General features: G+C 39.3%; 9 protein-coding genes across 15 annotated transcripts; 2 read left to right on the top strand and 7 right to left on the bottom strand.

The window, feature by feature from the left end:
- Positions 1–20,502: 20,502 nt before the first annotated feature.
- insl3 (insulin-like 3 (Leydig cell)) lies at positions 20,503–21,357 on the bottom strand. The gene is made up of 2 exons (XM_055032569.1): positions 21,093–21,357; positions 20,503–20,998 (listed from the first exon to the last, which is right to left on the bottom strand). Exons 1-2 carry the CDS (start codon positions 21,283–21,285, stop codon positions 20,820–20,822), a joined length of 372 nt encoding a protein of 123 aa, XP_054888544.1. The 5' UTR covers positions 21,286–21,357; the 3' UTR covers positions 20,503–20,819.
- Positions 21,358–25,999: 4,642 nt separating this feature from the next.
- si:rp71-39b20.4 (potassium voltage-gated channel subfamily V member 2) lies at positions 26,000–30,847 on the bottom strand. Its single transcript, XM_055032560.1, has 4 exons — positions 30,092–30,847; positions 29,373–30,006; positions 29,030–29,155; positions 26,000–27,109 (listed from the first exon to the last, which is right to left on the bottom strand). Exons 1-4 carry the CDS (start codon positions 30,616–30,618, stop codon positions 26,786–26,788), a joined length of 1,611 nt encoding a protein of 536 aa, XP_054888535.1. The 5' UTR covers positions 30,619–30,847; the 3' UTR covers positions 26,000–26,785.
- A 2,405-nt stretch (positions 30,848–33,252) lies between these two features.
- Positions 33,253–35,403, top strand: rps28 (ribosomal protein S28). 2 transcript variants are annotated; one of them, XM_055032570.1, is made up of 4 exons: positions 33,253–33,298; positions 33,566–33,613; positions 34,934–35,056; positions 35,286–35,403. In XM_055032570.1, the coding sequence occupies exons 1-3, from the start codon at positions 33,260–33,262 to the stop codon at positions 35,054–35,056; spliced, it is 210 nt and encodes a 69-aa protein (XP_054888545.1). In that variant the 5' UTR covers positions 33,253–33,259; the 3' UTR covers positions 35,286–35,403. The 2 variants fall into 2 exon arrangements, with proteins under 2 accessions (XP_054888545.1, XP_054888546.1); XM_055032571.1 differs by having other exon boundaries at positions 35,257–35,403.
- Positions 35,404–50,236: 14,833 nt separating this feature from the next.
- angptl4 (angiopoietin-like 4) lies at positions 50,237–56,563 on the top strand. Its single transcript, XM_055032562.1, has 7 exons — positions 50,237–50,849; positions 51,219–51,329; positions 51,416–51,512; positions 54,527–54,640; positions 54,733–54,828; positions 55,024–55,308; positions 55,387–56,563. Exons 1-7 carry the CDS (start codon positions 50,346–50,348, stop codon positions 55,566–55,568), a joined length of 1,389 nt encoding a protein of 462 aa, XP_054888537.1. The 5' UTR covers positions 50,237–50,345; the 3' UTR covers positions 55,569–56,563.
- A 2,736-nt stretch (positions 56,564–59,299) lies between these two features.
- On the bottom strand, positions 59,300–72,764 carry dpp9 (dipeptidyl-peptidase 9). Of its 3 annotated transcripts, none has more exons than XM_055032552.1 (21): positions 72,568–72,764; positions 71,610–71,700; positions 71,284–71,522; positions 70,989–71,101; positions 69,544–69,717; positions 67,346–67,517; positions 66,960–67,070; positions 66,752–66,880; positions 66,591–66,652; positions 66,393–66,493; positions 65,660–65,837; positions 65,405–65,564; positions 65,221–65,300; positions 64,552–64,704; positions 64,293–64,428; positions 63,887–64,032; positions 63,660–63,806; positions 63,419–63,571; positions 62,439–62,581; positions 61,820–61,931; positions 59,300–60,160 (listed from the first exon to the last, which is right to left on the bottom strand). In XM_055032552.1, the coding sequence occupies exons 2-21, from the start codon at positions 71,663–71,665 to the stop codon at positions 60,068–60,070; spliced, it is 2,658 nt and encodes an 885-aa protein (XP_054888527.1). In that variant the 5' UTR covers positions 71,666–71,700; positions 72,568–72,764; the 3' UTR covers positions 59,300–60,067. The 3 variants fall into 3 exon arrangements, with proteins under 3 accessions (XP_054888527.1, XP_054888529.1, XP_054888528.1); XM_055032554.1 differs by having other exon boundaries at positions 67,346–67,514; XM_055032553.1 differs by lacking the exon at positions 72,568–72,764 and adding an exon at positions 71,869–72,220.
- Positions 72,765–73,775: 1,011 nt separating this feature from the next.
- On the bottom strand, positions 73,776–76,898 carry rps15 (ribosomal protein S15). The gene is made up of 4 exons (XM_055032567.1): positions 76,817–76,898; positions 76,328–76,413; positions 74,728–74,962; positions 73,776–73,947 (listed from the first exon to the last, which is right to left on the bottom strand). Exons 1-4 carry the CDS (start codon positions 76,817–76,819, stop codon positions 73,834–73,836), a joined length of 438 nt encoding a protein of 145 aa, XP_054888542.1. The 5' UTR covers positions 76,820–76,898; the 3' UTR covers positions 73,776–73,833.
- A 5,729-nt stretch (positions 76,899–82,627) lies between these two features.
- Positions 82,628–92,457, bottom strand: cnn2 (calponin 2). The gene is made up of 7 exons (XM_055032566.1): positions 92,176–92,457; positions 87,371–87,492; positions 87,203–87,269; positions 86,840–86,977; positions 85,157–85,273; positions 84,515–84,661; positions 82,628–83,849 (listed from the first exon to the last, which is right to left on the bottom strand). Exons 1-7 carry the CDS (start codon positions 92,230–92,232, stop codon positions 83,544–83,546), a joined length of 954 nt encoding a protein of 317 aa, XP_054888541.1. The 5' UTR covers positions 92,233–92,457; the 3' UTR covers positions 82,628–83,543.
- Positions 92,458–96,889: 4,432 nt separating this feature from the next.
- On the bottom strand, positions 96,890–102,400 carry crsp7 (cofactor required for Sp1 transcriptional activation, subunit 7). The gene is made up of 3 exons (XM_055032555.1): positions 102,119–102,400; positions 100,365–100,439; positions 96,890–100,286 (listed from the first exon to the last, which is right to left on the bottom strand). Exons 1-3 carry the CDS (start codon positions 102,188–102,190, stop codon positions 98,601–98,603), a joined length of 1,833 nt encoding a protein of 610 aa, XP_054888530.1. The 5' UTR covers positions 102,191–102,400; the 3' UTR covers positions 96,890–98,600.
- A 3,490-nt stretch (positions 102,401–105,890) lies between these two features.
- crtc1a (CREB regulated transcription coactivator 1a) lies at positions 105,891–135,384 on the bottom strand. Of its 4 annotated transcripts, none has more exons than XM_055032556.1 (15): positions 135,234–135,384; positions 130,621–130,737; positions 128,326–128,451; positions 126,226–126,287; positions 124,055–124,149; positions 122,892–122,977; positions 122,772–122,812; positions 122,048–122,226; positions 121,751–121,896; positions 120,530–120,634; positions 119,259–119,357; positions 117,420–117,524; positions 111,919–112,002; positions 111,521–111,698; positions 105,891–110,504 (listed from the first exon to the last, which is right to left on the bottom strand). In XM_055032556.1, the coding sequence occupies exons 1-15, from the start codon at positions 135,357–135,359 to the stop codon at positions 110,299–110,301; spliced, it is 1,755 nt and encodes a 584-aa protein (XP_054888531.1). In that variant the 5' UTR covers positions 135,360–135,384; the 3' UTR covers positions 105,891–110,298. The 4 variants fall into 4 exon arrangements, with proteins under 4 accessions (XP_054888531.1, XP_054888532.1, XP_054888533.1 ...); XM_055032557.1 differs by having other exon boundaries at positions 119,259–119,354; XM_055032558.1 differs by having other exon boundaries at positions 120,530–120,622.
- Between the last annotated feature and the right edge of the window lie 4,894 nt (positions 135,385–140,278).

The raw sequence follows: 140,278 nt of genomic DNA, 5'->3' as shown, positions 1-140,278 counted from the left end.
GCAGCAGCAGCAGCAGCAGTGCAGCAGCAGCAGCAGCAGTGCAGCAGCAGCAGCAGCAGTGCAGCAGCAGCAGCAGCAGCAGTGCAGCAGCAGCAGCAGCAGTGCAGCAGCAGCAGCAGCAGCAGTGCAGCAGCAGCAGCAGCAGTGCAGCAGCAGCAGCAGCAGTGCAGCAGCAGCAGCAGCAGTGCAGCAGCAGCAGTGCAGCAGCAGCAGCAGTGCAGCAGCAGCAGTAGCAGCAGCAGCAGCAGCAGCAGTGAAGCAGCAGCAGCAGCAGCAGTGAAGCAGCAGCAGCAGTGAAGCAGCAGCAGTAGCAGCAGTAGCAGCAGCAGCAGTGAAGCAGCAGCAGCAGCAGTGAAGCAGCAGCAGCAGCAGTGCAGCAGCAGTGAAGCAGCAGCAGCAGTGCAGCAGCAGCAGCAGCAGCAGCAGTAGCAGCAGCAGCATGGTTTTGGTCTTGGCCAAAACCATGCTGCTGCTGCTGCTATGGGGACATAGCTGCCCACGTTGCAGCATTTCCAGATTGCTGTGGAGGCTCATGGTACTTTGGGTTTGGTGTACATGTGTTTTGTAGATCTGCTGAAGTTTATGACCACATTCATTGAAGTACCTTAGGTTGATACTTAAAAGAGTGCATGATGCTTTTTAGGCCTAAGTAGTTCTTATATGACTTTTTACTGCTCCTCTTCATATTGTGCATGAACAGAATGTCAAGACAGAGTTGTTGAGCAGAGGTTGTCTGGTTTGGGAGTCTTGGGAGCTCATCAAGGCCAAGATGTTCAGTTTGGCCTGAGTATGAACTAGCTGAACAACAGTGAGTTCCTGTTAGACTGAGGCCGTGATTCTCAATCAGAAAAGCTAGAATCCAAACAAAGATTGGCCTTAGTTTGCACTGCTGTAATTACTGAGTCAAAAATAAGAGCTCTCGTCCATGAGCTCTCATTTCATCTTATCATTGCACTGTAGATGTGAAGATTTTCAAATTGTGCATTTATTCTCCTCAGGATATTAGATTGACCCAAAGATCCAACATTGAGGCATGCTGAGCTGCTTGAAGCATTTTTAGTGCATTGTTGACGATTTGAACTAAGTAACAACCTGATATTACAACAAAAGTTACAAAATAGCCAAGTGGTGTGGTGCCATTAAATAACCACATAATTTTCTATTTTCTGTCATTGAATGCAGCGTGCTAAACGGATTCATTTCTGTCTGACTGTCTGCATATCATATGTGTGTCTCTGTGTCTGCATTCATTATAGACTGCTATCCTGTTGCAACTTTTCTCAGTTTCTCTTTGAAGACCTCCCGACCCTCCTTGTGTGACGTGTCTTTGTTTTTACCTCCATTTTACTGGACAAATTCCCTGCCTGCTGCCTGCATGCATCACTGTCTTTTTGTTTCTGCTGCGCCTCAGAGAAACCCCTCCTTCCAACTCAAAAGCAACACAATCTTGTTGGGCGCAGTGCACCTCGTGGTCGAGGTGAGAGAAGGACAGAACAATACAAGATAGACTTTACATGAGAAAGTAAAGCAGCTATGGAAAGTGGACTGTTAAATTCTTAAATGACCCTATCTTAATTTGTCCACCCAGAATCCCGGCCCACCCTGACCATGTTAGCTATTAACATTTCAGTTTTAATGTTGGCATTTTGTCAAAATTTTATTTCAAAAGATTCTATTCATTTATTCTCCAAATACTTTTCAACAAATAACTGCTTGACTGGCAATTTAGTCACTGCTGCCATTTACACCAGATAAAATTGAATTCATGTATTGACTTTCCTTTCCCATTATTGAACAATATCCATTTTTTTCAATTGTCATTTTGCTAATTCTGTTTATTACTTCTCGTAACTGAATGATAGAACGTCTTGTTCGAATTGCTTCAGAGAAAACAATAGCAGCAGGCTGTTTGCAGTAGGACATATGTTGGTACATTTTAAACATGTACACTTAATAAAACACCCTTATTCTGATCCACACAAAATCATCGCACTACAGTTTCCAAAATATGAGGAGGAACAATTGTTAACATAAATTAGGTATATAAGTTAAAAACTGACCTAAATAAATAGTGTATACTGATAGCTAACATAAAGTGTGTGCTCACAAAATCAGCCGTTTCTTAGCAAAATATTACAATATTACAACATTACTATTATAATACCAAAATGCTCCAATATTGCACTTTGAGTTCAGGTTCAAGTAAAATAACACAAATTGAATCTTAAAGGGGTAGAAAGAAAATATAACCTTACCTCCAGGTAAATCTATTTACTGTTCAACCATAAATATATTTTATTGCGATAGACTAACACAAAGTCAGAGTTGCTGTCAATTAATCGCAATGGATTCATTCTTAATAAAATGAACTCAGTTGATGTTTTTATTATGGCTGGCAATTGATTGAAATAGGATGTACCAAACACAGGATCCTTTCTCTGGTCTAATGATTTTGGATTTATCATTGTTCATGTTTATTATTTGTTCATAGCAGTTTAGTGTTGCTTCAGTTGCGAGAAGCTGCTTGTAAAATGATGCTTTTCTCTATTGTTTTGTCAACAACAGTAAAATCATTTCAGGGTTCTTCCCGTCCTCTACAGAGCTGCAGCACGGCACTATAGAGGACAGAAAGAACCACCGGCGCCGAGTAGGAGGAGAAATGGAGAGGAGAGAGAGTGGAGCTGTTTCAGATATGACTTTCTTTAAAGAAACTGGAGATCAGTGCCATGGGAAAACAGCTGAAACAAGGAAAGAAATTACATTCAAACTGTAGTGAAGACATCCAAACAGCACAGAAACCTGTGCATTTAACTGCGTATTATTGACATTTTGCCACTTTGCGAGATTTATCCAGGGTTGGCTTGATTTAGCTGACTCATTTCTGAAAGCAGTCATTCTTACCTCTGGTTCTGGGACAAACAGCTGTAATTTTGGTATTTGACAGTATTTGTTTAAAAGGGATGTTTCTCAGTTTCTCTGCATATTTTTTATGTTTTCTCTCCTTCTTGGCCGTTGGGTTTTGTGATATGACTGGATCTGCCTTGTGTCCAGCACAGCGGCTGCTTGTTGGACTGTTGCACAGACATTTTTTTTGTACAATCCATTGTTATTGCCTTCCTGTCAATCAAGTGATGATGCCACAGCTGTTTTACATAAATTCACAAAAATATCTGCCACTAGTACAAAATTTAACAGCTTCTTTTTTATGTTCAAACAAGCTTTAACAGGTCACCCTGATGTCGGTAGAAATATAACAATCAACAAATAGAAAAGCAGAAATAGCAGTGACTTTTCCTGATGTGTATTCAGTTTCAATGGATCACTGACAGTGTTTTCTCCTGAATCAAATCAAAATCAAATCAAATTTTATTTGGATAGCACATTTAAGCAGCAAGGCAATTCAAAGTGCTTTACATGATAAACACAAAAACACAAAGTCATGCAACATAGAATAAACAATACATTGTCACATATTACATTTCAAATACAATCCTAAACAGGTGTGTTTTTAGTTGAGATTTGAAGGAAGTCAGGGTTTCTGCTGTTTTACAGTTTTCTGGAAGTTTATTCCAAATTTTTGGTGCATAGATGCTGAAAGCTGCTTCTCCTCTTTTGGTTCTGGTTCTGGGGATCCAGAGCAGAACTAGAACCAGAAGACCTGAGAGTCTGGAAGGTTGATACAACAACAGCAGATCTTTGATGTATTGTGGTGCTAAACCGTTCAGTGATTTGTAAACTAACAACAGTATTTTAAAATCAATTCTTTGAGCTACAGGGAGCCAGTGGAGGGACTTTAAAACTGCTGTTATGTCTCTATCTTCCTGGTTCTAGTGAGAACGCGAGCAGCAGCGTTCTGGATCAACTTGATTGATTTGTTGGACAGGCCTGTGAAGACGCTATTGCAATAATCAATGCGACTAAAGACAAACGCATGGATGAGTTTCTCTAGATCTGGCTGAGTCATTAGTCCTCTAATCCTGGAGATGTTCTTCAGGTGATAGAAGGCCGACTTTGTAACCGTCTTCATGTGGCTCACAAGGTTCAAGTCCAAGTCCATCACTACGCCCAGGTTTCGGGCCTGATCGCTAGTTTTTAGTTGTAATAACTGAAGCTGTGCATTGACTTTAGATCGTTCCTCTTTAGGTCCAAAAATAATAACTTCAGTTTTGTTTCCGTTCAGCTGGAGAAAGTTTTGGCACATCCACACATTTATTTGCTCTAAACATTTATTCAGTGATTGGATGGGTTCAGAGTCACCTGGTGACATTGTAATGTAGAGCTGTGTGTCATCCGCATAGTTATGTTAGCTAATATTATTTTCTGTTATAACCTGAGCTAGTGGGAGAATATAAATATTGAATAAGAGGGGTCCTAGGATTGGACCTTGGGGTACCCCACATGTGACCTTTGACCTCTTCGATGAGAAGTTTCAATTGAAACAAAGAAATTCCTGTTCTTTATGTAAGATTCAAGCCAGTCGAGCACCGAACCAGAGAGTCCAACCCAGCTCTCCAATCGATTCAATAATATGTCATGATCAACAGTGTCAAAAGCTGCACTGAGGTCCAACAGAACCAGCACTGTGGTTCTCCCACAGTCCGTATTTATATGGATATCATTGAATACTTTCATTGAAGTGCTGCCGCAGAACGTTGAGTGGATGAGATCCCAAGGAATAATGGTCGAGCTGGGGAGGATTGTAGAGGACAACAATCATATCTGATCTGGCCCGATTAAACCCACCCACCACCCAACATCACTAATAGGTTGGCTGTGATGAGTGAAGGACACTGGATGACTTCCTGAATCATAATTTCCCCGACTTTGACAGAAAAATGATCAGAGTAGCTGTTGTTTGAGCAGCATTGGGAGACATTACCTGCTGTATGTTCTCAATGAAAATGTACAGGGGAAAAAAAACAGCAGTTAATGCAGTAGCCAATCAGAGGAACAAACAGGTGGGTGGAATATCCATTTCAAACTGGAGTCATAAATAAAAATGGTGCATGGCACCTTAATGTTGAGCGTTCTGAAATGATCTCATCCCTTTATGATTATGCTTCTTTGCAAAGCTCTAATAAAGTTAAAGCATGACCTCATATTTTCTTAATAGCGCTGACCCAAGTTTGACTGAGTGGCGCCAGGTGGATCTAAACTAACCTTGTTTTCCCCATAGCCGGCATAATTAATACCTAATCATATTCCGCCATTAAAATTACAAGCTTCTGGCTGGTACTAAACCAAAAATGAAGACCTACGGACGTCATGCAGAGACCAGACAAAATCAAATTCCCAACATATGCTCAAACTCATAATTCGCATGATCGAGGTCTGAGAGAGCTGCAGGGGGGGAGCATGTGGCTGAGAGGAGGGAGGCCTGCAAGCCATAGTGCATTTCTGCCTTCTGCACATAGCATGATTGATGGTGGGTGCCAAGGCAACATCTTGTCTGGGGCCCAACACACAAGGGTGCCTCACAGAGCAATGATGGACGAACCTGTAGATGCTACCTAAAAATCGAAGCTGGCACATATAGCACATTCCCAGCTCTCTATCGTAACCTGTAATGTATAGTGATTGAAATTTGTTTCGCAGTGCACTGCCACAGACAGTGATGGATGCCAAAAAGGAAATGCAGGGAAAAGAGTAGAGGAGAGAGACTGTGTTCATGCATTTTACACTTTCCCTGTAGACAAACATACAACCAATTCTAGGTGGAGGAACTGAGCAGCTAATGTTAGCAGCTAACACTAGCAGCTAATGCCAACTATCCAAGTGAAGACTGAACAGCAAAAATAACATCAACAAAGATATGACAGCAGAGGACATGGAAGAGTTTAAATGATCACTAAGCTTCATGTCAGGGGACCTAACAAAGTTACAGTAACTCTGCAGCAGGAGCGTTAATGAGGGGAAGTCACTACAAACAACGCTGAGAGAACGGGATGAGAATAACACTAACAATACACGCACAGAGAGTATTTGGTGATTACAGGACTTGGAACTCGACATCGAACGTATGCCAGAGCGACAGCTAGTGCAGATTTAACAGAGGAGGAAACTGCTGGAGGAACTGGTTCTGGATTATTTTTCTATATGATTGTCACAGGTGGCACAACATTGTTAGCAGCTGCTGAAAGTAACTAAAAGAGTCACTTTTAATGTGACTTAGTTACTTTCCAAATCAAGTAATTAGTAAACTAAGTCATTTTTTCAATGAGTAATCAGTAATCTGATTAGTTATTTTTTCAAAGTAACTATGCCATCGTGCTAATATGTTTCCTCATGGAAGAACATATGAACACATGATGATAAAGACAGATGTTGATCATTGATTTCTCAGAATTAAAGAGTTTAAATGTTATACAGAGAACGATTTAACAATTTAGGTCCTGTGATGGACAGAGCAGTGTCTGTCATTCATTTCAATAATCACAGTTTGAACTGGAGTCTAGTAAAAGTAACCGATTAAATCAACTCAGTAAAGGTTTTAATGTAATTGTGGTAATAGAGATATGGTGAAACTGATATAAGAGAAGTTGATGGTTATCAGTTTTATTATACAAAAAGAACTGAGAAGAAGGGATAAGGAGTTTCTCTATAAATGAATGCAGATTATTTATAATGATGACGTTAATATTGACTGAGATGCATTCGTCAATCTGTTGACTAGTTTGTATAATATCAATTGTAAGTTAACCAGAATAGAAGGTAATATCAAGACAATTATTAATAACAAACTCTGGATGACAAATTGTTTAAAAATGCCTGCAAGAATTATCTGTTTTAAAAGTCAAGATTCAGAAGAGTGTGATGTCACTGTGTGCCTTGACACACAGTAAGAGAGCTCTTGTGGCATACTTGGGGCACTTTTAGGTCATTTGCAGTTCTCACAGGGGATCACATGAAAGTTGTATATTTTTGGAAATGTGAACAACGCAAAAAAAATTTACTTCACAAAATGTCTGAATTAATGCCATTTTAAACCCCCATTCTGACTATAGATGTTGTGTCATTGACCAAGATGCTTCCCCGGCCTTGTCTATTGGAGTGAGAGGGTCCAGTGGCTCCAATCCAGTTCTGCCATGGCCTGCCCCAGGGCAGTTGTGGCTACTATGTAGCTTACCACCATCAGTGTATTGTCCTCTGGACTACTGGACATATAGCATTAGCATTTTTCCTTTACTCTTTTGAGTTTTTGTCTGTCTACCTGGACTTGGAAATCAATGACAAAAGGTAAGGCTGTATATTCTCTAAAGCATGCACATGGAGAATGTTGCTTTACAAATGTTAGCAGCACTTACAATGCTGGCTGATAATATGATAAGCTAAAGACTGTCTTGAGTTTGTTTTAGTTTTGAAATCTTTTTTAGGCTAATAATCTGGAAACGATCACACATGATGTTATTGTATCTTCAAATATCATAGTTCCTAAAGACAAATGATAATCGGCAACAATCAGCATCAGCAACTCAGAGCTTTTCAAACCCCTGAGATCAGCTCGGAACGGCTGCAGCTCTATTAATTACAGGAACATTATGCACTATTGAACTTTTGCAGGTGTCTCAGTCAGACATTTGCAGGTTGCTGTTGTTGCTCAGTCAAATGAGTCACGTGGTCGTCCTCTACGTTCACTGCCATGTGAGTACCCTGCTGTATATGAGCATGTATGACACACAGTAAGAGAGCTCTTGTGTGACCTCCCCTCACATGTCACAGATTCACGTGCTCTCCCAAACCCACACGACTAAAGATCTGTGGGCATTGCTGGCTCAATATACAAGAAATTACTGTTGATGCGGCTTTGTGGAGACCTTCATTTAAAGGGGCAGCAGTATGGTATGTGTTTTCCAGACATAACTTATTGCACAATCAAGTAACCATGTTATCTTCAGTTGTTATAAAAATAACAACTATAATTTGATATATACCAAACATATCAATGCCTTGACATTGGGTCGCTGTCTCTTTTTTAAAAAATCCTGCTCTCTCTGAAACTTTGCCTTCAGGAAGTCATCAAACACAGCTCCTCTGCTAATCCTTTAACCTTTTTTTTTTACCAGTGTTGCTCTGAGATGTAGCTCCTATAATGAGCTCAGCAGATGAGCTTTTCCACCAGGAATGTGCTAATTACTTCTGGCTAGTCTGAAGGAGCTGAGAGGGGGAGATGCAATGGAGAGGGGCTCTGTGAGGCCAAAGCTTGGAAACTATAATCTCTCAAGTGTTTTATACAGCTGAGTGGTTGCCATGGAGATTAAAGAATTTCTTAAACATGCATAAAATAATCAAAGAATACATTCCAGGTATGGTTTTGATGAGGAAACAATATTATAACATGATGTAAAGCTCAAAAAAGTTGATTTTACTGGCCCTTTAGAGACATTAAAAGTGCAAAGTGATTCTTTAGGAAGTGTTATGCTTGCATAAAGGTATTGAATTGTCAAATGATCATAACTCTGTCCTTCCATGCTTGCTCCCTCTGTATCTTCTGAGTACCGTATAACATACCTGATGACACACATAATAAAATCCACTTTGGTGTATTTTAGACCATCGCATTGACTTGTCATGGTGAATCTTCCAGTAGCAGATGACTATGAGATGGGAACAGATAATAAGTTGACTGAGGAGGCCTCCCCCTACCAAGATAGGAGGGTTGTGCACTCAGCAGTGAAGCATTGCCCAATGAGACTACATCCAGGCAGCTGAAAGATTTTCTCACAATTGTGTGTACAATGCATCATAATTGTGGGTGGAATTTATGCAATTCTGAGAGTAAAAACAAAACAAAAAAAAAAAACAAGTGTGTATTTGTCTACGATTTTCTATGTGTGTGCCAGAAAGAAAGAGAGAACAGCAGAGGAAGTTTTTTTTCCTCTGTCCATATCTGCAAACCTCTAGCTGGATTTTACAGCAGTTGCCTCTTCGTCGTGAACAGAACTGGATTGTGTTTTAAAGCTGCAGCAGAAAGATGGGGATTTCAGAGCTCACACCTTCTGCGCGTGAGACTGGCATGTCATGGAACGGAGAAAAGAAATGGCATTTGCATGAATCAGGAATATGATCCAGGCGTGTTTAAGCCAGCTCTGTAGGCACACATGTAACAGAGTAAACCGGGATGAATAGCAGAATTCATCATGGAATTACTTAGCTTATGTTTATTCATTGATGGTTCAGAAACTCCTTTTTCTGACTTTTAGATTCATTTAGTCACAGTCTGTGATGTAGAAGGTAAACGACTCTAATAACCAGTTATCTTTTCCCAGGGTTTAATGTGAAACAGGAAGCCAGTTTCATAATTTGCACAATATCATGGTCATTAAAAACGCAGCTGAAAATGCAAAGAACCTTTACAGCATGAACATCAGAACAGCATGAAATCACATTCTAGCAGTGAATGTTTCAGATAACAAGAAAATGATTAAACAAAAGTTGAGCTGTACAAATTCATTTCAAATGTAGTCCATGATTCTTATACTTCAGGGCTACAACATGTTGCTTTAGAAACTGATGATGTTTTGTACTGTTGCTGAAAAGTGATTAAAAGAAATAATAAAAAGTGAATCAAATAAATAGATTATTTTCAGTTTGGATGCACATTTTTAAGACAGTAATGTTGCAGTGAGCAGCATAATGGTCACTTGCCACTAAAACCCAGTCCACTGCTTGGTGACACTGTGACAGATAATCAGTGGTACTTTTCACCTATCAGTGGTTATAATGTTGCTGGTAACCTGGGCTGGTTAATGCGGCTGCATCTTGAGCTTCTATTTTACATACTCTTCATAAATTAACAGCACCGATTGGTTCCTGCATGGTGTGGTAGTGTAAGCTTTGCTTAACACTGCAGCCAGGTGGAACTATACAGACTAATTACAGCATCTCTGGAACGTCTTGGGTTGCATTTCACTTCTTCCGGAGGACTGCGTTACAACACAATGAGATGGAGACCGAAACTGCTGAGGCCAATCAGCAGCTCAGTATTCATTTTAGAAATTAACAATTAAGAGTTTTTATCCTGAATTTGATGTTTTAGATCAAGTACTTCAACATTATCAACACTCTAAGAGACTTTTAAATTTAGAGCAACATATGCTTTGAGACGACGTGTTGTGAATTGGTGCTATATACAAATCGAATTGCATTGAACTGAATCGTATTAATTTGAACTGAAGTCATCATCACCACCTTTATTAAAGACACAAGTAGGTCCATATGATAAAAAAAAATATTTGACTGAATTAACTTAACTTAATTTAAATTAACTGAGTGAAACTGAATTGATCTGAACTGAACTGAATTGAATTTAATAGAACTGAATTGTATTAAGCTGAATTTCAGCTCTGCTGCTCGTGACAGAGGTTACAGTTTACCACATTTTAAGTTGCGCATTGAATTAAAAAGGCATGAAACCAAAAGAAAGAAGGAAGTCCGATACTTCAGCTTCATTAACATGCACACTAACATGGGACCGGTCAGGCCCCAAACATCACCTTGTCTTGTGATGAAAGAGAAATACAGAAGCTGACAGAGCCTTTGCATTTCTTATTGATGAGTTTGAGTGGATAGGATGACAGGACAATGTGAAACGAGAAACTGTTCACAGGATAAGGTGGATGGGGAGGCAGTGGCAGTGGTGGCTGCGGTGTGATTTAACATTTCAGCATTATCACTTAAAAAGACAAGCCTGGCCCCGGAGTCCAAATGGAGTCACTGGTAAGGTAACGAAGGACGCAGAAAAAAAAGAAGAAAACAATGCTGAGAGATCCCATGCCACACGGAAGAGGAGAGGGAGAAATGTGAGAAAAAAAGGAAGTAGGGGTTACATTTCCACTCAAAACTTAATTATGTATGGAGGGGCAGCTGGAGAGAAAGAGGTGAAGAGGAAAAGAAGTTAGTACCAACCTAACTAAAGGGACGGTGTGGCAGGTGGAGTGCAGGGAGGAACAGAAAGGGCGCAGAAGATCAAACAGCTCTTACAAATATAAGACTGTATTTGTTAAAGAGTTTCTATGCAGTTATTATCGATAATAATAATTATAATAATTCTCTTGTGATAGAAAGATGTTATAATATTTTTGAGTGTGACGGAAAGTTTAACTTGTTTAAACTGTAACTTGTTTACTTTGCGAAACATCCATTGATGTTTTGCCAAATACACTAATTTTGTTACAGCTGAGAAACCACCTGGTCCTATTGCAAACACTTTTTACCAAAAAAAAAGAGTTGTTGTTTTTTTTTTTGTTTGTTTGTTGTTGTTTTTCAAAACTGTGCTTGTTTCCATTAAGCAGATTTATTTTCATAATTCCAATTTCCTCAATATCATGGTCAAGGAAATGCAGCTGCAGTTACATCAATCCAACAACAGTGATGCACATGTGGGATACATGGAACATAACATGCCAAGAAAATGGTGAGTTGGAAATGTTCAATCAGAGGCAGCCTGGCTGGTGAGTGAGTAATAACCCAGTGTTAATATGTAGGAAGCATTGCTTTCTTATAATTTCATCAGCTCTCAAACAGCTTCATGCTAGTAAAGCCCAGTCACACATGAGCAAGACAAAGGAGTGGAAGGAGTGATGGGCGAAGATATAAGGAGACGTTGGAACAATTGGGAGCAGCTGTGAAAAAGCAACCAGAGTAATTTTTTTTTCTGGGCCAGCCCACTGCTGTCTGCATCTCTACCCATCTAAGTTTTCTCCTTGTACTCTTCTTACACACTGAATGACTCATTAACACACATACAGTACACACACACACACACACACACACCACACAGTCACATACATCTTGAGCCCCAGTTCTCTCTGCAGCACCTCCCTCCACTGCAGTCTAATTTTCCTGGTTTGCTCTTGTGACGGCTCTTCCCTGAAACTGAAGAGGGTTATTCCTGTTTGCGCCCCGCCCACACACATCACCGCACAAACGAACTTGGTGGGAGGCACACGTCACATGTACAAGTGACAGAATCACCAAGTCTTATGCTTGGGCCAGTTATCCTCAACTTCTCAAGACACTGTCTTCCTGATTCACAGTCGTAGTGAGATTCCTGGGGCAGTTTTCTGTGGCTGCCCCACTTAAGACAGTAGCAAGCTGACTTTACATCACAAAGGGTTAGGAAGGATTGGATTATGTGTTTAAGAGAAAGTGTTTTGTTGTAGTTTGTTTAGTTTTTGTTTGTTTGTTTTTTGCTGTTGACCAAAACACACATCTGAAAATTGCTACTGCCAAAAAGTACGCAGGTATTTTCAGTATTTTATGAACAGGATGTTTGTCCTTTCATTTTCCTCTGCTTAATTGTGGTCAATTTGAAGATGTAGCAAGAAGAAAAAAGATATTCTGATTGGATGAATGAACTACTTATGTTGACTTATTTCAGTTTAGGGAAGCAGGTCAGGAACTCTGTGTTTCCCCCATCATCTCCAAATCAGAGCCCAGTTACCCTGCAGAGGAAGTCTGTTAGAATAGAATAGAATAGAATAGAAATAGCCTCACCCCTGTTTTCCTTCATTTCAATTGATACTGTCCTGAAGTTCTGAAATGTGAAGCTGATCTTATTCACCAGTCTTATTTACTTTGACAAAGGTCTAAAAATCACCGCATTCCTCTCCTGCTCTGCCGTGACTCAAATGACTTTTGATCTTTCACCAAAGACAAAAGAGTAATCCTACAACCACTAAACTGTAGTGGGTGTATGTCTGCAAAAAAAATAATAATAATTGTTTACGAAACTTATAAAGTATGTCTTTGTTCACATTTTGAGAGGAAGGAAGTTGTGCTCAGTGTCTTCTTCAGAGATTTTTGTGTCATCTCCTTCAGTAGTTGTTGCAGCGCCCCCACAGGTGAGCCGGTAAATATTTTTTCAAAGGTTTGGTTTGTGTCACAGTCCACCGCATCAGGTGGAAATGTCACAAATGTTTTGTTTCTAGCCTTTCATGCTATTTCCTTAAAAAAAGAAATAAACAGGCGAACCTAAAAAGTGGTTGGTCAGTGAATGGAGGCCGGACAATTCAATTCCAGTTTCTTCGTCAGCAGCCAGGCGGTTACACAGTCAGGGTGAAATTGGGAATGTTTTCACTGTCACTATATGTGATGAGAATTTTCTGGAATCCGACGTCTAAACGAACCATGTGCATCATCAAGAAAAATGAAATAAAATAACAATACTTCACTATTTGTTGGGTTTGTCCTGTTTTTAAATCAGTTTTATTTTCTAGTCTGGTTTGGGCCTTTCCTCTAAACTTGCAGAGCTGTTATTGTTCTCCCTATTTTTATCTGTCAATTCTACATCAATTCATTTATGAAACAAACATTGTTTATATCCAATATGTAAAACTGGAGTGGTGTGAAGTGATCCCAACCCTTCACTTTTCTAAAGATACTTTCCTCCTCATCTCGAGACGATCAACACTTATTTCACAGAAATTTAAAAAGATATATGGAGCCAAACCATATTTGGTAGCATAAATGTGTCCTGCAAAATATTTGTATATTGGTTGATTGAAAGAAAAAAAAAGAATAGTGTACATATGACTTGAGTAGATGACCGACACAAGATCAACCCCCATCATTAAACATGAAAGGTCATTGTGCACAAGGAAGGTGGTTCCTGATTGGCACACCTGCAACACAAACAATAGATTTTAAATTATTCATTGATGCCATCAGATTGAGGCGTAAGCAGAGGCGCAACGCATCACTGTACCTGCGTTGCACCAAGACACTCAGCTCCGTACAGCTGCAGAAAACTCATCTGCGCTGGACCAGTGGCTGCTGCTGCCACACTGCCCTCTACCAGCTCAGCTCTATTAGTTCAGCTTCACCACCTCCCAGCAGCCCCAGACTTGTGACAAAGTGGCAGTTAATGTCTCTATGAGTGTGTGTGGGTGTGTGCACTTGTGTGTGTGTGTGTGTTTGGTATTTTGCATCTTCCACTGGACAGATTAGGTGGATCAAATGGCATGAAAGTAATTTAGAAAGATGAACTAATTGGTTGAGTAATTGGTTCGGAGGTCACTGACAAGAAAAAAAATTGGTGACATTTCTGACTGAATAAAAGCAAAAGAAAGGAGCAGAAATAGAAGCTCTTCTGGCCACACCTTGCAGTTGTTCCTGCAGGCGCAGAACATAGGGAGCTCTGGTGCAGCATTCTGGTTAGTAGCTTCAAAAAATTAGAAAAAAGATGTTGTCTTTAAGAGCATCATTTTTGTCACCATAAGGCAACAGAACAAAATGTTTTTATGGTAACAAAGACGTGGAATTGGGTTTTCATATTTAATATGCACCATAATTTAAGAACAAGCAAACAGGTGATTTCAGTAATAATGTTCCTCACTGTTAGCAGCAGGCATGTTGATCATCTGCAGCTGCAAGGTAAAAAACTAAACATGCTCATGTGGACTGACCTCTGTTGCTGATTACGGTCAGCATGTTTCATACAACATGTTCACTCCTGGCTGATACAGTACAGACCATAAGTTTACATCCACTGACACATAATCTTTTTTTTCTTTCTTTCTGCTATTATGTCAAACTAAAACTTCTTTGTTTTTGCAAAATGCCAGAATAAGAAGACAGAAAATCCGTTTGTACATATTTGATTTTTTTTTTTTTTTTTTCGTGGAATTTAATAAAATGTTTTGGTTCTTCTACAAGCTTTCACAATAGCTTTAGTTCTGGCCCAGTCCTCCTGGTAGAATTAGTAGCCTCACTCACTCACTCACACCATTTCAGATTTAAGTGACTGAGATCAGGGCTTTTTCTCCTTAAATCATTTTGGAGGAGGAGTCGTGTGCGCCATACTACAGAAAATCTCCAGGAAAATACAGCAGCCAAAACGGGAGATATTCAATATATTAGAATATGCATTATGATGAGGCCCATTTGTCAGAATAAAAGTATCTTTTGAAAATAACAACCTTTAGGTTGGTTAGCATACTTTTTTCTAAATCTAAATTTTAGTATTGTATTTTTGGCCTGTTGTCATACTTTGACATTTTCATTAACTGTGTGGAGAAAATCATCTTAATTACCTAAAAACAAAAAAAGAAAAAAACACCATCTGTGTAAGTATAATTAATCCATATAATGTGTTTTATTTAGTGATAATGTTCCTGAAATAAATGGAGTATTTAGAAATATTCTAATTTATTGAATGGATCTAATAAATGGATATTTATACGTACTAATTTCTCTTTGAAAATCTTTTTGGAGAAAAAAGGATTTCTATCTGAAACATGAATAAAATTATTCTGTATGTCCTTAATCGTTTCTAGAAATGTTTTATTTTTATCTCACATTCATAAAATAAGTAATTTTACTTACTCTCTCACTGCATTGAACAAAACATGAAAATAAGCCAATTGGCACTTTATTACAAAAATGTAATATGAGACACGCAGCTGTAACTGAAGATATCTGGAAGTCAAATGTGACAGTTGTTCCTCTGCAGAAACAAGCCTGAAGCTCTTACAATAATGGACAAACCAAAATGGACATGTCAGTCATCAGCTTGACTTCTGCTCCCCTCTGCACACCCACATGCATTTACTCCCTGCAGCATGAAACTCAGAAAGCACACACATACGCACATCCACACACCCACACACACACGCACACACCCCCCCCCCCCCCCACACACACACACACACACGCACGCACGCACACACACACAGCTGCGGGACACATATGCTTCCAAGGACTTCAGATGGGTTTCCCTGTGTTCCACACATGTACAATTATCATGCACAGCACATCCAAATGTTCAAACATAGAAATAAGTGTCACACACTGTGCTAAGGCTACAAATGACATTTTTAGCCTGATCATTTTAGCTGAGGGTAACAGGAGCTCTGAAAGCTGCTTCCTTTCCATGCAAATTGACACCCATCAGTCCCTGCACACACTCCCTGCTCCCTGCATGCACACACGTTTGCGTGATCTGATGTGCTTGCACAACAGTGTCAAAATGTATGTTTAAGAGTAGTGCTGACATTCAGTGAAGGTGCCATCCCACCGCGCTGCTTTTTCCTGCGTGCTGTAACCAGGCAGGGGGGGGGCAGAAAAAGATGGAGTTCCTTTCCATGTATTTCACTGTAAGCAGTCGATGTGTCATCTCATAACAGCCCTGATGTGAGCGCACGCCTGCAGGAGCCTGTTGATTATGTTTCTGCTTTTGTAATCTGGCGAGCTCACTGAGCATTTCACACTGACGAGTTCTGAGAAAACCAAAATGTAACTGGAACACAAAGTGGAAATAAATGTTGCCAGCATCACACGCCTGAGTTGCCATATTGTTTCAACTGTAGTATGTGAGCCATAATGCCAGATAGTAAAAAGAACAGCACAGTATTTCTCATTATCAATTATCTGTTGCTCTCTGCTGGTCAACATTTGACACACGTCTATGCCATTTGATGCTACGTTTTGTCCTGCATGTATTTGGAGCATGAGCAGACTTGCAGTAAATTGTAAAGAAATTAGAATTTGGGTGAGACACAAAATCTGGCTTTCTGTCCAAAAGATTTACAAAAACAACTTTAATGTCGAAGTGAAAACTAATGTCTATAAAATAATGAAAATGAAACAAAAACCTCTAACATAAAATACCTAATTGCATAAACTGTATTTTTGTTGTTTGTTTCTGGTTAGGTTAATGGTAGAGGTCACCTCTACTTTCAAATAGTGTCCAGGATAATAGAAAGAAATGTCTTCCACCACAGTGCAAACAGTTGATCATAAAATGGTTCTTTAGAATGCGATGCTAGACAATTACCCCTAAAATACCTATGAAGAACATTTGTGCAAAGGTTAAGTGTTTTTTTATTTGTTTGTTTTCAAAAAAGCCAAATATTGTTGATCATTATTGATTTGTAAAAGAGTAAAACATCCAAGGGTGAATATTTTTTAAAGCCGCTGTCCGTACTGACTGATTCAGTAAATTTTATTCCTGAAAAGTGAATTTACTTCAGTTACTCAATTTAGTGGAAATATTATTAATTAAGATTAATTCCACACAGACTGAAGTTTTCAAGCCTTTACTTCTTTAATCTATGATGAGGATATTAAATCAGTCCTACAAATGACATTTTTCATACAGAAACATGGGCTTAATGAATTCTACATTTGCTTAATAGTTATGTTCAGAAGGTAATTTTAATCTCATCGGAACAAGTACTCTAGTTTACTGAAGGTGACTGTAAATGCCCTTCCCTGAGCGTAAGGTGAAAGTTCTTGTGCATAATTTGAAGTTGTTGCCATCTGTTCATAACCAAAAGAGAAACAGAAGAATTGAAGAAGAGAAAATCCAGCAGGTCTCACTGCCAGAATACACACTCTAAGGTTTCAGTTTCTGCAGCGGGTCCCTTCAGGTTTCTGCTCCTTCTCTTGGCTGCAGGGATTGTTGGTGTTGGCTGGAACTTGCTCAACCTTTAAAGAACAGAGATAGTGAACAAATACAAAGTTAAAAGTAAAAAGAGCACATCCAAAGCTGTTCAGGCTCACTCAAAGATTAATATTTGTGCTTGAAGGAAGAGTTCTGCTTTCAGGTTCTCAAACTTTCTTCCCTGTATTTCTCTTTTATGAATAATAAATGTTGGAGGTTATTAGTTATACTCCATTCATTTGTTTGTATTTGTCTTACAAAATATATTAATATCAACATTTCTGGTTGTGGGAGAGCCAACAAACCTCCATGCTGTCAATGATCCAGCAAAAATTAAATCAGAAATATGGATTTGTCCTCTGTGAGACAGCACAGAAAATAAAACCAATTAAATGAAGACTAATTGTATGTAAAATGCAACACACCCTTCCCCAATTAAAAACAAATAAACCAATCAGTGGCTGTAGGCTGATCTTATTAGCTATTAAGAGCCATTTAGTGCTGCAGATAATCAGCACCACATTTGATTATCCACTGAGAGAATTACACACTGCTGGGTGTGTGGAGCTGACTGGGTTACACAGATTATTTCTGTCATTACTGAGCTGAATGGCCTGAGTGGCCAGTCACATCATTTTGATGCTGCTGGATCAGGGAGAACAGAGTGCTGCAATTTGGACCCACACTGTGTCTTATTTGGGTTTTGTAGCATCTCTGTCTGCAAACTCACCATAAAAATGTTAGTTTGGGGAATCCATCTACATATGCAGGTCAATTTCTTAATGAATTCTGTGTGTTATGGTTTTAAAATTCTTTGCTGGTATTTGTTCCTATTTACAATAGCATAAACATTCTCTGGTGAGAGATGTCACCATAGACTGTGGTGCTTCTTGTGGGAATGCAGCCCTGGTGAAGCCCCTCCAGACTAACACAGGGGTCTCCAACTCCAGTCCTCTGGTGCCTTTTAGGGTTTTTCACTCTTGATAGTCCAGCAGACTCGGTTCAACTGTGGATCAAAGTTTCCAGCTGCTAAGGTTCTATTTCACACTGTCATGTCAAACTTCCTAAACTCTTTGAGCAACATGTTCCCCTTCCCACCTGCAGTGGCACAGCACCAAGTTCTTCCTCTGCAGATTCTTATCCTGTCATTATTATAGATCTGTCCACAACTGTGGCTCATCCTTGGGTACAATTTTCAAATGTGTGAAGGTTCTGCTATTATCCAAAGAACAGCCAAAACGTTTGACCCAAATCGTACAATTCTGCCAAATGCTGCATATTTAAACTTTTGAATTAGATTTGTTTATGCTGTTATTGTGACATTTGCCAATTACAAACAAATTCAATAATCCTTTCTGACCTAAAAAAGAGAAAGTTTAGTGTTTTAAACATTTGATGTCAGTCGTGAGATTAAAAAAAAGTTATGTTTTATGTTCGACTCTATGCAAATACAAATTTTTACTTCCACAGAGGCAACAGTGATATGGAGGCAGAATGCAATCTTTGGCGCCCTCTGAAGGCAACAGCTAAAATGAAAAGAATAATTCTCATATAAAGCAAAGTAGTTTCATCATCATCATAAATAAGATTTTAAAAAGCTTAAAAAATAAACTGACATAGCTAAACACACAATAATGAATTAAACACAATAAAACAACACAGTTAAACAAATAAAAACAATACCAATACAGATGAAGCAAAATCAAGTCTCAGTTGGTTGAAGGTCGGTGAGTCAAAATAAGTTTTCAGACAAGTTTTAAACATGGAGAGTGAAGGGTCTGTTTAATGTGCAAAGGCAGAGAGTTCCAGAGCTCAGAGTAACAAACAGAGAAGCTCACACTACTGGGAATGACCAGGAGCAACTGGGAATAAAACTGGGAATAACCAGGAGCAACTGGGAATGACCAGGAGCAACTGGGAATAACCAGGAGCAACTGGGAATAAAACTGGGAATGACCAGGAGCAACTGGGAATAAAACTGGGAATAACCAGGAGCAACTGGGAATAACCAGGAGCAACTGGGAATAAAACTGGGAATAACCAGGAGCAACTGGGAATAAAACTGGGAATAACCAGGAGCAACTGGGAATAAAACTGGGAATAACCAGGAGCAACTGGGAATAACCAGAAGTAACTGGGAAACACCAGGAGCAACTGGAAATAAAACTGGGAATAATCAGGAGCAAGTGGGAATAAAATTGGGAATAACCAGGAGCAACTGGGAATAAAACTGGGAATAACCAGGAGCAACTGGGAATAACCAGGAGCAACTGGGAATAAAAACTGGGAATAACCAGGAACAACTGGGAATAACCAGGAGCAACTGGGAATGACCAGGAGCAACTGGGAATAACCAGGAGAAATTTGTCAGCAGACCCAGAAGGAGTTCTGTCAAAAAATAAACTCTAAAATACACGAACAGCCAATGGAGAGAATCCAGGTCAGAGGTAATGTTCTCTCTCAAATGTTCCTGTTAGCAGACGGAGTAGCATTTTGCACTAGCCTGGATAACTCCAACATGTTCTGATCTTAAATCTGTTTATTATGATGACTTTTTTTGCTGTAATAAATTTAAGTAGAAATGCCTGGTGTAATGTTTAAGACTCTTATTACACCAGACAGAAAAGAAACATTTTAAGACAGAAACACTGGCAAATGAGAAGAATGTATAATATGATAATAAAAACCTTATTTTCAAAAGTTGTTAGTTTTTTATCTAACGAAATCCCCTTATCAGAATTTATATTCTAACTTACTGAATATGACCATGGTGCTGACCCACATCAGCTGCCTCTCCGAGACATTAAGGACTGCCATGTGAATGTAATACACAAAAATAAACCTTCTCATTTAAAAATGGGAAGGTTTTAATTGATAATAAAATCAATTAAAACCTGGCCGCGCTGCAGCCAGCAGCACCACCAGCAGACCCAGCACTTCCTTGTTTTTGCCCTATAGAGCTGTCTTAAGCAACGTCTGATGTCGTTTTCTCCACGACAGCAGGAGAAAACAGATCCAACACTGATTATGATTGGATGACACCTTCTTTATCATGAATCATATACTTTATCTTTTTGACCTTGTTCTGATTGATTGGGTGCAGAAAAACATCCCAGGCATGACTTTGTAATCATCAGAGGTTTATTGCAGTGCACATCAGCTGCACTGATTGCATTGAAATAAATTAGCCTAACACAAATAAATAGCATCTGATTTGACTCCATAAAGCCAGTGTTTACTTTGTTTTTTACTTCCTCTTGCACACAGAACAATTCATCCTACAGTAACTGATTTGACACTTTTCTTGCTTCATATGAAACATGTAGAATTATTAGACTAGATTTCTCAGAAACTGGGTTAATTGGTAGAGGTTTCACAGGATTTCACAGACCAAAATAAAATCTCTTCGGCTGTCGGACAAGAGGGAGAGCTGTGCTTAGCAAAACTGAATCAGCTCTTTCATGCTGCATCCTTTCTCACAGCAAATGTCAGATATTTTTCCAGCGGATCGTCTGATTCGAAAGGTCAGGGGGTCCCAATGAGGTGCCAAAGAGGAGGAGGGGATTTGGAGTGTCTCTGAAGCCTGGTCCTCCTCAGTGGAGGCATCCTGGTCCCCTATGCAGAATTAAGAGATCAAATATTTAAAGAGAAAACCGGAAGAAATTGTGATCCCACCATGAGATCAAACTCTTAGACAGTGAGAACTTACAGCCAACGGCGAGCTGCTGTTGGCTCAGTTCTGAGTCCAGGATGCTTCTCCTCAGCCGAGAGTTCCCACAGGACGAAACGGCCAGACGGATCAGCTCTCGCCCGCACATCTTAATCCTGTCCTGAGCTTGAGCCAGCCGCGCTGCAGCCAGCAGCACCACCAGCAGACCCAGCAACCACCGAGCAGCAGCCATGGTGTAACGTGCAGATTGTTGGTCAGCAGAGGGAAAAGACTTGTTGAAGTTATGATGAGTGAGGCTGGCAGATTTGTGACCTGTTCAAGGAACCTGAAGGGGCTTATATAGTTAGTGTGTGTCACTGATGGCTGCTCTTAAAAAAAAAAAAATGCTTAGTCTGGCAGGTTTTCTCCAAAAGATGTGTTCGGCCTTGCTGAGGGAAATGGATGTTCTGAGCCACAAATAAGTCCAAAACTCAAGGCTGAAACTGACATAAAGATAAAAACCTGATTTCATAATGCTCCACTATAAATGCTACAAAAGCTAAGTGTAAATATCATAAAAGTGATTTATATTGGCTTAATGAGAGATGTGTTTACCCAGTATTTTAAGACATCCTGAAGGATGACAGCTAATTGGAGGAGAGAGGAACTAGGAAAGATGATGTCAAGGATACTGACGCAGCTCGGTCACCTCAGGCCATGCTCCACTTGGAAAATCATAATAGTAATGACTGCTTCATGTGACAGCACAGGGGGAAAACCAAATGGTGGCACATTGACGTGTGAAATGTGCCACTGAAATTACTTGCAGTGATGCATACATTTTGAAGCTGAAGTAAAGACAACGTCCAACAACAAACCCTGGTGAGTTTCTGGAGGTGCTTCTGCGTGAGCCTCCTGTTCCAAATACACATTCCAGGACGAGGGGCATCCTGCAAAACACATCAACTCTTTACATGATAAGAGTATCATCCATCATCCGATATGCTCATCCTTACAGAGTCAGTAGGGAGGGCTGGTGTCTACCTCCAGGTTGCCAGAACATTGCATAATAATATAAATAACAATAAATAATTTATTTGAGAAGACTTTTGGTTTTCACAGAACTGAAAGAATAAGAATAGCAAATCCCAAACTGGGTTCAGCTGCTTCTAACTGCTTGGAGAATCTTCAGTTATTAACCAAAACTTCAACACAAATTTAGAATTTTACTAAATTGAAAATGTACAAAACAGTGGAGTGAATTTGTGGTTTAGAGTTTATTTGTGAATGTTAATTTGAGGAAGGTAAACTTTTTCAAAGTTAGCTCTCAAAACGAAAAACCTTCTCAGCCATCAATGCACTGGCTGAATGTGCCCACATTCCCCTTGACCAAAACGCAACCAATGTGATCCAGATGGTTCTTAAAAAGTTAACTTAGAATTTTGTAATCAAGATGAGCCTTGATTACTCTCAATTCACATTGTATGAAAGTTTATAAGAAAATAAATAATAAACAAAAAGACAGAAATGTTTTTTTAATAATCAACTAAAAGAATATGCAGTGTTCTTCATCTTCTGCAATTCAAGTCCTGGTAATAATAACTGAACGTTTCTGTCTGCTGAAACAAATCGAACTATAAGGAACACAAGTTTTTAGTGTCCATCAAAACTTGTTTCATGTTTATAAATAAGAAGCTTTTTTAACCTCAGTTACATTTTGAGGCAAAAATCAGTTCTTAATCACTATGTGCAGAGCAGGCTGAACAGCTTCATGCAGATTAATTAGCTTTTTCTTGCAGCGTATGTTGGTATGACTTAAAATCGGCTGCACAAGATGATTCAGTCAGTCTGAAGACTGCAGAGCTGCAAGATGAGTTCATGCTGCCACAAGCATGACTCTGAACCGACACAGTTACCAACAGGACTGTCAGATAACTCAGCTGTTGTTAATTCATATAACACACTTCCAAGGTCACAAGCTTAGGTCTGTGAGATTTCCACTGACTCCATCTATTCCCGTCCCTTTGGGTCTTTCTGGGTCATGAAAACCAGCCAAAGTTTATCAGGACTTCTGAGTTTTAATTGGTGGTGGCAGCATTATAAAACTCCTGCTATTTCTCCTCTCAGCTGATCTTGTGACACTGCTACACGTTTCTTTCTTCAAGACAAGTATGACAAGAGTTTTATCATGAAGAAATGTTATCCAACAGAGCCATTTTCTATCTTGCATCTGTTAAATAGATTATTTTTTCTATCCTGTGAACTGCAGCCATGGATGTACACCAATAAAAACAAACAAGCAATGAATCATTAAGAAAATGAAATAAAAGAAATTAGTATATATGGTCACTTTTTCTTATTATTGAAAGTGCTTTACCTGAAGTACATTATTTCAAAAAATACTAGGTTATTCATTTGTTTTGTTCTTGTTGTTTTTTTGGTTGGTTGGAGGGGGGTTATAAAACCAGTTATTTGTAACTACTAACCTACTAATCATTTGCACAAACTTTTTATTTAGAATCTGATTTCACACAGTGTAAGAGGTTCCCAGGGTCCTTGGGGGAGAATAAGACCCTCAGTGTCACAGATAATCAATAAACTGAACAGTGATAGAACCTTTTAACCTCTCTTCCAAACCACTCATCTGCTTGTACATGTTGTCTAATGGTTGGTAGGGAGAAGATTAGCAACCAGGACAGTCCTCCTCAATCGTCCTGCTCCCTGTGTGTGATGCCAAGACAAACATGGCATCTAGCTGTGGTCAGTGACTTCTGTGTCACATTACATTTCTCCCCCAGGGAAACTTATAAATTGTTAATAAGAAGTTTCTAGAAAATCTGATCAACCCTAAAACAGTTAAGTAATAATTTATAAAAATGATTGATGAATTATAAAAATGACTGATGCCTTTTAAGGAGATATAAGGCATTTTAATTGTATTTTTTTAAGTAGTTCTTAAAGTTGGACACCCCCTATTCCCTCTTCTCCTCCAGCATTCATTAATTTCTGAAATGAAACAGGATTCCATTGTTATGCATTTTCATGTCCAATGAATATCTGGAAAATGATGTCAACTCATAAAAGCTGTTTGGAGATGGACATCAGTTCATTCATCTGCCTCTCTACTACTAATCAGTAAAGCATCCAGAAAGCTGGAAGCACTAAACAAAAATTGCTGTGCAATCACAGTAATAAATACCAGTGGCCATATGTTAGCATTTTAGGAGTCTAGTCTATGTCAGAAGGAAAGCATTATCCTCTAAAGTGTCCTGTAAGTGCTTAAACAGGACCTGACTGTATGCACCTGATCAGATTATTCTGTGACAGAAATAGAACTGAGCATGACTGACTTTTAGTCAGCCAGGCGATGCAGGAGCTAATCCTGCTAATCCTTGACAGCAAAATTAAATCTTTGGCCTCTTCTCTCCACTGACACGCCCCTTCACTCCGTCTCTCCCTTCAACTTAAGTAACCTTAGCAACGTGCTGAGAAGGTCATCTGACAGGAGGCATGGTGGTGTGGGACGGTGACAGTCTGCCACCTGATCAATGTGTGTTTCTTTCTTTCTTAGCTTGAAAAGGCTTAAAACAGAAATTCAAAGATGTCATCATGATGGCCGATACAGTACCCTAGAAAAGTGTTGGTCAGTTAAATGTTTCAGATCCCCAAACGACATTTAACATCAAAGATCAGTTTTCAACTGTTGATTTAATTTAGTAAGAGAAAAAAAGCTTTTTTACACCTAATGGCTGGTGGTGCCAACACTGGCAGCAACAACCTCCACATGGAGTACGAATGGCCTGTTCAAAGTTCTACTACGGGGTCGTAGTTGGACTTACATCTGGACTTTAACCTGAATGTTGTTTGTTTCTATTCAGAGGTGAACCTGCAGTTGTACTTTGGATCCTTGGATCCCCAGCAGATTCAACTAACCCTGGTGACAACATGTACACCATGATAAACTCAGTCCCTCCTGGAGGAAGCTGGCCGAATTTCCCACTGGAAATTCCTCAGAAAATCATAATTTATGGTTCCTGTAAATACAGTAGGTCATCCAGGTCCTGAAGCAGTGACACAGCCTGAGACCATCACGCTAACACCTCTGTGCTTAGCTGTAGACATGATGCTCTTTTTCAGGACTGCAGTATTAGTTCTCCATGTGATTCGATACAAGCCTTCCAGAAAGTTCCACTTTTGTATCGTCGATCCACACAATATCTTCTCAAAAGTCTTGGGTTGTATTTTTTTCTGGTGAGTGAAAAAAATACCAAAACTCTTGGTGTTGATGATACATTTTTAGACAACCTGATAGGAGAAAGGAAGGAATTGACAGAAAGAAAATATGTCAGCACACATATTTGGGTTTGAAATTCCTTGATCCCCCTCTTCTCCCATTTAAAGACTGGGGGATTTATTTATGCTATTCATGTATCTGAAGTCTGAAGTATGGATTTAATACTTTCATTGGTAGCATGAAGCTGCAGGTATGTAGTGAATGGATTGGCCTTGGCATTCCACTGTGGATGCTCTTACTGCTCAGTTTTCCTCTTACTGTGGAATTGTGAACATTGACCTTAAGTTAGTCATTCTGGGTTTCTTGCTGAGTTATTGGAGTCTTTTGGTAGGCCTGTTATTCCTGCGAAGTTTCTCTGCTGTTTCAGTTTTCCTCCATTTGAAAAAGTGTTTCTTACTGTGGTGTTCTGGTGTCCCTAATCCTAAAAAATTGCTTTGTAATTCTTTCCAGATATTTGTCAGTATGTTTGTTTCTGCTCTGTTTCTTTGGATCATGGTTTGATGCATTGCCTTTCAAGATGTCCAAGGCCAACTCCATGTTTTATTTTTCTGCTAATGAGTAAAAATCTTATGTAAAACTGTTTTTTTGTCGTTGTTGTTGTTGTTGTTGTTTTTTGCATTCACTGAAGTTAATTTACATACAAAAATTTGTTTGGCGATCTGAAACATTCTGTAGAAATGGAACTGAACATGAAAGCAGCCCTTTAAACTATTCAGACAACCAACACAACAGAGGCACAATGAAAACTGTCAGATGACTTATCACCCGGCTAATAACTCAGAAATAATCCAAATTAGGTTGTATTTTTATTTCTTTTCTACTTACGGAACACTTCTGTTTATATCATAGGTTTTTGGTGTCTTTCTACCCTAAAGAAAAGATATAAAACTTCAGATATTTCACAATAAGATATTAACATTCGTGCAAAAACCTCATAAAAACTTAAAGCAGGAAGTACGGCGGCCACCATAACAATCAGTATAGTATTGGGAGGGAACGCAAAAGAAAAAAGTTTTGCCATGTCTCCTAGAGAGCTCCATAGTATACTAAAGGATAGAAAAGCACAGTTCATGAAAAATACTTTCAATAAAAAAATTAACAGAACGATTTAACTCTGCTTTATTCATTGTGTAATATTGGAACTTGAAATCCTTGACATCTAGTTGAGTTTAGTCAGCATTAGTTGCAGACAGGGCTATCCTTGGAAGCAGATAACAGGCTGTCTAGAGGAGGAACCCAGTCCACCTGACAGAGGAATGATCTGTCACCCAAAGCGTTTAGCGGGACCAATTGCAAAGCTACAGCTTACAGCTTATCTCTGTGTGCTGCTGTTTCCATGTCCTCCCCTTAGATTAATCAGATCAGCTCCATAGGCTCAGCAATCTAGGCAGATGGGGTCTTTATACTGTCCATACCCATGGGTAATAAGGCCATTTTGGGTTAGAGATGATACAAAGTCTCAATCATCAAAGTCGTAGTCAAAGTCAGTATGTCTTCCACTGGGTCGATAGTGAAAGTCATCATCAGAATCTTCAGGTGGCGGTTCGAAGCAGCGGTCGAACTTACGCCGCAGCCGTCTCTGGAGCTGGAATGTTCGCTCCGTGTTGGAAAATGAATATTCCTGCTCCTTCAGTTTGGCATAGTAGTCAGAGAACTTGTTGAACAGAATGGAAATGGGCATTCCATTAAGAATGATGCCAAAAGAGATGCAGGCAAACGCCACACAGCGGCCAAGGTACGAGATTGGGACGACATCTCCATAACCAACAGTAGAGATGCTCACCTACAGGAAGGAGAAAGCAGTGTCAGTTTTCAGAAAACCACATGCACTTTTTACCTTTTGTTCACACCCAGCTTCCAAAAACTCTTTCCATCATTCCATGAGATCTATTTGGATTTTAGTTTCTGTCTTTGTTAGGGTAGCTAAGACTGAGTAAAACTAAATAAATCTGATGTAGCACTACATACCTACAGTTTCATGCTACCAATGAAAGTATTAAATCCATACTTCAGGCTTCAGACACGTGAATAACATAAATAAATCCACCAGTCTTTAACTGGGAGAAAAGGGAGAACAAGAAATTTCAAATGCAGAAAGCTCATACAGTTTTTAAAATGTAAAACTTACTGCAAAATCATATTTATGGTCTCTGCTCAGTGGGAATAAAACAATTCTTAATAAGACTGATACATGACCAGGCTTTGATTTTTGCACTTCTGTCCATATTTTTTATATCTAAGATGCAAAATAATACGCAATAGCGATAGGCTGGTTTAAACCATATGTATTATATATTAGAGTATATTTATGCTTATTAAGAAAGGTTACTTATCCACCAGAGTTAGTTATGGAGTCTCCCAGGGCTTTAATATTCACCAATCCTCTTCACTTCACATTAACTATACATTCCTCCATTTGATAGAAATATTGGTCCCCCAGCTTTGTTCATCTAGTGATAGTTAAATCCAGTGATCGGGTCATCTATCCTTCCATAGGTATTGGTTGTTCAATGAATAATAGTGTGATGAGTACCACTTTCTTAAGTTAGAAAATACATGTCTTTGCACCTGAGGACCTGATATACAAACTGTTTGCAAGTCACTTATTCTGAAGGGCATCAGTGTGATGTTTAGTGATAATATAAAGAACCTCAGTTATCATCTATGACAAGTCCTACAAATCCAATGTAAAACAAAAAGTACCAAACTTTACAACAACCACTTGTGGAGTTGAATACTCTTAATATCTGCTAACACAGTGCTGTATCCTACTGGTGGGAACATTTTCAGTTTGAGTTTTTTTAAATGGCTAAAATCAGTTACAACTGTGAGGTCTCACAAGATTATTCCACTTTGGGATGTAATTACTCCTCAACAACCTAACAGTGAAATGATATTGTTTGCTATGTACTGTGACTGAGTCCTGTTTCCCATCAGAGCACTTCGCTCTCAGGCTGTAGGTCAACTGATGGTTCAGAGCATCTAAGAAAAGGAGGCAGATCTGTTACTTATCAAGTTTCTCTCCTGTATATCCCTTCTACTTTTTAAAGAAGCGGCATTGTGTATTTTCCAGCAATGTAGTGACATTTTATAGCACAGCAAAGTAACTAAGTTAGCAGTTTTTGTTCCCTCTGTTACAAAGGAAGATGTCTTTATGTAAAGTCACTTTGTCCTTGCTGAAGATACAGTAAGTAATAAATGGGATTTTAACATCAACTCAATTTCCTGTACATTATAATGAAATAACAATAAACTGCTTTTCATATAAAATGAGTTTGTCATTAGTAATGGCACTGGAACAAATTCTTTTTACATAAATTGTTTTGGTAACAAGCGCATGGAAATTGTGCCTGTTTGTGTGTTACATTCTTTTGGGAACTACTGCTATATAAACAAATCAAACTGAACTGAAAAGTTTTTTCCCTCTGAATGATAAGGGAAAATCTGGAACAAACCTTTTGATTATTGAAAAACGTCTGAAACACTGAGTTTATCTAGACTAAAAACCCAGCAGTTTGGAGGTGCTTTTCAAACATAAGAGATTAAGAATTTAATGATGGTGATGAGTCAATTGTTGATTCTATGTTGCATGTTTTTGTGCACTTTGAAATGCCCTGTTGCTGAAATGTGCTGTACAAATAAAATTTGATTGATCGATTGATAACCAAGATTGTTAAAAGGTAAATGTTTGGACTTGACTCACTGCGGCCCACCACCAGGCATCTGGTATGCTGCTGAATGGCGTCCCGGGCTGATCCACCTCAACAGAATGCATGAGAGCAGAGAAGGTGAAGATGCCCATGGTGATGAAGAGAAACAGACAGCATACCTGCAATTTTATGAGAAACACGTTACCAGCTGCCTGCTCCTACTGCAAACCTGTTTCTAAGGTATATTTTTACGATCTGATAGGTGACATGTCGTTTTTTTTTTCCCTTCTTTGCATTGAGTACAATTCCAGTTTTTCATTTTTGTTGAATTCTACACAAATAAAAACTTTTAATGATGACTATGTATGTTTGTGCTTCTCAACCTGGAGTCCATACCTGTTCAGAGCACTGGCGGATGGTGAAGCCAAAGGCCCTCATGCCAGTGGAGTGGCGAGCGAGTTTCAGGATACGAAAGATTCGCATCAGCTTGACCACTTTGAGCACCTTGCTGACCTTACTGACTCGTGACATGGCTTTCAGGTCTTCTTGTGCACTAGCATCTTCTGCATCTATAACAAATGTCTCAAAGATTATCTGGAGAAAGTAGGGCATGACAGCAACCACATCAACAAAATTGAGGGCACTCCTCAAAAAATGTTTGATGTTGGATGTGGTGACTAGACGTAAAAAGTATTCTAGAGTGAAGAAGAGGATGGAAGAAATCTCTACCCATTCCATGAAGGTTTTGCCTGCAACTTTGTATTCCCTAAGTTCCTGTACAGTGTTCATTGTCATGGCAACAATGGAGATGAGAACAAAAAGACTGGAGAACACAGCAAAGGCTTTGGCTGGTAGGGAGGAGTACGGATTCTCCATCAAATCCCAGAGAATCTTTCGAAAACCTCCCAGAAACATGGTCTTGTAGCATTCTTCATCCTGGTGAGGTTTAATCTCATCAATCAGCTCCTGGTTAACCTTCAGTTGGTCTCTGATGTCATCCACCTTTTCCTCAAACAATATCCGACAGCACCTGAGAAAAAACATTTAGCTCTCCTTAAAATACACTCACAACAACTAACAGTAAAGGTTTTGAATGCAAAGCACATGAAGAATACCTTGGAGTGTCTTTCAGTTTCAGCCCCCAGAAAGACATCTCTTCCTCAAAGTTGACAGGACAGAGACTGTCCATCACCCAGAGGACATTGCTGCAGTAGAAGTGAAATATGTAATGGAAAAACATAGGGTCTCTATCAAAGAAAAACTCGTTGCTCACAACATTATAATCATCACAGAGAGTGAGCCTCTTCACTGGATCATCACACAGAGCGAGGGTTCCAATCCTGGTCTTTGGATATTGGAGAGCCAAATGCTTTGGGATGTGGAATATTTTTCCACCTATATTTAGGTTGACAATGTTTGATCTTCTTGGGTTGGGCAAATCTTCCATTTTAATTTTTTTCCCATCTGGACTGTCGAGGTTGTCCATCGAAGTCCACGGTTTTACCGAGCTGTCCTGTGAAAAGGGAAATACATATTCTTCTTCTTCTGTGCTCTGTGAAAAGCTCAGATCCCTCTTCACACTGGCAAAAAGGCTGGAGCGACGCTTTTTCAGTGCCTTCAGCTTGGGCTTTATGGCTGCCATTGTGCCCGCTCCTTAGCAGTACAACTAGCTGAAGGTTTTGTGCCAAGTTAGGATCAAATTGATAAAAAGCAGCAAGAAAATTCCATGAGAATCACATAAGCAAAAGATTATACCTCAAAATCATCCTGCCTGTGTGAAATACAGCTGAAGAAAGTGATACCAGTCTTTCGAGTCAGAGAGCATGAAGATCAGTAGAATATGTTAAGGATTCAGTGCCTTCTCTGATTCTGTAATCCTATTGATGTTCTCTCTGTCCCAGAGCAAGTTAAAAATACTGTTCACTGGGATTAGTACTGTGATTTAGGGCTTTGAGTTCTCAGAGAGCAAGAAGGCGGAAAGAGTGATGTGATGACATTATTGCTGACAAGGCTACGTACTGTACATGCTAATGCCACAGATACGAACTATAGTTGTACAATTTGCTAAACTGATAATATCATATTGAATGTATGCTTTAAAGTTAATATGAAGAAAATAACTTTGAATGACTCACTTCTGTTCATATATATATATAAATAAAAGAGTGTTACACTGCTCTTCAGTTCTTTCCATTTTAAATTGGATACATGTGTAGTCTTTGACATGCCTATTCTAGCTATTTTACTTTGTTTTTCTAAAATCAATTAGCAGCTTCATTGGCTGTGTGTTTGAGACTCATGATGGAAATTCATTCTTATTTCCAACATGACCTGGTAAATTCTGGATAGGATACCAATGTACATTTTTCATTCATTCTGTCATCACTATTATACATAAAATGCAAGATATTCCACAATATGTTCCCACAAACAAACATTCCTTTTAATGTTGTTTTTCTGTGGTGATGTTTGGAACCTTTCCTTTTCTTCAACAGCAGAGTGTTGCGTAGTGAGTAAGTACGGTATAAAGGCCGTACTTAGTCGAGTCTCAGGAAATTGGGAAGGTATTCAGGGTTCTGCTCTGTCATGGAAAAGATCTTTGATAGAATGAAGCTTTTATGTGTGATTGGGAGTTGCTGAATCAACTCCTGCCCCCTTTAATGTGGAGTCTCTCTGGGCTCCATACTTGGACCCCTTTTTTTCACTGTATTAATTTCCTTTAAAATCTATTCTTCAGAAACCTTCGCTATTACACTGATGATAGTCAAATCTATGTTCCATTAAAACATTCTCCGTGCAAATTCCTTCAGTGCATTGCAGAAGCCAAAGCATGGATGTCTTTGAACTTTTTATATTTCAATGAGCAAAAAACCGAGGTTTACATCCCGCAGCAGTGCTAATGCCCATCCATATCCGTATATGTTAAATGGAGCATCTTACTCAGTCTGCAACCAACATTAATGACAATGATTTTAAACTCACTACACAGACCAATTTAGCAATCAATCCTTTTCAGTCACATCATTCAGATTTATTCCATGTTTTCATCACATCTCACTTTGATCACTAAGCGAGATGTCAATCACTACTGATACAGGAAGAGCACATCGCTCCTGTATTAAAATCGCTTCATTGGCTCCCAGTTTGTTTACAGATTAATTTTAAACTTGTTTTATGTGTTTTTAAATGTTTTTGGGGTCTTGCCCCTGAGTACCTGCATGATTTGCTGCAGTTGCACATTCACTCACATCAGCAGATCAGTTGTTGCTGATTGTTCCAAAGTCAAGCAGGATGTTGAGAGAAGATTGAGAGTTTTCAGTTGCTGACCCTGAACTTTGGACTGAGTTGCCTTTGAAAATCAGACCAATTCACTTCTTCATTTAAAATCTTTTCTTCAATCTTTTTTTAACCTCAACCTTCTTTGGGTCACCCTGAGGTGTTTTCTTTAACCTCTTGATGGTTCTTTTGTTTTTATGTCTGTTTCATTAGTTTTTCCATACAACAATGCTGTTGCTTTAAAGCTTTTTATAAATAACATTTTATTGTAAAATTATTAATGACTTTTAATAAATAAATAAATAAAATACTTGTGCAACTGGTTTAATAAAGATAACAATACCTGAATATTTTGTTAAAATTATATTGAAACAACGATCACCTGTCATTTTCTTTGTGCAACTTTTAAAATACATGATTGGTCAGTAACATGTTCACCATTTTTTCTTTGTAGAAATCATAGAACTTTTGTTTTATTCTTAAAACACAGAAAAGAGAAACTCCATATTAATGTTATAAAGACATAACAAATGTCCACCTAATTTTATACACTTTGCAAATTAATTCTATTTAAATGTGTAGTCCTTAAAAAGTATGAATAGATCCAAAACCCAAAACAATTTTTTGAACAATATTTCCCATAACTAATATGTTAATTTTATTGAATAAAAGGAGGGGGAAAGCGTAAAAATATTTGTAGAGAAAACCCTTGTTGCGTTAAAGACTTATTTTTACTTTTTATACGGTAACACAAAGCCTTTCCGGTACCGGAAACGGAAGTTGAAAAGTCAAATACTAATTCTAAAATATACATGTTAAGGTTTAGAATTTGTCTGCATGCATGAATGCATGCAAGTTTGCATGCATTCATGTTTATTTTAATGCTATATATAACGCTCTTATTTAATCTAAAAACAATAATCACGCAGAGTTTAATGTCGAAGTCCCAGTGTGGATATATCCGCTCCTCGCACCACGTCACTTCCTTTCTGGTAAAATCCGACAACATGGACGCCAGCCGCGTGCAGCCGATCAAGCTTGCTAGAGTAAGAAAACCCATCAGACTATTGTAGAAATGTCGTTTGTGTGGACTTACGTGTTTATGAATACATGCTGACTCAGTTGGTAACAGTATTTTAAGGCTAAGTAAAGTTTTAGTTTAGTTAAATGGAAATCAACTGTCCTGATGTGGCGCTTCCATCATGGAGGCCTGTCCGTGCTATCACTTCTATTGTGTTTCCACATTATGTTCCTATTCTCGCTCATAAATATGAAAGTGTTTTATTCATGTTCTCCTATGTTTTATTTTCTAGGTCACAAAAGTCCTCGGAAGAACCGGCTCTCAGGGCCAGTGTACTCAGGTATGTTAGCATTGCTCTCCAGCGGTTAGCATCTTGCCATTATCCTGACTGAAAAGGCTTCAGCAGTGTGTTTATACCGAGTCATGCCCCTTGTTAGCTTTTCCTTCATTTCGTCATGCATTTTAGAAATAGAAATGACGTTAATTGTGTTAGAGGAAGTTTTGTCTTTCACTCTAAAGTTTTTAGCCACATGCTTTAATCTTCCTGAGCTTCATTTCTATCTAACTAGACTGAAAAGGATGACAGAAGCAGGGCAGGATGGAATATAGCATTAAAAAATGTCCTTTTGATGGAGATGCTTGTCATTTCCATTCATCTGCTATTTAATATTTACAGTATTTGATATGTAGTGCTTATGTTTCTGTTTGAAAATCATCTGACTTTGAATGTTTGATATTGACTGTATTTTTAATTCATGTAAGAATTACTGATATGTTTGTTCTCACAGCACTGACTTGTTGCTTCATATTTCCTAATTGTAATCTTCTCTAATGTATGTTATTTCAGACATCTTAAAGCAAAATGTAACTTAAATGTATTTTGATTTCTTCTCAATTTAATATATCTGTAGATTGTGCCACATTGTAGATGATACCATATTGAAAGTGCAATATCATAACACTAAATTCATATTTCAAGACAAATGTGGCCACTTGGATGGTCTTCCTCTGGACTTTATAACCAAAACTGATATAGACTATAGATCCAAAATGGTGAGATTTTTTTGTGTTGTGTTCATCATGATGATGGAAAGAAGTATAGTGAAGAAAATCATGGTAATTATATTCACCGTTATTGTTAAGCTTCAGTACTTGATGTCAAGCAGCAAGCAATATTTACCAAGTTGTTTGGTCCAAAATTAAAAAGAACCATATTCAGTAGCAGCTAATTATTATTTTAGTAATCAAATATTTTATTGATTATTCTGACAAGTAATCAGACAAAATATTTTTTATTAACCACTTGTACTTTTTTTTTTTATTTGACTAAAAAATGCAAAGTAAGATTTTAATTCCTGCAGTACAGGCAGTAATGAACATGTGATCATGCATAGCAAAGATGTATCTGTTGCTAAAACAATGCTAAGATCATAACGTACTTTTGCTTTACATCAATTCTACTTTCAAGACGACACTTTTCCAATATAGTCTGGCTCCTGGTTATGAATGAAACATTAATGAAGTCGTGCTGATTTAGTTTTGTCAGTCGTCCAGTGGGTTCTTGTTGCCAAAGAGCTTCAACTTCACTCAGACCAAAAATGTTGAAACAAAATGAAGATGAGAAGCTGTAGTTTCTCATGCGGGTTGTTTTTTCCTCCAGGTCCGAGTCGAGTTCATGGACGACAGCAACCGTTCCATCATCAGGAACGTGAAGGGCCCCGTCAGAGAAGGAGATGTGCTGACACTTCTGGAGTCTGAGAGAGAAGCCAGGAGGCTGCGATAGGTGAGACCAAACAGCTGGAACCACATCTGGATATTTAAACTGCTCATATGAATCCAGCTTTTTTTTGTTCATCCTAAAACACCTGGCAACATTTTAGAATCATCTTAGCTTGGGTTTAGCTGTTTGAGTTCAGATGTCTTAGTAAATAAAGGCATCAGATGGCTTGTATTACTTTTAATGTTTTCTCTGTGTGTTTTCAGATGGATTGACTGAGTTGTTGTTTTCACAGTGGAAGATGAAGCTGTGGAACATCCGGTGGCTCCAGCTCCACTCACTGGGACGACAGCTCATGCTCACTATTTCAAAACACGTTCAAATGTTTTGAAATAAATTTGGGTATTCACAAATGTTTGACTCTTGTGTTTTTTGTAATAAATCCATCTAATAAATTTAAAGTTTGACCATCATGCCAAAGATAAGTGGCGATTATGTTTTGTTCTAGTGATATTGTAAATAAACAACTTAAGTACATATGATGGAGAACGTTCCACATTAACCATGGCAGGGAGTACAGGGGGATTTTTACATGTGTTCTAGAAACTCTGCAGCTGTAGTGACTTTACAAAGATGGTGAACGGACTGATTGTGTGAAAACATTTTAGTTCAAATTACCTTCAGGAAAATACTTGGCCTTAACGCCTCTACCCACCGCCTCTGCGTCTGCAGGTCAAGTTTCCTGACCTGCTCTGCAATATTGTAATATGCAGTGTTTTCCAGCAGGGGGCAGCACAACTATTTCATTGCAGATAGTTTTATCCTGGTGTTCTAAAAGCAGTGGCCCTTTAAGTTCAGGATTAAGACAAGTGTCTTTGTGTTAAAGTCTTGTTTTTGTTCTTTATTCAGGTCAATCCAATATAAAATTATATTCGAGTCAAACATGACGGTTCCTCAATTTGGTGACTAACTTGGATTAGTTAGTGATTTTCTTTGACATCTTTCTGGTTTTGATTTCTAATTTAAATAATTTCTGGTTAAATATTTCATCTGGATTGTCAGAAGGCAACACACAGCATAAAGATGGAACATGACATATTTAGAAATAAATCTAGGTGGAGGTGGTGCTGTGAATGTTGGTTTTCTATTCCTCTACTACATCTAAGCAACACGTACAAACTTGCTTCATTGTCCAACGTCTTCCTCTGTATATCAACCATTCAGTCACTGCTGCAGTTTTACAGGCAGCAAATTCCAGGCCTGTGCAGCTTTCCAGGATTCCTGTGGCTGTAACCATCCTGAGCAACCAGAGAGGAAAACTGACACCAGCCTGCGAGTTCACTCCTGGAGACTTTTCAGCATTCAGGTTCAAGAGTACAAGCATGCTGGCAGAAGCTGGCTGCACTCAGAAATGTGAATTAGGAGCACAGGAGACAGACAACCAACATTCCTTCCATCGTTTAATAAAGTCAGAAAAACACAAACCTGAATAAATGGTGTTGAGCTTTCAGATGAAGGCATGTACAGTGACACAACTCATCTGAAGCCTCTTTGTTGTCTGGATTCATTTTCTTTTTTTTTTTTTTTCTTTTTTGGACAAACGAGGTGCTTCACTTAAAAACTATAAAAACAAATGTGAGGTTGAAAAAATGTTATTCAGAGGACTTAACAGCTGGTGCACATGAAAACAGATCAGTGTCTCCAAGGTCTCCTTCAGCTTCAAAACCTGGTCATCATCTGTCTGAGCCACAAACAGCTCACACACACATCCATTCAGAGCAGCCGGCGGTGTGTGTTCACCAGCTCAGCACCAGGTTCCCACACACAGGTCTGGAGAGCAGAGACAGATCCAGCCAAGGCCACTCTACATCTGTCTGCAAGGACAGACTCAGTGTGAAGAAAACATCAGCGGTGGACATCTGTCTGTCTGTCTGTCTGTCTGTCTCTCCCTCTGTTTGTCTGTGGCTTTGCTCAGACATTCTGCAGCACTGTGGAAGAAAAGAAGAGAGAAATCATTGAAATGGAGGAGCAGCAAGTAAAAACCTTGGAGCCTAAGGGATGACAGCAGACAGTCGATCTGAAACATGTCCAGAGAAATGCCGATCTTGGTGAATGTCCCACTTTCTAAATTTGAGCAGAAGCTTTGATGAACAGATCATCTTCATTGTCAGAGTTTATGATCTTTAGGAAGGTTGATGTTTCCATCTGCCTCAGTCCTGAGCAAAGTCCAGGTGGCTTTGACAGCTGCCTCCAGGTCATCTGCATCGGGTCTGGTGTCTCTCATCTTCTCCTTGATAATATCTTATCTGTGGATTTAAAGGTTAGGTGAACCATGCACTGTAACACCACGGTGACAGAAGCAGCCTATCAGCTAGAGCAGTCATCAGAGTGCTCTAGAGTCTCCTGCTGTGTTGGACTTCAGAAAACCCAGAGGACCAGAACCCAAACCAAAATTGACTGGAAACTTCACCCTGAACTTCCAGCATCATAGATCCTGGTGTTTTTCATTCTTCCTCAAAACTCTGGGACTTTCATTTCCAGAACAAACACAAACTTCCCTTTCTCTCTGACAAGAGGACTTTGGGCCACATTTCTTCATCTCCTTGTTGCTCTATTTATACCTCATGTCTGGGATTGGTCTGTGTAGAGACTCTTGATGTTCTGATTTCAGCCTCAGTTTATTCCTGGTGAAACGCCAGCAAATTCCTGAATGGAATTTTTTTCTCAACACTGCAGTTTTCCCTGTTGCTGCTGTACCTTTTCCCACCACATTTCCACCTTCCACTGAAGTTTCTATGGAAATGTTCCTCATACATCACTTTGTGAGCAGCCAGCTTCTTGTGTCTTCTAACTGTCCTCTGCATATCTGTCCACTCAGCAGTTTTTCCTATGTCTGTGTATATACCATAACATGCCCACTACATAAAACATATACTTTAAAAATACTTTTTTAAAATTGGTGTCATATCCTCATAATATCCTCATAATCCATATATGACATTACTATGAAATGAATGCAAATGTTAATCTAGGCTGTCGTCTTCCTGAATAATATAGGTTGAATCACTGAAATGATTTTACTGTTGTAGACTGAAAAAATGTAGTAAAGTATAATTTTGCAGTTATTCACTACTGAAGCAGCAATACACTGCTGCTTTGAACAAATGAGAAATATGAAAAATGATAAATATAAAAGCTAGAAGCACATGAGTAGTTATCCATGCTCAGCCTGTCTGATTTACTTACAGTCTGTCAATTTTAAATAATTGTTTGACTTAATGTGAAAAAGTTCAGCAGATGGAAGATTTTCTGACTCTAACGAAACCTATGAAAAAATGATTATATGGTTCACTTTACAAAGCTAGCTTCATTTTTCATTTTCTTCTGTTGTTTAAAGATGTGTGTGTTGTTTAAACACACACATCTTTAAACAACACATGTTGTCATATATCAGCAGTTAGTTTAGTAGTTCAACTAAGTCAGTAGTTTAAATCAGATACTGACTTAAATGAAAAGAAAACAAAGTGAGAGCAAAAGCCTGTTTTTTTCTTTTTCATTTTGCATATTAATATGTTCTTTCATCTGTAGCTTCATTGTCCAACAGGAAGAGGAAGAGTTGATGTATTTTGTATTTTTTATTTCAGAATATCTGAAATGTCAAAAATTTTCAAATAAACACTTTTCATTTCTCTCTATTTGATTTTACATTAAGAAAGTAAAATCAATGAAAAACTACAAAATCAAATTTCAAATTCCACTATTTGACAAAATAATGATTAAAAGTCTGACGTGTGTCAGTTTATGAGATTTTCTGTTAATCTAAGATGGATTTGTGATATAATACATGTAAAGTGAGAAAAGCTGGCCCTTGGCTGTCCCACGGCGCGCAGCAGGGTGCACAGCAGGGAGGCTGCTGATCCTCTGATTTATGAACTCTGAGCCCAAAAATTTGGATGGTGGCCCTCTGATTTTACAAAACAGCCCCAGGGGATATTAAAAAAAGGCAGTCAGCCCAGAGGTTCCTAGGAGTCATTTCCTGTCCATCTTTTTCTGCCCTGATTCCATCTTTTTTCTCATGGTCAGTAAATCATTCCTCCACCCCATCCTTCTGCTCAACACATCTGGTTACTGAACTCTAGTAAACTCTGTCTCTCGGCAGTCTGCCGTGATGTTCTGTCATCAGCTACACAAGATGGCATCAGTCCTATTGCAAGAGAATCCATCACATTTTCACATTTTAGAGCAACAACAGCTGGTAAAAGTGAATGAAAGAAAACGTCCTGATGTGCAGCACATTCTGGAGTTAGTTCATCTGTGGAACAGATAAAGATCAGGCGCAGTGCTCTTTGTTTGATTTAATGTAAGCTAAAGTGCACAGGAGGGAGACTGCATTGTGCGAAGGTCAGAAAAACAAGCCCTGGATTTATTTTTTAGCGCCCGTCTCCTGCCAAGAGTGGGGACTTGTTTGTCCTCTCACAACAACAGGTGCACAGTCTGAAATGTGACTGGCTGGTGAAAAGATTCTTGGCAGGTTGTCGAGGGAGGAATTAAAAGTCACACATAGAAACTAAAACACAACTGGTCTCTCTTGATTTCCTATAGGAGTGTGTGAGTGTGTGTGCGGTTGTGTCGGTGTGTTGTCCTGTGATGGACAGGTGATTCTCCCAGGGAGACCCTGACCTCTCACCCAATGAAATATGAATCTAATTTCTAAAACATTTTATTGAAGCTAGAAAAATTCTTGGAACATTTCAGTCTTACTGTAACAAAAAGCAACATGACTATACAATTAATTAGATTAGAATTTAAAATATTGTAGTAGAGGAACATTTTGTAAAATAGGAGATTTCCATCAAGCTAGATTGTCTTCCACTTTATCCAAAAGCAAAATGTGAAATTTTTTGTCCCTTTTTTTTTCTCAAAATGTTTCTTGCGACTCTGTTGACCATTTGCAGCATGAAGTTTGACAGTTCTGCATCATGTTCTAATATCTCAGTGATGCGATGGAAGACGTTTGGTCTTTTCTGACTTTTCAGTGTCACTTAAATCTCCGTTTGCTCCGTTTATCCAAAAAGAAAAAAGCTGCCTAATTATCATTCACACCTCAGTGTAGAATGTAGACCCTCCCTCATTACACAGCTCCATATCCATATTAAAATCCATTAAACCTTTGTGTTTATCCAACTTGAATAAACATGAATAATACTATTAAATCCTCCTAACTGTATTTAAACCTATTAGGAGGCATAGATACTCCTAATAATTACCCAGAATAATTTGAAACTCTTGAGAAAAAGTTCTTTTAATTCAAATATACTTTTTCTTTTGTCAGAGGAAGATTGCAGCAGTTCCCTCCAGCTGACTGGATCCAGGTGGGAACATGGTGGAGACAGAAAATCATTCAGGTTGGTTAGTGATGTAACTGCTTTTCACATAATTAAATCAAATATGCAAAAGTAAAAAGTTTTTAAATAATTTCAAAACATCTGATCTTGTCATTGCACTGCCAGGTGGTTTATGTATTGGTTATGTCAAGGGATGCCTTAACTAATCAAATAAATCACTTTCAGTGTTCTTTTAATTCAAAAATATTATGTCTCAGTAAAAGATGAAATTTCTTCAGGTTTGAAAATCTACCGTTTCTGAAATTCAAGAGTTTGTAATCGAACAAAAACTGCTCTGTCTGACGGAGACACTTTCAGTGATTTCGTGTGTGTGCTCTGAAATAAACTCAGACAGAAAGAAAAAAGATCATTTCTATAGAGATAGAACAAATTGAATTAAACAAAACACAATCAGAAGATTGAAGCTAACATGACTGTTAATGCCAGATGAATTATAGAGCTGTTTGTTCTCTCAGTCAGAGGTCCAAGACAGTCCTCTGTCCTACTGCTGCTGTCCAAAGCCTAAATTCAATTAGGCGTCCGGATTTGAGATTACAGAGGCTCAGAGAGGGCATTAGAGGTCACAGGGTGTTAATGAGAGAGAATAAGCAGATGGGCTGGGATCAAGAATACAGTGTGATGTTTGGTGATACATGAAGAGCAGAAACAGTGTTACCTTTGTCTGTCATAGATATAACTGTTAATATGTGATTGTCTTACATATGACATTGTCTGTGTCACGGTCCCAGTTCATGTATAAAACCATCTCACTCAGACACGCCCCCTGATGGCGATCATTGATCAATAGGGATTATTCAGCTTTGTACGTTTAAATCCTTTGCTTTGTGGACGGAGTGGAATGAGTCTGCTCTGCTCGGACTGCAGAGCTCAGGAAATGGGAGGAGCTCAGAGCAGCAATGGCTGCTCACTCAGCTGCTGCAGAGCAAACTGTGCTTTCACCTGTTATAGCCATAAAAATCTGCAACATCATAGAGAAAAATTGCTAGATCTGTTGCTGGTCTCTTGTTTGAAAAAAGTTACTCGAGGGTTAAGGAAGACTCATTGCATATGTTTGTGTTATAAGACTTGCTTTAGTTTTCTCTGTCCTGGTACTAGTTAAGATTGACTCTCTCTCTACTTTGTGTCTCCTCTGTGTTCTGGGAGCTACGCTGCCATTTGCAGACATTTAAAACAAACCGTGCTCGTTGAATTGTTATTATTATTGCTATTGCTATTCCTCTCTCCTGAGTGTTCACTTTAACAGGGCAACGTTGATTGTTTCTACATTGTTTCTATCTGTTGGTGGTTCTGACCCACATGGCCTGTAGCAAACTGGGCTTTTAGCAGAACGATGAAGTTAAAGTCAGAAGTTTCTCTGCAGCCGAAGCTTTTCTGTGTTTAGGGGACAGGCAGGTTTTTGTCCCACTATTGCGAGAACGATTATGAAAACATAAATAGAAACACTTTTTTAAAAGTCAACATCAGACCAATGTTTTTATTCACAAACCAGTGTATGAAAAAATATTCTTGCCCATAATTTGATAGTTAACGGCTCAGATCCACCTCCCTCCTCCTCACCACGGACCCCAAGACTGAACAACATGGAAGCAGAAACTGAGAGTCATTATTAGACTGAGGGCCAGACTAGTTTATTTTGATAAATTATTATATTTAGCTAAATAGTTTTGCTGAGGGGCACAAGCAGGCCTTCTGAGGTACAGATTAAAAATTTAAAAAAAAACTGAAGGATAAAAGGGGCAGGGGCTCAAGCTGCCTTCCCCCCCCACCCCCCATTTTTCCCCCCACACCTACCCTCCCTTCCCCTCTGCACGTTCCAGCACTTTAACATGCCCAGTGAGGCCTGTAGAGCCTGACAGAGCTCTGGGGTTTTGGGGTCAGTTCTCAGAGCAGTGCAGACTTCATGGTGAACATGTTGGGACATCAGCTCCTGGGAAGGTTACAAACTTTCACATGTGTTTTCCATTCATATCAAATATCTTTTACTGTAGAATAATGGACTCAGACCTCAATCTGTGCATTTGACCAGCAGGACGTACATCCTGTTCACATACATGGAAACTGCAGGAATCAACTCTTCACTGTCTTTGGGTGAGCTCTCAGGCTCTCAGGCCTTGCTGAGCTACAGAACCGTTCTGTTCTGATTTGTGAAATGTTAGGACTGACTCTACTCATTGCTGTGAGGCGTGTGCAGTTCAACATCTACAAGCTGTTTTACATTTCATCAGATCTGGGTGCGGTCGGTACGTAACGCAGCGCTTTCTCACTGCTGAGGACTTTCCAAACACGTTGACGGCACATTGACTCTCACCCAGCAGTTAGACATAAAAGCATCCTTTTAGCTGAGACATCAGCATTTCTCAGCCAGCAGCTGCTCTGAGGAATAGTTTTAGGTCAAGACCCCCGCTGTAATGAAAGCGTTCTGTAACAAAATGTTCTTCCAAAACTCTTCTGTTCACTCATCTTAGTCGGGGGTTCAGGAAGACCGGCTTTCCTCTCACGTTCTCCACTTGCAGCTCATCAGCGCTGTAGCTGTCTGCCAACATCTACATCTGTCCTAGAGCAGGACCCATCCTTAGTCCTGGTGTCCTCCACCTGCTATTGTTTTCCCTTCTGTTCATTGAAAATAATTGAGTGATGAATCAGCCGCATCGTGCTGAGAAACTTCAACCCACTGAGCTGAAGTCCTGACCTCAATCTAAATCTGAAGTGGATTCTTGAGAGTTTTACATGATGCAGATTAGTTGATGTAAATCAGGTTAAATATGTGGGAACTTCACAGTTCTGCCACTCTGGGGGATCTTAAAGTGACAGCTCCTCCGGCTTGGTGGTTAGATCATCTGGAGAACTCATCTGGAACCCCCAGATGCCTCGTTTGTTTTCATCCCCCAGATAATAGAAATATGTATTTGACTTATTTAGAGCTTCTGAGTTTGGCGTGGGAGTCATTGTTAATCTTTTTCAGATTTTTTATCTGCTTTTTTATGGTTTTTCTGTCTATAAAAACTGTGACTATAATGTATGTCACAGCAGGGGTTTTGTTCTCTTGCTGTCAAGGGAACAGTGTTAAAGGAAGTTTCTCATTTTGATAAGTTCTTCACTAAAATCTTTGCTTAAAGAAATATTTTATTAAAAATGTTTTCTGAAATTACATTTCTTATGTACAAAAAGAGAAAAAAAAACATTCACTTTTTTTAAAGTGTTTTTTTCTTTATTTTTTTTCTTTCCTTCTTTCCTATGATGAAACTGACTAACGAGAACCAAAGCCTTTGAAACAGACACAGGCCCACAGCATCACACATTGCAGTAACATGTTACATGCTGTACCAGTAACATTTCACAAGCAATTGTTGTAGTTGCTTGCAACTATTATAGTTGTTAGCAGCTATGCTAATCCACATCATTTGCTTTTGCCCCTCCTCTCTGTTTATAAAGCCAAAACTGATTAATTGAATGTAATCTTCAAAAGTCTCATAATTTGTTTGTTTTAATTCAGCTAACCTCAAGTGTCACATGACCAGACCTAATACACTCATTGCAAATGAAAAGCTTGTGATGAATGAAGAGTCACACACACATTAAATGTCACACACAGAGGAACAAATAACCAAATAAGGCTGGACTGGCATCCAAACACATCAGAGAGATTTCCTAAAACTTCACAAATTATTCAACAATTAAAGGGCATTCTTGTACAAAAGATACTTTTGTGCTCTGGAGTAAAGACAGTAGTTAGGACTTCACCATGAAAGCTATGAAAGCTGACCTAATGCACCACTAAGAGTTCTGCAAAGATCTACTGTTTTGTTCTCCCTGGAAGGATTGGGACAAATGTTTTCGAGGTCAGACAAAATATGCTTCCAAATTTACTTCACAATATTTTTACTGGTTCCAGAAAAAAATGTAAAGACTAGGGAAATAACAGACAGAGACCAGTTTACCCCAAAGACAATAAAAGAGGAATGAACTTGTCCTTGAAGTTAGAAATGTCGCAAAACTCAACGCACTCTGATATTACAGGAAGAAGAAAATACTTATAAACAAGTTTCAACTTTTTAAATAAACCAGAATGTTACCACAAAAACCACAGAAAACCTCCATTTAAATGGGCAGAGCTGAGAAAGACTGCTGAATGCTTTTCCATAACGCCGATGCTAACACTGCAGCTTGCATAACCAACAGCAGTTGTGTAACTCTGGATTTCTGAGCACAAAGCAGCAGCGCTTCGTTCTCTGTGCAGTCATCAGACATGCAGGCCTGCTGCATTCTAACAGGCCTGCAGTGCTGCTGCTCTGCATGCTGCTGATAGCTGAATAATCCCACAGACACAGACAGCTGTATGGGATGTGGTTACATTCATTTGTGTTTTGCAGCACATGACTTGTCATGTGCAAGTCTGATGAAAGATCTGGGGGAAAATGGGAAATTATCCATGATCTAGAATCCTTTCTATTGTCAGCTGCAGGGAGAAGGCGTTGTAACACACAGGCAGTAAAAACTTTGTTACATAACCATCTTATGTCATAATTAGTTGTGTTTTTTTGTAACCTGGTCAGTTTTAGCAAAGTGTTAAAAAGGAAGAAGAGATGGAAGCTCGTGCCTCGGCTTGCTCTCTCAGCCTCAGCAGCCGGACGAGTCACAGCTCATCTCCATGATTACCTGGAGGCTAACAACATCACACAGTCACCTTACCTCAAGAACTACACAGGCTTCAGCTGGTGACAACAATACATCTTATACAGCAATACACTGGCTCAGGTCAGTGCTGAGCCTATCCTAACTGACCACCAGGTGGCAGTACTCGCTGTGGTGGATGCTCCTGCCTGCTATAGAGATTGAAGTGGAGTGTGTAAGAGTGTGAGTGGCTCAGAACACTTTTTAGTTTTGCTTTTTACATTTGTTGTGAAAAACAGCCAACTTCATTTCAGTTTTTGAGTCTTTCCATTGATTCTCAAATGGATTTAGGTGAAGAATTTGACCAGGAGATTCAGAAAAATTAAAATCCTTTGATACTACCTTAAGTTGTTATGAAAATGGCAACATTGTAGCCAACATTTGATGCCTTGAAATTGGGCTGCTGTCTCTTTAAGAAGCCCTTACCTCTTTCTGACACACCCTTCAGCTTCATCACAACAACTCTCCTCCATGATGCCGTTTCAACAGTCCTTACAGCGTCGGCCTGAGAACTAGTCAACACTCACAGATATGCAGTTCCACCAGGTTGCTGCTGCCACTAGTCTGAAGGAGCAGAGTGGGTCAGGACTGCTCTGTGAGGCAGAAGCTCTGCTGGAGACTGCAGCTCTGAGGAGGAGCTTTGTGGAAATAGGCGGAGCTTTGTGAGTGTAAGCATTTAGGCACCATGATGGGTTGCCATGGGAGATTCAAGGATTCCTCTAACGTGGAAGAAACAATCAAAGCAAGACGGGAAGTATGTTTATGATGAAGTGATAATATTATGACTTATAAAGATCAAAAATGTTGATTTTCCATGATATCCCCTTTCAGACCAGACTAACCATTTTCTTTTAGGTAAAGTTTCTAGACAGGATGAGCTAGCTTATGCTGACCTTACAGTAAAGTCAATGCTCTTGTGTGAAGTCAAGATGTAGTAGTGATAAATGGGATTTTATCATCCACACAATTTCTGTTGCATCATAATTAGATAAATATGAACTGTTTTTCTTATAACAAATTTGACTTGATGTCAAAAAGCTGATTTAACATAATGATCTTCTTTAAGTCTTTTGCAGCCGCCAGGTGCAAAGCTTTGTGTTTGGCTCCATTCATCTGTCCCTAACGTGCGTCTGGGGAGGAAGAATATCCTCAGTATGATGCTGCCACTACCATGTCTTCCCAGACTTCCTCCTTTTTCACAACAATGGCTTTCTCCATAAAGCCACATTTCTGAAGTGAATTACTACTGGTTGTCATCTCAAGAGATTGTCTTCAGCTCTGCTTTCTAAAGACAATTGGATTTATTTGCAGGTCTCAGAGTAAAGCAGACTGAATAAAAAACATGCCACACTTTTCAGATAAATCATTTATCATTTTACACCTCACATTTATGGTAGCAAAGTGACACAAAGTGACACAATGTGGCACAGTTCAGAAAGCACAAATAGTTTTTCATGAACTGTTCAGTTTGCTGTGTCCAGTAAACTCTGACTCTGGTTTGTCTTCATCCAGCTGGAGAAGTGAGCTGCCCTCACTTTCAGTTAAATAGAAGAAAAGGTTGCAGCTTCCTGATTCTTTCTAATTACTGCATGGAAACACAGAGCAGAAAATCTGACTATTTCACTAATTCATTATTTTAAAATTCTTCTCAAAATGATGATGCTACACCGTAAAAATAGGACCAGAAAGAATGATCACCCTTAATTCTCACCTCTTATTTAATCAGTACTGTGAAACCAGAAAGAAGTGTGACTTCCCCTGGAAGCAGGTGAAACAGTCAGTGCTGCTTCATGGGAACCAGAGAATCAGAGCACGACTCCAGCACTGAGTGTGAGGAGGAGGCTGCTGCTGCTGCTGCTGCTGCTGCTGCTGCTGCTGCTGCTGCTGCTGCTGCTGCTGCTGCTGCTGCAGATGTTCTGTGTCTGGATCTGGGTGAAAGGTCGCCTGCAGAGCTGGGAGAAGACATCTTGGGAAATTGGATCAGGATCTGTGGTGAGGTGTGGCTGTGCGCTCTGTGTGTCAACTACCAGAAAGATCTCTCTCACACACACACACACACACACACACACACACACACCCACACACACACACACACACACAGTGGTCTAGTCTTTTGAAAAGCCCAACCACTGTTAGTATATGAACCTGATGAGCAAACTGAGATAATTTTCCTCTTTTATACATTTTGGTTCAAGGTTCAACCTGAGATATCTAAATCTCTGATACAAACATGGCTGTGATCTGGAGCCCAGATCATCACGCCCTCACCACCGTGCTGAAGTGCTGCTCTGAGCCTGCTGAGTTGCTGTGGCATCTTGATTGAGTTGCACCAGATGCCATATTGTCTTGTTCTTTATGACCTCTGGAACCCAGTGGTGTATTTGCATATTTCTTTCCAAAGTTTTTTTTCCTCATTGTTGTATTTCTAATTGCTCAGAAAGAGACAAATAACCTTTACCAGACTGACAGGAAGCAACAGTCTTTTTCTGATGCTCACATCTGAACGCTCCAAAGCAGCAAACAGACACAAGTTCTGAAAATGTTCTAATCGTCTAATAGGCCAAATCCAGCTGATGTTCTGTCACTTCACTCCACTGGAAACACAAATGCTGAATTTCCTTTCTCAGCAATGGCTGGGCGTATTAATCTAGATATCCATGGTACTGATGCTGAGGAGAGTCCTGATATTGGATCCAAAGCGAGTGTGATGGGGTCAATACACTGTTAACAGTTTCTCTTCTATATATCGAGTGTGTTAGTTAGCTTCCTCACAGAGATCATGCCGGTTCATATGCAAGAATTAAGATGCCCAACATGAAGAGCTTTTACTTTTAATGTGAGAGCAGGAATTCTTTTAATGTCTGCTTTCTTTCAAATACAGTCTGGTTAATTCCTCCAAAAGTTTGATTATTATCTAATCATCTTCAAACTATGTGCTTAGTTCCCTGAAAATATGAATGCGTATTCATATGTGAATACACATTCACAAACATAAACCATTGAAGGAAAATAGTGTTTTTATTTAGGTTAGATTACAGTTACAGTTCTTAAGAGGTAATAAAGACAGACTAACTATAACAGAAAACAAAATAATTTCTCCTGTGTTTTATAATAACAATAATCAACTAACTGAAGTCAAATCACCAATTTATTTGATGAGAAAATCTTTCGTCTGGGAGCAGCTGGAGTAGAAGCCCAAACCTCAGAGCTCACCTTTCACCCACTTAGCCTGGGCTGCAGGCAGCAGAGGGTTAACTGCTCTCTTTGTGGTCTGATCACACAGACTGGACCGCTGGCTGCCAGGCGGAGACTGCCAGACTCCCCCTGTCTTTGCTGCAGCATGGCCGCTCTGTCTGCTGTGAACTTTCCCCTAATTCTCACAGTCTGCCTGAACGTAGGCACTCTGCACCCCCTCCACATTCATGTCTCACGTCATCAGAGGGGGATGATAAGGAAACCCTCACATTGACGCCGGGCAGTATGAATATAGAGGACAGTAATACTGTTTTAGTATTTCCAGCCCCAAATCAGTCAGACTTTCCATCGTTTGCTGGTTCCAGCTGCAAAAAAGCTGCATTTTCAATCAGAACTTTGTGGCTGATTTCAGGTTTTTAGAGGTTTTTAGAAGCTTTGACCTGAAATACAGATTTCAGTTGATATAAAAGGACAGCACTGAAATCCTTTCTCTAGCCTTGTTGTTAAAACCCATTCTGGAACTGAAAAGTCTCATTTATTTCAGGAACTTCATCACAAAGTGAAGCACATCATGTGATTTAAATACACAAAGATGGGTGTTAGAAAGCCTTTATCTATTATGATTTTCCAAGTACAGTTAATGATAACATTTAAAATTAGAATATTACATCAGACCAAGGCCTCAATGAAATGTATCTGATTATTACATGGCTGGTTGTCCATTTTCAAAAGGTTCTTTTAATCTGACAAATGAGCTTCATCAAAAATGATCATGTATTAGGAAGAGAAAAATATGAAACAGTTTAGTTAGAACTGAGTGCAGCATCTTTCATTAGCAGTGAGAAAAGACCTGAGATTCTCAGTAATTTGGGGATGGCAGCATTCTAAGTCTTGCCATTTCTAACCCAGCATGTTCTCAAAACAATAAAGAACAGCTTTGCTGAAATACATTCCCATTTCTATTATCTCCTGACAGTCTTGTTTTCTTTAAAACAGCTTATTTTTCTTACTTTATTAAATTGCTACTTAAATACTTTAAATTGAGTCTTCCTCTCTCTCTCAGCATCTGCACTGAAGAGTATCACCTGTTAGACATCAGCAGCTGTTTCCTCCTCACATCTCCAGGTCAGATGATGACAAGTTGACTGTCTCTGTGTCGTTGAGTCAGAAATGAACTGATTCAAAGAGTGTGTTTAAATTTTCAAATGCGCTGCTACTCTGGATACTCTCTGAATCAAGAACAAACAGGTTCTAACCAGAAATGCATCAGAAGCAGACATGAAGCCGTCCTGTTTAACGTTTTGTGGTTCTCGTGTTGTTTTCTGTCTTCTTGATATTTGGAGGTGGTGAAGATCCAGTACATACTAGAAATGATCACTGGAAGCACTTCTAATGTTTAGATATACGTTCATCACCTACTGGAAATAGAGTAATTCCTTGCATGGCTTCTTTTTACTTGAACTTGAGTAGTAGTTGAATATGCTGTGGTCGTGCTTCTGTCCCCTGAAGGTTTCTCATCCTTCACTGTTTCATCCTGCTGCCAGCATGCTGCTCTTATTCAAAATAAAGATAAGGTGGCAGAAAACGCTGATAAGATTAGTTATTCTAAATGTTTGTGTTTAAGTGACCAAAGTTTCTACTGTGAGTCTCAAATTTTCCTCAGGAATGTTCCTGACCAGTTTCAGTTGCGATGTTGTTTCTCCTCTGGCTCATCGTGTTCTGACATTTCTAAAGCTTTTGATGAACTACAGATTTCATGCTCAGTTGTGGTGAGGTGGCTCTTCTCACAGGAGGAAGGACAACGGTTTGACATCAGCTGATAGAAGTGATCTTTTGCTATATCATCTCCTTCCTTACACATCAATGGTTAATATGGAGATGGAGGAGGAACAGAAATCTGAGAGCAGCTGCACTCCTCCCTCTGCCCAGCCGGCCAATGGCAGGCAGCAGCACGGCTCACACCGCAGGGCTGGGAAAGTATAAAACAGCAGAGCTGTGTCTGTTCATCCAGGAGCCTCAGCTCTCCAGTTCAACTCCACAAGACTTGGCAAGACTCGGTTTGAGGGGTGGAAGCTCCAGCAGCGATGAAGACAACACTTGCAGCCCTGATACTTTGCCTGGTGGTGCTCATGGCCTCCGCTTTCCCCTTTGAGAGAAAGGGGGCCTCGCCAAGTGCTGCTGCTGCCAAGGAGAAGCATGTGCAGTACGCTGCGCGGGACGACGTCAACATCCTGGCCCACGGCCTGCTGCAGCTGGGCCAGAACCTGAAGGAGCATGTAGACAAAACCAAAGGCCAGATGAGGGACATCTTCACCAAGCTGAAAGCCTTCAACCGCACCACTGCCGAGCTGGGCAAAGAGAGCCAGAGGCAGCAGGTGGAGGGGGAGAGCCTCAGGGCCCGCGCTCGGGACCTGGAGGACAGAGAGGGCCAGCTCCTCAACGTCACGGCCGAGCTGAGGGAGAAGGTGGAGGAGATGCAGCAGGAGAGAAGGACCATGAGCGAGAGGATGAGCCGGCTGGAGGAGAGGGTGGACGGCATGCTGCAGGGAGCAAGCAGCAGGAACAGCAGCGATGCACGCAGCATCCAGGTAAGACTGCAGGCCGTCTGGGGAGGAAGGGCGATGGGAGGGAGGACACAGGAGGCTTCCTTTGTGTTCAGTGCTTCCTGCTTGTATACTCAAGTGTACATTAAAATGTGCACTTTTAGAATGAAAAAGCCCAGAGGGAGCAGTGGGTAGGGAACTGTGTGCAGCACATTTCAGGGCTGCTAGACAAAGAGGCTTGTAGCATCAGATGGTGGAGAGAGGAGCTGCTGGTTGCTGGGACCCTGGAGAGCCTGACGGGGAAACGGGCTGACCCAGAACCAGCTGGCTGCGAAGCCCAGTTGCATAACCAGGGCTCCATGTGCAAAAAAGAACCGTCCACCTGGGTTTCATTACTGCTGCTTCTCTCCTCAGCTCATGCTGGACTCTCAGAACAGACGCATCGATGATCTGGTGGAGCGCATCAGGCTCCAGCAAGAGAAACTGGACAAGCAGAGCGTTCGCATCAGGACGCTGCAGAACCAGGTGAGCCGCGTTCACCTGGCCGGTGTCATTCTCTGAAAGCTGGGGACGATTTGTTCATGCTCTTTGGTGCTTCCTGCTGTGTTCAGATCCAGCAGCCCGGCCTGAGGCCCTCAGCCCGGGGCAGCGGCAGCACCGAGGGCCCCGCGCACAGTGACGCAGAGGAGCAGCGCGACTCGCCGCTCGGTGAGTGAAACCCCGCAGCGCCTCAAATCCCCCTCTGTTCACACTGACTTAAGTGGGTTGAAGAAAATCTGACGCCAAAACGTGGCGAACCATCTGCTGGGTGAGGACAGAAAGAAGCTTAAATCACTAACAATTAAAGTCAGTCTAATCTGCAGCCCGGAAATGGCAACAGGTTGACTTTCTGACTCAATCAACTCAACTCAGGAGGTTGAAGGTCATATTGGCTTCCTTTGATATTCTAGTCTGAACACAACCTTTTCATTTTGAGTTATTCTATAATGTCACACAAATCATCTGACTTTTGAAAAACATTTTGCCATATTTTTCTGCATTAGTTATCTCACAACATTTCACCTCAACTCTGTCATCTCACGGTCATGTAAGAGAAATTTATTATCAAATTTATGCAATTTATCCAGGCAGCTTCAAACTCCAGTCTGATATAGATCTAAATCAATCAGATGTAGTTCCTAATGGCATTTGTTGAAAGTTGGCTATCTTCAGAAACTCAGCCATTTGGATCAAGCATGTGGTGACAGGGGAGAACAACACTTCCTTTCAACACGAGGAAACCTCCAACAGAACTTTGTACAGGTTCACTTATTTTATAGACAACTTGAGCAGATGTGAAAACCGTCTTCTAGGAAGAATGGATGTTGAGTTTAGTTAGTCGTTTAACTCTCCAGTCTGTGAGAATATCTGCCTTCATCCAGACTCTACTGGGCTGCTGGAAATGGCCAAGCTGGTTTCTAAATATCCACAAGGCAGAAGCTGATCATGCCGTCCATGATAATGGTTGGGTGTAAAATAGATAATTGCTGAACCCTCAAAAGTGACCCATTACCATGTTCAGCTGTAGAAAAAACACCCTAAACTATCTCTTTCCAACTTGGAATTTTATGACTTTTCCTAAACTGACCCGTCATCAGAAAAAGTGATACTTTGTTTTTGTTTATATTTCCATGTGGGCTGAACACCACCAGGGTGCAAGGATTGTCTTATGGTCATTTTGGACCCATGAATTAAAAAACCAATTAAACACCAGAAAAAGTTCAAAGCCACACGCAAACTCTTACCCAATACACACAGACACACACACACACACACACACCTACACACACACACAATACATAATACAAAGAATGTATAAATACATTCTTTTTATCATTTTTTGTTTGTAGGATGAGCTTGTCAATGGAACATTTATATCTTGTAATTTGTTCTTTCTGAAATTTTTAATCTGTTAAAAATTGTAGGCCTCTGCATCTTTTGAACTCTCTGATTGAAACACATGGTGAAAAAAATTAGTTGCTCAGGGCCCAAAACAGACGTTCAGCTTAGTCTTCAGTCATATAAGAAAAAAGTGCATTTAAAAACACAAATGAAGTGAAAACTGGAATTCAAGCTATTAAAGAGCAGTAAAACTTGACTTAAAGTCCAAACTGAACTTCAAACTGCTTCTAGATGTGAATTAGGTGAAAGGTAATCTGAGGTCCGCCACACATCCCAGGAATACCACAATACTCTGACATCAGCAGTGCTTTGTGAATGAGGGAAAAAATGGACAAGTTTTCCTGGCCGAGTTCCAGCTAGGAGAAAGTTCAGCGTCTCAGAAAGTATCCTGTCAGGGTCAAGCAGCTTTGGTGGATTACTCAGAGCCTGGGAGACTGCCTCCATCTCCAACACTCTGTTTTTACTGATAACACTTCCCTCTGAGCCAAGGAAAGAGGATGAAAATGGGGAAAGGCTGTCTAAATTTATCTGTGAACCTTGCATAGATACCCTCCACATTGTTTGGAAGACACTTGACTCCTCCCACTTTTTATGGCATCAGGCTCAAAAACAAATGTTTGGATGTTCCTCATGAGTGAGCAACCTTTCCCCTACATCCACACCCCCTCCACCCTTACGCACCCCGCACCCTGAACAGAGGGAAAACTGTCCTTTTCTTTGGAAATGTGCCAAAGCTCAGGAGATCCCCCTGACCCACAGTCAGGCAGCAGCCCCCAGAGTTTGCTCCTTTAGAGTAGAGGTCAGAGGTCTATGATTGGCGAGGCAACATTCCACCAATCACAATCTTTCACCTTTATTAGACTTTTTAAATATATACTACATTTTCCTACCTGGTGCCACTTGCATATTGGCAAGCTGTTGCCTCCTTAGGCAAATGAGAACTTGCAGCTCCAGACTTTCCCCCACCCTCATTTCTAGATGCCTGTCTCCCTTGAAGAAACATCCCCATCCCCCTCAAAACCTACCATCTGATCACACCCCAGGCATGCAGCAGCCATGCACATCTACGTCACCACCGAGCTACTGGGCACGTGACGGAGGTGTGACAGGTCGCAGACATGGGGAAGGGGGAGGATGAGGAATGTAAAGGATGAATGGTGTGTAACCCTATAGCTTACAAGGCCAGGCAGCTGTAAAAGAGGGGAATTCTGCTTGGGAACTGGGAGAAAGGTCATGTTTACGACAGAGACACACTCATGTTTTTAATGGCTTTATCTGGTGTAAGTTTGTATCTCCAGACTTAGTGCGATAAGCTCTGCTTTGCTGACTTGGAACGATTAGTTTTATTTGCAAACACTGCTCTCCTTCAGCTGAGGATTTCTTTAAAACAGACTGACCTATTTCTAAAAGATCGGCAGAGGAAACTAATCAAATACATTCGAACAGGGAGTAGGGGTAATTTTTGTTCAAGTTTCTGTGGTTTCTCAGGGGGAGTAGAGCCTGCAACAGCTAAATGTGTTGAGCATTGTCAGCATTCCTGGAGAAACTGTAACAGCAAGATCATATGTTAGGTCAAGACATCCTGCACAGGTCACCCTGGAAGAAGCCTAAGACTAAACAGCAAGGCAATATCGAACCTGTCAAACAGTCCAGTTTTGTTGGAATCTTTCACATAACCAGAGAAAAATCTCATGGCATAGCAGACACTAACAAGACAGGCTTCACCAACATTCCTCCACGATTAAGCATCTTGTTGGATTTCTCCCTCTCTGCTGTTTCAGAAATGGCCACAGACTGTCATGAACTGTTCCTGAGAGGAGAGACCACCAGCGGGGTCTACCCCATCCAACCAACTGACTCTGAGCCCTTTGACGTCTTCTGTGAGATGACACCTGGTGAGCGCAGCAGAACTTCCTCTGAGTGCTAAGTCTGTCTCCTGGCTGATGTAACATTTGTTTGATCAACTTCTCTACGATTCTCTGTCCAGATGGTGGATGGACAGTCATCCAAAGACGCCAAGATGGCTCCGTGGACTTTGACCAACTGTGGCAGGCTTACGAAAAAGGCTTTGGCAGCCTGAACGGTAAATACTCTGTGGAATTTTATCCACTTTCACAATCCGGTGTTAGCTGGTCAGTGCGGGGTCAGGGCTGTTGCCTTTCAGTTCCTCTGTAGGCCTTCAGTAGCTCCAAGCACTAAGAATGAAGTCATTGAAAGATGTCAGGATCATGAGCTTTGGGTTGTTTTGGATTAAGTTTTGTTTTCTGTTCCTGTTCAGGAGAGTTCTGGTTGGGCTTGGAAAACATCCATGCCATCGCCAAAGATGGCAGCTATACCCTCAACATCAAATTCTCAGACTGGGGGGATGACTCAGCATCTGTCCGCTTCTCGTTTGAACTTGGTGGAAAAGAAACCAACTACTCACTCCTGATTCAGGAACCTGGTGCCACCGATACGCTGGAGAGTTCCCTGACCACCGACTCAGCTCTCGCTCTGCCGTTCTCAACCCGGGACCAAGACAATGACCAGAAAGGTGACATTAACTGTGCCAAACACCTCTCTGGTAAGTACTGGCACACTGTTCAGCCACCCCGACTTTGGCCAGACTGAAGCATGCTAATTAAGCTGACTGTTTTTGAAGGTGGTTGGTGGTTCAGCAACTGCGGTCGCTCCAACCTAAATGGGAGATATTTCCAGAGCCCTCCTCCCAAACAGAGACACCAAAGGAAGCAAGGCATCTTCTGGAAGACCTGGAGGGGGCGCTACTATCCCCTGAAGTCAAGCATAATGATGATTGCCCCCACCGCCATCAACAAGTCTTAAAGAGCTGAAAGAGAGAAAGAGGGAAAAAGAAGCAGTCTTGACTGTCCATTCTTTATTCGTCGCTGGTTTTTGTGGCAGACACGCCCAACTCTTGGGGTTTTTCTTTGTGAGGGGGAAACCTGACACCAGAGCCACAGTCCTGAAAGTAGAAGGACAAAGTCAGATGAAAAGACTTTTCTGTGGTTTGTTGTGTGAAAAGACAGATTCCTTATTGCTATGTGAAGCCACAGTCAATAACTGAGTCCAAAGCCAAATGTGCAGTGGAACATTTTTAATATGTTTTCCCGATGAGGTTTCATCCTGTAAACGTGAGCAAGTCTCGGCCTGTGGACTGAGCTGGGAGTCATTATGCATTTTCCAACAAGCTCGAACGCTTCACTGGGGATGAGGTGGGTTCATGCTGAGGTTTGATAATTAGCATCAGGTGCAGATCTGCTGCTTTTGTGCAGGGCATTTACACTAGTGACAGGGTGAGTCAGCAAACTCTTAAAACCACAAGCTGTGGACCAAATGACCATCGAAAACATAAACAGCAGATTTCAGCACGATGAGGCTGGAGTCTGGTAACGGGGTGAACTGTTGTCAACTAGCTTTACGCTATATTAGCATCATCGATATTACTCACCTTTCCTGCCTTTCTTAACACATACTATCTGTTCTATAGTCAGAATCGACTGAAAGTCTTCACTGATTTTTTTTTCCTCTGGAGGGTTTGATATTTAGTCATATTGACTAGTTCTTCAATAAATGGCATTGTTTTGTACATATTTGAAAAATGACTGTTTTTTAGTAAAGTATCTGTTTCTGATCTTTGCCAGTTGACTTAAAAGTTTGTTTTAAATCTATTTTTCTTATTTAAAAACCACATATCTGTTATGTGCTGCTTTCTGTCTGTAATTTATATTGAGGTATTTTTGGGGGGGAAGGGAAAAGGGAGGGTAGAAGAAAAATGACTATTTTGGCCACATTGAGCCAATAAAACTGATTTAAACAAATTTTGTTTTGGGTTTTTATTCAGTATTCATATCTGTCAACACCATGATGATCTTCACGATGCCCAGTCATTCCAGCATCTCACAATGTGTGATAGACATGAGCTGTGGTGGGTTTGGGTTGTCATTCATCTAACTAACCCAGTGGTGTCCAAACTTTTTGGCACATGGGCCAAAATCATCAAGTTGAAAGTCATTGGGAGCCACAAAAAGTTTAGCATAAATCGATGTTTAAAATTTCAAGTTGAACAAATATTCAGATTTGTGAATTTTATTGAACTGCTGGGCCAGATTTGAGAAAGAGCTTACTGTGGAAATTATCCAGGACCCCAATTTGAATTAATTTTGTTTTTAATGAATGCATGTTTTGCAAAAATTGTGCTTCACATAAATCTTGTAGGCCCAAATTAAGTTAGGTAAATTCTATAAATATATTTATGATTTTTAAGAATATATGTATAAAAAAATTCAAGTGTAGTAAAAATCATACAGTTGTCAATTTTTTGGGAAACAACATGGAGGCATTGGCTGTTAACCTGCTCATTATTGATCCAAACACACACACAAACGCACGCATGCGCACATTATGCATATATACACCTACATACACACTCACACGGTAGGTTTGTCTATCTTCACTGGAATGTTCTATTGACTTCTATTCATTTTTCATTCATTTCTATTTCTGACACTCATCCTAAACCAAACCTGAACTAAATTCACATCTCAGTCCTAAACCGCCAACCCCAAAACAGCAACACTTCTTCTGGCGTAAGGACTAGTGGTTCCACACCTGGGCCTTACACTGTATCAAATACAAATAGGCCACACACACATACGCACACACACACACACACACACACACATCCACCCCCATATACATATACACACCCCAGGATAAAAATGGCCAGTCCTGCTAACCACCGGAAGACCAGACATAAAGAAAACTAACTCTGTCTGTACCTGTGGTTCAGCTAAACTTGCCCTTATCAATTTATGTAACATCAATACAATAAATGGCCAGAAGCATCGAATAGCCAACTGATTCATTCTATACTCAATAGTTTATATTATCAAGACCACAAATATGAATGACTGGCTGTTTCATTCTCTTGTTTTGGATTGTTTTTATTCGACATCACAATAATTAACAATTTTGTCAAAGTACCGACAGGATTAGATTTTCTCACATTTTATGTTATATAATTTTATTTTCTTCAAAATATGCTTGCACGTCACTCAGTCTCACCTGGCAGGTGTCTTGCATGTTAAGGATCATGGCTGCATGTTTTTGTACCTGGAAGCAAACTAAAGCTTTAAGGTGTCAGCTTTAATTTTCAGGACTACACTTTGCACTTCTTTGCCCGGCTTAGTTCATTTGCTTCATCCACTGTGATCCTCCAGGTCACAGGATCAACCTGTGTCACTGCTTAAGATAGAGGCGGATCAGGGCTCCATCTTAAGGTTGGAGGGTCCAACGGATCACTTCAAAATCCATTTATAGCAGCTTTGCAACAACACAATGGTAGTTAGCATCTCTTCGGAGATTTCAATGTCATGATCGAAATCTCCAAAGAGATTATGAATCCAGTTATCAGGATTTAGTTCTGTCCTGAATCCTGATAACTAGCAGTTAGCTTAGCATGACCCTCCCTGGATTTGTTTGGACGTTTTCTCCTTGACGTACCATATATTTATAGTGAAAAACAATTTGTAGTAGTAGTAAAACATTAGGTGGAATTTCCCTTTAGTTATTTCCCAAATTGGAAGCTGCACTCAGAAACCAACTTCAGCTTTGCTTTTCTGGATGAGTGTTCAGTGTTTTCTCTAGTAATAGGAAGGCCACTTCTGCTTGGGTTGGTTGCAGTTCCATGTTTTCTGTTTGTGATGACATTCAGTGGTGAACAGAGTCCAAACGTCTGTAACCTTTTCCAGTCTGATAAATGTCTGACTTTGTTTCTCATCTGTTCATGCATTTCTTCACAGAGGGACACAATGTTTCTTTAGCCTGCTTCCTGCTGCCAGAGCAGACTGGGAAAGTTAATTCATTTCAAATATTTGGTTCAATGCTGGAAATTCACAATTTAAAAAGGGTGGTGATTTTTTATTTTTTTGTACTTTGTACAGAAATTGTATGATTTGTTGTAAAATTGTAACTGTAAAGATTTGTATTGGAGATAACATTTTATACAAAATTGTGTAAAAATGATAAAATGTAAAACTAATTGAAAGAGCCAGCTGTGTAGTGAATTTATATAATGTATTTGACTTGGTGAAAGTTTCTGAAATAAATAGTTCTTTCAATAACATTTAATTGTCGTCCTTGGCAGGACAATGACAAAACAAAACTCAAAAACAGAGCCCCTTAATGATCCAAACTCCAGATCAATTCTGCAGGGAGTCCTCAAAGCTCACTGAGCAGATGCAATGTTGCAAAAAGAAATGTGTAAGCATTTCTCCTCACTAATCTCAGAGACAAGTGTAGCTCTAAACACTCCTACAGGTCATTCTAAGAATCACTAAAACATGAGTGAACTATTTGTCCCGTTTATTTTAATCCATGCTAAATCATAACAATGTTACCATTAGATTTTAAATAACTGTAGAATCTGGTAGTTTAGATGTTATTACCCATGTGCTGATATACACAGTGAAACCCAGCAACTGGTTTCCATAGAACTTGCAGGTCACTTCCTGCCCAGCCACCATCTGAAGCAGAGCACACAACCACAGAGCATGTGACCCATTCATTCATTTATTCATCGTCATGTATAAACTGGATTTCAGGTGGAACAAAGCTGCTGTCAGACTCTGCTGCTCCCCGTCCAGTTGTCTTTATTGCAGTAAAAAAAAAGAAAATACCAGCATGATCAAGAGTCAAGAGGTACTTTTGGCAAATATAAATTATATATAGAGAAGGCAAGCAGACATCTTTAGCAACATAATGTGAGAGGAGACAAAGGTATCGACAAGTAGCTTCCATCAGTCGCCAGTTAGAAAAAAAAAAAAAAAAGGAATAAAAATTCATAAAAATATTTTATTCTAAACAACAAATAGTTAAAACAGGTGGACACAGGGAGAGCATTGATCTTCTTCCTTTCTCTGGTGTCATTCTGACTGCATGTTCCTTAGTCAAAGTGTGTGTGTGTGTGTGTGTGGGTGGAAAAGGAAGTGGGATGTGTGTATGTGCAGTGTGAGAGTTCATGCCAGTATATAACTGCAGAGATTCCATTTGCGTCCCACTTCCTACTGCTGAGCAGGTCGGAGAGCAGGTAAAGAAAACCACATTGGGCTGGGAAACATGACTTGGTGTGACGCAAACTGCTGATTGTTGTTCTGCTTCTAGGCTGGACTGGATGCTCAGTCCGACTGGCACAGGGGCAAAAAACAGTAGAGCTGCAGAGTGAAACGACATGAGAAACATGGCTGCTACTCCTGGGTGATAAACTGGCAACAGGAGGACACAGAGAATAAAGACAGGGTGATCTGGAGGCCCACAGTCTGGCTTTAGAGGTATTGTTGTAGAAAGTGCAGCAGCATAATCTCGTAGTGCTCCCCAGACTCGGGGCAGCGAATGCTGTGCCGCTCGTTGGGGTAGACCTGCAATAATGAAGCAGAGCGACGAGAACGCATCAGAGAGATTTTCATCTCAGCAACACAAAGCACAGCTGCATTTGTTAAACAAATACAAGAAATAAATAAAGTGAAGCCCAAGTTCAGCTCATCAAAAAGTTAGAATATTACTAGTATTTTAAAAATGTAATCAGGTTAATTGCACTGTGATTAATCACAATTATACTTAACTTTATAACCCTGAAATATAAATATGCACACAGTTGCCCTGGCTCAGCCATTCCTCCTGCTGCTCTCCAACCAATTCAAATGCAAGAAATTATCGGATTTCTTTTTTTGGAGCAGAAAGCATGTAATGTAGTCCGTCAGTATTAAACAGCAACTAATGGATCCTTACTTCACAATACATGGATACAAGCAGTAGAAAACATGTTAAGACTGACAGGTAAGATATATTTTCTGGGTCCTTAGCCCCTTCCCGATGACACCCTGGGCAACTGCCCATAAAGCCCTCAAACTGCTTCTGTATGCACGTTTTCAAAAAATGATTTATCGTCTCAAACCAAAACTTGTCTGAAGATTCTCAGTTTTCCAGGTTTTTATGTTCATGAATGTTGTTTTAAGTGTTCATTTAGAAACGTTCCTCTCTAATCATTCTCTCTGGAGCTTATGTGACAAAGCGGCGGTCTCTGGTTCTCATGCAGCTGAGTGACCACCATCACTCCTGCATGAGAAATGAAGAGCTACTACATGTAGATGTGAACATGCAGCTGGTGTTCAACTTTTGTTGCTGGCAGCTGTCACAGAAAACATTGCTGTCGTTTGTCACTCACAGTGCATCTGTCCCATAATGCATTGCTGTGAACGAGGTAACGCTCAGTGGGAGAGAGGCTTTTAGGTCACAATAGGTAGTTTGATTGATCTGTGTTATGTAATATTAAGATAATAAAAAATATTCAGATAAATCATGTGTGTTTGCATTTAGAGCCTTAAATATGACAAACAGAAAAAAAGGATTTCTGACCCACAAGAATTACAGTTTGGTGGCCTACACAGTTATCAGGGCATGGCCAGCAGCAGCTCATTCACATAATGGTGATGTAGCGCTAAGACATCACATTCCTTAATGAGCTCAACACAGACAGAACTAACTGATTGGGTGAAATCTCAATATCTGACAATGATTTTATGTATTAAATGTAATGAACGTGTTTTGTGTAGGCCACAGACGTATCCTTGCTTAAGGAAGCATAATAGTAGACCTTTGAAATCCTCTCTCATCAGTCTCATGCAGTGTTCATTGTGTTAAGGAATGAAGACAAAACAATGCAGAGAGATGACCTCTGACCTCTTACACCAATCACGTGGAAAAGCAGGATGAGTTTAGAAATCAGCCAATGAGACGTGATCTAAAGTTGATTTAAATAACAAAAATCTCTGTATTGCTACAAAACAACTTGATTTTTGTTCATTTATTGGTTTTTGGGATTTTCTGCCAATTTTATTATTATTTTTACCAAACTTAATTTTAGTTTTTGCTTTATCATTTATCCACGTGTGATGTTGTGAAGAATTTGGTCAACTGAGGTTGCATATTACAACTCAAGTTGTAAATATTGACAAACAATATTCTGGATTTTTATTTGCTGTGAGTTACAGTGATATAAATCAACACATGCCACCGACCTGAAGCTGGTAGGGCTTCCCAGCTCGGATTATCTGGGACACCAGGAAGTTGGTGTGGAAAAAGTGCACATTCTCATCTAAAAAGCCGTGGAGGATCAGCAAACGGTTGGGCCTGTGAGGAAGAGCAGGTTAAGATGAACAGGTTCCACAGGCCGCGCTGGATATCGGGTCCTAACGGACTCACAGAGACGTCTCAAAATAGTTCAAATACTTTACTCTGACTTTAAAATTAGAGAGCATCGCTGCAACATGTCTGTCGGATCACACTCCTTCAAGCTCCAAGAAAAAAATTATCTTGGAGCTTGAAGTTTGTCTTCGATATGACAGATTTCTACTGTAGCTAACTGGTGACATAATTCAATAAAAATTATTTCAAAATCCTGCATTTCAAGCTGCTAATAGCTTCATTTGATATTTTCAGCTCCTTTGACTCTAAAATAATCTGGAGTTCAGCGATCTAGGGGAAGGTACATTTTCAAACTGTCTTTTCTGCATGCGTTTTAAAATGTATTTTAAGAGCATAAATCACATTTCAAAATAAGCATCCTGTCAGGAACAATCATGTCGAACATCTCTGAGTTAAGTCGGGGCAGGCAGAGGGTGTGTGCTGTGTACTGACTCGCTAGGGAGCTTGTCCACATGCAGAGCCACTGAGCCCTCCTCATAACCCTGCTGGTTGTTCTCAGGCACATCCATGTAGCGCTCCGTGTAGCCCGTGTCGTAGGCCATCCACACGGTCACCGGGGCGCCAGCGATGGCCAACTGCAGCGAAACGGAAAGGAATGTCTCGAAATCAGCTATGTGGGTTAACAGAGCAACATCTTTAGAAAGAGAAACTGGGCTCATAGCTTTATAAACTCATCTTCAGATCTGAAAATAACAAGCTTAGAAAAGAACTATTGGCAATTCTCTAATTCAAGCTGATGATCATTTACAGCTCAACACTGACACCATGTGGTTAGAGAGAGCAGCGGCAATACAAACGTGGAAGTCAAATCGGCTAATTTAGTTACCAAGTCAACATTCCCTGGAGGATACCGACTCAAAAGAACATACTCAGAACTGGAAGTCAAAAATGTACAAACAAACATTTATATTCAAGATAATTTTTTTTTCTTCTTTGAATCAACAATTAGCAAACACCAGGTGGAACTACTCATCTATTGAGTTTATTATATTAACCATTTCTCAGCTGGGATTCCAACCCGTGTCGGGATTGAGACCTCAGTGCTTGGATTGACCGGCACCACAGCGCCCAAAGTACAAAGTCCAATTTCTTTTCATTTCTTGACATGACATAATTACTTGATTGTGCTATAAAAATATACTACATGGCTGAAAAACGTATAATACTGTCCTTTTAAGTAAAGGAATTGGATTATTTATCCATTTCTAATATTGTCTGAAAAAGGTTTAAATGGTTAAAATAAAAATAAAAATCAGCAGAATGAGCCAAGATTTTATCCAACTGTTATAATAATTGATAGAATACTTTATTACTAAATAATTATTTGCAGTGGGTATGAAAACTAAAACGTGGTTTCAACCATTAGTGCTATCATCAAAACAGAAACTCTTTCAGGAACAAGACCTGCTAACCTTGAAGATGTTGGGTCGCTGGATGAGGCCCATCAGAGAGAGGAAGCCGCCGTACGACCAGCCATGAATGGCAACACGACTCAGGTCCACAAAGTTAAACTTCTCAGCCACGTACTGCAGACCCTCCACCTGGTCCTCTATCTCCACCTGACCCTGGACAGTTCAAGTTGAGTTGTTTATTGCAGCTTTGTTTTCAGTTCAAATATTTGTATTTATATTCAAGCTCTGTATATCAGTCTACCATTTTGTTTTTCAGAGCTCCCTCAAATTCCAGGCCCCTCTGACAGGAACCCCTCCCATCAATGACAACCACAGCATAGCCGAGAGAAGCCAGCGTGTTGAGACGGAGGTACTTCATCCCCTTGAAAGAGTTGTTAACCAGCTGCACCTGAAAACACCCAGTCACAGACATCCGGGAAATGAATTCCCCATTTTCTTAGTCGTCTTAAAGTGATCGCGCCAACGAACCTGAGGGCCTCCGTACACAAACAGAACAGTTGGGTGTTTCCTGCCGGGCTGCAGGTTGTGAGGTTTGTACACCATCCCATAAAGCTGGAAGCCCGACTTCCCCGGAAAGTCAAAAATCTCAGGTGGGTTGTAATCTCCAGGGCAACCTGGAAGACCAAGGACAACGCAAAGCAGGAAAGGAGCATCCCAATTAGGACATTCCTAATAACAGCGGCATTTCCTTTAACATGAAAATCTCACTGAAGTTTGGGTAACACTAGTAACCCATGCTGATATCAAAATCTAACCACATGGATAATTCTGAATTTTATACATTCTTGGCTCTTGGCTCATTTCTTCAGCAACAATGAATGCTTGAAGATGGTGAACAGATCTGGTTTGCTTTAGCTATGCTGCTGTTCTGTACCTGGTGGCTCCATCAAGCTGGCCCAGAACTCTGGAACCACTCGCAGGGGGTCATCTTCTAAACTGGTCAGCTTGTACAAGTGAACGCACGGAGGTGTGCTCACGTTACTGTAGTGGCTCACAAAAAAGTCAAAGTTCTGAAAAGGGAGAGAGAAATGTCAGAGAGGCAGCAACATTAGTAATGAGAAGGCTGGTCAATATGGAGTGGAAGCCAGAGCAGAAATCTCAGAGTGCAAGTAAAGACAGAAGTGAAAGAGTACCTGACTAACAGAGCAGCAATGAGAGAATCCAGGCTTGGTTAGTCTGACCACGTCACCCGGAGACTCATAGCTGACCACATACAGGTGGTGCTCCAACGGCGTGTCCCTGGTGCCCTGGAAATATACCAGCTTGGTTCCTTCATTCACCCAAATCTAATAAGAGAACGAAGAGAAAAAGCTTACAGCAGCAGGAAAAAGCAGGGAGCTAGAAAGAGTGAAGAGACACCCAATGTGAGGCACTCATAAAACATATGATCATCTAGAAGAATGCCACAAATATTATATTCTTATCTCTAAACCCACTTGTTTAGAGTTACTTTTGTACCACAATAAATGAAACACTAACCAACATTTTGACATGTAATGATGGCACTTTGAAACAGATTATGTTTCAATTGTTGATTTTTGCGTTTTTCTGATGTAAAGCACCTTGAACTGCCTTGTTGCTGAAATGCACAATACAAATGAACTTGACTGGACTTGGTGCCTGTGTTGTTTATCTGAGGTTTTATTTACCTCAGATAATATGTCAAACATTCATAGACTCCTTCATGTTCATGATTGTTATGTCATGTTTATGACACTGTATAATAATTCTTATTATAATTATATATTAATCAGGAAGTCAGACTGCCAGAAGGATCCACATAGCTTTCCTGAAGCGTTTACCTTTGAACCATGTCTGGACAGCACTTCCCATTCTCCGCTGGTCAACGTAACCTCTTCCTTGATTGCACATTTAAAATTTCCTGTAAAAAAATAAAAAGAATCTGTTGACATAACTGAAGAGAAAACACTGACTAGTTTTTTGTGCTGATCTATTTTTGAGTAATGAAGAAACATTTTCTCTCACCCTCCACATGCTGGTATTCCTCTGTCCAGTGGTGGTAACCTGGCTGTAACAGTGAGGTGATTTTATAGAGGTGGCTGAAGCCTGTTTTAGACTCATTTACCCAAATGAAAGTAAACTCATCTTCTGTTGTTTGAATAAAAGGATAGAATATATCATGAACCTGCAAAAAAAAAAAAAAAAACAGACAAAACTGTGTAAAACTATGAAATGACTCCAATCATATGTCAATCGAGCAGCATAGAAAGATGTTTTCACATTTATCCAGACGTCAGTGGCCTCCTCATAGATGATGTATGGCTGAGTGCAGCTGGGCACAGCCTCCAGACTGTCCTGCCTCAGAGTGGAGTCTTCTGTGACGGGGATGAAGAGCGCGGGAGGCAGCAGAACAAGCTGCAGCTTCCTCTGGCTGCGGTCCAGCAGCACTGCCCAACCACTGGCACCAAACATAGCTCAATTTTTATACTGGGAGAAACTCTTAAGGCTGCAAGATGTAACTTTTAGAATTTTTTTTATATATATACATTTGTTTAAACTGCCACTGTGTTGTCACGGTATAATACAAAATTGTAAATAATCTGTATTATGATAGTGATAGTTGACAGCTGGACATAGGCAACAGCACTCCCAATGGGATAAAGGTGTAAGAAAATGGATGGACGGATTGATTGATAAGAAAAAAAGTTACATATTGCAGCTTTAAAGAAAACATCTTAAAACACAACTAATGTCAGTATAAAGTAAATTCCTTATTAGGGGTGCCCCAATAAATCGGCACAGAGTTCCTTAATTAAACCGATACATATGAAACCGATATTACCCACCGATCTGAACTATCCACACAACGATCTGAAAATCAGCCACAGTTTCCATTAGCTCTGCTATAGAGAGCGCTAACTGTAAATAGTTTTGCCTAGCACGGTATATTGGAATAGGACTCAGACACAAACACTTTACTTCCTTTCTTGGCACACACCAAAATCTCACTTACTATTTTCCGTCTATCGTCCATCCTGCTCTGGCAATGTATTCTGTTCCAGGAAACAAGGTGCTAAATGGGACGACCAGCTCTTTCTCTTGCGTGCTAATAATCTGAAGCACACCCATCCACCCACACACAGACACATATTTGTAAAATTAAATATTCAATCAGATGAATTCCAACATGAACAGATGAAAAGTAACCTACTTTTCCTTGATGGTCCGTCCTGATCTCTGCCAGTTTTAAAGTAGCCTGAGGATTTTTACTACCTATGCAGATGGATAGACACACGTTCAATATTTGAACATTAAATGACTTCAAATTAAAAAAAAAAGAAACACACACACACACGAGGGGCCGGGATTGACCTGTGCGAGGATATCGGTACGCATCTGCTTTCCTCTCCTCCAGGGCCGGAGACGGAACGTGAATAATTTCTACTTCGGTCTCATCCACCTCCTCATACAGAAGGTACAACATTTTCCCTCCATCAGAATCTACAGGAGCAAACAAAGCAGAAGCCACTGTGAAGAGAACCTGACAGCTTCGCAGCCTGGCTGAGGGTTCAGCGCTGACCTGCTGCTGCAGATGGACTCCACCAGTAACCAGTGAAACGGTCAAACTCCTCCTGGATGACGAACGTTGCTACACCTGCAGACCTGGGGTCCTCTTTGACGTTGTCCAAACCTGGGAGATGAGGCAGGGATTACAAACAGGAGCACATCCAGTTCAGTCGAAACTGTTCTGTTGAAAGTAACTTTTAATTCCAAAGTAAATAAAGCCAAGATAATCTCCATTTCATCATGCCATTGTTTCTTTCTTTGGCACAATTTGAGTTAAAAACTGTCCATCTTTCGTCCTTACAAATAAACAGAGAACAGCAGGTGCATGTTGTGTCTGTCATCTTTGTGATTGTCACTTCAAGTACATAAAACCAACGATCAGACAGAAAAGTCTCAAACCTTTGTGGCAGTATGTCAGCCTGCGCTCCTCTCCCGTCTTGATGTTGGCTATCCACAGGTCGTTGTTGTTGATGAAGGCTATAAAATCTGGGTGTCCGGGGCAGATATTGGGGTCCATGCGGGTGCCTGAGCACTGGCTCTTTATCTCCACTGGTTTTACTGGGGCAGACTGCTGGAACAGATAAGCACTATGAGCCAAAAGGCCCTTTCACAGTGGATGACTTAGCAAGACTGCTTACAAAGTAGGACAGTGAACCCTCGTTTTTCGCGGGGATTACGTTTCAAAAAGAACCTGTGAAAGGCGAAATCCGTCAAGTAGGAACCTTTATTTTTTCTTACAATTATTATACAATGAAATACTCCATAATACATTGAAACCAAAGAGCAAAACCTTTTTACAGGACCAAGCATTTGTGTAACAATAAAAGTACTGTATAAATGTTTTTTGTTTAGTTTTTTACAAATAACTACTGCACTATAAAATAATCATTTTAATTAATCAATATGAACTGAAGGTTTCAAATTATGGAGATCAGCACTGCGACCCGAGCCATTGGATTAGAACGTGAGAAAATGAAAAATGATCATAAAAAAATACCAAGTACAGCAGGACAAACAGTGACTCGCATGCATTTCACTGCTCTTCTGACAGAGCTGCTGCATCCTGACTCTGAAATAGAGCTCTGTAGCGTTTTTTTCTTCTAAACCTCACGGTGCAGGTGTGTTTTTTCGAGAGAAGAACATAGTAATAGTAATAGGCAAAAAGATTCTGATAAACCAACATGCTACTATGGATTATGTTTGAGTAGCATGTCCAGAAGTTTAACTCTTTCTGCGATAGTTAGCATCTTCCTCTGCCTTTTGGGCCTTGGTCAGTGCAGAACATTTTGTTGACATTATGGGTTTTAGAGAAACTTGAAAATGCAAGAGAATTTGCAAACTTAAATCTGGCAAGCTGTTTTACGTATGTGTACATATTAAACCGCAACGTTATTGACACATACGTAGAGAAGAAGCTGAGAGACTGCTTAGCCAATCAGGATGCAGAATACAATGCACTGTGGAAAAAAAAAAACTGCGCAAAAAAATCTGCGAAGCAAGACTGAAAGATGAACCGCGTTATAGCGAGGGTTCATATTTACAAACCGTTGGTAATTTCTTCTGTAGTACTGATGACTCACTGATCAGAGCCATGCTGCAGACAGAGAACCTAGACTGCACTGCGTTCACACAGCAGGTCCTCAAGCTTGAGTCCAAGGTTTTACTGACTTTTTTTTCTTGCGAGGTCATTTAAACTACTGAATGATGTCAAAACCCCACCCAATGTGATCTGCAGAAGTACGCATGTAACACTCAGAGGGACGCTAGAAAAGTAATAATGGATGCAGCAATATATGGATGGCCCATAAAGGGACAGTCTTATGTGTTTACCAGACACATAATGTCATGTTATAGCACAAGCTAGTAGCTATGTTAACTTCAGTTGTTATAAAAAATGCTGTATATGTCAAACATGACTTAAGAGAATTTGACTTTCTCAGTTAACGCCTTGAAATTGGGCCTCTGTCTCTTTAACAACATCTCATCTTTCTGAAACTCCACCATCAGGAAGTCATCATAACATTGATGACGCTGGGGTTTTCTGTGGTGGAAATTTTTTTTCTCAGGTAATGTATTATAACTTTATTAATCTGACGTTGATATATTGGATTCCAGGTTTTTTTCCCTCATCTTCCCTCCAACTTTCTGAGCACCCATAGCGCCCTCTGGTGGCCTCCACCTTGAAAAACACTGATTTAATTGACAGCTGTTGGAAACCTTTTTCTGTCACTGCACAGGGTGGAACAACCAGTTGTTAGGCTCAGAGGGAAATATCTTTATTACACATGTGCAGGCTGGTCTGGATTGCTTTTTAATAAACCAAGTCATCATTTGACAACTGCATTCTTTATTTTCTCTTGTTATTTGTGTTTTATCATTAAGTCTTGAAGGTAATCTGTATTTTATTTAGAAGGTTTTTGGATTTTCATTTCTACTGGATTTTAAAAACCACATATTATTGCCCTGACCTGTGTGCTGCTTTGTGTTGGGCCATCGCTTAAAACGTAAAAAAAAAAAAAAAAAAACATGAAAGTTTGTTGCTAAATGGTGCAGATGTAATAATTGCTCTTTAAGCTGAATAGAAGCAATGTACTCACGATGAAGCCGTTGTTGCCTCCATCCTGACAATAGAAGAGACTGTTGCTGGCCTGGAACAGGAACAGCCCCATCTTATCATGGTAGTCATATGACGTGATCCCAAAAGCTCCCAAACGCTTCCGCTCTCTCAACAGCTCCTCTTCTCGAGAGTAAGCCCCCTGGTGCGGAGTCGCCTAAGGGACGCAGGAGGAAGCTAAAAGTAAGCTCCTTTTCAATTCTTTTGTTACTTGAAAGTTTGCTTCATAAAACATAGCCAGGCATTTATTTTAGAGCTATCACTTCTGTCTGGTGTGTCTACCGTCTCCCATGATGAAGACAAAGCCAAACAGAAACAACTGTTATCATCAGAGCCCTAAAACACGACGCAGTCGCTGACATTTACACACACAACCACTGAGTCATAAACAAAATGACACCAGCAGATGAAGACCCACAAACAGTCATCTTCAATAATTGAAACCAACCCATCCTTCTGTCATATTGCTAACTGCTTCTTACCAAGAAGCTTTATGTAGTTCAGCAAACAGCTGACACCTGCAGCATCACACCCCATAATATTCAGCTTAGGAGTAACAGCACATTTTGGAATCCATTCTTAGTTGGCATCTTACTTGCTTGTAACTTTCCCTCTTTGGGAAGCTTGTCAGTTTTAGTTTCTTGCTCGTTAATAAAGAGAAGCAGATCAGGTTTTACTGGATTATTCCAACATTTCTTGTTTTCACGGAGGTCTTTCAAAACTTTTGAAAGCTTTTCTAATTTATGTTTTCTTAAATTATTTTTTACGTGCATCAATAAAGTTAGCTCCTGATCCATTATGTCCATTTATACAAAGGCAAAAGTTACAGAGTCACTAGATGAAGGTCAGAACAGAACTGCAGAACCTCGTTGGGTCAGAACACTTTTTCATACAACGCTACACCTGAACTTAAAAAGTTTGTTCACATGACTAAATCTTGGCTGAAGGAAAACCAAAGATGTGATCATTCTTAACGCTCAGATTTAAAGGATGAGCACATTTATGTGGGAGTGTATGTGTTAGTGAATTAATATTATATCTGCTGAAAGTGAGGATGTGAAGGTACTGAAAATAAGCAAGGATATTAATGGAAATTTGGCTGATTCACACAATCTGCACCGATGTCACCAAAGTCAGTCTGGTCCACAACAACTCATTTGGCTGTTTATGAATATGTAGGGAAGAAAAGGTTTGTATTTCTACTGCATTTTGATTTATTAATCATTTATATTTTAATATAGAGTTTTTATTATATGAATTTGGAGGTTGCAAGGTTGATGACATGAATATGTAGGCAGTAATGTAATATTCATGTATTCTTACTGTAATTGTTCTATTGATTGTATTAGCACAATTCTGCTGAAAATCAAATATAATGCAAAATTAAGACTTTTACAAGAAGACTGTTCAGCCTTATGCCAAAGTCACCTGGAAGTGATCCAGCATTTGTTTCCATGACAACACTAAAAGCGCCTCCTTCCGGACCTTCTTGGGGATTTCGGAGTAGAGTAACGAGTTCTCTCTGCTTCCGTAAGGCATTCCTGGAAACAAGTAGAAGAAAAGCCTCAATGCAATTCTTCTACTAACGTCCAAATATGAAACATAACACAGTGACAATTACACTGCGACCAGAAAAACAAAAATATTCAATAAAGAGAAAAAACACAGACACAGAAGTTTTAAAAAACAAACTCAAAGCCGATCTCGGGTTGTTAAGACTTACCAAGGTAGTACAGCCGGTGGGAGTGGGGCCCGTTCTCATCTGTCTTCTGCACAAACTGGAAGTCATGGGGGGCCTTGTTGGCGATCATTCCCGAGTATTTCCTGCTACAGTGGATGATGTCACGCAGGCCCTCCCAAGAGTGTTTCTCCACAAAGAACTGAGACGGCACGTCGCCCATCTCCACCACCTCTGTGCTGTCCCACAGGCCGTCAACAGCCATCATGCTCACAGTCCAACAACTGCAGCAACAATAGCAGGAACCAGTGAGCATTGAGTAAACAAACTCAATGTCCACTGAATCCTGAGGAGATGCAGAAATATTCTACCTTTTCCAGATGCCCTCTTTCTTGTCACAACGCTTCACCTTCTTTCCTCTATGCATTCACCAATCAGCACCTCAGATCCCAAATATGTAACCTGTCAACAGATCATAATGCATGATCAATCCAGCTGTTGTACGGAGAAAAAAATCACTGCGTTTGTAAGCTGAAATCAGCTGGTTCACTCAGATGTGAGTCAGACCAGCATGACGCACAAACTGTGGGGAAAAACTGAGGTTCCGACCCGCTAAAGCTCCAGTCTTACCTTGCTGTTGGTAATTACAGTTGACTGAAGCTGTGAAGTGTTCCCTTCCTCAAGAAACACTGATTCACACAATCTGCACCGATGTCACCAAAGTCAGTCTGGTCCACAACAACTCATTTGACTTCAAACATTTGATTCCAGATTTGACAGAAATGACATCAATAGTTTTAAAGAACTCTTAATTATGTAGCCTTATGGGAGGCAGTGCGTCTCTAACGTTGATTTTTCAAAAAATAATTAAAAAAAATGCATTTTTAAACCGAAACATTTGTACATATCAGAGATCACTCCGTCTGACATGTGCTAACATCTGGGTTCAACGCACAGCAAAGCCGGGCTGGAGCAGAAGCACAGCGGGCTCTGTTGGTTAGCTAGCCTACAATGGAGCTTTGTTCTCAGGTTGCAAATCTTGAATAACACCGGCAACACATAGTTGGCCGTTCGGGGCTTTTTTTAACAGAACCGATATTACATTTCACAGTAACCGCTGACAGTCACAGTTGTGAGAAACAGGAATTCATTCGTTTTCCTTCTTCGCTCCGTTTTGACAGGACTCTCCTCCTCTGTCACTTTCGTTCTCAAGCTAACTAGCTAGCTACCAGAGCTGGTAGCCGCTAAGTAGCGGCAGCGCTTTCGGAGAAAACCCGTTCCAGGCAGGCTTCATTTGGGTCCAGGCTCATATTTACCCCCAGCACTTACCAGTTTGGCTACAGCTCCTTCAAGCGGTTATTACAGCCTATTAGCTCAGTGTCAAACAGGTTTCGCGACTGCTAAAGGTTGAATCCATGGCCGAAACAGCCACACAAGACGCAGCTGGCTCACAGATCGGGAAGGAGGAACGTTGCTCCCGGTAGAGAACACATCGGTACTTTTTCCCAGACGCACCGCTCAAATTGAACCCCGTTGTGAGAGTTCAGTTAGATGAAACTCTTTTCAACGTTCTAATCTGAGGAAAGCTGACACCTGAAATAAATCTTTATCAACCCCGTTTTACACAGAGATGATCCCATAAACACTACGGGATGTTGGCAACACCTGAGTCACGGTGAAGCTGTAGAAAACGACCTGATCTCTTCTGGCATTAAAGTTTGTTCTTTTCATGTTCTAATCAATCCAGATTACCAACTGAATGTATTCAAAAACATTAAGCAATACTTTTAAATGACTATAACTTCTTGAACATGTGCTGAGGCACATTGGCTATTCTTAGAATAGGCTTCACCATGTTTGATTCTAAATGTATGGCATTTAACTATTCAGTACTGAATCCTCTGAATAGTTCCATTACTGTATCAGCCCGTTTCCTTACTTCTGTTTTGAAGCTTTCTGACAGTAATGGCCTTTATTTGAGCTGATCAAACTGAAAATATGTAGAGAAAAAATTAACCAAGTGTACTACTTGCTGATTGGGAGCTTCTGCCGCTCCATCTCTGCTGTCCAGTAGGAAACCCTTTCAAATATCATTCTGAAATTAATTTCAGACCTATGTCAATCCTGAACACGGATTCCACTTAGCTGGCAGCATACGTAAAATCCCCTGATGAAGAATTAAAGCAAAAATGATGTAAACTTATTCCATTCAATGTAACTGCAATATTCTTGCCTAGGGTTTGAAGCCATTGAATTCATAATGGCTGTTTGGTTTTGGTCTTTAAATTCCTTTAAAAAGACCTTAGCAGTTTTGTCAGCCAAATTTCTAATGTATACAGTGAACAGCACCAAAACTAAATATAGTCAATGAAAGGAGCAATTAATGAAATAAGTCATAAGAGGCCATTCAAAAACTCAGAAGGAAAATGTGAACTTATTTGGGGGTAAATCTGAGCCTGTGACGATTTAAGGCCTGACACTTGGTAAGATCCTACAAAAACCCAGAAAGGATGAAAAAATATAACCAGACACTGCAGTTGTGTGGAGAAGCCCAGCTCATTTTTTGGTTTTATTTATACAAACAATACAGCCATTCTACTTCAGAGGGATGAAACGAGAAGAATGTGTGGCTCCAATACCAGGGCGTCCGTGCTTGACCGGCTTGTAGGTGATGGAGAATTCTCCCAGGTAATGACCACACATCTCAGGCTGTGGAGAGACAGGAAGTCCAGTCACACTACAGGCTTTCACATTAAAGCACACAACAGATTCAAACACAGTAAAGAGGAGCAGTTTCACTCTTCAGTGAACATTCAGTTTCACTCTTCAGTGAACATTCAGTGGAAGATAATTATGATATGCTCAACCATCAGCCATCACACCTCAGTGCTGAACTGAGTTAGGGCTGAAACAATTCATAATCATCAATTAATATAGGAATTGATCAATTAACTGGAGTATACAAACTCAAAAAAAGTCATTTGCTGAATGAACAGCAGCAGTAATTTGGCCAGATCTGCACAGGAACATACACATTTTACATATAAATGTCTGACGATATGCAGAACTGGCAGTTTTGACATCACCTCATTCAATTCTGTAAAAATAAACTCATATTAAGCTCCTTTGCTATCCAAGTATTAATTAAAAATAGTCAACACATCAGCCCTACGTTGTACAAACCAAGCTTCTCCCATATTATTAAAGTTTTAACTATTTAGTTGCAGATACTAAAGGATTTCTGTTATTGCATTTAATTTGTATACATACATACCTAGTATGTATACAAGTTACATACATTGTATGTAACTTGTATGTTTATTTTTTAAAAACAATTATTTGCATTTTCACATATTTCTAATATACAAAACAATATTAAGTGGTGGAACAAAAAAAAAAAATCTGCCCCCTTTTTTTCATCCCGAGTGTCAATGAATAATCAATAGAACCGAGTGCATCTGTCTGACGCATGGAGCCCGTCTCCCTCACCTTGATCTCCACCTGGTTGAAGGTTTTGCCATTGTACACCCCCACCATGGAGCCCACCATCTCAGGCAGGATCACCATGTCCCTCAGGTGGGTCTTCACCACCTCTGGTTTCTCCATCGGAGGAGCCTCCTTCTTGGCCTTGCGCAGGCGCTTGAGGAGGGACTGGTGCTTGCGGCGCAGGCCCCGGTTCAGCCTCCTCCTCTGGCGGGCGCAGTACAGCTGCATCAGCTGCTCGCTGTACAAACAACACACACAACTTCAGTGAGACGCGTCAGCAAGTACACACTGAAACGCAAGTCCTGTTGGTACATGGTTAAGCAGAACGCTCATATGCAGAGATGCACCCACACAATATTAATATCTGTATCAGTGACAATAGGCCTGATCCATAAGGGAAGATCTATTTAGTCCAATTCTATGCTTTGTGTTCTGAGTGACTTATTTATTTTACATTGGCTGTTCTATTCCTAATTGCACGGACTGAGCACATTGAAGGTGCTTGTACATGCTTGACCAAGCGTGTGAAGCAGTTGGTGTATGAAAGTGTGCTGTACTGGTGAAAATTATATACATTTGTAGTTCAATATTTTTGTCCCCCCTCCCCAAAAAAAGTTTCAAGTCAGCCAGCACTGATTTTCTGTATAGAATCGGTATCAGCCGATACTAAACCTCAGATATTGGTATCACAAGTGAAAGCAGTGGATCGTACACCCATAGTCAATTCCTGACTCTGGACCATAGCTGCACATTTTTTCAAACTTTTCAATAGGATGATCAAGAAAATACTTTTATTACAAAAGAAAGGTCCGATTTCCCCTGTTGAAACATCACAGCTCAAAGCGATCAGTCTGATAAGGCCCATTATTTCCCCGTCCCAGCAAAATCTGATGTCAACCGATTAATCGGTCCAAAGTAGAGACCAGTTTGTTAGAAACTCAAAGTACTGATGACATACTGAAGGTTAGGCTGACAACAAATCGGTGCAGTTTGGTGTTTAAAGTGAATGACGCACAGAGCCATAAGACAGAGACCAGATTCTACATGTCTGGTTCATTCTACCTGGAAGATGGAGAGAACAGGAAGGCTGAGGTCAGTGATGCACAAATAGGATACTTTCTTATTGATCTTTTGTGGAACAGGGCTGGGGTCACAACCTCCTAACCTCAGGGGGTCAGTGTCCTGCAACATCTAAACACCTTTCTGCTTAAATTCACATGAACAAGCCTGATTGCAGGTCGGTCCCATAGGTCCAGGAACACATCAGACAATAACAGGACACGACAGGAACCAAGGACATGCAGACTGAAAATTAAACTGCTGTGGGATAACGTGCAAAACATTTAGTTGGAGAAAAGATACATTTATATTTTATTGTTGTCCATCAAACCAAATGACCAGCTCTCCATTTCAATTTGACATGTTGGACCAAATCCCTGATCTTTAATTTAGATTGCACACAAACAAGGAGCTTGACTTTGGTTCCACTGTGATTACAGCTAAAAGACACTTTAAACATCAACTCTTCACGGAACACTTTTGACATGTGGTGTTTGTTAAAACAAGGAAGACTGTGCAGGCCGGCAAACACAGTGTCACTTACTAAGACATGTCCAGCAGCTGGTCCAGGTCCACACCTCTGTAGGTGAACTTCCTGAAGGTACGCTTCTTCTTGATCTCTGTGTCCGCCTGAAACAGACCAGCATTACTCCAGTGAGCGTGGCTAACCAGATTAGCATTCGCCAATGGACGGGCATCAATAGCTTACAAATATATCATTATTCATCACGAAACACTAAATCGCCAACTTCAAAATCCGCTTTGACAATTTACAACACGATTTACTTCAAATTACATCCACAAAGTGTGCCTATCTATCGGCGGAGGCCAGCAAAGTCGAGCTAGGCTAAGGCTAAAACAAAGCTCTTGTAAGCCACTTTATCTCACATTTTAAGTAACAATTTTCAACTAAATCGTGAACAAAACTCTTCACAGGTTACTCGGTGCAACCAGGTTCCCTGATCATCAAGGTGAAAGCTCAGATGGGAAAGGATTTCAGTTTAACAAGCACTGCTCTAGAACGGATACCTACCATCTTGCCCGATGATCCAAGGGAAAAGAACGTCCGCAAGTCTCGTTTGGTGTGATATCGCGGGATTTAATGCAAGAAGTGTTTTCCGGCGATTTTGTCTTCTGTTTCCAGCAGGTGGCGCATTTAGACCATAAAAAAACACTTTTTCCACTGAGAAGGTTTTACCAGTTTTGCCCCCATTTTATCTGATATGAACTGGTACCGATTGACAGCGTTCTAAATACAGACACTGTTCCTCTTCTGTACGAGGCTGGGACTTGATGTTCACCATGGACAAAGAGCTCAAACATTCAGCCAGAGATTCAATGGAACGTCAAAAGTCCAGAAATAAATCCATTTGAGAATTAGTGGCAAAACTTGAAGCTTGAGTCTGAGTTGTTTTTGCAAAGACTGAGCAACAATTTTAAAGCTTGAGCCTGAGTTGTTTTTGCAAAGAAGACTGAGCAACAAATTTAGTCTGTAGATGTTGCAATCTGGCAGAGTCCTACCCTGAATTGAACTGAAGACATATCATCAGTGGTGGCTGCACACAATAATAATATCAAGATGTGCACAGGTGAGGAAAATTAATATCAGCATTTGTAAAGCTGACAGTGCCAGCAGACAGTGGTGATGACTTTAGATTTGATAAGAAAGTGTGGACCAACAGTAGCAGATGACATTTCTCCACAAATCATCGGCAACTGTGGAAACACAACAAGCAAGTTGAATTCTGTGCCTGTCTTCTCTTCTCCCAGTCCCTGGAATTCCTAATGAAATGCAAAATTCACTTCTAGAAATAAACTGAATTGAACAAATAGATATTAATTCATTGATTATGACGTTCATTGCAATGCAATAAGGAAATGTTATGTACCTTGGGCACATTATAATTATTTTTATTTTTCTTAAATAGTTTTGTATTGACTTTAGTTAAATGATTTTGTGTTTAATATACTTTAGCGTATTGATGATTCCTTTGGTAATTAATTTATAGTTAATAAAGCCGGGAGTACTCCTAAACTGAAGGAGATTCACTCTGAAGCAGCGACGCCGTTTTTCGAAAGTGAAGGGAGTCGATAGGGGAGAAAACAAATAACATATCGAAATTGGAAAAGGAGGATTGAGCATAAACTGGTATGTGAATGGTTTGGTTGGTAATGGAGATAGGAGATGAGGAAGACGTGGATTTTGATGGGTGGACGCCAGTGGGGAGAGGAAGAGGGAGAGGACATGGAAGAAATAAAATAGATGAAGGAAAGGGAATTGGTGATATTCAAGGAAGTAAACGAGAACTGGAAGGAAGTAGTTCAGAGGAAGAAAGGATAGTTAGGAGGAAAGTTGTGCGGGAGGAATTTAAAATAATATTAAAACTTAAGAATGAGGAAGGACAAGATAACATCAGCCCCATTGTGGTATCAAGAGAAATAAAAAAGAAAATTGGAGATGTTGAAATGGTAAAGATTTTGAGAGATGGAAACCTATTGGTAAGATCTAACATAGATTTTGGGTGTATTGTCTACGGTTCGGCAGCTAAAGTACATTTGGTTAAATTAGACATTATACAACATCAGGCATTAAGATTATGTACTGGAGCATTTAAAACCACACCAAGAGCAGCAATGGAAATAGAGATGGGAGAAATTTAAAAAGAATAAGATTGGAAATAAATTACTGGTTAAATTTACAAAGCAATAACTTGGATCATCCAACTAGGAAAATTTTAAAACCATGTTGGGAAAAAGAAACGAAAGAAATGGGGAGTCTTGGATGGACAATTAAAAATAAAATAAAAGAATTTAACATGAGTAGTTTGGAAATTAGTCATACAACACCAACATCAGTAATACCATCATGAATTCTACCAGAAGCATTAGTAGATATGACAATAATGGAAAAGAAACAGGATAAATCTTTCATCATTGATAGTAGTTCAGTACAGGTACATTTAAACAATTATTATCATTATATTCAAATCTATACAGATGCATCAAAAATAACTGGAAAAGTAGGAATAGCTTTTATAGAACCAGAATTCAATATAAAAATAGGAAAACGAATTACAGACGGATTATCAGTGTACACAGGAGAAATGATGGCAATATTATTATCTTTACAATGGATAGAAGAGATAAAACCATTAAAAACTATAATTTGTTTAGATTCAAGCTCTGCATTATTAAGTTTGAAAAATAAGCAATCGGATAGTAGGATGGACATTTTATTAGAAATATTTCATACATTATGTAGAATACAAAGTATGGGTTTGATAGGTAATTTTGTTTGGGTTCCAGCAGATATTGGAATAGAAGGAAACGAGAGGGCAGATAAAATAGCAAAGTGGGCAATTCAAAACCCTATTGGCATCATAGTTAAAACAAGTAAAGCTGAAGGAAAGAGATTGATTAAGGAAAAACTGATGGTGGGATGAAGAAATAACAGAATTTTATAAAATTCAGAAGATGGTAGGAGAAAGAAGAAAGGAAAGAAGAAATAGAAAAGAGGAAAGAGCGATAACAAGGATAAGATTTGGGCATACAGGACGTAACTATACACTTTTTAGAATACATGCTACGGGTAAATGTGAGGATTGTGGAAAATATGAAACAATAGAACATGTTATATTAGAATGAAATAAATATGAAAGAGAGAGAAGTTGTATGAGGAAAGAGTTTGTAAGTATTAAGGAAAAAATTAATTTAGAAGATATTTTGAGGAAGAATTTGGAGAGTAAACATATACAAATAGTTATTCGATTTTTAAAGAAAACTAAGTTATTTAGTAGAATTTGATTATAGTAGGTATGTTGGTCAATGTGTGTCTGATATAGATGAGTAGAATATGAATATGTATATAAGTATGTATATAAGTATGTATATACACATACATACACATACATATATATATATATATATATATATATATATATATATATATATATATATATATATATATTATATATATATATATATATATATATATATATATATATTATATATATATATATATATAATATATATATATATATATATATATAGGTATAGAAAGGATATATTCATTTTGTAGAAGTTTGTATGTATATATACAGTACTATACAGTATATATAGAGAGAGCGATAGGCCAATGTGAACCACACTCCATACCAGTAAGTGGCGGTAATGTTACTAGAAGTTTGTTGCCAAAAGCCAATAAACTCAACAAAAAGAAGAAGTTTGGGCGCCGCCCACCCGCCTGCCGCTCTGCCGCTCTGCCGCTCGCTCCGCCTCCAACACCTGGAATGCGTCCTGACGAGGCGCGCACGTTTCCAGCGGCTGCAGCCGCAGCTGACGTCTCCAGCCTGCTATGTGGTATTTTTGTTAGCCTTTGTTTATTTTTCGTTTTGTGATCATTTTGGCCTGGTGAGACCGGTTGTCCTGTTTTCGATTCTTTTGTTTCAGTCGATTATTTTCCTTTATAGTCGGTACTAGCCGGGGCTTGACGGCCCTGTGTGGGGTTGGCCCCCTGCTGTTCCGTTTCGTTCTTTTTGACCGGATCACCAGGTCCACCTTTCTGTTGATACTTTTGGAATGTTTATTTTTTGGGGGACACGGAGAAATGAGGATATTTAATTCTTTCTTTTTTTCCTTCACAGGAAATTGAAGCAGAGAAAAAGAAAAGATCAAGGGAATTTAAAAATAAAACGATTTTTTAAAATCTTCTTTGCCTTTGTGTCCTTAAATATGTTGTGCCCTGTTGGACGTAACAGGAAACTATCTTGAAATTTCAGGAATCTGCTTAAATGAAACCAGAAAGAAGATGGACTTGGATGGTTTCCTAGGTTTCATTTAAATTCAACTTCCTTATTCCTGTATAAGATTTCTCTGCAGCTCATTGTCCTCAGATTTTTTCTATCATCATACAGGTTTGTTTAAATATATAGTCACTGATCTAAGCAGCTGCGACAGATTGGTGACCTGCTCAGGGTGACCCGGCTTCTCGCCGGGAACGTTAGCTGGAGATAGGCACCAGTGACTCCTGACCCCATTAGGGTTAAGGGTCAGAAAATGGATGGATGGATGATCTAAGCAGACCAAATATTCCAACAGATAGTTAAACTAAACTGTTTAGGACATGGCCTTGAAATGCTACTCTCTTTGTTGACATGCAACAGAGACATGTAAGTGTAGTGGGATATGAAGTGCCATTAAAAACGAGACATAGACAGGAGGGGGTAATGGGGGATACAGCAGAGCAGAACTGAAGGCTGACTATTTTCAGTTGTATCACTTCAGGTATCCACTGTAGTTACAGACCTGTAATTTGCAGAAGTCCTGAGATGACTCTGCAGTTTCAGAGGCTGGAATTAACAGGAAAGATTAGTCTGGTTATGGCTGAAGGTTTTGCTATATAGTTTGTATTTAGATTTTTGAGGACTTTTTTTGATTTATACATATATATAACTTCTTCAATTCACTTCACATATGTTTTTGGCCAAATTCTGACTTATGGTGGCCCGTCTTTATAAGAACTGACCAGAGATTCTCAGTGTGAAGTATAATGCCCATGGGTCCAAAATGAGGTATTCTGATCTTTGAGCCATTTTATCTCTTTTTAGTTAATCTTTAGTTGCATTGATTACTGCAGCAGTGTCTTTACAGGTCTGCCTAAAAATATAAATCTTCCAGCCGCAGAATACTGATCAAGAACGTTACTGCGAAGAAAACCAGGAAGATAGAGCAGATCGCCCAGTTATGGTAAATGGACTGAACTTATATAGCGCTTTTCCAGTCATTTTGACCACTCAAAGCGCTTTACACTTAAGTCACATTCACCCATTCACACACACATTCATACACCGATACGCAGACCGGTAGGCAATTTGGGGTTAAGTGCCTTGCCCAGAGGCACATCGACATGTGGCAGGAGGAAGCTGGAATCGAACCTACAACCTTCCGATTGCAAGACGACAACTCTGCCACACAACCACAGTCGCCCAGTTATGAAGTATTTCACTGAAAGAATAGCCTTTAAAATACTGCTGGTAGTTTATAAATCACCGAACAACTGTGAATAAATGTGCACAGTGAGGAAGCTCAGATGTTTTAATGTTGGCATCCGACACAATTCATGGATCTTCTCAAAATACTATAGTCCAAAGGTCTTGACCAGGTCAAGGAAGGCCTGCAGAGTTGTAGTTGTGTTTGGTGATCTCTTGGATGAGTTTATATGCTTTTAAGCCAATACTTGTAGCCTGGTTCACCTTCTGCTCCTTGTTTTTTCCTTTCGTTAAATCAATGGAGACTCAAAACCTCAGAAATGGATTTTCCAGAACATTAATTACTGTTATATGTTAAATTTCTTAAATCAGGAAACGATTCCATCTATCCCCATGCAGATACAAACATTTGCTTTGGCTTAATTATAGATCAGTGTTCTTTCAGAGAACTTTTTATTGACTACATTTACTCAAGTTAATTACTAAATTAATGATTTCAACTATCAATTGCTTCACCCCTGGCATTTACTCCAGTTATCTAGAAAGTAGCAATCTGAAGCAGCCCAGCTTGACAAAGAAATTGAGAGGATGTTTTTTCACAGCCATGTACCCATTTGTTCAGCTATGCTGCAATAAGTGTTAGAGGAACTGAACTGGTGGCAGATCACTCTGGTATGAAGAAGTTTCACTATCTTCTAGAGAAATCACTCAGCCCAAGACCTGCCAAAATAAGCAACTCAAGCATCTTGAAGTGCAGGGTTAGGAGGCTGTGCTGCAACAGGACATTCCAGTTTTTCCTACTATTGGGTAAAAACCTGAGGTCAGAAATTAAGAAAGAAAAAAAAAAAGACCACAGATAATGTATACATTTTATTAAACCACTTTCACATGTTTAGTTCTCCTCTATGGGCAACAATATTGCAAACATTGTTCAGACTCAGCATAAATAGCATCATAAATGATTAAGCAATGTTAGGATTGTTCGCATGTCAATCATTGTTCATGAAATATTCACTTAAACAGTCACTGAAAAACAGTAAATCCAGTATTCTTGCTTGGAATGTTGGAAACTCCTGCTGCCTGTGATCCAAAAGAAAAAAAACATTTGTCCAGTTGGACTGGTTATGCAAACAAAACAAAATTTTCCTGCACTAAAGATAAGAAAGGAAGGCATTTGTAAGAATAGAAAAAAAAAAAAAAACATTTCCAACAAGATCTGTATTTTATCCCTCATCTGAAAAAGTGATTTCACTCAGGTCAATGACCAATACTGGACTACACATACTGACAGTATAACACAGAAATGTACAGTCGTATTCACAGGAATGGATGTCAACATGATGCAGCCATTATAGAAACTGCCGATATAACAGGGATTTTCCCAAAAATTACATATTATAGGAATCTTAAAAACTACCCAAAGTTAGTTTCATGTAGAAAGCCAGGGGTTCTCCCTTCATGTAACAAAAACAACACAAAACAAAAATCTACTTTTGAGACAACAAATTCCAACTTTGGAACTTTGGCACAAAACGTTTTGTTGCTAAATAAACCAAGTCAAACCATTGGTTTCAGGTGGAATCACGATATTACGTATAAAAAAAAAGATGAATCACAAAAATACAGTTCATCATGATATGTGTATCAATTAGAGCTAACGACAAATTCATACAATACTAAAAAAGGATGGGACCTGAAACAGCAGCTCAACATCCTGTGGATATAAAAAACCGTCTGCCTGCCTCCATGCTGTCTAACATCACAGACCTTCTTTTAATAATCTGTCCCATCGTCATGGTACACCTGCTCCTCTTCCTGGTAACCCTGGTAACCTTCATCATGGTAGTCGGGGAAGTATTCTCGTCCGCTGCCGGCGCCGTTCTGATCATTGGGGACTTCTCCGGCTTTGGGGCAGTACTTGGAGTCGTAGATCTGCCGTCCCAGACCAAAGTTCTGGCCACTCTGATTGGCTCCCTGGCTGTACCCCATCTGCAGGGACATGGTGCTGTTGTCGCACTTGTCTGTGCCCAGTTTCTGGTCATAGATGGCCCGCCTGGTCCCAGGAGCGGTCATCCCAGCCTAGAGGAAAAACATGACAACATTTTCTATCCAGGCTGCAGCAATATAAAATTATAAACCAGAACACCGACTGTTGCTGCTTCAATGGAGATGTAAAATAGACAAAGAAATGAAAGTGACTGAAGTGCCTGACCAATAGGAAGTGAGCATAAGCTTTTACTTCTTGCAGGTTTTATGCGACATATTGGTGCTGAGCAATTTTAAGAGGAAGATTTCCTTTAATACTGAAAACAAGACTTAGTTTTCAGGAGGCAACATGAACATCTTGTAAACCTTAAGTTCACAAGCAGTGTGTTTCCTTTGAGTACTTAAGTATTTTATTTACACTTTTTTTGATGGGAAAAATTAGTTTATATTTACCTTGTTGAGAATTTTATGTATTGTGCAAAAACATATTGTGTGATTTTGTATACATTTATTTACAAATATTTTTAATTCTGGTGACTGTTAAAGGAAAATAATTTTTTAAAATCTGTTTTGAAGGAATTTGGGTTTGGCCAAACAAACTAATTAGGTTTGTTTGGCCAAACCCAATTAGAAAAAAAAAGTTGAAAATGTGGAATATGATCATATGTCATATTTTTAGGTAATACCACCCCCTCTTCTCTATGCTCACGTCTCCTGAAGCCCAAGAGCAGTGGCACAATGAGGCAGTGATGCAGTACCTGACTCGCTCCCTTGTTGGTTCCCATTTGCAGGCTGATGGTGGTGTTGTCCATGGGGGGCTGGATCTGAACCTTGGGGTCATATAAATGCCTCCTGGTGCCATATGCATTCATCCCAGCCTGGCTGGCACACTTGTTGGTCCCCATCTGCAGACAGGAAGGGAATAATACAGGAGCTAAAGCAGACAGGATGGGCTGGATTATGGCAGTATTTGAAGTGTGGAGAAATGTGAGGCTTGTTTATCCACTAATCCATTAATACATGATTCAAAGTTTCAGTCAGCTGTCGTTGCAACACCGCACCCAAGCATGCTGAAAACAGTAAGTTGCAGATCACGTTTTTGCAGTACTGAGGTAGCATTTATGCCCAAGTGTCAAGTTCCTTAGCAACAAAGCAATAAACAAAAGCGCTACCAGAACAATGAGCAAAGCAGCTACTGAAACAGGCTGTTTATGAAGTCAGTAGCTTTTCTAGTTTCACACTGTGCAGCTCAAATATTTTCTACAAAAATCTCAAGAGAAAATTTAGACTGAGATGTAGATTGTTTTCCAAAGACAGCAACAGTCACTGCATACCAATATGCATTCAGTCATGGGAAACAGCAACTCTAAATAAGGGAGGTGCTATTAACTGATACACACCTGTAAGCCGATGACACACTGTCCAGCCTTCAGCTTTTCCTCGTCAAACATCCGCTCCTGTTTGTCTGCATACTTGATGCCGATGTCCACCCTGGACTGGCAGCCCTTTGTCTTAGCCTGGCAGAGGACAAAGAAAACTGTTCAAGGAGTTCTTACACTCATACTATAGCAGAGGAAAAAAAAAACAACAACAACAAAAAAAAAAAACAACAACAAATGAGACATTAAAGCCATGAAACAGAAATCAAAACTACTGCCATATTCTCTGATTACTACAATGCTGACATCTGAACTCCAACATCCATTATAAAAATGTCTTTAAAGTTGAAAATAATTCTACTTTACTGTAAAATGGTTTATCCTGTACTTATGTTTAACCAAGTTGATTACCACTAATAGAATTCCCGCAGGTTTCATTTTACACCATTGTGATACAGATTTAAGACTTATGAATTACAAAAAACAACATATACTCATTTAATAAGTTATGTTTAATATATATGTTTATGTTTATTTGCTTTAGCATGAGAGTCAATTGCTTTTGTAATGAATATTAATCCTCCCTACAAATTAGCCTATGCAATATGTCCAGCTTTTTATATTTTTGTGATCACACAAAGTCAGGCAAAAAAACTTAAAACAAAACTGATTTCCGTATTTTTTAAAGAAAAATTACTAGAAAAAAAAAAAAAAGAATAGCACCAAAATAGAGAGCCGTGGGCCACTGCAACTTTACGTGCTGCCATGGTTACATAGCACCACAGGGATGGGAAAAGAACACAAAAAGTATTGAAGATTAAGCCATTTACACTCTTTTTCTTTTCTTGTTTTCGGTGTCAGCTGCATCACACAGACTTGTTGCTATAGCAATTGACTGCATATTTCTTTGCAATTAATCCCAATACATTAATTGCATTGTTGTGAAACGCTTCCCACACAAAGAACACAACATTCAGTCTGTTGTAGTATTGTGTTTTCAGACTTGATGTTTATTTAGCGATTATTAAAAAGTGATCATCTGAAGACAGCAGCAACTAATTTGCTCTGCTGATGATCAGTCAGTTACCCTGTGGGTTGCCTTTTTTTCCCCTGAAACAAAACATGCTGAATTCAAGCACTGCTACATGTTAAGGTTGTCAAAGTCAAGCTAGCATAACTGGGGGGAGCTTGCCATGTGACATCACATTGCAATGTGTCTGTATAGTCAGCATCAAATTGGTTACTAACAAAAGGATTAAGCCAACCATTTGCTTAGTCATGTCATTGTCCTTAATCTGTTTAAATAAAGGCTCTTCTTAATGAGCTGATGGCTCAAGTAACAATGTATTCATTTTAATTCCCTAAGCCAAAGAAAGTTTTATGAGCCTTTTTGTCCTTTCACTGGAAAAGGTTGAATGTTGGGCAATAAAGGAGCTCCAACAGGTGGGTTTGCACCACCATCTTTTATTTTTGGCACAGCAATTCTCTAACTAGAATTAAAAAATTAAAAGAACAAACTCAAAATTTAAAAGAAGTAAAAAAAATTAATCTGGGCACAGGAGTCTTATAGACTTGAAATTTAGATGGCTAAATGTTAGCCTTTAGATCCAACACTAAACTGAAGCATGGACTGAAACTAAACAGGACCCGCTGTAAGACATAATGTGTGTAGAAGGTGTCTGTCAAGGTTAGTTGAGGACTCACCATGCTGGCGAGGGCGAGCAGCGTCGTCTGGACCTGTGTCATGTTGCCGTTCTCAAACAGGTCATTGGCTTCAAAGATGTCATGAGGCTTCAAGCCATATTTTGTGATGGCTTTGATGAAGTTGGTCAGGTTCTCCAGCTAGAACCACACCAAATCCAATATTTATTCAAGATTACACTGTTTGCATGACTTCTTTACTTTAATAAAAAGCCAGTTCTACAACTAGTCAGCAGGAAGCCATCATGACAAGGCATGACTTGGAGTGCTGTCTGTAGCTGTGTAACAAACAGCCTTGTGTTCTGTGGAGGAGCCACTCCTTGCAGTGGTTCAAAACAAAAGCAGATTAATGGCCAGGTAACTCACCTGATGCCAGTTCAGAGCCGATTGGTTGATCTTTTTCACAGAGCCTGGCTGCAATTTGTTGATGAGGCTGGAGGAAAGAAGATCATTTCAAGTTATCAAGTTAAAAAAATAAAATAAAATCAAGACTCCTAAGGTTTAGCATGGTGGACTCATGGGAGCACCACTTACTCGCACAGAATGACTCCATTTTTCAGGCCTTTTTGGAAGTCTGGTCCAATGGGGCAGCCGGTGATGTCCTCGATCCAGATCCTGAGCTCCTCTTCTTTTTGAGGGTCATACTTCTGTGCAATCTGGTCGGGCAAAGGTCAGAGGTCAAATATGTGTTTCACATAGTTCCAGATTTTCAAACAGTAAATGCATTAATTTCCGATTTTGTATTTGTAAGCAGATTAAAAGCATTCATTTCCAGTAGGCTACGTTCACACTGCCCTGAAGTGACACAGCGCAGTGGACAACGGAGACAATATGTGGAAACATCATAGCGGTTCATTCAAGATTTTGTGCAAAGAATATCTACAGAAATCACAAGGAGAGAGAAGTTGGAGCAAAGTTGCTTCTGTAGTTGATAAACCCAAAAACTTTTCAACTGTTCATCCTTAATGTGACAGATAGGTTATAATGATAAGGTTAGTCATTCAGTCAGGACTTTACCTGACGCTAGCCATGTGCTTTACAGGTAGATTGTAATCGTCAGTAGTAAAATATTCATTAATGCCTGGCTTTAAATGTAGTTAACTGGACTTGTAGCCATTATTTTGTGACCATTGTTCTCAATGCAACTGTAAACATTAAAACAGCAAATACTAATTAACTAATGAAGATTAAATGATCTAACAGATAACAATCAAACACACAAAAGGTAAAAATAAAGAACATAACTTGTCTCCATAGCATTGTGCAGCAAACAGAGCGCTGGCTCTATTTGCTGCGGCTCTTTTATTCACTCTTATCGCCTTTTCTATTCGTTACATCTTTTATGCTCACAAAGTATCGCTATTGCTTCCATGTTGTCAGCCGTATTTGTTTACTCTAAAATCACGTATGATATTGGTGGGTTTTTGTCTGGAATCTGAATGTTGGTGAGAGAAATCAGCTTGTGTGCTGTGTGGCTGGACATCACATACAACTGCACGATCGAACCCGTTATACCTACAACTTTTGTCTCCTAGTGTGTGGTCTCAGGTTTTCTGGTTTTGCAGTTCTCTGGCCAATCACTCATCTTTGAATACATTTTTAAGAAATTTATCAGCTGGAGGAACCGACTTGTATCTGAATGTGCTTTGAGGGAATTGCAGCATCACTTTATGGCAAAGTAACCATGTTAACTTCAGTTATAAAATCCTATATATATAAAATAAAATAATAAAAAAAAATAAATTATATATATATATATTTTTTTTTTTTTTTTTTAGCCTTACAATTGGGCCACTGTCTCTCTGAAAACTTTTCTCTTAAAAAGAAAGTCATCACAACATGACTTTAACCCTTTAATAACATTTTTACTAGTTTTGTACTGGTAAGTAGCTGGAAAAACCAGCTCCTTGTTCTACACTTTGCTTCATCCAGAGGGTCTGGGCTCTCGGCTGTTCCGAGAAGTAGCTGCACCTGGAGGGCGGGGCTAGGTCCAACCAGCCGTTTTTGCCCAGCTGCCATGGAGATTAAAGCATTTTTCAAACACCCCAGGTGTATTTTTGATGAGACAACATCAAGAAGGGACAGCATTTTACATAATGCTGTCCCTTTAAGACGTCTGCCTCATTGCTCACAGCAGTGATCATAGAGGGGTTTGTCGCATAAATAAAAGTAAAACGCAACACACACTAATTTCCTGTTTGCTAAGCTGCTCTGTTTTCCCGAGAACCACAGAAAGCAAAGTTGCTAAAAATGGGGCGGGAGTGTGAGTGGTTACTGATTTCTAAGATTTTCATTTGTCACTGAGACGGTAAGTAGGAGAACAGCAGCCAGTGTTTGGCCTGCAGGAAGACAACTGTGGTCACATAAACAGTGGTTTGGTCTGCAGTGACAGGAGCAGTAGAACAGGTGAGACCCAGAGTGAAACAGATCAACACCTCTTCTCCCCCAGTGAAGGTGTTGAATAGTGTGTGTGTGTGTGTGTGTGTGTGTGTGTGTGTGTGTGTGTGTGTGTGTGTGTGTGTGTGTGTGTGTGTGTGTGTGTGTGTGCGCACAGTCTCTCCAGACCCAACAACAACACCACCGAAGAGCTCACAGCTGGCTGCACTCTAAGGAACAGCTACTTTCTAATTAAACTCCTTTCCTTCAGATAGCCACCTATTAAAGACAACAGTGGCAAGCTGGATTGCCCACAAAGAATCTGGAAGATGTAATTTACAGTGACAAGTTGAGCACTAGGAATTTAGCCCACAGCACTAGAGTTAAAAAAACAACAAAACAAACAAAAAAAAAGCTCAATGAGGCAACAAGGAGCAGAAGTCTACATGCTGATCCAGAGAGAGAACACCTTCTGCATTAATAAACAAAAAGGTTACTGTAGCTAACAGACAAAACTTCTCACAGAACAAGTCATCTGTATGTTTAAGGAAGTTCATAAGAGAAATGGTCCAAACTTCTCATTCATATCCCATTTTCATCTGCTGTTCCATGGAGAAAATTGTCTGAAGAACCACAAACTTATTCTGCTACCAATGCCAAACAAAGAGAAATTAGATCCCCACTTTGGTGTGATTCCTTTAATCCCAAATAAGCCATCAGGTAGTCTTCCTTTAAATGTAGCCAACGGTAACGTCATCACTATGCTCAAGTTTTACACCATGCTTTATTTTAACCCCCTCCTTCAAAAAACACATCGCCAATTACCTTTAATGTGTGAACTTGAGAAAAACGGCTGTTCATCTTTTAAATGCCTCACATTTCTGAGTTATGAAAGGAAATGCCACTGCAATGAGTAAGGAGAGAGGCAGCAGGAGACAGAGGGAAATTCACAGTTTCTGCTGGAGACAAGAGGGAGGGACGGTGAGGGGGGCTTTGACCCCTTCTCCCAAACAAGGCCACATCCAAAGAATGCAGATGGAAAAATATCAGAGGGATGTGGAGGTATGGTATAGTCTTTGGAAAGAGACAGGAAAAATACTAAACGGTCTTCACAACAACAAGTGCAACTTATACAGCCTGGTTCAGTCATTAAAACAAAAAGATGTGGACAACCAGGGATGAAATAATTACACGCGTGTTAAATTCCTTACATGATGAAAAGCATGCCCAAATTTCCAGCATGAGCTGACAGCAGCACTGAAGTCTGTGTCTGACTGACTGAATTCAAACCGACTGAATTCAAACCGACTGAATTCAAACAGACTGCTTCTAAGGAATTAAGAGGGATTAGATTTGAAACTTATAGTTCCAATCTAAAAACATCAAGTAGAGACTAGATTACTTTACATTATTTCAATCATCTTAAATTTCAATACTGTCATCACAATCTAAATCATTTTGTATCAGCTCAGTCCTCAGAACCAACAACCAGTTACAGGTCATCATTGACAGTTCTGGAGAAAAACTAAATTAACTTAAAAATAATTTTAATTTGTCTTTGTGAATTTCAATCAATCATGTTAAATAAAGAATTAAATTGAAAGTATTATTGAAAATTTGATTTTTACAATTTGTTACACAATTTGTTCTACGAGAGCCTTGATAAAAGTGCCACTAAATGTTGCAATAAAATTCTATGTCCAAGTCACCGTCTCCTACTCTACAGAGTATATTTAGTGCACAACAATGCATTCCTGGGATAACCTCCAGGAAGTTGTTATCAGATTGGCCTCATGGGGGTTGGGGGCAGATTTTCTGCTAGTGTTATCTATGTTGGTCATCACTCACACTTTTATTTAAAGCAATATAACATACATTCATATAATATAGTTGGCATACTTTTAATAAATCTAGGAGTCCCATAAGAAATATTGTGGTTGGATTAGAAAGAAACAGAGTACTGGTCTTCAAACCAAAACGAGAGAAATATAGTGTGATGGGTTTTCAGATGATGCCAAGCTTACTTGATTAATTCAACCCAGATTTGACACAACTACAGTTTTAAAGCAGGACCATCATACCCCCCCCCCCCCAAAAAAAAATGCACTGATAATGGCCTTTAGTGTAAAAAAAATAATCCCGCCCGCGTCTGATCTTCCAGAGTACTTTAGATTTCACAAGATCTGATGGTCCGGATTCCTTAAAAGCAGTGAAACAGAACTTCACCGAAGTGAAGCCAAATTCAGATGAAGAGGTATGCAGGCTGCCTTGAATAAACAAGGAGCTTCCCTCATGAAGGCCGCTGAGGTTACACATTAGTGGGCCCATTCTGTTCAGCGTTTCACAGACACGGGGACATTTTCTCAGAGGGAGTCAGAGGTTAGAAATATGACCGCAGAGAAGAAGTTAAATGACGACCAACAGCACGGAAACGCACTGAATGGAGGGGAGAGAGAAACGATCTCAGAGAAAGAGACACACTTTACAAAGGGTAATGACGGACACTCATAACAGACTAATGGGTGAATTACATTATCTGCTAATGCGGGTCACAATGCGGGGCGGCTTGCTGCATGCGGGGAAGAAAGTGCTGGAAGCGGTGGAACTTTTTGCCACAACGACAAAACTTGGTTGCCACGAAGGGCAACGCCCATGGGTTTTAAGACTTACTTTCATAAACACGAAAAACAAGGAGATTTAACTTCAATATCTTAATGCTACGACTTATTTCAAGTTGTTTAAAGAGTTTAGTTTCTCGACAACAAGAAGCGAAAAAGGCTAAATTAACTTTTATGCCAGGCTTTTGTCTCCTTTTCACATCCACCTTTAAACCTGGCCGCGGGTGGCAAAATGGAGGCCAGGTGACTTCGCGACTCGCGTTCCGTGAAAACTTACACGTGTAAATAACGGAAAGAAAACTTTGTTACGAGTTAGTTTTTAATCATTACACACAACGCACTTACCTTATTTTTCACCTCTGCAGATAACCCATAGGCAGGACCTTTGTTGAAGGAAGCCATTGTTGAACTGTTGTCACTTCTTTTCTCAAATAAATTAAAAGGAACACACCGACGTCTGAACACAAAACTGCATCTAATTATCTTCGACAGTCTCTGCCAATGACACCCCGAAGAGAATCAAACTACTTCCTCTCGTTTTACGGCCGCCAATTAGAGCGCTCCCACGGTTCAACAGTCAAAGAGAAATCTAGAGATAGTTCCCTGCTCTGAGTCCGCCTGCTTCTTTCTGCGTGTGGTTTACCGGGGCAATTTGAGCCACCACATGGAGGTGGATTTTTATTGGGTGGAGCCTGAACAAAGTTGGTTATTTCTTCCTTTTATAGAAAGCTACATTTAAATTAAATACGTCATGAGCACGAGATTATATAATTTGATAAGGCAAGATTCCTGTCTTGTGGTCAGAAAACATTTGTAAAAAATATTTTGAATCAAGTTCAAGGGCTATTAAGACATTCGCAAACCTATGTATGTATGTATGTATGTATGTATGTATGTATGTATGTATGTATGTATGTATGTATGTTTGTATGTATGTTTGTATGTATGTATGTATGTATGTATGTATGTATGTATGTATGTATGTATGTATGTATGTATGTTTGTATGTATGTATGTATGTATGTATGTATGTATGTATGTATGTATGTATGTTTGTATGTATGTTGTATGTATGTATGTATGTATGTTTGTATGTATGTTTGTATGTATGTATGTATGTATGTATGTATGTATACACCTGTGGGATAATAAGGATGCTTCGAAACGTACAATATGATAAATAATACCATTTAAGGAAAGAAATATGAGTGCGATAGTAAGTTGGGTTTTCAATCTATTTGAATAAGATGGCGTAAACCTTTTCCTTAACAACCACACCTGTTCATTAGCAACGTGCCTCGGGGTTAAGAAGTTCAGTTTGCTAGCAATGTTTGACTTTAGCATTAGCCGTAACTCTCTACGAGTTACGCACGTGGATTTTCCACCTTCCTAAAGAGAAAATACAGTTTTAAAGATACCCAAGAAAGTCGTAATTTCCATTCCGAAGGTCAGAGTTTGTTGACAAATCCCGAATTCAGCTTAAGACATGTTTCTGTGGGAATTATTAAGGGGTCGTTTGAAAAGTTTCCACACAAATATTAAGAAAGGATTTCTCTTGCTGCTTTGTGTACTCTTTGGTTTAACTTTGTTAATCGATCCTTGGCTCCACCTCCCCCTTCTCTTCCTCTAGTCGCGATTTATATCGAAAAGTCCTTATATGGAAGGAAACTTCCCAAATTCCTGAATGGGGGAGTGATCCATAGGGCCCACCCTGCATACCAGACGTGCAGCGGACGAGACGGATTGTCGCACTTTTCTGAGTCACAGGGGAAAATAGTTTTTTTAAAGCAGTGAAGATAGCAAGCTGCTGGCATGACGTAATGCCGAAGGGTTCATCACGTCTGGCTTCAGATGGCGTGCCAGGATACTGATGTCCGTAAACACATCAGCACTTTCAAAAGTACTGATGTGCTGTTAGGTGTTACATTTTTCAGACTTACCAGTGTCTTAATCTGGGAATAAAAACATGTACATTTAAATTAGATAAATATGACAAATATAAATCACATCACAACTTCATCCTCACTCCGTGGAAAAGGATGGACGATCTTAGACTGACCCCAATAGCTTTATCAGGTAGTAATCTAAGCTTAATTTCTGAGGACTCACATGTAAACTCATATAATAATAATAATAATAATAATAATAATAATAATAATAATAATAATAATAATAATAATAAGCAACTTGCACTTATTACAGACTGTCTGGCCTCTGAACTCACAGCAGGTGGAGCTTCTCTGTGTCTGTGTGGTCATGATCAGGACACAGTTGTTTTCCTGATGATGTCATCCAGGTGTGCTCAGAGTTGACTGTGTCACAGGAAGGGAGGATCATTACACATCCAGATATCCACGTCAGATAGTATGAAAAGAGTTTAAATGTGTGACATGATGAAGCAACCAAACTGAGTCTCAAAGGGCAAGCAGTGGTCATAAAAAGGTCAGACACACAGAGCTCATTTTTAATGGCTGTTTAGGATTTTTTTATATATATATTACATCTGGCATCTTGATAGATTGTGTGACCTTTCATATTAGTTCTTCCAACTAAATTTATATTACACTGAGCAATAACTGCTTACATAACACATTTTGACACACACTAGACTTTTTGCACACCCTTCTGGACATACGGGGTATATGTCCATAATAATGCATGACAAAAGATCAACCTTCAGCACTGTGGGTTCAAACAAAAATGTAGCTTTGCAGAATTAGTGGTAAAGTTCTTAAAAATGTATGAAAATTGACTGGGTTGCGAACTGCGTCATTTTAATAATCTAACACAGGGATTTGCTTTGGTATTTGGTTGATAAGCACAGCCGACCAAAGGCAAAAGTGAACTTTAGCAGCTGCTTAGTGTCCCCCAGCCAGTCGGGCGGGGGGCCAGGAGCATTGAATAATTCAAATACAGTTCACTTCCTGAATTGCTTGGTCTCGTTTCTTGTTTGCAGACAACCGAATGAGATCATTTTTATGTTTACACCAGTATTTTGTAAATGACTGAAAAGCATTTAATAAACATGTTAGTAAATTTATAAGCTTTTTCATCCATCCATCCATTATCTTACACCCTTATCCTGCAATCAACAGGTGAGAGAATGGTCACCCCAGACAGGACACAACTGCATTTCATGCATGCTGTAACTGAAAGTAAATTTAAACAAGTAATCAACTTTCTTCCACATGCTTGTGAGCTCAACCAAATGAACAACCCAATTTACTGAGCCAATGTCTTTACAGCTTTCACCATCATCATCAAAAAATATTTTCAGAGAAGTCATTGTTGGTCCCTAACTGAAAGCAGAGTTCAGATAAAAAAAGATTGCAGGGTCCACACGGGCTCCCGATCTAATGCTGTTTACGACTGATATTCAAAACTAAAATTACCAGAAGGAAGAAATGATGAGAACAGGATCATCTGAGTTCATTAGAATATCACAGGTTGCCAGGGCAACACAGGACAATTTAGAGAGCTCAATTTGGAATGAAGTAAGAGTTTCCAGAGAGAACCAAAAGAAAACCCACACATGCAGACTCAATAAAGACCCACGATCAGGATTTGAACCCAGAATCTTCATACTAAAACAGCCAGTGCTACTAAGTGTACCACTGCGCAGCCTTGAAATTACTTCAGTTATTCAAAGACTCATATTTATGACACAGTGAAGTGTTTCACTTTTTAAAAAAATATTATCGTGACGTATAGCTTATGATAATTTTTTTTTTTTAATATTAGAGCAAGTCAAAAACATATTTGTGGCTATTGCTGAAAAAGCTATCTACTTATAAAATGCCACTTGCAATTACAACAATTGAAGGCTGAGTGGAAGGAAAACATCTTTGAAAAACAGGGATAGTGGCAAGGTTGGGGGACTGCAGAAGAGCTGTGACACACAGTTCTCCAGAGAACAGAGCCCAGAACCAAACACCAGCAGATAGAAACCTGCTAGGCCTGACATATACATATATATAACCCTAACCTCTCTGTCTATATATGTATGTATTTATAAGATGGTATTATTATATCATTATATTTTATTATAATGAGATAATACCATCTTATTATAATGACATAATACCATGTCATTATAATGACATAATACCATCTCATTATAATGACATAATACCATCTCAATATAATGACATAATACCATCTCATTATAATGACATAATACCATCTCAATATAATGACATAATACCATCTCATTATAATGACATAATACCATCTTATTATAATGAGATAATATCATCATATTGTAATGAGATAATACCATCTCATGATGACATAATACCCTCGCATTGTAATGACAGAATACCATCTCATTATAATGAGATAAAACCATCTTATTATAATGAAATACCATCTCATTATAATGAGATAATACCATCTTATTATGAGTTACATGAGATACTATTTCATAATTTTTTAGATACATGAGATTGAGATATCACTATGTATTTCATTATGAGATATCTCATGATAGTGAGATATCTCATTATAATGAGATAATACCATCTTATTATAATATCACATTAAAAGATACCATCACAGTATCATGAAATACCATCTCATTATGACATACTATCTCATTTTTATGATAGTATCTCATAATGAAACAGTACCATCTCATGATAATGAGATACTATCACATTATTTTCAGATAATTTCATTATTTTTAGAAACATTAGACACTAATTATAGTGAGATAGTATCTCCTTAAAATGATACCATCTCATGATAAGGAGATACTGTCTCAAAATCATGAAATACCATCTCAAAAATAATGAGATACTATCTCTAAATAATGAGATACTATCTCAAAAATAATGAGATTATAACATCTCATTGTAATAATACCTTGTCATTTTTTTGAGATACGATCATATTATAATGCGATAGTATCGCATTATAATGAATTTTTATTTTTTTTTTAACAGGATGGCAGAAACGTGCTTCTATACCATTCCATTTGAAAACACATCACTAAAACAGGAACCTCCATGAGCCATACCAACCTTGGAAAATAGCCACAAACCAGGTGAGGAAATTGAGGATTTAAATCATTTATTTTTCAAACAATTTAGAGATGTTAAACACTGAACAAAAAAAACGCCCCAGTCAGAACTTCAGAAAACAGATTCTTAACCTGTGGTAGCATCTGTCCTTTATTGCCAGCTGTGTTGTTGTGTGTGTGTTTGTTTTTTTACCATTGCCTACAGCTTGGTGAAAACTTCACCTTTCCCCAGATCACTGTGTACAAAAGTAACAGAAATCGCTGCACGTACCATGGGGCGGGGGCGCTTCGATCATGGGACTTTGAATGCTGGCGCATTAACGTACCGACAGGCATGTTTAATGCAGAAGCAAATCCAGACTTACCATTTTACCAAGGCACATTGGTAGGGAAGAGAGAGAAAAAAAACTGAAAAAAAACAAAAAACTAAAGAATGAATGAATAGAGAGGCTACACAGAGGCCGATCTTGATTGAAATCATGTGAGTGTGGGAGCGAGTGGTGTTTTTAAACTGGACTCAAATCAAATACTGCTGCTCATTGGACGAGAAATTCCAAGAATGTTTGATCCTGATGCCTTTTCACTGACTTGGATACAAACAGAATCCTCCCTGCAGATATCTAGGTGACCTTTGGGAAAGTCACGTGGGGACCTATACATTCACCTAGGTTGGTTCACTTAAATGAGACAGAACTTCAGAAGGCAAATGTCTTCAGAGATAACTAAATGGGTTTGTGCATTTGAACACATCCTTACAGATTGGTTTTGCCCCCCATTGACCTGTTTTGAATGAGTAATTAGCATTTTTAAACCATTTGAAATGTGTGCCCCGACACTGAATAGAATCTAATAACACAGAAAGAAAGAGTTAAAGTTGCTGGATGGTTGATTTGGAATGTCCCTAACCAGAAATATTTAGCCAATCTAAAAAAAACAAAGAAAAAAAAAAAAGTTGGTGAGATTCATGATGACAATATTGTAATTGAAACCAAAATAAAAAAGAATCTAGATTTTTTTTTTTTTTTGGAAAAGGTGTTTAGAACATCCCATAAATGAAATGGTAAAAAATAAATAGATGTATACATAAGAAATTTATAATTTACTTTCTATATTTCACATAAAGCCTTTTGTAACTGCTAAATATGTTCCAGTATTTGAATATTCTGGACACGTTCAGCGCCGACTGTGCTAAGTGAACTCTACCAGCATGTTGTCTGGACAGAACAGCCAAACCTAAACCTTCCCCTCTTCGTTCAAACCCCGGATCCTGCAAATCCTCCATCAGGAACGAAGAGAGACAAAATCAAAGCAGGAGCGTTATTTCAGCCTGAAACGCCATTACCGACGACTGACACACACCAACAGAAGTGACGTTTCAGGTTGGGAGAAATAACGCTGCCCACTCTTTTACCCCCTTCGTTGCTATAGCAGCAGCACTCTGCAACACAGACCTCGTCTCTTTCAGTTTAAAAAAACAAAACAAAACAGAAACAGCCCTTGATATTACAAATTTAACTTTTCTTTCAATTATTATGCTTTTTAATACCAAAGTCTAAAGAGATTTTCACAGAACGAGCGTCGGGGAGGAGGGTTTAGTAGGTCAGGTTCTCACCAAACTCACAGTGGACAAACAAAACCAAAATTAAAATAATAATAATAATAAAATAAAAAATATGATCGAACTATCTGGTCTCTGTGGAGAGACAAAAAAAAAGGAGTGGAAAAGAAACAGCAGCCTTCCCAAACACTCTCAGTCTAGGCAAACATATGGCAGGATGTTCAATTTGCTTTCATCCCCATGAGGGTCCAGTGATATGCACTCTGTCCAATCATACCAGGCGCCCTTGGTGTCGTAGCAACCGTTCACACCGGGCCAGTTCTGTGTGTGTATCCTGTCCAAATCGTCCTCTGTGATGTCTCGACTTACGCCAGGTAAGTCCCCTGTCAGGCGGTCCGTCTGTAAGACGTGGCTCGTCCTTGAGTCCTTGGTCTCCTGCTCTTCCCTTTTCAGATACTCAGACATGAAAAAGTGTGCGCTGGGGGCCTGGACCCCTGAGGAGGTGAGCACATTGCTCTGAAGGTTCAAGTAGGACTGGATGATTTCGTTCCGAGACAGCTCCTTCCAGTTGGTCTGGTGGAAGGGGTTTGGGCCGGCACCAGGGGCCAGACTAGGGCCGGGGGCCGAGGTGGTGGCAGTGGGTTGTGGGACGATACTCTGGGCTCTCTGCCGGGACTCTGCGGGGTCTGGCGTGGGGACATCTTCTGATTGAGAAGGTTCTTTATGCACCAAGGGTTTGATCTGGCCTGTGACAGGGTCAAATGTTATCCTGCGTTCTTTTAATCTCACAGGCTTTGTTGAGTCCTCTACTTTCTGACCGTCCAAATTCACAGAAAAGTCCCTTGGCCTGTACTTTCTCCTTTTATGTTCAGAGTTCTGTACCGCTGTCCCATCCACGTCGTCAGACACAGCTGTGGTTCCCTCAAACGTTGATCTGTGTGGGTCAGAGTTCAGCTGAGGAAGAAGTGGGGAGGGGGAGACCGATGGGGATTCCAGCACTGCAGAAACGTCTTGGCTTGGGCAATGAGACGGGATATCTGATGAACCAGCCGGCGGCACTGAAGACCTGTGAAAAGAATGCGTCACCTTCTCTGTGTAAGACGTTGGTCCTGGGGAGGACACAGAGTGAGAAAAAGGCAAGGGAGAGTCTCTGGAAGATGGGCTTGGGATTGGCGTTCCTTTAGCTGCGAATGCTGAAGAGCGCTTAGATACAGAGTCTTGCTTAGCACTCCTGGGACTGGAAGTGACGCTGCGGGGACTTCTGGCTTGGTAACCTCCTCCACCTTCGTCCAACCGAGCCTGTTGCTGCATCACAGCAACTTTTATCAGAGAGGAAGTGCTAGGTGGTTTCGCCGCTCCAGGAGAGCTGGGCCGAGGTTTGACAGCATTTATTGGAATCCTGTTAACTTTGTCGTTTTCAAGATTGTCTATTCGGGTTCTATCAGGAGACGGGACGACCTCCTGGTCAAGAAGGGTCTCTGGGCTGCCTGCGATTCCATTGGTGGGCGGTGAAACTGAATTGTCGTACGATGACATCCTGGAGATTTTCTCAGGCAAGTACACCCCACTGTCTCTCTGCTCCGCTCGCCGCTTACGGCTGCTTGATTTCTCAGCTTTCGGCGAGTACGTGTTGTGGACATCGTTTCTGGTTTTCACCTCAGGGACGCTTTTCCCAGAGACAGAAAGGTCTGGTGGAGAGGACTCCGTCCGGCAGGGGTGAGAGCTGCCATTAGTGGATCCGGGGACGCTGGCAGGCCCGGTCGGCCCAGGTTCGATCAGTTTTTGCCAGTTTCTTAACAGTTTCTTGGCTCGTTTTGCAAGGTCTTCATTACTGGCCTTCTTCCTCACATCGTTGATTAACTTTCCAAGTCGAGTTTCCTGCAAAACATAAAACCACATACATTAAACTGCGATGTGACTGCATGAATAACTTGTTGATAAAATATTAAGTCTTACCTCAAGAGCTTCTTTGGTAATTGGATACTTCTCAAGACAAGCAATTACTTCCAATACAACCGCCATATCGCGTATCTGCATTGAGAACATGTAAACAGTGCATTTAACTAAAACGAAGGGAAGAAGGAGAAAATAAAAAGGAACAGATAAAAGGTCAAGATCTGACAAGAAATGGGCTGTAACAGGAATATGTCCACTTTCAGTGTGATCAGCCCCAAGTTAACCTTCGACTCAAAAATCGTATCCATTTCAGATCAGTAAACGCACCAAAACTAAGCACTAGCAAGCACTTTCCACGCTTTAAGTGATTCAGTCACAGGAAGCGCAAAGGTTTTTAAAAAGTAATTTAAAAGAAAAAAAACAACGTTTTTTTACATGGGTGGTGGTCATTTTGCTCCTTCCCACTTGTTTTTACATGTACAAAGACGGCAATTCATACACACCTGGGGGGAAGTTTAGTGAAATTAGCAAAAAAGCATTTTGAGCTCTGAATTATAATGTATGGCTGCTCTGTTTTATTTTTTTCTTCTCAGCCTTGTCTGTTATTGAACATATCAAATTTGGAAATGTTGGCAGCCTTCCAGAAATCTCAGAGTTGAGAGAAAACCTGAACATATTCACTGAATTTCAGATGTTTACAGTTATTAATAATACATTGCTAATTATGTCAGTGTAAGTTGATGAAGACAATCAAAATGTGAACTCCAAAATCATTTGTTCACCTCTGCTTCAAATCAAAATAGGAGACAGCTCACTGCAGAAAAACTAAGAAATAGTTATGGTCTTTTTTATTAATATCAAGTCAGCTTTACACTTATCAATAATTGGCTACAAATGTCTTTTTAACATATCTCTAAGAAAATGCTGTATTGCTAAATAAAAGCTGTAACACTTGGAGAAAACGGAGTGAACAGTATTATTAATCCCAATACTCGGCCCAGTAAGTCAGAATGAAAATGGTAGAAAGCCCTCAATGTTTGGACAAACCTAAATCTCTTAAGAGTCGTGAGTAACTGCACCAGCCAGACAGGGACAAAATGAGCTAAACTGAATGCTTTAGAGACAGAACGACGTTGCAAAGCAAGTATGGCTAAGTGACAGCTCCAAATCCTGACGTTTTTCAAAACCTCCATATCACAGTATAGTATTTGAGCCATTACAGGAGGAACATATTAATAACCGTTAAAATAATTTAATATGTGTTCACTAATGTCAGACAGTGTTGGTGGACATACCTGTATTAAGGGAACAGGCTACAGCTAGCATTCAACTTAGTTGAGAAGGAAGGACCCGACTATTTCCTAAAACCAGGCTTTAGCATTTTGAGCTAGTTCTTAGTTTCGACCTCATTTAGTGAAGAATTGACAACTTAAACTATGTACCGGATATATAACTAATTAATGTTTGGGTGAAATTGGCACATACTGATACAATGAGTCGACTGCATTGCTTCATATCGCTGTATGTTCTAAAGCTGCTGTGGAATTAAGGCTAGGCTAAGAGTTAGCATGCTATCGGTATGTAACGGGAGATGTCTAATCAAGGCAGCGCTGCAGCTAAATTAGCTTGAAAGCTAGCTGTCAACTCAGACGCCCCTGTGTCGTCCTGTCTCTGAAACACTCCATACGTCGGTATCGGCTGCACTGCCGAGCCTTTACTTTTAAAAACAAATCATCCGTCTACGATGTAAACTGCTATGTCGCATTAGCCAAGGTCTAGATAAACAAGCTAAGGTTAGCTTTAGCATTCCTCACATTGCTCTGACTGTCAATGGCCTGCAGCAGCCGGTCCTTCATCTGCTGCGGGGTTGCTGAGACCGTTGTCATTGCCTGTTCGCTGCGATCCGGAGGATGGAGGGAGGAATCCTCCAAAATGAAAGCCGGCTGACTATGAAGACTCAAAATTCGCTTCTGGAACACATCAGGCGCCCGAACAGCATATTTTCTGTAGCCTGCGAGGTAAACGGCTCAGTTTATCTCACATGGAGGAGGAAATGTGTAGGCTCTGCTGGCCGTTGGCTCCTGCCTGCTTCGGCGTTCTTCCAACTACCAGCTGCTGGATCTCTCAACGGCCTCCTGCTGCATGCTGGGATACGAAGTCTACGCAGTGACGTCTTTACGTAGTCAAGTAAACGTCCACACAGCCATCAACAGGATTGAGCCCCTATAAAAAAAATAATAAACTATAATATACAATATTCAATACAAATGAGATTAGCTTTTAATATATTGCAGTTGCTACTTGTTTTAGAACTTAATTAAATAAAGGTGCTAAACTGAATTAGAAAGTACAAATGTCTACCTTTTCCTAACAGTTCAAATAGATTTCAAAAACTAAGTGTGACTGTGTTTTGAGACATTATCTTACTAACCTGTCATAGTGTTATATTTTGTAGCAATTTCTATGACTAAAGACCCACTGCTATTCACCTTTTAGTTTTAGGGCCCACATGGGAATGAAGTAAGTTGTAAAATGGGCCTCAAATTACATTCAAATCAATAAAAAAGATATTTCAATTTTTCCAGAAGGGAAATTAAAGTTGTAACGCATCTAAGTATCTTTCAAATAGTAACTGTTCACACTGGCAGAAAGGATCCCCTGTAGTGGTCAATCTTACAGCAAATCTGAAGAAGCCTCTGACTAAGGTAGTATTTGTTGTATGAGGACTATTTTTCATGTAGCACAGATTAAATGGCACAAGTTAACATCACAAGTCATGGATGACACCAACAGTTGTTGGCAAACTCTGCTCATCCAACTCATTTGCTTTTGCTGCTCCTCTTAGAATCTGTCTGGCCATATGGTTAGAGATGCTGGAGTTGGGGATACGAACACTGCTCATTGTAATTGTAAACAGGTTACATTCATTTGCTGTATCGGGCTGAAGCAAAAACCTTTTAGTGAAATTGAAACATTTATGAGTTCTAGATGTGTTAGATACTATTAAGAGATTATATAGATATATATATATATATATATTTGTGACATTACTGATATGGTTTTTATTTAGTCAACCATACAAGAAACCCAATGTGAGTCCAAGACAATTTGAGCAAAATTCATATGTGACCCATGTATTGGCTGCATATTAATACTTCTGTGTTTTCCAGTTTCACCACACTCAATACATTTTTAAAAAAAGACTTAAACAATAGTTGAATTTTGTTATTTTGATGGTTTATGCCATAAACCAAAGAAAAGATAATAAAAAAAATCATGTCAAGCTGTATAGCATTATTGGTTGAAAGATTAAATCTTGCTTTTGATTTTTACTCAGTTGTTTCCAGCTTTTAGACTGAAATAATATCAAATGGTTCCTTCATTTAGAAATTCCAGTTGGGAAAGACAAACAGTTCTTACCAGTCATGATCTCAACATCCAATATGGGAGTCAAGGATGTAAGATCAGCAAAATCTTCAATTATGGTTTTTAATGAGCATAATGCATGTTAAATGATGAAGCAATTCCAGCATAAGTTGTATGATTTCACAAATTAAACCTGTTAGACAGCCAGGTTCAAGAACTGAACGATAGTTGAGTGACAAAGAAACTGATGCCCAATGCGAAATATTGCCGTGCCTTCATAACTTCAGAAAATTCTAAGAAATGTTGTTCAAACTCACTTTAGTGATACCAGAAAAGTCTAGGAAGCAAAATACACACGAGGAACAAATCAAGGGCTTTGCCATATTAAAGACTTACTTATCAGTCTTTCAAATAGTCTGGTTTGATTTGAGCAGTTCATATACTGTGGTGACGAATAAAATAAATGTCTTATGGCATCAAAGGAATAATTATCTATGAAAGCTCAATGCTTGACAGCTTTCTGCCAGCAGATGGAGACCTGGAGTTTTTCAACTTTAATCTGTTGCTGAAGGAGAGCACTGCTTTTCATTAGTCACTGTACAGAGCACTGTGTCTTGTGTGTTATGAAAACTTAAGATAGGTTGTGATTAAGTTTTAGAGGATTTGTTGGGTTTTATTTCATGCATATTAAAAATATTGTGATGTCTATTATGTAATGGGAGCTTAATCAAACCCAAGCAGGGGAAACGCCAACAAAAAACTTTTTCAACTACTTAGTTGGGGTTGTTTCTAAACATTTGCATAAATTTATTTCTGACCTTGATGACATATTACAATAAACATCCACTGTTTTCTCGAAAGAAACTAATTAGATTGAAAAACTAATCCTTAAACCATATACAGTCCTGGAAAATAAATCTGCAATCACATTTTCTTTCTGATGTATATTGAGTTCTTTTCAGCATCAGTTGTGCTTGGACACAGAGTTGTTGAATAGTGTAAGTTGTTGATTTCAAATTCTTTAGGCCTCTTCTAATCCAAAATCACAATTTAGTGTTCATTTTCAATTCAACTGTGACGAGCAAACCAAACTAAGTAACTCATGTTTAAGCTTGTCCCAAAGAGCTGATTAGTTTAATCATGTTTTGATAATGCAAGTGCTGCACCTGAAAGTGACTTCTCTGATCTGGAACGACACTGCACACACAACCAATATGTATTATCAGATATATTTATTTATATTAAATTTACAAAAAATAAAACAGATATGAAGACAGAAGCCATCACACAAGAAAAATACGTCACGTACTGTTTGTATAGAAGTGTTTTTCATCTTCAGTACAGCTCACATTTACAGCCAACTTTCATTATTTTGGTCCAATATAACAGTTAAGATAGAAAACACACAATTTTAGGGAAAAGGTGTGAACAAATTATTCTTAAAGGGTCAGCTGGAGAAAAGTAACAACTTGCCAAGCGGTGTTGTAGAATGCTAGAATTTGCATATTATATGAGCATAACTTTTGCTGTTGAAGTGAGAACACCACTGGAGCACAGTGCATCTCTTTACGGCAGTAAAATGCATTTTAGTGTTGGGGAAAGTAACACCGTGCTCCAAAATAAAACACTATATCTACATAAACACCTATATATATGTAGATATATATATAGAAATATATCTGTATATATAAGACTTTAGCTGCCATTGTATGAGGCTTAAACCAGCACTGGGCTGTCCTCTAAATGCACATTAAGGATTCAGTCACTGCAGGTTACTCACTGTGTGACCATACATCAGTATGACTCCCTTTCACCTTTCAGGATTCACTTGTGTTTTTACACATTCTGTCAATACCTACATATATTTTATATATATGTGTGTGTGTATATATATATATATATATATATATATATATATATATATATATATTTTTTTTTTTTTTTTTTTTTTTTTTAACCTGGCTGTAAAGTATCTGTTTCTGGCATTTCCTATTATATGTTTAACTATAATGTAAATCTACCTAAATAAGATAAACCTTTTTACCATATTTTTTAACATTGAAAAATGAATTCAAAATAAAATACAACATGTTAACATAGCCTAAAATTACCTTCATGCAAAAACTGAAATGTTTCTGTGCTATTTTTCAAACCCCAAAATGATGGACCATTTGATGGCCAGGATGTTGCCATACTCTCTAGCTTATGGCTGTTTTCAACTTTGGTTCAAATGTTGATTTAAATCTAAGTAAACAAGAAACAAAACTAAAATTCATGCAGGTTTACTACAATATCATTTTAGGTACCTATTGGTGCATCTCAATACATGAGAATATAATGAAAAACTGTATTTAATTTATATATTTCTCTTAATAATTTCATTCAAAAAGTAAAACTCAGCCCATTCCCACTGACCTATGTCAAGCATTTACTTCTGTTCATGATGATGATCCTGCTTTACCGCAAATCAAAACCCAAAATTCAATTTCTTTGCAAAAGAAGCTGGATATTCACAGTCTGAATTTTAGTAAAAAGTTAGGGGGAAAAATGGGTATGTTTTTGATGAGAGAATAATATAACATGAAGTAAGTCTCATAAAAGTCAATCATTTCTTGAAATGATAAAACAGAACAAAAATAAATGCTTGAAATATCTTCCTGTGCAAAGTCAAAGCTGCAGCATGAACGGGTTTCACTTTTTGAATTGAATTATTGAAACAAATATATTTTCCAACGATATTCAAATTTACCCAGATGTAAACGTGCTAGAAATCTTTGTTATGGCACTTGCCAACAGCAAGAACAGAGGAATTTCAACCAAACAACAGTACTTTGAGGTCATGAAACGCATGAGGATGATGAACATCTAATCACTAACCTCATGGAAGTAAATCTACATTTTTTTCACCAATACAAAGATTATCCTCCCAGCACTGAAGCGAAGAACTGAACCGTTTTCCTAGTCTACAGTGCAGTTGCTCATTAGTCCAGATATAGGGTGGAAACTATGATGAAGGCTTTGGCAAACAAACTTTGCCCTGTTGTAAACCATTGTCTCTGTAAACACTGGTGCTTCACCAATGGATACCTGAACACCGATGTACAGAGAAGTGACAAACACAGACGACACATAAGCTAAAGGAAGTTAAAGGAAAACGTGAAAGAAAACAAAAGAGCCAGCAAAAAATGTCAGGCTCACTTTAGAGCCCGGAGATCCAGCAGAGAGATCCAGCAGTATTTCTCAGTGCATTTTCCCATTTTGACATCATCTCACAGTAAGCACAAAAAACATTGTTCCTACAGTACAGCAATATACACAACTATCCTACAAATACCTTTGACATAATAAAATTCTGTGGATGTTGCACAGAAAATAAGCATGTACTATATATTGCAGATTAAACACAGTGCCAAAACAATAGCTTCCACATGTGCATAAAAGGCTCATCACTGTACATATTTAGGCGTCACTTACACACACAAGACACAAGTTTAACATGACAACATATTTTTAGCAAACAGAAACAGAAACAAAAAACCTTTCAATATTTAAACTAAATATCTCCAAACATTCAGAGGAAACAATCACCAACAAAAGGAGAAATCATGTCTGAAGTTTCATGCATTTAGTAGGAAAATAAAATGCCAACGTTTCTGTTTCAGACTGTGACAGGAGAAGTAAATTAGTTGTTAAAACACATTTATATAGGAATCATTGCAGCTGCAAAATATATATATATTTTTTTCATTGGCTAAAAATGATCTAATCTCATGACCAAGAAAAGATCCTGTTTTTATTCTCATACAAATTTCACCAGGATTGATTTTCTGGCTCAGATCCTGGTTAGCCACATCCAGCTTGATTTTCAGCTTAACACTTCAACATTTAATTTAGACCAAACCTACAGACTTTCTATTTTAATATTCCAAATTATCCTGAAATGGTCAAAAACGGCCTCAGCTAATGATTTAAACTAGAGATGCACAAAGAAGTGTCAGAAAATATTACATTTTAACCACAGAAAATATTTAGATTGTATAAAGTTCTTAACCCAGATTCTAAAGTGAAGATTAAAAATATTAAACATTTTTGAGGAATCTGGACTTTATGCAGGTTAATTTAGTACATGGTTCCTTATCAAATGTGTGAGTTATCATTACACAGAGAGCTGAAAACATGAGCAGACCAACCACAAGAAGGAGGAAATGAAAGATTAACATTTAGATTTTTGTTACATTATGTTAGCATAGCAAATCTTGAAAGTAGAACCCTGAATATCAACTAGAGAGCTGTTTTAAGCTAACTAGTTTAATTTTCTCGAATAACTTAAAATAAAAGTAATTTTAGGAGTTTAATTTTTACTCTTACTTGAGTAATACTATCATGAAGTATTGCTACTTTTGCCTGAGTAACATTTCAGGATATATTTCATAAGTTCCATAAGTTGAACATTTATCTTTCATTTTGGCAGCACTTGAATTTGTTATTTTGTGATATTTATTTTTATTTTTTTCACTCTAGTCGTTAAAATACTTGATTTTGCACATTCCTTCGTATTTTCTGATGACATCATTGAGTCAGATGATGATCAGTTCCTCTCAGTACTTCAGCAGCCTTTCTTCCAAATACTGCATTACTCTTACTTACGTTTTTAGTTTTCACTTTTGCAGATTGAAAATAAGTTTAAGTAATGACTCCAACTTCGTCACCTAACTCTGAAAATGACCAGATATTGGGGCTTTTAATAGCAATTTATTATACTGTACTCCATAGATCCTGAATAGAAATGAGAAATGGTTCAAATCCTTTTGGCAGCTCAAAGCTTCACAAAACCAGAGATCGATATCCATTCAGAACACACTGATTGGTGCATCTCTTGTTTAAACCAGACTTAGAGATGACATAATAAAATATTGTGCATCCCGAGTTGTATTTATGATACATATTTATTTCCATCTCTACTGTGTGATTATTATTTTCTATATCCCAGACCCTCTGACAGTAGCAGAACAATCTGCTGCAGTGACCAAATGCTTAAACATAGGAATCCTAAAATACAACCTAGTTCAGTAAAAATACATTTGTATAAACTGTCCTGATAATTCTGTTTTTCAAAAATAATTTTAATTGAGTTTTTTGGGGTTTTCCTCTTTTTTTTCTCTCCTTTGTCTGTACAAGAAGGCAAGTTTTAACAAAGACAGATCAAACAGGTCCAGGTCACTTAACAGTCACAGGATGGGGCGCTCCATATAGAAACTCTTAAATCTGTGTTTTCGATTGAAAGCATAAAGTGCAAAAAAATGAGATATGTGACATATTTGTGAACAAAGTGAGGGAAACCACCCACCTAAAAGGGCATCAAGACAACATCAAGACAAACCTCAATAGCAGAAAGATTAATTAAAGACAAAAATGACATAAACATGGCAGGAACACAACCAAACTCAGACGTGTGCTTAAAGTAACAGGTGGAAGGGGCTACAGGCAGCAAAAAAAAAAAAAAAAAATAGAAAAGGAGGAAATAAAGATAACAAAATGACAGCATCACAACCACACAGATGTAAACTAAGTACATTCTCATTGCATCGACAGTACTGTTTGGCAGTTCAGCTGACTGAAAAAATAGGTTTCACCCACTGAGGTCCCGTCTTTGGGGGGAATCCAGGAATCTCCAGCGACTGCCATGCTTACTCTATTTTATTCCATATTTGACCTTAAAATGAAAGAAAAATGTTTGTTGAAAGACAATCGCGTGCGTTCCAGAGGAACCCCCGACTCTGCCTTCAACCAGTTCCCACATTTCAGTCCTCCCAGTCACCGTAGTTTTGCATAGATATCATTACGCAAAAATCCAACCATTCTGTACAAGTAAAGCAGAACGAGCCTGTAAACATCGTTTTCTTCACCAAGACCGAGCGGGTCCGCGGTTAGGTTCTGACTTATGAGGCAGTAGTGACAACACAACGGTAAATTATGCAGGCCAAGCAACTTGCAACTCAGTAAAAATGACTTCTTAGCTTTTTTTTGTTGTTCTTTTTGCAATTAAAACCAAAACGTCAAGCTTTTAAGGCAAAACAAGTATCCACAGTGATTTATGATTTCATGCATAAATGATGACTCCTATTCCCTTTGATAAAATCTATTCCCAGAAATAGCCTAAAAATAAAGTGAAGACTCAGCGCCTCTTGGGGCATATATCACAAACCGTCAAAATGAAAGCACAAAACCCAAGCGAGACTGAGAGGAGTCTACCTTTTCTGGATTTTCTCATCAAAATATAAAATAGTCAGGCAGGTGGACTGGAATATGCTGTTTGTTTTAACTGTAGCTCGTCACCAGGCTGTCTCTGCTGCCGTCCAGAATCCTCAAACCGTTAGCCTGGTGTTGAACAGCGATCCGAAAGGTGAATGTCGAGACTGAGCCATCTAACAGATTCATCCCGTACTCTGTGTCAGAAGCTAGAAGCAGTCTTCAGGAACATCTCCATGCAATTTTCCACAAGGGATTTATTTTGTTTTGTTTTGAAAAACTCACAGTCGGGGGTTCGATTGAGTGGAATCACTTTTTCTGCTCAGGCAGAAACGCTGGACGGCCCGCTTCAGGTACGGTGAGTGACGGAGAGTGAGAACTAGAGGCGGTCGAGGCGAAATGCGTCCTCTGTGGCGGGGTCGGCGAGGATCATGTCCGGGTCATTCAGCATGTGCAGGCCATCCAGAGTCAGAGGGTCGATTTTTAAATCATCCAGGGGGAACTGGGAGTCCACGTCGAAGCCGATGTCTGTGGACAGTGAGCTGGTCAGGTCCTTGGGGAGGCTTGGAGGAGACTCTCCACTCACTGAAGCAAAGCAGGATATTGGATTGGTTAAAAAAAATAAAAATAAAAATAAAATGAAAAAAAGAGCACAGTGAATATAGGTTTGAATTAAGTCTTTGGTGCACTGAGGAAAATTTCCAGAGCTAAATATAATAAAAATGATCATGTGAAGGAAGACAAAACAGTGCCCTGGCTTAATCTCATTAATTGTGATGGATTATCAACTAATCTAGTAATAATATTATACAGACATTAAAAAAGGTATTTTGCTGAAAGAACAACAAAGAAAGAATCCTCCAGTCAGAACAATGAAGCCAACACTGTACAAAAAATTAATACATTTAGCAGAGAACTAGAATTCCAACCAGCAGTTTGTTAAGCTGCTGTCTCAACTGAATCTGAGCATTCCTGGACATCAGCTGGCTACAGCAAAGAGCCTCTTCTGATTTACATCCCCTCAACTGGAACTTTCAGCTTCTTCCCTCCAGTCACAGGTTTTTAGTCCCTAAATGTTGGACAAGACTTATATTAATTACATCCTCTCCTTTTCTTCCTTTGATTTATGGAGCCTTGATCATTTTATCTGGTACGAGTTATGTGATGTGTTCTTACTTTTACAGCGTGTGTGTGTATGAATATGTATGATTTCAACCACTGAAATCAAATCTACCTTTGGGTAAATAAAGTCCTCTGGCCTAACCAAACTTAAAACTCTTTGTCTGTAAATCTGTTCTACTCAGAACTCCTTCAATGTTAGTTTTAGCTTCACTTCGTTCAAATTACTGTAAAAAAACAAACTCTGCTATTAGGCTACTTTTGCTGTCCAGCTATTAATGAATTAATCTAAAATCAATCACAAGCACTGTATTGATGTTAAGTCAAACAGAAAGGCCTGAAACCAGATTAAGGAAGTGATCAGATGTGCAGACTGGACTCAGACAGTTTAGCAACAAAGGCTCACAGACAGAACTAGGCAGTTTCAGATGGAATTGAAGATTTCTGCATGAACAAGTCTAGACAAAATGTTGAAGCGGCACCTGTCAGAATGATGTTGGGGATGTTGCCATGGCTACTGTAGCCCAGCTGCTGGGAGTCCTGAAGGTTGCAGTGGCCAGTCAAACCCATCATAAGAGCCTGGGAATAGTTGAGGGTGGAGGTCTGGCTGTACAGGCTGTCAGAGCTGATGGGGGTCTCCATCATGTTGAACTGCTCCAACTGAAAATCACAGAAAACATTTCCCATTCCAACTGTGTGTGTTCCTTTTGTGAAAACAAACAAACACACACACACACACACACACACACACACACACACACACACACACACACACACACACACACACACACACACACACACACACATACACACACACACACACACACACACACACACACACACACACACACACACACACACGCAGACACACAGCGTGGACCTGTTGTGACAGAGTGCTGGCCTGAATGGACGGCAGCTGCTGGTCGTAGAAGTCAGCAAACACGCTGCCCAGGATGGAGTTGTGCTGCAGCAGAAAAACAAGATCTGATTGTTATTTCTGTCCAAACACCTGAAACGCTCCGAGTGACGATGAGGAGGGAGCCGTGGAAACACGGCGGATGGAAAAAGCACAGCAATACGAATGCTTTCAAGTCACCTCACAACAAGGGTCTCCAACGTGTGGCCCGGGTGCCATCTGTTCACACATCTTGTTACTCGTTTAACATTGTAGAATAGTTTATTGTAGAAGAAGTAAAAAAAAAAAAAAAAAAGACAGTTTTGTTTTTACTTATTTTAACTTTTTTTCTGTGACTCTTTTTGACTCAATTGTTTTGGCCTATGTGACAAAAAGTTTGGACACCCCTGCCTTACAATAATGTAAAATACTTATCTTCATTAAGTTGTGTATGTTTGTCAAATATCGTTACAAACCACTTAATTTGTGTATTAAAATAAATATCAGCTTTTATGAAGTTACTTTTTTTCTCCAGTCCATCTGTTTGAAGTCTTCCGCAACTCTATTTGGCATTTTTAACTTCAAGTAGATTTATTTATTTATTTATACAATTTTATATTGCAAAATTTCCCCCTCCCTCCAAGCGACAAAAATAAAAGACGGATACACAAATTAACTCAAAAAATGAAAAAAGAAAAACCCATTAACTTACCAAAAAATAAATATAACCCAGAAAATGTTTTTTTTACCTTAAGTCATATGATCACATTCTCATATTCTGATGTAGAATAAGAAAATAAATTATGTTCATAATCTGAACATAAGGAAGATGGCATGGAAAGAGAAAAAAAACCCATTAAGCTGCAATGGGTCAAATAACTGGTAAAGTGGTTTAATTTGAACTATTAAGAAGGAGCACTTAGTTATCATGATCTGCCTCACCGATAGATCAGCTCTGTGTTCTTCTCACATTGTTTGGATTCTGAACTCCTGTCTTCACTTTAGGAAAGGTTTGCAGAGGAATGAGGAACTGTTCAGTGAAAGCCGCAGCAGGTCCTGATGCCAGAAAACAGGAAGCTAATGACAGGACAGGAGGAGAGTACGTCCAGTTCTCAGAGCCGGATTCTGCTCCAGGTTCTGTCAGCGTATCCAGTCTGTGGCTCAGAGCTGCTATGGACTCAGGCTCAGATGGTGACGGATGTTTGGCTGTTCCCTCGATTTGGAATTCAGAACTTAAGTACATATACCAGTATATATAAAAAAAACTTTCTCATAAGAATATGAGGGAATATTACAAAAAATGAAAGAAACGAATCCAGATGTTACCCAAGGAGACCCAGACTTGGTTAACCTGAGTGGGTAAGAGTCCATCACTTACTCTCTCTCACCTTCTCTTCACATTTCACATTTTGCACAAACTCACTCTGAACTACGAGCTCAGAGGAGAGTTTCACTACGTCCAGATAGTCATCAGAAAATAAATTTGAGTCTTAGTTTACCTTTCACAGCCGCGTGCCACTCATGTGCCTGGAGATGATTACATAAGGTGTATTGTCACTTTCAAATTTCAAAAATACTTCACTAATCCCAAAGGGAAGCTAAATGTTGAAATTCACATTAATTTAAAATTCTTTATTAGTTATTGTAGATGGTGAAGAAAAGGTCTTCTGTAGCGATTTGCAAACATTTGAACAACAAACTAAAAATGGCCGTTTTTTTTCTAAGACAGTCTCCTGAAGTATAAAGTATATGCAGTAAGAAAAGACAAAAATATCCAGAAATAGTTAAAACATTAAAGAGGATTGTTCTGATTTACATTCACATTCATTCAAATCAGCAAATTATGATAAGAATTTTCTAGTTTCTGCATTTGGAATCACATGAAGCCTATCCATGGAGCAGAGGATAATACGTTCTATGTACAGTAATGTCCCCAGTGTGTGTTCCTCAATGCTACACATAAAAGTACATGTAGGCCTATTCAATGCATAGACTTACTATACACTGATACTGCAAACATTTTGGAAACCAGATGGAAATCTTTGCCTCTCTTGAGTTCATAAAAGATTGTAAAAATAAAAACGATTTTGCGTTTAGAAATGCTAAAGTAATGCAGAAATTGACAAATCTTCAAAGTAAAAAGGAACCTTCCAGAGAAAATGCTACACCGCCTCAAAGAAACTTGCTTCTGTAACATCATTGATGTGAAACCATCCAAGACACCTGGGGGGCAGTGGTGGTAGATTTAGCGGTGAACTGATATTTTAATGGCGGTCGACAATCATTCTGTGGGATCATCTACAGACAACCTTCACAATCCTCAGACATTTTTTGCCCTTTTTTCTGTTAAACAACTTAAATGTTCCATGACCTGAAAAAAAAGAACCAAACTTTGTTTTATAAATATCTGTTACAGAAAACCTGTTTTAATTTTTAAAGCAATGCCGTTTTATTTCCTATTTTCAGATTTTAAAATAAAAAAAAACAGCAACTGTTCACAAAACATGTGGATAAATAATTTTGTTCTATGACAGCAGTTCCATGAAGAAAGTTTGATCAACATAGAATGAGGTACCAGTAGATTTTGGCTAAACTTTGGCAATTTGAAATTTTTGCCTAAGTATATTGATCAACTTAACTTTGATATGTTTGCTAATGGCTATGCTGGGACAATGCCATAATAAACTGGTCCATGTACAGACACACAGTTAAAGTGAAATCAATCCAGAGTCTCTTGTGCTCTAGAACATTTCAGACTATGGCTGAAATAAACAGAAAATAAATAACCGATTAATTAAATGAACTGCCTGTATCAACAAAATAATCAGAAATAAATGAATCAGTACTAGATGCCATATTTTCTTGCAGAGGTCTGTGAATGAAATACTGTTTGTCAAAAAAGGAACATTAGTTCAATGTGATAAAGGGGAGGAGATTCCTTTTCTCCTCATTTTCTCCTCCTGTTGTTTTGTGGCCTTGATGTTTTAATTAACAAACCCACTGGTGACGTAAAACCCACAAAATAAAGGGAATGACTGAAAATGTTGTCCCCTTTATGACTCTATGCTTCCCTCGCTCACTCTGCTCAAGACAGTTCACTCAGAACTTCTCTTTTGAATGTCCTCACAGACTCAGCAGCATGGCCTCCCTGTTTTAAACATCAGCTCCTCAGTCATGCTGGTCTGGAAGCACATCATGGCTGAGTGCTGCACATGTTCCCACAGGACAGAGCAGGACAGCAGCACCCACTGTGAGGCTGCAGTGGATGACCTCAGGATTACAGCTCAGTCCCTGCAGCACAAACTCAGCGGGACTAACACACACACAGGAACACACACGCACACCCCCCCACACACACACCCCCCCCACACACACACCCACACACACACCCCCCCAACCCCCACACCCACCCACACACACACACACACACACACACACACACACACACACACACACACAGGAGTTGTTTCTGGATCTCTTTTTCATCTCAAGCATACAAAGCCCAGCTTTAATGCAGTCCAAACAAATTTTAATTTATATTGCAGTTGCAGCACTCTTTGTCCTGAGGTCCTCTGGCCTTTCTTTCAACTGTGACTCATAAACCTCTTCAGAGTTCAGCTTGGGTGGGTTTGGCTCAACATGAAAAAACACATTAAGATTTGGGTTCTGTTTTTTCCCCATCTTCCCTTGTTGTTATGCTCCAATCTCAGATTGGTGCTCATCAACCAATAGTTTTTTTTATTCATTTTTGTGCATTTAAACCCCAAAAGTTGATGTCACAATTATAGATACCCCTGGCCAATTTAAAGGCCCTGATTACAAGGCAATGCTTACAGTAGTAGAGGTGTAGAAAAAAAAAAGGATTCTATGGACATCGCAATTCCTAGATGAGGGAATTGATGTCATAACCTAAACAAGCGGAGGAGTTGGACAGAAATTATAACATCAAAACAGCAAAATCTAAAAATCATATATTTAACTGGTGAAGCTAAATGAAATGACAGAACAGAAAAAAAATCTAATCACAATTTAATAAAGGTTAACAACAATAAAAAACAGAATCCAGCTCTGTCATAGGGCAGCAAAGCGACCCTCGCATTCTTTCCACTCCTTTATCCAACATTTTTTATCACCAAACTCTCTCCATTCTAAATCGTCTGCCATGTTTCTTTCCTCTAAAGTCTCATATGGTATCGAGGGCTGGTGAGTGGAATCAGTGTGTGTGGTGTGTTCTTCACACACTGGCCAAACACCACACACTGTGCCAGCAAAACCATTTTACCTGAGATGTATCATCATGTGTCGTCTGTCAGGTTTTGAAAATCAGCGACAATTTTAAAATCTTTCAGCGTGAAGCTTAGACTGTTACTGGTAATTTAAGCTACAGAATTTTAAACACAAACCTATTTTTGTTTTAATACAAAGTGATGGAATCTGATACAGCACGGAAGCTTACAGAATAATTTTAAATAAATGTTCAAGTTGTTCACACTGCATTTTCTCTAGTCATTCACATAATTTAAACAGAATGTCCAGACTGTTTGAATAGAAAAATTGGTTATTAAAAAGTGTTTCTGAATTGTGACCCTAAAAATCGGAATTGACTGGAAGATGCTATAAAGGAAGCTTGCAATAAGATGCAATAATTCCCATACTGTGAGCCACTATTTTTTTCCACAAGCTTTCAACAAGCAATGAGACGGCTATCGTATGGATTCAATATGTTGTGTCAATTCGCCTCGTGACATTAAGAGCGACAAGGAAAGAGAAACTGAGGAAGTGTGTGACAAATAAAGCCATCTTCCAGCTCATTCACACCTCACTGTGCTGCAGAGCCACAACAGACAAGCATCCGACAAACAGGAACTTCAGGCTGCAGCAAGAATTTGAGTTGCAATGCAAACACCACAAAAGCTGTTCTAGCTGTTCAGAAAACAGCTAGAACACGACACAACAAGGACACAGAGGGCTTCACAACACTGCAGGCTGAATCTGGGCAAGATATATTAACGAGTTTGAAAAGCATTTGCCTTTCTTCATCTTGATCAAGGGTGAAAATTCATGGTTTGGCGCTGATTGAGAAAAGAATGAAGGAATTTCCTGCATTAACACTGTAAAAAAAAGTCATCTGTGAAGGACTCTATGACATCACGAGACTCTTCAACTTTGATGGAGATGTGCACAAAATATGGAATCTGATGTGACAAATTGCATATTTGCTCATGACAAGCAGGGATGCATATGCATTTAAATGTTTGAGTTAGAAAGAGGCTCTTTGACTCTATGTGTGACCGGATAGAATTGAAAATATGTTGCCGAGATCTACGGTACCAACAGAAACAAGTTGTGAGGGAGGAGGAGGCGTGGGGTGGGGAGTGAGCTGGGCAGCAGCCCCAAGCACTAAAAACAACCACAGAACCACGATGGAAGGGACGGTGATGTCAACACAGAGCGAGCCCTGGGCTTGTTGGCTCACACGCCCTTACTTGAGGTGAGCCTCCGGGTGAGAAGCCTTGATTGGAGACGGGAGAGGTTGGAGACTGATTGGCCGAGGACCCGACCCTGTGGCGGAACTGCTGCAGGGAGGCGGCCTGACACGAGAGGACACATCATAAGACAGGAGCGTCTTCTCTAATCATGTGCTGTCCCGTTCTTCTCATACTTCAACATTTACTCTTAAACCAAGTTTTCTCATGTTACAACCGCAAACTTTAATGTATTTTATTGGGACTTTACAAGCTGGATCAACACAAATGACCTTGTAATTATGAAACGGAGGAAAATAATGACACAAAGCTATGATTTCCTGATGGTTTTTACACCTCAAATCAGTCTTTGGAATGTGGCATGTATGTGTTTTTGTTTTGTTCCTTTTACTTTAATGCCCATAAAAACCCAGTGAAATCCATTGGCTCTAAAACTTATTTGTTGCATAACATTTTGACAGAAGACAACTTATTATTTTTAATAAATATCTACCACGGGAAATATGTTGTCACTGTTAAAGAACCAACATTTTCTTAGTTGTTTTGGTCTTAAAAAAAAAAAAAAAAAGAACAGATGCATTTTTTTCCTCTCCAAGGGGCTTTTTGCAGGCTCTACTGTCCCTTATATGACAGTAGGCTGACAGGAAGGGCGTAAGACAGGTCGGGGAGTCGAACCTGCGACGGCTGCGTCAAGAACTTAAGGCCTCCAAATGTGGGTCGCACTATCCCCTATGCCACCACAGCACACCCTGGATGCATTTTTTATAGGGTGCTGATCTGTAGAAAATGATTAATTATGCAAAAATTCCCAAGCTAAAGACAAGATAAATATTACTGGCAGTTTTAGTGTTATTCTGTTGTGAAAATCCAATGAAATTATTCCATGAGAATGTAATGAGACCGGAATTTGTTATTATATCTAATTTTAAAAACATTTGTTGGTTCTTTATTATTTTAGACAAATTTATAAAGAGCTGTTGTGGATGACCCGAAGAGCCACTTCTGGGACACAAAGCTTGTGGACCTCTGGTCTAAACTGACGGGCTGGACACAGACAATGTTAATCAGAGAAGCAGGAACAACAGAGACCAACAGCTTAGACTGGAGAACCTGTTGACATGGTAACTATGACATGCCAATTCAGAAATCTTGTCTTCATTGAAGAATGGTAGAAAAAGTCATTTTGAAAAGAAGGCCATGAGAAAGAAGTCTAGTTTGCAATTTGCTGGAGGCCTTGTAGGAGACATCAAACACGTTGAAGAGGATTCTCTGGTCAGAAGAGACCAGAGGGGGCTCTACATGGGAGGATCAAAATGAACAAGCTATCAATGAAACCATGGTGGAGGCAGCAATATGCTGTAGGGATGATTTCTTCAGCAGGGAAGACAGATTGATATAAATACCAGAAAATCCTGGAAGAAAGTCTGAGTTTAAGACTAAACTCACAGCCAGACCTGTAATGGAGTGGGTTTATATTGAAACGTGCTCATTTCTGAGCCTCAAGTTTTATGTTTCCCCTTTTATTCCCATTCATTCCCTGGACAAACTGGATGTAAACAACTTCAGCATTCAAACAATGGCAAGACTAAAGATGCTAACAGACAACTGAATGATTTTGTGGATGAGCATATTATTGTGTAGATTTTATTTGAATTGTAAATGACAAGAAGAATAGGTTTGCGGCAAGTCACACTTAAAACCCCTAAAAACTTAAAACTGTTTACCAAGGACACACAGGGACAGAAATCTACCATCCGACTTAACTCCAGAGAAAGTGCAGGAACCAGCCAAAGAATGGATTCCTTGTTTCCACTAACAAAACAGATACTGCATGCTCACCGCATTCATGTTGATGGTCATGTTAGTTTGTGCAGATGTCTGGTTGTCTGACATAGGGCAGGAGTTCACAGAAGATGGCAGCTGGACTAGACTCGTCTGCTGGAGAGGAAACAGTAGAATCACAATAAATAAGATTGTCTCATAATACAAAGAGAGAAGAATCCTCTCTAAAGGTCAAAGACAAGCTTTGGTGTGTCATGCAGATCATGGCAACTAGATTTCACATTGTGTCTTCCATTAGACAAATCTAAACCTAAACACTTTGTGATTATACTGCATTAATAGTGCCAAAATTAGGACTATCTTCAGAATGAATATAGCCTCCTGCAATAGGGAAGCAGCCACTGCTAGGTGTGAAATAGTCTTAATTTTGGCACTAATACTGAGCCGTAAATTATATCTGTTGTTCTTAACTCCATCCAAAATAAGCTGGTAAACTAAACCTAGAGTAAAACATCTCCATTAATTCTATAGAGAAATAGTCTGTAGTAAGAAGTGACACATATAAATCTAAACCTTACACCACCAGAAATAGTTTGTGATGCTCCTTTTCTGTTAGTGAATGATGAAAGATATATGATTTGTAATTTTATTTACTGTTCCTGAGTCAACAATCAATTGTGCTTACTCTTATAATACTGAGCTATTACAAAGGCTTAGTCAAAGTCCAGACCTCAGACTGAGTAAAAAAAGAAACATGAGCAAAAGACAAAACAAACAGGAAAGACTAATTAAAAATTGCGCTTGAACTCAAGGATGCACTTCAGCAGATGATCAAAGGTTTAGGAGATTTTCTCCAGAAGTCCAAATCTGTGCATAATTCTTGCTTTTATGTAATTTTCTGTCATATTCCTCTGAGGAGAAAAGCAAAAAGCCTTCCTGTTTTTGATTTTTTCAGGACTGCTGAGCTGCACAAACAAAACCTCTTACCACACTCCATCACTGCTAAGGTTGGACATTTTAAGACTGTAATTTCAAAGAACCCTTGTGCTACAGGAGGAAAAAGGCAAGTCATATTTCATCTGCTCAGAGCCAGACGCGGCTCAGAGCATTATATCTGTGGTCTTAAACCGTTGATCAAAGAGTTTTCAACAGCATTTTTGTTATTTACTTTTGTTTCTTTTGGCAGTTAAAAGCATTTGTTTATGATACAGCAGCAAGAAATGCTAATATTTATGTCCTGCTCTCAGAATGTTAATCGGGAGTGTAATGTAGGTTCAGGTTAACTGTTGAACATTTTTAATAACAGCTGTGTTTGGACAGAAACTCACTTGCTGGTTCTGGTGCGTCTGTGTCATTGACTGCTGATTGATGAAAGAATACTGAGACAGCTGTTGTTCAAGATTCATAGCACTGATGGCCGCCTGGGGAGAACACTCACACACACAGACACACAAAAAAACACAATGAGAGGTGACATTGCTGGACCCTTGAAATATTAAAACGCTAATAGAAATGCAATTTTTTCAATGCATCCAGGATTGAATCTCCAACCTGATATTTGTATTTGCCCCTTTTCTTTCTGCATGAAAAGATCCTGTGAATAAAATCCACTAGCACTACAGCTTCTTTGAAAAGGTCTACAGTGTGAGTCTACTGGGTAACGAATCTGGATTTCTTTTAACTAATTAGCCATTTTTAACTCTTTCACATGACAATGTTGTTACTGAAACAGATACTGCTGCAGCTGCAGCTGTGTGTCTGAGTCATGTAACCTATGCTGGGCTGGGCTAAGATATCACCTGATATTTCACCAGAGAGCAACTGAAACAAAGTCAGAACATTTTACCTTTTTGAAAACACAGAGCTAAATTCATGAAGCATCAGATGATATTTTCTGTAAGTTTTGGTTAAGCTTTAACTGGAACCACACTGAAATGTTACAGACCCATTTATCAACAAGCTATATCAAAACTGAGAGGAAACTTTGCAACGCAAACTGCTTCACGTGACATGAGATGTTGGCTTCCCAACTCAGTACCTCCAAAATGCATGAGGCATCATCTGCGATGTCTTTGTACAACATTTCCAATATCTCCAACATTTGAACCACATCCACCTAAACGAGATTTTATTTTGTTTCTGTTACTTTTACATAAGAATTAAAAGATGGAATTAATCAACACAATGTTTTTTTTCTTACACTTGGTGAGTTGAAGAATATTGTTTTTAAACCAAAACTGCAACTTCAAGGAGACATCACTATGCAAATAGAATTTAAAACTAATGAAATACCAAGCTGAAAAGTATTTTACTTATCATTAAACTTGATTTAAACAGCTGGGATGAATCATTCTCCCGTCCAGGTCCAATTGAAGCTCCCAACGACATGAACTGCTAAAACCTTTATTCACTTCACCACTGACAGGTTTAACCTACTGATTCTTTTGTAGATTTAGTCTCTTTTTTTTTTTGCTGATCTCCACATGCTTGTAAAATAAAGTAAAAATAAGAATTTCTCTGCCCCAGTTCCGTGTTGGAGCAGAGAATACCTGGGATAGAGGGAGTGGTGGAGACGTTTGGGAGAGCTGCAGGTTCTGCTGCTGATGTGAGTCTCCAGCATTCAGGATGAGAGGAACCATGTTCTCCTGGCCAGGCTCCATTTCCATGGTTACTGTTGGCTGAGAGGTGTTCCCTCCTACCCAGTATAAAAAAACCGCAGAAGGGAAGTTTTCTTAAAAGCACATGAAACTGGCATTAACATAAGTTTGAAGTGAAAAGCCCTGTGGAGATGTGTTTGAGATCGTCAGGAAGTTTTGAATGAGTCCATGACTCAATGTGAGGAATACCTGGAGTCTGAGTGCTGCCCTCAGAGCCAAATGAGGCAGCCGCCGTGTCGTCTGAGTCCAGTGGGGTGGGCAGAGGGGGAGGAAACTGGATGTTGGTCAGGTCAGGAAGAGAGCCACCACTGTTGTGGGCCGCTGGTTTCAGAGACGTGGCCATCTGCTGCTCTGGGGTCGGGAATACGCTGCAGGAAACAGACCAAAGCTGTGAATCCAAGAACGCTGGAATCACAAACACTCATCAGTTTATGCAAATCACTCAGTGCAACATCATTTCCAAGAACAACTTGGACCGCACTCGTCTTTTGGCTCCTTGGTTTTCTGGCTGTTAAGCTGATAAAATGTGTTTTAATTTAAGTCAGATGGCTTTAATTCAAATAGAAATGTATTTAAATATATTTATTTACCACATGTGTGTAAAGTAGAGCTGTTAACTTTAATGCGTTAACACATGCAGTTTATCTGAGTTAACATTTAAAACCTTCCTCTTTCCTTTTGCTGTGAAATATATCACCTTTTGTTCGTTTGTGTCCCAGTGACGGTACTGAAGCTATCATTTTAAAAGGATATGGTCTGTAAGTCTTTATCGAATGTATCAACTCCCAACTGTTTACACACTGAGATTGGCTGGTATACACACGGTCCAACACACAGAACTTCTGCAACAATCTCCAATATATATATATATATATATATATATATATATATATATAAGCAGTAAAATACTCACTGGATGCCAGGAACTTGACAGGGTTCAGACTGCGACTCATTCTGAAGGGACAGAAAAAGACAGCAAAAGCAGTGAGTGGATCCCACAGAGATCTAAAGAATCCTCACATCCAGTTTCTACCTTTTTACAGTCCCAGCTCTGCTTCAATCCGTCTTCATCAACCTCTTGCTTAAGGACTCCAGACCCTGGCACAGTGAGGAGGAGAACTGGACCCATGGAGACAGAAAACAGTCCTTTCAGTCTCTTTTCTGCACAGACGTAAATTCTATTTCATCACATAATGAACTAGAGCACATCAGCTCATGCTCATTGTGATGCACTGATATTTAGATAAAAAGGAAAAGATCACTGACTGTAATAGAAATGTTTATAAGGTGTTCCTTACCCCTCTTCTGCTTTAGGTTATCTGCATAGTCTTATCATGATGTTGGTCAAGCTGCTCTCAGATAGACATCTTCAGTACCATATAACATCAGTCCTTGATCCTGGAGACTATCTAAGTGTTACTTGCTCAACGTAGAACCTATCTGCCCTCTTTAGCATCAAAGAACAATCTCTTATCATTAACAATAGATAAATGGCAAGACCATCTGTGTTGAGCTCCACAGAATCCCTGGTACATCACCATCAGGGATTCACACCTATTGTCCAATCAAATCTCTCCTCTCTGTCCAGAACCTAGAAAAAGAAGCCAGATCCACTGTTGGTCAGAGCAGACTGACAGACTCCTTTGACTCTGTATTTCTGTTCTCACCTTGCAAGGTTTTAATAAATTTCTTATTTCTTCTCATCCAAGCTCTTGTTAAAGTAATTTCTTCCATAATATTGACAAAAAATAAAAGTAAACAAAAGTACAGCTGAAGCAGAATGTGTGATAAAATCACAAAAGACGATGAATACAGTTTCATCCCAAGCTTCTGAATGGAAAAAAATAAAAATGACCCATTAGCAAGAACATTCATCAGCCAGCACATGTTCCCACCAATCAATTTTCCTTCTACGCCTTCAAAGCAACATTCAGACCCTTTCATCATGCACTGGAGGGCACTCGACTGAACCATCAAGAGAAAGTAGCTACACAGCACAGAGAAAAAAGATCACAACAAAACAGCCGTCCACTTCAGATCAAGCTTCATTAGGAGCACAAACTAATTGATTAAAGGCAGAGCTAGCAAACAACTTGCTCCACATACAGCAACTTAAACCAGTTTAGGACACCAAAACATTCCTTTATCCACAGCAATTCAAAAGAGAAGTATGATTAGTGTCAACATGTCCTGTACCTCGTTTTGGCTGAAGTTCCTGAGAGCCTCCAGTGAAGGAGGCGTGTTGTGCAGGAGTCAGAGTGCTCTGATGCAGGGCTGAGTCTGAATTTGTCCTGCAGGAAACAACACATACAGTGAAATGCAGGAGATAGTCTAGATAACAAGCAAGTCAGCATGTGAATGTGTTATCAATAATGTTGTGCATGTTTACACTTTGAAAGAACAAAGTTTAGTTCTCAAAGGTAAAAGTCGTCCTGCATGAGGAAAAGTGGGTCAGAGAAGAAGATAGAAGTAAGAACCTTCTGCCCCAACCTGCCGTGTCTGCAAGCTGAGATTTGTCTGAAACATGCTTCTGCAGGCTTCAAGCATAACTTGGTGTGCTACTGAAAAACACAGCAACAGTTTGAAATATTTGTGATTAAGACTCAAAATATAGATTTATGTATTAGTTTGGAGAAAGTAGCTGCGTTTCAGTTACAAATGTGTGCAACACATTCTTCAATATTCCGCTGATGTAAAAAAAATATGTATATATATATAAAACACCAGGCCATATATGATGTATTTCTGTTAAATAAGTAAAATCACATGTGAATAAGATTGTGCACATTAGGCCTTTAAGAAACATGCGTCCTCCTTGAACTACTTCCTGCCATCGTCCTTATTGTGGTTTGCACCACAGTCAACATTTTCTTGTTGATCATGTGACTTTTGTGATGCCAATTTTTTTCAAGGTTCTGTTGGCTCTCGTGTTCTGTTGGCTTTATTAGAAAGTAGTTTGGCAGGAAAGAGAATAATGAGATTACCGCCACAAGGACTTAGGCCAGCATATTTGGGTCGTGCTTTGCGCCACCGCAGCAGCCCATGATGCCAACTTTTTATTTAAAAACAAGCTTTTCAAACTCCATTAAGCAAATTTATTTTCAATATGTCAAATGGAGTAATTAACATTTCATAGTCAATGGAAACACAGCTAGTGAGAAAATTATCATCAAAGATTAAAGGTATAGAATAGCTCCATATGACAGAGGTGTGATATACATATATATAAGGGTGCACCAAAAAAATTGCCCCAATTTTCTTAATTCTGGGAGATCAGTGATTGACCAATACTTACATGACAAACTGTTATCATCCACTAAGCTTATTTACCTCCACAAAGACCAGAAAATCAACCACTGTACCCTTTTCAATCCCCATGAAAGATCGCCCATGAGTGTACTTAACTCCAGTCACCCCACTCTTATCAATTTAGCAGTGTTTTTGCTATATTTAGCAGCTTTTCAGAAAAACAAAACAACTGTGCAGTCCAAAATCAAGATCAGCAGGTTAGGCTCAGCCAGTAGCTACTACTGACAGAGTTGTATCCTGACCAAAAATGAAGCTGATAGGTCGAGATCTCTAGGAGTCCATTAATGTTTGACATGAGTAAAAATTAAAATAGCCAAAATTCAACCTTTGACCCAAAATGTTCACCTCCTTGTACATTTTAGGAGGTACCTCCAAGACTTTTTTAATTTTGGGGGATGTACCTACATAGATCTCTACGACCTACGGTTTCTCCTATCTCACATTTGGGGGCGCTCTAGAGCAGTTTGGCCATGTCCACTGGCGATTCCACCAGAATCCGAAATTTTACGAGGGGGACAATTTTCCATGAAGTTTGGAAAACTTCATGGACAATTTTTGAATATGTTAAAGCTCCCAAAAAGCCAATTCATTTGACAGGATCGTAATAATAAGAAAAAGTATGGTTATAATAGGCCTTCGTAGCGCTTTCGCTGCTCGGGCCAACAAGTTGAGCCTTGAAATGCAGGCACACATCTACAACTACCACACTGTCCTCCAAGGTCGAAATGTTGTTAAAGACATGGAGCATCAGCACTGCTCTCACCCACACACTTGACACAAAAATTGGTGTGGAAGGGTTTCTAATTAAACAGTCAAACACCACATGCATTAGTTACCGTCTTTAAAGATGCTTCATTTCTTTTAACCTTTTTATGAAAGATGTAGAAACAATCCCATTTTATGATGCACTTTTTAAACATATCTAGGTTTTATTATATGTTCTCAGTTCTACATTAATCGTATTAAACTTTTTGATGAGAAGTAAGAGCATGTGAACTATGTGTGGCTGTGTGAGGAAGTGTCCGGGCCACGGAGTTAGACTGAACAAACGCTCTTACCTTCTCCAGCTGGTGTCAGGAGGCGGCGACAGATAAACCGAGCCATACGGACAGCTGTCAATGTGACGCTTCAGGTCAAGAAAATCATTATCCCATGTAATTTTATGACTTTTTGTGTAATGCAAAAACCAGTTTACTAATTTGTTCACTAAAGCAATTTCATTGCAAGACTTCTTCCTCAACACACTGCAACTATTTATAAAAGATATAAACCTTAAATTGGAGCAACATCAGGACAGAAGAAGAAAGAATGTGATCGTCATAATTTTTCACTGTTAGTTCATTCGGTCCACGGAAAAACAACATACCACAAAGAATCACTAAAGTGTGGTGTGGGGGCTATCTGTAGCTCTTGGACTGATTTTGTGTGGCACCCAAATATGGTTCAACGATGATACAAAATTGGCCTGTCCAGCACACGTAGTTGACGTGGCCGTAGATGTCCAAAGCGTGGCCCGGGGCCATTTGTGGCCATCTGAATGATTTTGTTTGGCCTCCAATCACAGTTCAAGACATGGATTTATTATTTTTAGTATTCCTGTATTATTTCTCATTAATCTGCCTTGATCCTCTATGTATTATCTACAACCCCCACAACTAAGAAAGAGCGCCCATTGATGCACGTCACATTATTGAGGCAAACCATACATAAGCATGTCTGTTAATATGTTTTGGACATTCTTTCAGGAAATAAAAATGACGTAGAAGAATCAATAATAAAAATGTTCCCATTACAGTTTTCAAAAGAGGGCCTGTTGAAAAGCATTTCTACCGTTATCAATAACCAATGAAAAATGGAAAATCAGCATTATAGTAATCACATCCTTCTTATATTTGTTGACTTGCTTTTTGATTTTTTGACCAATTTAAACTCAGAACTCTGGCTGGACCAAATTACTTTTAGTCAGTAAAAACATGTAGTTCAACTTAAAAGATTACTTAAACCAAAAAATACCAGAGGAATGGGATTATAGAGTCTTTAATAATACTTGTTTTTACTGGATTTTGTCTGAACTGAGCCTCAATGTTGTCGTGTTAGATGTAGCTCTTAGGGTTTTCATTTTGCAGTTTCTCTGATTATTGCCTAGTGTGACATGAGCAAACTTGCTGAGAAGCCACCGGAAACCGCTCACTCTCTTTGAACAGGTAAAATAAGAGCTTGTTCTGTGCAGAGTGAAGTGCTTACATCCATTGCTTTGGCTTTGTAAGCAATGTCTCCTCTGGAGACATAAGCAATAATTTCCTCTGGGATCACTGCTTATGTCCGTCCACCAGGCCATGACGACAGTATCATTTCGTCAAGATGTCTTGACATAAAAGCAGAACTGATTAAACTTTTGGTCACACTTGTTTGTTGCCAGTTAATCCAGTGCCAGTATTTAAGGTGAAATATGGCTTCCTACTCAGGGTGGCACTTTATTAGGGGTCGTTCACCCCTAATACATTATTTCTCCTCCTGACCCTATTGATGACGCATAGTTCTAACTTCACAAGTTACTGTCATAAATCATTGAATTATTTACTGTTTCCTATTCTCTGCATGAATGTGGGCAGATTAATCTTTCTGGATGCTACAACAGGAAATACCATTGTGCCTGAAATGGACTTTTTCTGATTTTTAGTGTTTTGGTACTGGTTATTATTGTACTTAGCAAGCATTCTCATTGCTTATTTATTTACAAACTTGTAAGTACTAACATAAGGGCTATTTCTCTTTTAGTATTTAGTGCTTTTTAATGCTAGTTTTAAAAAAATGCCATGATGCAGTCGCTACCACTGAAACTGAGCTTCTCTCAGTTGAAGGTGGTAAAGGACAAAATATAAACTGGACTGGTCAAACGGCGTGAATATTTCTACAGTACAGTGATTATGGACCTAAAGCACCAACAGAACACTAGATTTTGATTAATCTGTGATTTTACTGTCTGAGCAGAAGATTCTTATATCCACTAACAGAAAATAACATAAAATAATTGTAACTGATTGTTCCCCTAATAGGGAAATTACTGAAAATGTATTACCATAATATGTTTTACAACCACATCTATTATGATTTACATAATAGATGTCTCCCAGCACTGACACAGCTGTAAAGGATATCTGGCGTCCATGTTTGTCGATAGAGAGCGGTTTCCGATTGGGCGATGTAATGCGGTTCCGGTCTCGGTAGACTCTGTCCACCAATCCGTGGTGTCGCGTTGATCTGTTCGTGTCAAAACCTGAATTCTGAGAGATGATGAAAAGACATTAATTAGCAAAACAACAGGTGTAGAACAGATGACGGGACTCATGGCAAAATGACAAATAAACACTGAAATGAACCTTCAAAAATTCAAAATTAAACTTCAAAAGTGAAGTTTAATTAGAATATTTAATATATAATAATATATTCAAATCAAACCTAAAAAATATTAAACAAAAAAATGTAATAAAAAAAGTTTTGGCGCATCAGTAGAATACTAGTTATTATTTTAACTCGTTTAATCCTAATAAACAGCAAAATGCACTCAAAGATTTAACGCAGAAAAGTTTCTTATTTTGACTGAGCGATCTTTTCCTGAGAAATTAGGGTGAAAAGAAGACATGTTTTTTCCTTCTTTCCTATAGAGAGGCATTTGATAATCCTGTCCTGTATTAAAAGTTCCCTAAACCAATTTTTCCATCACCTTAGCAGCTTTGATCACTTGTTTATTTCATTCATTTCGTCTGCTTTTTTTCTTCAAGCTTACAGCTTTAATGAGAAGTGTACGTCCGTTTAGTATGGCCATGAACATCATGTTAATTTGAGTCTTTAAATGATTGATTCAAATTTGTTATACAACATAAAGCTGTATATATTTAATGAAAAGACTATTATGGTTTGCAAAAGTTTGATTTTAAAGTTAATTTGTTATAATCCAAAATGAAGGAACATAAACCTGTACACAAATCCCAAGAAAAGAACTTGACGTCTAGCTCCATGTCTATGATCCACACCTTCCCAGTCCATGGGACATAAATTTCTCTTTGCTGTGGACAGTGACACCAGTATTGTAGAAGATTCCAGTTGATAACAGGCTGGAAATCACTAATTAATTTGCTCTTATTTGAGTCAGACAGTCAGTTTTGCCCTTCTTCTAGACCTAGTTGAAGTGGTGACAAATGTCCTAATCTTAGCATCCAGCTTTGTGTGCTGATAGTCTACAACTACTTGGAAAAGGCTTCAAAAGACTCTCCAAACTTGATCAAATCTTCAGTTGTCCATCTTAGATCTTCATTAAGTTTGACACCCCTGGCTTAGCAATATGAGCAGGATAAATAAGGATTACATCCTGGAAAATCAGAACCAGAACTTCTGCACATTGAACTAAAATCTCAGAAGAGATTTTGACAACCTCTAACCTCCATCTTTTTTTTTTTTTATATTTTAATTTTTTATTTGGAAAGGCAGGATACAATTACTTATACAATCTAGCTTCCATCATAATGGGGATATGAAAAGGAATAACATAATCCAATCCAGGTTTTTGTATGATAACAGAACATCTATAACAAAAGGGTGAGTGGGGGGTTGAGTGGGTCTGGTCTGGGTTTTCTCATGTTGGGTTGGGGGACAGACACAATCAGGAGTATAAGTTTGCCAGTCCTGAACCAGGATATTCCATGTAGCACCACCTAACTTGCATGTGATAGACATCTTTAGTCCACAGGAATTACAATTTACATAGTTAGTCCATTTAGACCAGAGCCTGAAAAATGATTCCCTTCGACCTTGAACAGTAAAAGACAATTTCTCCAGAATGTAAATGTCCTGTACAATGTTGACCCAGTCTTCAATTGTAGGTGCTTCAGGCTTTAACCATTTTCTTGTGATTGTCTTTTTGCTTGCTGCCAGAAGCACTAACAGCAGTTTTTTTTATCTTCCAGAGTCCAGTTATCAAATGAAATGTTTCCTAAGTATAGGGATTCACATTCATATGGGATTTTTTCAGTAAATATATTATTTAGGTGGGAATATATTTGTTCCAAAAAACTTTGAACACCAGACAACCCCAGAAGATGTGGTGGTGATTTGCTTCATTTGTTCCACAGAGTCTCCAACATGAGTCGCCGCTTCTTTCTGAACTGGAGTTACAAAATATCGAACAGAGTTTTTCCAACAGAACAACCTCTATGTATTGGAGCTCGAGGTCATCCAGTGTAATTTGTTAATCTGTTCCCAGACTTCCAATGAGATAGATAAATGTCCTTCTTTTACCCACTTGTTTCTTATGTAGTTTGTGTCACCTTGTTTAGACAATAGAATACCATTGTACAGTATGGAAACAAGTTTCTTGCTAACCTCCATCTTTTAGTCTATGTTAGCAGTTCGTCCAGAGCTATGTAAAAAGTAGGACTATAACAGTAAGGTCTCACCTGAAAAGGCACATCAGCAGTGCAGCTTCCAACCTGATTCACATTTGGCAAAGATCCTCCATAGTACTGCCCACGACTCGATCCCATCTGCAAATACTTTGTGTCCTGCAGCTGGAGCTGCAAGCAGAACATCAGGTCAGAAAGAAAGTCATCATTCACATCCATTCATGTTATGAATGTTAGTACCCCACAGTAAAACACTTTAATAGTCAATACTGGTTAGAAACAACCTATTTTTAAATAAAAACTTATTGCTGAGAAGAAAACATTGAACCTCTTGGACTTATAGAACTTTTGTATAAATCTCCTCAGACTATAAAGACATCTTTCATTGCAATTGCAGCTGCAGCAAACAGCTCAGACTAGGAAAGCATCTCTGACAGAGAAAACATGTTTCCAGTCTCTGAAAACTCCTTTTCTAGCTGCAATATTTTTGGGAAAGATCTTGTTAAAAAAAAAAGGCATATAAATAAAATTGATTATTACTATTAAATAAAAACTGGTAAAATCTTTCTGGGTGGGGACTACAGCAAGGAAAGACTCCATGTAATGAGCAGTCTATGCAGCTACTTTCAAAAATGAATTATTATTTTCATCTCAACTAATGCAGGCTTTATTTGACCTCTTTACCCTCCAAAGCTTTTTATGCTGCATTACACAACTGGTGACACAAAATATTCAAAATAGTCTGAGACATAGTATTTCTTATTACACTCAATGACTACATGTTTAATTATCTGACATTTATTGCATTCAGGGTAGTTCTTCATATATGGTGTTCAGTGATTCTGTATTCAATAAAAAGTCCAGAAAATACTAAGTTGGCACATATTCAACAAATCTGGCCTTCGTGGAAAAGTGGCAAGATTACTAAATCCTTGAAAGAAAGTGATAAGAAGTTATCCACAAGCCATGCAGGGGACACAGCAAACTTGTGGAAAGAGGGAGCCTCTTCGGGCAAATGAAATAAAAACTGAACTTTATGCTCCACATGCAAAACGCTGTTCAGTGACTTCACTGTTCTCCTATATAACATGTATGTTATGGAGTTCTTCAGATGCAAAGCTGGATGTAGGTAAAGGTTGGACAGAGGGAGCTAGAGGCTGCAGCAGACTTTAGGCCAGATGTTCACCTTCAAGCATGATGGCAAACCTTAGCATACAGCCAGAGATACAATGGAATCATTTAGATCAGAGATATTTATGCATTAGTTTGAAGACATTACACTGAGACCAGAGCAGAGAACCGGTGGAAGCTCTTAGTAACTCCTTCAAACTCGTTCAAAAAGTGTTAGGGCTTTAAAGTTCAGCCTCCAGGTGTTCAAAGGTGTTAGAGACGTACCCTTTCACAACCTTCTGATCCCAGGGTGTTTCTCTGTGTTTGAACATGTACAGTACTCTGTGGTCAGGACTGGACCCATGATGAGAGAGATGATCACAGTTGCCATCTTAAAGTGAAAGTGGATGTGAAAGAAACTCTGCTACACATGTCTTTTTACTGTTTCATGAAATATACGTTTATTCCAATGTTTTTCTGATGGCATACTAACATTTTGACTACAGCAGCTGATCTGACCTGGGTCCCTCTCTTCACCCTCTCCTCATCCTCCTTTGATGGCAAGTCCCCTTGCATTGCTAATTCTACCTGTTTCTCTGGCTGGGCCCCTGCAGCTGCAGTTCAGCTTGTGATGGTAATATCAAACAACAGGTTGTTTCATTTTGCAGCATCCTCTTGCAGACCTTTGAACCATTTTTCTTAAAGCTTTTCTACATCTCCGCTGTGCTTTTTCTGCTGTTGTGGTGCCACACACTTTTCTCCATGTCAGGTCAGCTCAAATTTAAACATCTAATAACTTTGGTCAAAAGGGACGGGAGGGACGGGCAGAAGTGCTGAGAGATTTCATCGGATTGGCCCAACGTCCTTCAAGAAAATCCACCAATGGTCTATCAATGTCCACAAAAACTACTTACAATAATCTTTTTTTAACTTATTTTAATTATGACAGCTCCAGGCTAGCCCATAAATGTGTGTCTGCCCACTGGGCATTGTCTGGTACATCAGTTGGTTAGCTCAATCTTGTCTGTTGTCAAGAATTACATGGTCCGATGGAGACCAAGAGGCTAGGAACCTTTAGAAAGGCAGTGCTGTGACAAATTGACTTTTGTGGGCTTTTCATCAGGTTATGATGTTATTCCCTCATTACAAATATACCTGGAGTCTTGCTTTGATTATTTAATGTTTGATAAATCCTTTAATCTCCATGGCAACCATTAAGCTGTGCAAACCGCTTGGGTGGACTGACTGCCCCCTTAAAGGTGCAGGTCCTCCTCACAGCTCTGGAGCTTCAGAGCTTTCTCCTTACATAGCAGCCCTGCCCTGGTACTCTCCCACTCAACTCCTTCAGACTAGCCAGCAGCAATTAGCAAACAACTGGTGGGACTGAGCATTTGTTGAGCTCATTAAATATTGTAAAGGGTTAACAGAGGAGCCTTGTTGTGATGACTTCCTGAAGGTGGAGTTTCAGAAAGAGCGGGAGTTTTTAAAGAGACAGAGGCCCAATTTCAAGATGTTAAACTATGAAGTCAAATTTCTCTTAAGTCATGTTTGACATAAATAGCATTCTTATGGCAACCGAAGTTAACATAGCTCTTAGATTGTGCTGTAACATGGCTGATAAATACATTGTACTGTCCCTTTAAGGCCCTGTTTATATAGAGACGATTTTCAGTGAAACGAAAACCTTTTTGTTAAGATCCAGAGGCTCAATTCTACATCCCCAGCAATCACAGTCCCTGAAACAGTCACTGTATAAAACCAGATGCCAGAGTGGCACTTTTTGAGAACACCTCCCACAGAGAGTCAAAGTGTGGATGCTGCACAGGTCTCAAGGCTACAGGGGAGTGGCGCAAAAAGTGGGTATGCACTATGTGCGACGTGCAGGGGCATCCCTTGAGACTGGACATAAAAACTATAATGGAATAATTTTTTTGAGTTGGCATTTTTTCTATTTGACTGTTTATTACACATTACAGGCCCCCCAATGTGTTCAGTTCAATACAACTCCTGGTAAGGAACATATGCGTTACATGAGCATTTGGTTCATGAGAGACAGAGTCAGGTTACTGTTTTCTAAATCAGATGGAAGTTAGGGAGGTGGAAGCTGCAGGTCAAAAGTGCATGAACGTTGTGGTAACATGTTAAAATCACAGTCCCTTGTAGTGGTCTGACATGACAACTACAGCAGGTTCAAGGTGTCACGGCAGTACCATCTGAACGTGAAACTTTTCTCCACTCCACATCTGAAAAGACCAGCAGCTTCCAGATGGCAGTCCATGTAAACATAGTCTAAAACAATAACATGACAGGGAAAGTCAAAGTGAGAAACCCTCAATAGGAGCCCACAGGTCTATATGGCACAGACCGAAGGGAGCATTTGTTTGAGTTGAATTAAATACAGACCAAAATGTTTTCCTTACTTTAACATTTGCAGCTGTCATTTTGTTGTCTGTTACATGGAAAACATGTCTTCCATTTAAAAGAAGTAAATCAGTCCACATATAAAGAATTTCTTTTTATAGATAAAAGATATGATTAAGAGTGATCTACAAATGCTTAGTTTGTTTATACACTAAGATAAAGTTTGACAAAAGTTTGAACGCTGTGTCATATATCAACTGAGCAACAATGACATTTTTATCCATGCTCTGTTTGTAAGTAGATCTGCTGAAAGTGGGCCCCCAAATTAATTTCTGCTTAGGGCCACACATAACCTTGGACTGCCCCTGGGATGAAACCTAATTGCTAAAAGTATCAAATCAAATTTCTGTTAACCCCATCTTATCTCCAGCAATGAAACAGAAAAATATCCACCTGTTAACAGAGGTAGTAATGAGCAGCGTCTCCTCTGGTCTATAGTCTGACCTGGCTGGCTGCAGTCTCATGACATTTCCACTGTCACAGCAATCAGGACCCACTTCCACTCAGCAGCTGCAGCCCAGCTTTTCTCCGTTGGATTTGTGCTGTGTGGCTTAAATTTCACGTAATCTCACGGCTTTTATATTTGACATGCATGCCACTCATGTATCAGTGGACACGGGCCTGAGACTAGTTCCCTAAGCCGCGTTCATGCACGTGCGCATCCCGTGTCACTGGCACCCAGGCAGGCGATGGAAATAAATGCAAATCATTGACTTCAGCAAACATGTGCATGTAGGTTCTGGTTCGTTTGTATCAGAGCCTCAGAAAGCGACACAACAAGGGGAGGACACGGCAGCGCCTGGGCGCGCACTGTCAAACAGGCATCCACCCCGCCCCCTCCCCCCCGCTCTGCACTCCCGCAAAACTAAATATTAAAATAACTGTTTTCATATTAGAGACCGTACTGTCCATTTGATCCCTGCAGGACGGATATCTGCTGCCTGCTCTGTCTGCAGTGAGCTGAGGGAGAGCAGGGCTCCAGCTGGCAGCGAATGTCGTTTGTTATTGTTTACCATTGCTGGCCAGGCTGCGTGCTGCCGCCTGCCTGCCGCCTGCCGCCTGCCTGCCGCCGCGCTCTGCAACCCACATCTGAACCGGATAGAGGAAGGAGAAAAGCCAGAAAACGGAGTCCTCACCCTGGCTGCCCGCGTTATGCTCAGGTCCTTCATCACTTCTTCAAACGCCGCTGTCTCCTCTGCCTGTTTCTGATTATGTAAAGCGATTTTCTCGCTGAATTTCCGCGGATTGTTCGAAGTCGCCATGTTTCGCTCTTCTGCTCCGTTTTCCCTGCAGTGGTCAAGTTACACAGAGTGCTGACGTCCAGCTTCCGGTCAGGGATTTTAAGCGAACCGAAAAAAATAATCAAACACAGTTTATTTTATTGTACTTTCCCCATTTCTCCAATACCATTGGAGTCATTTAATATATTGAGTACGTACGTAGTGCCATAGTGTAGAATTACAGTGTAGTACATATTGTAAAATAATTTACTCTGAAATGACACTATGCAAGTACACTGTAGTGTATTAAATAGTATACTTGAACACATTGATTAATGATACAGAATAACATTATTCACTTCAATTAAACTATACTGAACTACATTGTTCTAAACTGCCATGTATTTCCACATGATATCATGTTCTGTACATAATGCACAGTTTCTATACATGCTGTTTGATGAAGTAGACAATTACAATAAATGACAATACTATTGCAGTATATAACAGTATTTAGTAGAATATTGTAAAGAAAAAAATTAGACTACAACACAATACATGTTGGCATCGCTGCCAGCATACGTAGTATAGTACAGTATAGTATAGTACAGTACAGTACAGTACAGTACAGTACAGTACAGTACACTATAGTATAGTATAGTATAGCATAACATAGTATAGTAGCAGGGTATAGCAGAGTACGGCATAGTATATACTATACTATATAACATATAGTATAGCATTGCACATCATATCAAAGTATAGTATTTAATAGTTTAGCATAGTATATAGTATACTGTCATAATATATTATGCTGAGTATAATATTGTAAAATATAGTACATCATAGAACAGTGTATGGCACAGCACTGCATACTGTAGCAGAGTATAACATAGTATAGCATATCACAGTATGCTATGCTATACAACACAGTATAGCATAGTACAATATAGTACAGTATAGCATAGGATAGTTTAGTACAGTATAGTGCAAAATGGTGTAATGTAGTATGGCATAGCATAGTCTAGTTTGACATTGTATAATATGGTGCAGTCTAGTATAACTTGGTATAGTATAGAGTAGCATAGTGTGGTATAGCATATAGCATGGCATAGTGTAGTACAGTATAGCATAGGATAGTGTTGTATGGCGCGATACAGTATAGTATTGTATAGTATAGCATAACATAGTATAGCATAATATAATATATAGTGCAGTTCAGCATGCTATAGTACAGCGCAGCATTCTCCTATACTGGAGAAGAACAGCTGCTGCTTCAGAGATGGGTTCCTTGCATAGCCAATAATGAGACTACCAAACATAGTCCCAATTCCAGCACCAGATCCAGCAACTCCAACTGTGGCAACTCCTGCTCCTGCTCCAATAAACTTCACAGCATTGTCAACATACACTGCAGCCAGTGCAGTATACAGTACAGTATGCAGCACTGAACTATGGCAGGATACTATAGTATAGTACAGCATAGTATGGTACAGTGTAGTATAATGTAGAATAGTATGGTGTGGTAAAGTGTTGTATGGCATAGTATAGCATAGTATAGTGTAACATAGCATAGCATGATATAGTGCAGTATAACATGGCATAGCATAGTATGGCACAGTATAGTATAGTACAGTATGGCATTGTATAGTATTGCATAGTATAGCAAAAGTAAAGTGTACTATAGGGTGCTATGGTATTGTATGTATTATAGTGTAGTATAGTGTAGTATGATATAGCATAGTATAGTATGGTATAGCATAGTATGGTACAGTATAGCATAATATAGTATGGTGTGGTATGGTGTATGGCACAGTATAGTATAGTGAAGTGTATTATTGTATAGTATAGTATAGCATGGCATAGTATAGTTTAGTGTAGTATGACAGCATAGCATGGTATGGTGTAGTATAGAATAGCATAGAATGGCATAGTATAGAATTGTATTGTACAGTAAAATGTAGTATTGTGTTGTATAGTATTGTGTGATATAGTATAGTACAGTGTAGAAAGGTATAGCGTAGTATAGTGTAGCATGGTACAGCATAGTGTAGTGTAGTATAATATGGCATAGTATTGTGTGCCACAGAATAGCATAGTATTGCACAGTATGGTATAGAATGGTGTAGCATAGTACAGTATAGAATTGTATTGTGTAGTATAGCATAGTATGATATGGTAAGGTATAGTATAGTGTGGCATAGCATAGTATAGTATGATATGGCACAGTATGGTATAGTATGGCATAGTATAGTGTAGTATAGGGTGGTATAGTATGTATTAAATTGTACTATAGAGTGGGTAAAATATTGCATAGTATGGTATATTATAGTGTGGTATAGCATAGTATAGTATGGCATGGTGTGGCGTGATATTGTTTCATACTTGTATAGCACCTTATCAAGTCCAGAAGTCCCCAAAGCACTTCACACTACAGTCATTCATCCATTCACACACACACTTACATGCTGATGGTAGCAAGCTACTGCATAGTAGCCACAGCTGCCCTGGGGCAGGCTGACAGAGGCGAGATTAGTAAAAGAAATTGTGCAGACTAAGAGGATATAATAAAAAAAATGATACTATGTAGTTATGTTCTATAACATCACTACTATGGAAATGTATAGTCTATTGTAATGTGGTGAAAAAAATTGTATACACTTCGATATGATCTAATGGAAAAATGTACTGCATACATGGTATACCATTACTTGGATTCTATTGTTTAGAATGGTGTAAAAACAATTGAAATAGTGTCATATTTTAGCTAATTTAGCATATTTTCTTGCAGAGTGCTTTATCTAGACGAAAGGATCCCAAAGCTCTTCACACTACTTTCAGTCACTCTCCCATTGACAAGCTACTGGACTGTAGCTGCAGGCACAGCTTCTCTGTAGCAGACAGCAAGGCAAGTGTCTGCCCAGGAACACTGAGGCTCCTCCCTCCATCACCACCTTGGTCCCCACATAAACTTGCTCCACACAGACAATGGTAGATACTTTTGCAAGTTTATTAAATAAATCAATCTGAAGAAAAGACCTTTATTGTGACTGCTGTGGCTGCCTGGTTTCCACTCTGGTTCTGGCTGACTTGACAAATCTCCCCTCGCAGAGGCTCTGTGTGTTCACGTTGCTGCGCGGGGGTGTTGTGGAGGCGCACTGCACATCTGGACTGCGGAAAAACTTCAGACAGGAATCCTCACATTGTCATTTAGAATGTTCTATTTTTATTTTTTTGTTTGTTTTTTAATGAAAGTTGTGTTTAAAAAATTCTTGCTTTATTGGACTATTCGTAAACAGAAAACACCTCTGGCTTGTGTTTTGTTGCCTCACAACCTATAATTAATTGTGTTTTTCAGCCACTAAAAGCAAAGTGGAGCTGTTTCACCTGCCAATAAGAAGAGTGCACTTTGGTTGTAAAGTTACCATAGTAACACAGCAACTTCAGAGGAGGTGACAGAAGGAGGTGGTGGTATGTGTTCCTAATGCTATGAACGAGCCTCAAGGGGGTAAATAGTCACTACTGAGTGTGCTGGTGAGGTCCTGCTAAATACTAAGAGGGAAAGATAAGAAAATGCTATGGCACAAAAAGGGGGAATAAGTCAGGTGCTTCTTGCATCCAGATTGTTTGGAATCTTGCAGTCTTTGAGTGTTCCCAGAACCGCTCTGCATAACAACATATTAGAGTGAATTCAGAAGCCATCTGTTAGAAGCTAAAACCCACAATGGCTTATGAAGATCTCCAAAAACTTATCAAATATGCAACAGAATGACTGAGAAACAGAATGCGATTGAACGACAGCAGTGAACACTGTACACAATACTCAATGCTGCAGTTTCCAAACTTCTGTCTCACAGAGCATCCCTGCCCCAGAACTAGCCCACTCATCTCCTTCAGACTAGCCAGCAGCAATTAGCAAACAACAGGTAAAACTGCATGTCAGCTGAGCTCAGTATAGGAACTACTTAAATGATTTCCATCCATCTATTTTCTTTACATTGTCTCTAGTAGGGTCAGGAGGTGCTGGTGCCTATCTCCAGCTAACGTTCCAGGCAAGAGGCAGACTACATGCTGGACAAGTCACCACTCTGTCGCAGGGCAACACAGAGACAGACAGGACAAACAACCATCCACGCACACACATGTACATGTCAAGAATTGTGGTGGGATGGTGGTGAGGCAGACGCTTCAGACCCAAATGAGATGAATAATGATGATTTAATGATGAAATAAGTCCAGCAAATACAGTTCAACAACCTGGCAGCATGCTGAGCGGAAAGCCAGGGCTCAACGGCAGTAGCAACTGGAGGCAACAAATGGACAAACAACACTGAATAGACACAAAGGACAGGACGGCAACAAGCAACTAGGACCCGCCAAGGAAACAAAGGACACAGGTGGGGTTAAATACACTGAGGGTAATCATGGAAACAAGACACACCTGGGAATAATCAAAGGAAGACAGGACAACACGGAGACTCAGAGACGCAAAAAACTCAAAATAAACACAGAACATGACACTGATGAGAATTTGGAGAAACCAATTAACTTGACAGTTATGTTTTAGACTGTGGGAGGAATCTGGAGTACTTAAAAGATTTTTGAAAGGTTAATGGAGGAGCCATGTTGGGATGATTTCCTGAAGTGGAGTTTCAGAAAGAGCAGGAGTTTTTAAAGAGACAGAGGTCCGATAGCAAAGTTACATTTCGTTCAATATCGTTCATATTTTATATATTTAGCTTTTCAATAACAGCTGAAGGTAACATAGTTATTTGGCTGTGCTATGAAATGGCACTGTGTAATATGGCTGGAAAATATTGTACATAACACTGCCATACTGCTCTGTTAAGTCTTCTCATTAAGACTCTGCCCTGTCTCTGTCTCAGTGCAGTGGTGATAGGCACAAGGCCAAACTCAAACCTGCAGCCATCAAGTTGGCAAAGACAATAGTGAAGTTGATG

The sequence above is a fragment of the Poeciliopsis prolifica genome, unplaced genomic scaffold (assembly GCF_027474105.1).
Source record: "Poeciliopsis prolifica strain line A6 unplaced genomic scaffold, Auburn_PproV2 SCAFFOLD008, whole genome shotgun sequence".
NCBI lineage: Eukaryota > Metazoa > Chordata > Actinopteri > Cyprinodontiformes > Poeciliidae > Poeciliopsis > Poeciliopsis prolifica.
The sequence above is the reverse complement of the archived record's forward strand: the minus strand, read 5'-3'. Positions and strand labels throughout refer to the sequence as shown.

What these genes read in the sequence shown, in the direction of transcription:
- insl3 (XM_055032569.1), bottom strand. Translation starts at nt 21,285, where the DNA reads ATGGCTGCTGCTCGGTGGTTGCTGGGTCTGCTGGTGGTGCTGCTGGCT. An exon ending in ACAGCAGCTCGCCGTTGGCT is followed by an intron (nt 20,999 to 21,092) that starts GTAAGTTCTCAC and finishes AATTCTGCATAG; the next exon opens with GGGACCAGGATGCCTCCACT.
- si:rp71-39b20.4 (XM_055032560.1), bottom strand. Translation starts at nt 30,618, where the DNA reads ATGGCAGCCATAAAGCCCAAGCTGAAGGCACTGAAAAAGCGTCGCTCC. An exon ending in AAACTGAAAGACACTCCAAG is followed by an intron (nt 30,007 to 30,091) that starts GTATTCTTCATG and finishes GTTTTTTCTCAG; the next exon opens with GTGCTGTCGGATATTGTTTG. An exon ending in ATGCCTGGTGGTGGGCCGCA is followed by an intron (nt 27,110 to 29,029) that starts GTGAGTCAAGTC and finishes TCCTTCCTGTAG; the next exon opens with GTGAGCATCTCTACTGTTGG.
- rps28 (XM_055032570.1), top strand. Translation starts at nt 33,260, where the DNA reads ATGGACGCCAGCCGCGTGCAGCCGATCAAGCTTGCTAGA. An exon ending in AGCCGATCAAGCTTGCTAGA is followed by an intron (nt 33,299 to 33,565) that starts GTAAGAAAACCC and finishes TTTATTTTCTAG; the next exon opens with GTCACAAAAGTCCTCGGAAG. An exon ending in CTCAGGGCCAGTGTACTCAG is followed by an intron (nt 33,614 to 34,933) that starts GTATGTTAGCAT and finishes TTTTTCCTCCAG; the next exon opens with GTCCGAGTCGAGTTCATGGA.
- angptl4 (XM_055032562.1), top strand. Translation starts at nt 50,346, where the DNA reads ATGAAGACAACACTTGCAGCCCTGATACTTTGCCTGGTGGTGCTCATG. An exon ending in CTTCTGTGAGATGACACCTG is followed by an intron (nt 54,641 to 54,732) that starts GTGAGCGCAGCA and finishes TTCTCTGTCCAG; the next exon opens with ATGGTGGATGGACAGTCATC. An exon ending in CTGTGCCAAACACCTCTCTG is followed by an intron (nt 55,309 to 55,386) that starts GTAAGTACTGGC and finishes CTGTTTTTGAAG; the next exon opens with GTGGTTGGTGGTTCAGCAAC.
- dpp9 (XM_055032552.1), bottom strand. Translation starts at nt 71,665, where the DNA reads ATGCATAGAGGAAAGAAGGTGAAGCGTTGTGACAAGAAAGAGGGCATC. An exon ending in TGGACGATAGACGGAAAATA is followed by an intron (nt 65,838 to 66,392) that starts GTAAGTGAGATT and finishes GTTTGGTGCCAG; the next exon opens with TGGTTGGGCAGTGCTGCTGG. An exon ending in CAGCTTGATGGAGCCACCAG is followed by an intron (nt 64,033 to 64,292) that starts GTACAGAACAGC and finishes TTGGTCTTCCAG; the next exon opens with GTTGCCCTGGAGATTACAAC.
- rps15 (XM_055032567.1), bottom strand. An exon ending in CAGCTGCTGGACATGTCTTA is followed by an intron (nt 74,963 to 76,327) that starts GTAAGTGACACT and finishes TTGTTTGTACAG; the next exon opens with CGAGCAGCTGATGCAGCTGT. An exon ending in TCAACCAGGTGGAGATCAAG is followed by an intron (nt 73,948 to 74,727) that starts GTGAGGGAGACG and finishes GTCTCTCCACAG; the next exon opens with CCTGAGATGTGTGGTCATTA.
- cnn2 (XM_055032566.1), bottom strand. Translation starts at nt 92,232, where the DNA reads ATGGCTTCCTTCAACAAAGGTCCTGCCTATGGGTTATCTGCAGAGGTG. An exon ending in AATGGAGTCATTCTGTGCGA is followed by an intron (nt 87,270 to 87,370) that starts GTAAGTGGTGCT and finishes TCTTTCCTCCAG; the next exon opens with CCTCATCAACAAATTGCAGC. An exon ending in CGGCTCTGAACTGGCATCAG is followed by an intron (nt 86,978 to 87,202) that starts GTGAGTTACCTG and finishes GTGTGGTTCTAG; the next exon opens with CTGGAGAACCTGACCAACTT.
- crsp7 (XM_055032555.1), bottom strand. Translation starts at nt 102,190, where the DNA reads ATGACAACGGTCTCAGCAACCCCGCAGCAGATGAAGGACCGGCTGCTG. An exon ending in CCATTGACAGTCAGAGCAAT is followed by an intron (nt 100,440 to 102,118) that starts GTGAGGAATGCT and finishes TTCTCAATGCAG; the next exon opens with ATACGCGATATGGCGGTTGT. An exon ending in TTACCAAAGAAGCTCTTGAG is followed by an intron (nt 100,287 to 100,364) that starts GTAAGACTTAAT and finishes TATGTTTTGCAG; the next exon opens with GAAACTCGACTTGGAAAGTT.
- crtc1a (XM_055032556.1), bottom strand. Translation starts at nt 135,359, where the DNA reads ATGGCGACTTCGAACAATCCGCGGAAATTCAGCGAGAAAATCGCTTTA. An exon ending in CCTGACACCAGCTGGAGAAG is followed by an intron (nt 124,150 to 126,225) that starts GTAAGAGCGTTT and finishes TGTTTCCTGCAG; the next exon opens with GACAAATTCAGACTCAGCCC. An exon ending in CACCCGGAGGCTCACCTCAA is followed by an intron (nt 112,003 to 117,419) that starts GTAAGGGCGTGT and finishes TTTCTGCTGCAG; the next exon opens with CACAACTCCATCCTGGGCAG.